Source organism: Pollicipes pollicipes, unplaced genomic scaffold (genome assembly GCF_011947565.3).
Source record: "Pollicipes pollicipes isolate AB1234 unplaced genomic scaffold, Ppol_2.1 Scaffold_4295;HRSCAF=5057_pilon_pilon_pilon, whole genome shotgun sequence".
In the NCBI taxonomy this organism is placed as follows: domain Eukaryota; kingdom Metazoa; phylum Arthropoda; class Thecostraca; order Pollicipedomorpha; family Pollicipedidae; genus Pollicipes; species Pollicipes pollicipes.
The window spans coordinates 16,998,091-17,141,015 of NW_023596461.1; the positions used below are offsets into that span (position 1 = coordinate 16,998,091).

The 142,925-nt window shown below is 55.3% G+C and overlaps 4 protein-coding genes across 6 annotated transcripts in view; 1 reads left to right on the plus strand and 3 right to left on the minus strand.

Annotated features, from left to right (window-relative positions):
* Window positions 1-21,694: 21,694 nt before the first annotated feature.
* LOC119097224 (collagen alpha-1(IV) chain) lies at window positions 21,695-43,556 on the minus strand. Its single transcript, XM_037220278.1, has 23 exons — window positions 43,476-43,556; window positions 37,891-38,003; window positions 37,767-37,856; window positions 36,933-37,050; window positions 36,182-36,286; window positions 35,589-35,651; window positions 35,140-35,294; window positions 34,167-34,864; window positions 33,583-33,744; window positions 32,861-33,022; window positions 31,983-32,164; window positions 31,560-31,687; window positions 31,117-31,226; window positions 30,350-30,540; window positions 29,560-29,766; window positions 28,836-29,124; window positions 28,147-28,511; window positions 27,308-27,506; window positions 25,898-26,504; window positions 24,891-25,501; window positions 24,104-24,281; window positions 23,162-23,276; window positions 21,695-22,878 (listed from the first exon to the last, which is right to left on the minus strand). Exons 1-23 carry the CDS (start codon window positions 43,554-43,556, stop codon window positions 22,567-22,569), a joined length of 5,241 nt encoding a protein of 1,746 aa, XP_037076173.1. The 3' UTR covers window positions 21,695-22,566.
* Window positions 43,557-43,973: 417 nt separating this feature from the next.
* On the plus strand, window positions 43,974-100,456 carry LOC119096339 (collagen alpha-2(IV) chain). Of its 3 annotated transcripts, none has more exons than XM_037219185.1 (22): window positions 43,974-44,137; window positions 50,337-50,382; window positions 73,762-73,938; window positions 74,524-74,658; window positions 75,319-75,426; window positions 76,034-76,106; window positions 81,013-81,164; window positions 84,216-84,407; window positions 87,342-87,458; window positions 87,959-88,190; window positions 90,779-91,008; window positions 91,655-92,038; window positions 92,284-92,650; window positions 92,972-93,532; window positions 93,808-94,424; window positions 95,172-95,343; window positions 95,698-96,306; window positions 96,666-97,051; window positions 97,866-98,067; window positions 98,525-98,696; window positions 99,076-99,190; window positions 99,555-100,456. In XM_037219185.1, exons 1-22 carry the CDS (start codon window positions 44,103-44,105, stop codon window positions 99,810-99,812), a joined length of 5,340 nt encoding a protein of 1,779 aa, XP_037075080.1. In that variant the 5' UTR covers window positions 43,974-44,102; the 3' UTR covers window positions 99,813-100,456. The 3 variants fall into 3 exon arrangements, with proteins under 3 accessions (XP_037075080.1, XP_037075082.1, XP_037075081.1); XM_037219187.1 differs by having other exon boundaries at window positions 73,768-73,938; XM_037219186.1 differs by lacking the exon at window positions 84,216-84,407 and adding an exon at window positions 83,626-83,811 and having other exon boundaries at window positions 43,977-44,137.
* Window positions 100,457-100,491: 35 nt separating this feature from the next.
* On the minus strand, window positions 100,492-102,928 carry LOC119097225 (sorting nexin-14; the record flags this gene model as incomplete). Its single annotated transcript, XM_037220279.1, has 2 exons — window positions 100,492-101,170; window positions 101,600-102,928. Coding segments are annotated over 2 exons (1,500 nt in total), but the record flags the coding sequence as incomplete, so codon positions are not given.
* A 6,753-nt stretch (window positions 102,929-109,681) lies between these two features.
* Window positions 109,682-142,925, minus strand: part of LOC119097226 (WD repeat-containing protein WRAP73) — a 41,355-nt gene continuing 8,111 nt past the window's right edge. The window contains exons 3-7 of the mRNA XM_037220280.1: window positions 111,919-112,056; window positions 111,420-111,465; window positions 110,758-110,881; window positions 110,296-110,384; window positions 109,682-109,716 (exon numbers count right to left, since the gene is read on the minus strand). Coding sequence (XP_037076175.1) covers window positions 109,682-109,716; window positions 110,296-110,384; window positions 110,758-110,881; window positions 111,420-111,465; window positions 111,919-112,056 — 432 coding nt within the window. The remainder of the gene's footprint in view (window positions 109,717-110,295; window positions 110,385-110,757; window positions 110,882-111,419; window positions 111,466-111,918; window positions 112,057-142,925) is intronic.

Here is a 142,925-nt window from a genome sequence, read left to right on the forward strand (position 1 = left end):
CTGTAAGAGTTTTAACTGTAACTGTAACTGTAACTGACACGTTAACTGTAACTGACACGTTAACTGTAACTGACACGTTTTCTCCCGTCAGAACTAAAAGATCACGAGCTAGCCTAATGGGACTTAGGGTCGATGGTATGGCCACGTCTTGGCATGGTCACATGGCCTACCCTGTTGATAATATGTTCGGCTATCCGATTTTCGAAAGCGTTTTGTCTCATACGCCGAAGTCTCGTAGAAGTGGCCAAAGTGAACCATGTGATGATAGCCGAATTGCTTGCGAAAACAGTTATGACCAGAGGTGGATTGGAGATCTCAACCACAGTTTGTGTCGGAGAGACAAAACATACCGCTTGTACTGCAATGCTCTGATCGATATTTGCAAAAAAGCAGTCGTAATAAGTCGTTGCATCATATTTACAAGCAGGCATTCCGCGTTCAGTGTTTACATTTACCCGTTTGTAAGAGTCTGCATCCACCACCGAGTAACAAATATGGAGCATCCTTCTTTGGGTGTCCCACAGTGGGTTACCATATTGAGACGCAAAGCGACGCGGGACATTTGAAAGCCGTCCTCATAAATCAGAGGGCTCATATGTATGTACCGAGGTTTTCCCCCTCCTGAGCACGCTGATGAAGTTTTTCCAGCGTTTCGAAATTCAGAGGCTAGAGCTTCAACCACGAGCTTTCCCTTAAGACCTAGTCTATCGGTGTCTCCTCAGGATATGAAACGGGGCTTGTCGTATGAAAATTGGGTTGCCCCGGTTTTGGGAAGGACAATAGAAAATGCAATAATTTGACCGCAATGGACATCTTATGTATGAGGACAGCGCGTGCGGTGTGCAGGGGACTTTTTGCTTGGGCCTCGCGTGAGTGTCGCTGCTGATTTGCTCTGAATATTCACTATTACGACGCTCGCTGCTGAATATTCACTATTACGAAGTAAGTGTGGGATGTGTTGAGGATGGGCGTGGCTTAGCTCAGATACATGCTACTTATCTGCTGCTGCGAGTGTTCTTGGTATACCCCATAGCTTTTGGAACTTGCTGGATATGCTCCTCTTCTCTTGGCACGAAAGCCTCAAAGTTTTAAAGCCTACAGGCTATAGATGCATCCGCAAAAGCGGCATATCACAAGCTCGCGCTCCATTACCGACAAAAGCAGTGCGTCAGTGTCAGTCTAGGCCCGCCCGTCGGCAACACAAACGCCGTGCGTACATAAGCGGTGGGCGGCGCCGTGCGTGCACCAGACTCAGCATCCGCCGCCATGAAGATCGCTCTCGCCTTCGCCGCGCTTCTGGCACTCACTGCTGGCCATGACCGCAGCGCCAAGCCGACGCCGCCCAACTTCAAGTGCGAGTGCGCCATCGGCACGCACGATGACAACTCGGTCCTCTTCCGCTTCCACAATACCTGGGACAAGGACTGCGACGAGGAGGCCGACAAGCTCTGCATGGAAGAGTGCCACACGCAACGCGACGTGCTGGAGGCGGCCGGTGGCTGGGAGATGGTGGTGCCGCATCGCTTCGGCGGGGACGGCAACCAGACGGTGGGAGAGGTCGCCTGCGCTAGTCTGGGCCGTGACGAGGACATGGGCATCCACACATCGCTCTACCACGACGTGTGCGGTCACGACCTGCGCGAGAGCGGGGAGGGCTTCCATGAGCCACTCTGCTGCAAGGACGGCATGCAGATGACCTGCGACCACCATTAGGCGCCGGCGCCCACCTGTTCCGCCAGCCTGCTGGGCGGTGACGGCTCTCGCGGAACGAGTCTGTGCGGTTCATTGCTAGATTGGTGCGTTTTATGTTTTGTGAGCTAACCATGTGAATAAAGATTTGAAATGCTAAGTTTGCTTCTGGTTTATGCAAAGTTCATGTTGTTGGCACTGATTGGAGTGTAAAGCCGAGTTAATTTCCCTGGCACCTGGCTTCTGAGCGACTATGGACGCTTCAGCTACAGCGATTTAGGACGCCTATGCCTGAAACAGTGAGAAAGCCTTTTTAAGCCATTTGTGCAATCGAATACAAAGTGCGTTGAGTGAGCCGGTGTATACTCTTTGCGGGCATAGCCTACTTTGACCTCCGGAAGCCAACAAAGCGGCCTTGTCTGGCCTGTGAACGCTACTCAAAGCTGTATAATATCACCTGATCGGCGGCGCGGCGCCCATGTCAGCATTTCAGCATCCCTATTTAACCTGCGTAGAGGGTTGCATAAATTCTTTGTCCACTTCCTGAACACTAAATGTGAGACCGAGAAGGTCACCCATAGCAAATGGGATCACTGGGGAACTACCAAAAAGTGCACGATGACGGCATTTTGACTACTATGTGAAAAAATGCAACCGAGATTACCATGGCAACCTGTGTAGATATCCATATCCATCGATTTTACCCAAGTTTGGCCATGTATTCATGGACCTGACACACACCGGTGAGTGATGACCTAGTTTGGTCGTTCCGGCGCCGCCTGCCCCACATGTCGGCGATGAATGGGTGAATCAAACATTCATATAATCATTTGAGCACCCCCTGTCATCGTGTTCACGATGAACTCACCAGGGTCATGACCCAAGTCAGGTCAACAGCAAGCTGACACCACTTAAGTAGCATTCACAACACCTACCACATAGCTCGACGTAGCACAAAACGCTGGGTCTAAGAATGATATATTTTTATACTTGGCTGGGTCGGGTCTCATCACAGACAGGTACGACGCATTTGCTACTTTTCACATTTTCCGAGAATAGCGTTTCACGAAGTGTGGGAGGATAGATTCCTCGAAAGAAAAAAGCTCATCGGCTTACTAACATTTCAGCTCCAATTATCGTCAAAGTCGTCTGGCGTTGACTGACGACATGACAAAGCACCGGATCTCTCGAGAAGCATTTGTCGTTGTTTCATTTCATTCATTCATTCATTCATTCATCCATTCATCAGAAGCATTTGTTGCCGAAGCCCCACTCCGGAAGAGCGCTGCAGTTATGCTGACGTAGCGAAACGTTCGGTGCTGGATTCGCCTTCCAAATGCGTGTTCGTGTATGGCTCGTCAAAGCGGGCCCATTGACTTGATTACCGGGCGGCCGGTCAGAACCAAAACAGTTTCCCCCGTCAGAACTGAAACAGTTTAATATGTTAGAACTAGAAGGGGTTTTCAGTCGGAACTGACAGGGGCCGATCCAGGATTTCGTCAGGGGGGGGGGGGGAATATACAACATTGTGGGGCCCCTGGAGCTTAGGGCCCGCTCCAAAATATCTTTGCGTTTTGGACGAAAAACAACAACATTTTGAGACCAGTCGTATGCAACACACACACACACACACACACACACACACACACACACACACACACACACACACACACACACACACACACACACACACACACACACACACACACACACACACACACACACACACACACACACACACACACACACACACACACACACACACACACACACACACACACACACACACACACACACACACACACACACACACACACACACACACACACACACACACACACACACACACACACACACACACACACACACACACACACACACACACACATATATATATATATATATATATATATATATATATATATATATAGGAGTACAACATACCTTAACATTCAAAATACGCTAAGAACGTGGTGCACTAGTATAATAAGTGTCCAACACTCAATATATGTATGTATATATATATATATATATATATATATATATATATATATATATATATATATATATATACATACATATATTGAGTGTTGGACACTTATTATATGTTAGAACATGTATTGATATAGATTTGTATGTACATGTAGGTATATATGGCTACACATAGATATGTAGATAGACATGTATGCAATATATGTATTTACCTATTCATCTATTTAATAAATACAGAAACCATCTTGCTGTGCACAGCCCTATAACGGATAGGCGTGCTACGCATGCATACACGTATAACTCACTCATTTTCTACATATCATTTTAAATACTGTGATTTTGAGGCTAAGTGTTTCGGAACAACAGGCAAAATAAACTTGAGTTAGCTGCTAACAACAATCAAAACCAAGCACGGAGTTGATTCCTAGCTTACGTATTTACGGCTGGCTGACTGGGCGATGTAATCAGCTGTTGGCTGATCACTAAGTGCTGAATTTTTCGTTTGTTATGAAGGAGTACAACATACCTTAACATTCAAAATACGCTAAGAACGTGGTGCACTAGTATAATAAGTGTCAAACACTCAATAGCTAATGGAAATGACACATATGACGTCGGCGGCATGTAAAATTACGCTCGGCAATTGCGCGTAAAGAATCATGGGCACATATTCGACTGCTGCTCTAACGCGAAGACACCAAGGCCAATAGGGACGGAACCTGAGCGATCATAGGTGCCGCAGGAGGCCAACAAACTGGCTCTCGTCAACAACTGTAGGGTTCTTAGAGCAAGCAAAAAGAATCCAAGACGAACGTGGTGGGCCCCTAGACGACCGGTGGTGTCTCGGCAGGCTGACATATAAAGCCCCGGTCCGAGCACAGGACCCCCCCCCCCCCCCGAGCAAAGGGGAATTATCCAAGACCATGAATGTGCGATCAAGAGTGTGTGGGCAGGTTAACAACACGAGCCTCGATATGAGTGAAGCAAATGGGACCAAAGGGAGAAGGCCCTCGATCAAAGTGGAGGGCCCGCGAGCATCGAGTGTCCCCGTGCCCTACCTTATAAGAGCCCTAGCAGCAGCACAAGGCTCTCCAAACAAGTAGAAAGAACCTGAGTCTCATATGAAGGGCCCCGGAGCAACTGAGTGTGCCGTGGCATATGGGGCCCCGGAAAAGCGTCTAGAGCTTTCCGGGCGATGGGAAGAATCCGTGGATGCATGGGCGTAGGAACAGGGGGGGGGGGGGGAGATGGCCAGGATGACCATGCCCCCCCCCCCCCCCCACTTTTCAAGGTGAGGGCCAACAATGTTAACTGCCTCCCCCTTCAGATTAAGGCTGTATTTAGCTTACTTTTGCACTGCATTAAACATGCATGCCGATTTACCTCGTCCACCAGCCATCTCTCTTAAGATGCGTCATCTGTTTCATTTGCTGATTGGCCATCACTCAATGTTACAGTCGCAGGACCGAAACCGCACGGGCTGGAGACTGCAACGCCGGGCGTCGAGGCTGTTATTGCTATGATTTGTGAGCACGCATGTTCAACACCATATTAGGATATTTTCTTATCAGAAATCAGCTCTAACATGATCTTTGGCATTTAAGACGAACATGTATTAGCCATGTTAATGCAAATTAGGAACCCCATGTCATCTACAATCTACAGTCAGGGAAAACTCAATGTCTCGGAGGAACACAGAAAAACACTGAACTGGAGTCTATGTGGCAACTATCGGACTACCTGCGGTGATCAGGGATGTTGTTGCGTCAATAAGGGTTCCTGTGATGGTCCGGGGCGAACTGCGCGGGTCAGGGGGCCTGCCGTATCAGGTATGGGAACAATGTGATATGACATATCCTTCTCATGGCCTCCGGATCGACCAGGAAATCCCGCCCCGTGCCACCAGAATGATAGCCAGGAGACACTTCGCGATGGGATGGAATGGCCCTTCAGCCCTTGACCGGAAACGGTAATGTACCCCTAGTGTTCTTCTCAAGAGGTCCCTTGTCCGGAAGGAAATAAGAAGTCTCATAATTGTTGAGTAGAGTGAGGCGCTCATTATTGTCGAATAGCGCGGGTCGAAATATATTTAAAAAACGAGCAAGGTCATGCCATGTTCGCCTGAGAACATTCGTTTTTTTCAGAATGTATTATTGAAACAAATGACCCCAGAAGGCTTGAACATGCCCGCCCGCAGCCTCGAGAGCAAGGACAAGGATGGTCTGGGTCGTAGCTTCCGTAAAACCCAACAGTTTCGGCCGCTGCAAGTGCCACCAGACGGCGGGCGCCGTGTTAATCTGTCTTCTGGATAGATAAATAGCTGCAAAAATACGAAAAATAGAGATTCTACCTTCAGTCTTCCAGTTCAGCCACTAGATTCCAGCCCAACTTGTGCTTAAGGGGCCAATCCGTTCTTTTTATCAGTCTAAAAATTGCACACGTGGAATAGGCGCTCAGACTGCATTCCGTATGCAAGATTTGATGTCATGAAGCGTCCAAGAATACTTTTTTTAGAAGCGTCATCATTTTTGTCCACCCGTTGGCCACAACTTAATATTAGCTGCCAGGCCGACACCACGCGGTCTATGGAGACTGCAACGCCTGGGATGAGGCTTGTGTTCTAAAATTTTCGAGTGCGCATGCTCAAAACTAAGTCACATAACTTGTATTACTAGTTGATTAAAGTGGTCAAAGTTAATCATTTCAGAAGCGTCATCATTTTCGTCCACCGGTGGGCCAGGGCTAAATATTGGCTACTGGGCTAACGCTCCGCGGATAATGGAGACTGCAATGTCGGGTGTCGAGATTTGCGTTGCTAAGATTTGCGAGCGCGCATGTTAAAAAACACGTTACATAAATTGTATTAATAATCTATTCTGACTGAATGGTAAACATTTTCAGACAAACATGGCTTGGCCATGTTAATACGCATTGTTGACCGCTCGATCTGCAATCAAATTTTCATCTTCAAATTTGGATCAAACATATCGATCTGCAATCTGCATTCGCGATGTCCTCAATGTCTATACAACCTAGATGGAAAAACTGACAAAGCTTCTGAATTCTATCTGTTTAGAAAGAGTCAACTAACCATTGTAAATTTAGAGCGCCTACAGTTTCTTCCATGCGGTCGTTCAACGCATGATTTCTGCAGTTTATTGAACTCAAAATGCAAACAGGATTGAGCTCACGGTAGCTCCTGGTTTCTGTTCTGCTTACAAGGTAAAAATATCAGTAAAACGAAGAAAACCATGTCATTTGCGAACAAGCAAGCTATATCCGGGGATTTTTGGGGGGATCACCATAAAACGGGCTCTTGTCAACCTTGTGTTCCTCCTTGGCAAGACCCTGGCTTCGCCCCTGTCTACACACAAAAGCAGATCAAGTCGTGTACGTTGCACGATGGGTAATAAAGTGTCCGTTAGGCCAATTCATGCCTCAGGCAGACAGCTTCCCGGAGGCTATTTTTCTGCGACGGTGTGGTGTAAGGGAAGATAATTCGGAAAAAGATACTGTTGCCGGTATCCAACACGTGTTTCATACACCATGCAGTAGTAACGCTCGTCCAAAAATATGCAACAAAGCAGCCATACGATCAGTTCGCAGCCAGTCATGCAGGAGCATCCGGGCCAGGGCAACGGCTACCAACAGCGGACAGGAGCAGGGTCCAGATAATGAACATAAGACAGATGGGTCTTTTGTGGTTTGATTCTTAACACATGCTCGGGTGGGGGTCCAATTGACCACCGAAGGTTTTCCCAGAATGGCTTCCGAACCAAATTTCCCAGCTAAATTTTGCACAGCTGTTCACAGTTGAATAGCATAAGATGTACCTTGTAAGGTCACTGACTTATGGCAGGTCAAAGTCAGGCCATGGTTTCAGCAAAGTCAATTTCTAGGGAATCGTTCAATCTGATGCCACAACGGAGTGTCTGACGAAGCTATAAATCTTTGAGATGCTTTATTAGGCAACACAAGTATCGAATGAGCAAACTAAGTTGACCTAAGGTCAGGTATGAAGGTCAGACTAAGGTCAAAACCAGCCTGTTTTATTGCTCTAGAGCTTGTTGTATAGGGTATTTTCTGGTGCTCATTTTGAGTTCATTGATTACACGAACCTCATCATACATCTTCAATTGACTTATTTGAGGTCGTAATAGGTCATTTACCTAAGATGACCCAGGTCGACATTTTTTAAAGAACATACCGGCAGGCGAAATATTTGTCTCTTATATAAATGCAAAACTCAGAGCAGTCTTTTATTATTTTGGTCACCATGACCTTCGAAAGGTCAAGCAAGGCCACTGGCCTTAAGTGATCTTGTGACCTTTTGCTTAGAAACAGTTATCAAGGCTCTGGGGCACTTAAGAGACCAACCTTAATTTCGACCTTGTTTGACCTTATTTGACCCGAATGTCATGACCTAGTGATCTCAAACTTTGTCCTAAGTGAGTTCACGTACAGGTCAACACACCCTGCAAATTTGGTATTTCCAGCTTTCTTAGTTTCCGAGATCTTATGGGGGGGTCAAAATGACCCCCACCCGAGCGAAGGGTGTCTAGCCGGGCATCCGGGCGCATGTTAAAAGAGAATCTCCAATTTTGTCGCTTTTGTCACATTGTTGCTAGCAGTTTTAAGCTCCCGACTTTGTTTCCGCCTAATATGCTGCGACAAGTCTTATCTCTTGCAAAGCAGCCAGCGAAATGAAGGCTCATAAAAATTTGTCGCACCGTGAACCATCGATCCACTTTCAAAATTCTCACCATCATATATCCAGGCCGTATTTTGGCATCTACACTGTGGAGGCAGATGCTTCCTTAATGACCCAAGATACCTACCCGCTCGTGGAATTTCGCCTCCCCGGGAAAAAATAATGTTGAAATGGACAAATAATCTGGGGAAGTTGGATAGCCTTATTTGCCAAATGACAGATGAGTCGAATAGGCAAGATTGTGCACCAAGGATAAACAGCTCTAGATGCATATCTAGCATAGCCGCCATGACATTTGAATCAAGAGCGATAACAGCCTCCATCCCTATCCCCCCGCGTATCGGGCTCGGTTTCCAAAACAAGTTCTGAAGTGCACCCTGAGCTTGGCCCCCCACTTTTTGAAACGTTCCTACGCCTATGCGTGGATGAAAATGCAATCGATCAACAGTGCTCAGGCATGGAGGCAAACAGCATCCCAACAGCACTTTGAGCCCTACGAGAAAATGCAAAGAGATTAAGGGCAACGTGGAAAGCTCCTTAGCGATCAGATTGACCCGGCAAGTGGAGATATAGGGCCAGGCAACCAACAGCGTGATGCCTCTAGACAACATAATGAGCCCCGAAGTTCCCCCCAAGCGACACTTCTCAATCACCAGAGACCTAACAATCATCTGCTGACCTGTATACTCAACAGGTTAATCATATCATCCGGAAAGAATTAGCCGAAAGGGCTAGGCTAGACCAGACTCGTCTCGTTCCGTCTTGACGAGGGGTTTGTGCTTAGAAGCATTTTGTATTGCAAACAATGTGATATTACTGATGGTTTTGCTTCCAAGCATTCTTGCCACCGTCATGTCTCGCTACTGCAGTAAATGTGCGGTGCTGTGCGAAGAATGACCCGCATCAATTCAAGAACAAGCGACCCGCAAAAATGCCGAATTTACAACTAATCGCCAAGCTCAGATGTATTTGAAACGTGTAGTTTTAAATACATCTGAGCTTCGATGTCCATGTCATCCTAGTCTTATAGTTCGTTTCAATGTCTATGCCATTCTAATCTTACACAATTTGTCGCACGATTGTTCGGTAAATGCAAACTGTCAACGTCTACTTAGCACAGCATTCATCCAGAGCTAGGTCGTCTCCTGATTTTAGAGAAATGCACTGAAATGTACCAAAAATGAAGTCAAGTGCACCACGAATAAAGTTTTGCATAGGCGAAAATCGAGCGTAACTGTACTTGAATTATAATGCAGCTGAGCTGTGTATGCACCACATAGTGAAAAGTTTTCCATCTGAAATGTACCGACCGTTATTCATGATTTGCCATTCCGTTGTTGCGCAAAGCCATGCTCGGGTGATGTCTCGGGCTGATGCTATAGATTGGTTTTACACTTACCAGAACCTGACCAATATCTAGTTACATCCTGGAGACGGTCAGGAGGACACCGAGCGGTCGTGCCGTGGCATGGCCACTTCAGGAGGATTCTTGGGTGGCGTGTGCTGACGACGTGTTGCTGCGTTTTTTTTTTATAGACATACCTCCGTTAGATTGACCCCGTATCATATGGTACGGGACAAGAAGGCGTATTATCTTATTTAGGTCGCGCGCCCTAGGGCACTAGAGCGTACGCTCTTGCGAGGGACCAGTCTGTTTTTGGAGAAAGTTTCAAATTTGGTCCCAAACGTGCTGGAATTAAACAAAATAGTGCACACGTCAGTTATTTTTCAGCGCTCTGTGAGGAGGGACAGAGTACAACCCGGTACCCCGCCTTGGCTTCATCCCTGTCACTCTCGGAGCCCGGCCATCACTTCCACCACAATGGTGTCTTGAAAAGGACTACTTGACACTTCGAGGAATACAAATGTGAAAGACAAATCAAGCTGTAGAACTAACAATAGAAAAGCTTTTTTCTGGATGAGGAACATTGTTCACATAGACGCTGGTATGATTCTCAATGCCGACAAGTCAGGCACCTCTGCTGAACGCCAACTAGTGCCGGAGCAGGACAGATGATCATCTAGATAAGCGATGGTGACGTGCGAAGCCTCAACATGATATTCTGTCGGCCGTTATCGAGGCGATAGGACAACATGCCGTTGAGGTACATTTCCATCACTTACCTATACACGGATGGGATAGGATAAGTCTAACGCGACTGTTTCCGCGTCTCACATAAAACAGAGCCTTCCTAACATCCTCGCTGGAGTGGGTGGGTGATGGGAAATGACAATGCAACCGGTCAAATCCCTTTGACCAGAAATTCTCTTCTCCCCCACTAAGCTGCTCTAGCTCCGTATCCGTCCTGGCTGCGTCTAGCCATTTGGGGATACGTCGTAGCCAATGCGCTTCACCTTTCTTGTCGCTTTTCAACTAAACGCAAAAGTAGCGGGACCAAAATCGAGAGAGTGGTGGAAATATGGGGGGAATTTAGGTGGTACCTAGATTTCAGTCTAGATTCGGGAATGCCATATCGTTGTGGTATTCCCCCACTCAAGTCTCTGTTGGATACCCTATTTAAAAAGCGCAGATCATCGGAGCTTATATAATAACCTCAGTCAATACTAAAACAAATTCAGGAGCAAGTCAGCTTGGTGCCATTGCTGCTTTTGCAGATGATGCTTGCGCTATGGTGTTGCCTAGCGAAGCACTCGAACTGTTCTACGACACATTTACTCGCGAACTTTTCAGAAGTACCGAAAAAAAATAATTGCTGTCAGCCGATTGTCATTGAGACCAAAGCTCCGGTGGGCTTGTTGAAGATGGACCTCGGCCTTGCCAAATCCAACTTCATCTCATCTCCCTTTCGTTCGTTTTTTTAGCGATTTATTCAGCGACGAGCTCCGATTTTTCTGCACAAAGGCATTAAGCTCAATAATGGCAAAAGAACATTAAAAATTACACTTATTTTGCAACAGCATGTGACCTTCAATATCAAAAGCAAAGTCGAAGAACGGGACATCCATTTTGCAAAAAAATTATCGGCCGATTTTAAACCTGTAAGCATAAATTAAGCACAAGCACAAAAACTAGCGTCCGTCAAAGAGTTCTGACCTCTAAATATCACCCATCAATGCCAAACGTGGGATCAAACGACGGGGAACTCCATATCACTAAAAAAGTTACCGGTTGATTTCAAATTTGCCACCACCAGAACATTGACCACAGAAAGAAAAGCGCCCATTTAAACATCATTACCTTTTAAGTTCATTCTTCAAGGTCAGCTTATGGTTCAAAGGATGGGGAACTCTATATCATCACAAAATTATCGGCCGATCTTAAACTTGCAAACATCAGAAGATTCACCACAGAAAGAACAAGCGCTCGTCAAAAAAAATTGACGTTTCAAGATCACCCTTCAAAATAAAACACGGTCTCAAAGTACGGAAACTCCATATTTTAACAAACCGACCGATTTGAAACCTACCAGGCCAGGAATATTCAACACAGAAAGAACAAGCGTCCGTCAAAAGTTCCTGGGCTCCCATGGTCATCCTTCAAGGTCAGCTATGGGTTCAAAGGACGGGAGCTCAATGTCACCAAAAAATTACCCGCCGGTTTTAAAATTACAGGCTTCAAAATATTCACAAGCACAAAGGACAGCGTCGATCAAAAAGTTCTGACATCTCAAGATCATTATTCAGGGTCAAACGTGCGCTCGAATGACGGGGAACTCCATATCACCAAAAAATACCGTCTGAATTAAGACTTACCAGTACCAGAATATTCACCACAGAAAGAACTAGCGTCTGTCAAAAAGCCCTGACCTCTCAAGGTCATCCATCAGGGTCAATTTCAGGATCAAAGGACGGGAACTTTGTTGTCACAAAAATAGCGATTGACTTTAAACTTGCAAACATCAAAATATTTACACGCGCAAGTGTTTGTAATATGGAATTCTCTGTCTCTTAATCTCGCGTTTGACCCTGGACGGTGACCTTTAGCAGTTAGACTTTATGACCGACGCTAGTTCTTTCTGTGATTAATATTGTGGTGCAGGCTAGTTTAAAATCGGCCGGCAATTTTTGGGTGATATGAAGCTCCCGTCCTTTGAGCCTGAATTTGACGTTGATGGATGACCTTAAGAGCTCAGAACTTTTTGACAGATGCTAATTCTGTCCGTGGTAAATATTCTGAAGCTGGCATGTTTAAAATCAGCCAGTAATTTTTTGGTGATATCGAGTTTCCCGTCATTTGAGCTCGCGTTTGACCTTGAAGGCCTACTTTCGGAGGTCAGGACGTCTTGACGCGCGCTAGTTCTCTTCGTGGTGAATAATATGATGTTCGCAACTCTAATATCGGCCGTTTATTTCTGGGTGACCTAGATCTCCCGTCCTTTGAGCCTGAATTTGACCTTGAAAGTTAATATTGGGGGGTCGGGGAATTTTACGGACGCCAGTTCTTTCTGTGCTTAATACTCTGGTGCTAGTTGATCTTTTGGCGAATGGAGTTCCCGTCCTTTGAGCCTGAGTTTGACCTTGAAAAAGGATCTTGACGGATCAGGACTTTTTGACGGACGCTTGTTCTTTCTGTGGCGAATATTCTGGTGCCGGTAAGTTTAAAATCCGCTGGTAGTTTTTGGATCATATGGAGCTCCCCGCCCTTGAGCCCACGCTTGACCTTGAAGGATGATCTGGAGAAAGCAGGTCTTTTTTCCAAACTCATGAAAACGGTAGTAAATGGTGTTAGCTGAGCAAATAAATTCAGCATGCATCCTTGAGTACGGCCAAAAATGGGTGCAATCCACTGACCATCATACCGAGGATCTCACCCAGGAGGTGCCAGGAGGCAGCTCCCACTTCATCTCTATGTGTGTCAGCACAAATTTTCTCAAAATACGCCATAGTTTACCCATAACCCATATCCCCAAATCATCGAACCTAAGAAGCCACACCCGCCACTTGTGTTAAGGTTGACGCTCCGAACTCAAACCGGCTATCCCACTGAGCATTGTTTATCGTTAGCACTCTGAACCCACCATCTCAGTATCGTGATGACGGTTCATTGAGCCAATTTTGCTTTGGGGCCTTGTCCAAATAGCACCTTGGGACGTTTATCGTACCGCACAACTCCGGGACTCTCGACCGCCCGGAAATCAGTCAAGTCAATGGGCGATTGGCCCGCTTTGGCGAGTGCCGCAAAAATTATACACCCGCTGACTCATAACGTACAGGGGTCCAATGTTTTGGGTTGCTCAAATGGCTTAAAAAGGCTCGGTGTACAATTTCTGTTTGGCTACAACTGTGCCATTTTTTGTCACTCTTCCAGACATAGGAGCCCTACATCGCTGGAGTTGAAGCGTCCATAGTCGCTCGGTATAGACAGGTGCTACGGAAATTAGATCGGCTTTACTCTCCAATCAGTGCCAACAACATGAACTTTGCATAAACCAGAAGCAAACTTTGCATTTTAAGCCTTTGTTTACAAGGTTAGCTCATAAAACATAAAGCGCACCAATCTAGCAATGAACCGGACAGAATCGTTCCGCGAGAGCCGTCACCGCCCAGCAGGCCGGCGGAGCAGGTGGGCACCAGCGCCTAATGGTGGTCGCAAGTCATCTGCGTGCCGTCCTTGCAGCAGAGTGGCTCATGGAGGCCCTCCCCGCTCTCGCGCAGGTCGTGACACACACGTCGTGGTAGAGCGATGTGTGGATGCCCATGTCCTCGTCACGGCCCAAACCAACGCAGGCGACCTTTCCCACCGTCTGGTTGCCGTCGCCGCCGAAGGGATGCGGCACCACCATCTCCCAGCCGCCGGCCGCCTCCAGCACGTCCAAGCGCGTGTGGCACTCCTCTATGCAGAGCCTGTCGGCCTCCTCGTCGCAGTCTTTGTCCCAAGCATTGTGGAAGCGGAAAAGGACCGAGTTGTCATCGTGCGTGCCGATGGCGCACTCGCACTTCAAGTTGGGCGGCGTCGGCTTGGCACTGCGGTCCTGGCCAGCAGTGAACGCCAGAAGCGCGGCGAAGGCGAGAGCAATCTTCATGGCGGCGGATGCCGAGTTTGGTGCACGCACGGCGCTGCCCGCCGCTTATGTACGCACGGTGTTTGTGTTGCCGACCGGCGGGCGTCGGAGCGAGCCAGGTGCGTCGCAGACGCTTCCGTGGGAGCCGGCACTTGGGGTCATGGGACTAATGCGTTGACTCCACATTCGTATGGCATGTGATGCTCAAAGTCCGCCATCTGGCTCGCATAAGCCCAGACTGTTACTCAAACATTGTTTTTCTCCATAATTGAGCGCGAGCTTATGATAGGACGTTTTTGCAGATGCATCTGCTGCCTTTGCCTTGTAAAACTTGAAGGCTTTCGTGTCGAGAAAAGAGGAGAAAGTTCAGCAGGTTCCAAAGGGCATGGGTGTACCAAGAACACTCGCAGCAGCAGACAAGTAGCATGTATCTGAACTGAGTCACACGCATCCTCAGTACATCCCGCACTAATTTTGTACTAGCGAATATTGGAGCCAATCACCAGCGGCACTCAAGAGATGCCCAAGCCAAAGATTGCCCCGCACGCCGCACGCGCTGTCCTCATACATTAGATGTCCATTGCGGTCATATCATTGCAGTTTCCTTTGCCCTTCCCAAAACCGGGACAATCCGATTTCCATACGACAAGCCCCGCTTCATATCCTGAGGAGACATCGATAGACTAGGTCTTAAGGAAAAGCTCGTGGTCAAAGCTCTAGCCTCTTAATTTCGAAACGCTGGGAAAACATCATCGGCATGCTCAGGAGAGGGAAAACTTTGGTACGTACATCTGAGCCCTCTGAACTATGAGGACAGCTTTCAAATCTCCCGCGTCTCTTTGATTCTCAACATGGTAACCCACTGTGGGACACCCAAAGATGGATGCTCCATGCTTGTTACTCGGTGGTGGACGCAAACTCTTGCAAACGGATCAATGCAAACACCGAACGCTGAATGCCTGTTTGTAAATATGGTGCAAGGACTAATCACAACTGGCTTATTTGCAACTATCGATCAGAGCATTGCAATGCAAGCGGTATGTTTTGCCTCTTCACCACAAACTGTGATTGAGATCTCTAATCCACCTCTGGTCATGCCTGTTTTCGCACGCGATTCGGCTACCACCACATGTTTCTCTGTTGTCACTTCTACAAGACCTCGGCCATATGAGACTAAACGCTTTCGAAGATGGGCTGGCCGAACTTATTATCAGCAAGGTAGGCCATGTGACCATGCCAAGACGTGGCATTACTGCCGCTCCTTAAGTCTCACTAGGCCAGCTCGTGCCCTTTCAGTTCTGACGGAGTAAACTCTTTCAGTTCTCCGGGAACTCTTTCGGTTTTGACGGGGCAAACTCTTTCTTTCAGTTCTGACGGGATAAACTCTTTGTTCTGACGGGGTAACTCTTTCCGTTCTGACAGGGTAAACTCTTTCAGTTCTAACGAGGGAAAACGCCTTCAATGTTCATGCACCGTCGAACACCGCACCCCACCCCAGAGGTGGATCCAGAGGGCGCCACGGGGTCATGGTCCTTTCGTGGACCCCGAAGGGATCCATTGACTCCAAGGTGGCCCATAGCCGGTCCAACAGGTGCAGTGTTTTAACACAAAATGCGAAAAACTTAGACATGTCTGGATTTCCAGGCGACCAAGAACAGTTGCAAGCGAAAGTGGAGGGCATGCGAGAAGTAAAAAAATTATTCAATGATTGAAAGGGTAATGGGGAATTCTAAGCATAATTGCACTATCTAAGGGCCTTATGCTGTTTCTGGGGACCTATATGACCGCTTGGAGGGCCATTTCGATTGTTAAGAAGCTTTCCACGTTACCCTTGATTCCTGTCTATTTGCTTGGAGGACCCTGCACTGTTGCTGGGCACTTCCTGCCAGCGTGCCGGGACACTCTTGTTAATCAAGGGTCCTTCCACGGATTTTTTCCATTCGCCAGAAAAACTCTGTGGGCATTAGCCGGGGCCCTATATCTTAACCTGCCGGGATACTCTCGGCTGCTCAGGGGCCCTTTACGTGGGTCTCGGTTAACCCACCGACCTCCCCCCCCCTCCCCTGATATGCCCAGGGGCCCCCTTCATTGGTCTAGGGCGCTTCCAATTCTCTGTCACTTCCTTAAGGCCCTACGCTCTTGTCGGAGGCCCATCTGATAACCTGCTTGGGAACACTCGGTCGTTCGGGTACCCTCCGCACTGGGTCTTGGGTACTTCTTATCTGAAATATCGCATAGATCGGCATTTACGCGATAGGTGCCGGTCTCGAGTATCTCGGCTGACGCAATGTGGCACCCTCTATCTTTCAGTGCACTTCTGGCTGAACGTGCACACGTCCTGGGATGAGCGCGACAAATGTGCTCTTCGCATATCGCTGAAAATCTAGCGATCGGTGTGAGTGTGCTTTCAAGGTCTTGCGGCAAAATCAGGCTTATCTGAATACCATGTAGGATTAAAAGCACATATTTTTATAGGCAGGATTTATAAGACTCTTTTTCACCTCGCGAGAAAGTGAGTGGTAGGAAGTACATGCGCCACATATGCCGCAAAACATTCGGCGTCTGCTTGGCAAGGGTTTTAGAATGGCGTGAACTTTCTTCCCAGATGTCGGACGGTTCATGTGGTATGTGCTGTGCGTGGGGCATGCTGTATCATTGATATTGTGTACCGACAATATTGTCATTGTCTGGTTTACTGCCAATTATTGACTAGCATGATTGTCATGACTTACTATCATCCAGGCAATAAGCCGGCATTTACAATGCCTATGAATATCCATAACTCCTACCTGCGTAACGAGAACATAAGTGGATGTAGTTGCACGGTAAAAACTGATTAGAAAAGGCAGAAATGTGTGGCCTCGCAATTGGGATGAAATGCAAAGTAGCAAAGACAAGCGCCTTTTTTAATATCGGGACACTCTCAGCTTGCTTGTGATTCAGCCTGCTCCATGAAAAGCAAATTCAACTTCCCCACCATGTGATACAATTTACCGCACGCTAGGGTAGGTTGCATCATTGAAAAACGGTTTCGTTCAGAGGCTCACTTACAAAAAAGAAGTGCTGTCCACAATTTCACCGCTTCATATGCGCATGAAGCTTATAGCTGTCTGCAGACATCTTAGGCCCATCCTAGTAATTATGGTAACAGTGCGCTCGAAGACTTAAAAGCTGGAAGTTTATGGTGTTCGAGTCGATAGGTTCATCGCGAGTTTTCACCAAGCTCGTGAACCGTGCTCTGGAAAGGAGGACTGGACTTGCTACGTACTGTGTCGGAAAGATTTGCATACTGGCCCTGCTGACCTTTTGTTTATCATACGCTGGAGAAAATCAGCTGTGTTACGATGAGAGATGCTGTTGGCCTATAAATGGATGCTGGCACCGTTCGGAGCGCGTTCAAAACCAAGATGATGTTATCGTCAAAAACTCGATTATGCTTTGACCTCTAGAAAGGAGAAACCGAAGCTTGGGGATTCCCCCGCGCCGATGCGGGAAGCCTACAACATTTTGGGAAAGGAAGGAACACGTTATTGCGGAAGGGGCAGTACCCAGCTTGCAATACATCCTCGAAACTTAGGCCTACCCGGAGCTGTGTGAGGGTCACTAGCCCGGCTCTTTTACCCCCTTCCACACACTTCGCGTGCGCACGAGAGGCTCTGAGGCAAGGGACGATACGTGGTGCGACACACGTGGTGCGATAGCGACATACAGACACACGTGGTGCGATAGCGGCGGCCGGCCTTGGCGGCGGCCAACCAGCGAACAGCCACGTCGCGCAGCACGCTGACGTCATCGCCTGGTATAAAACAGCGAACGCCCGCGCCATCGTCGGATTACTCCCGCCGCTTGCGCATTGCTCATTGACGGAAGTGCCCGGCCCCTCTAAGCCGGGCTTCGGCCCCCGCCGCTCCACACAAGATCCCGCCGCCGTCCCCCGTGGACGCCAGGGATGGAGCGGGTCAAAGGGGGCCCCGCCGGGATCAGAGGTCACGTCCGACGTTCGATTGAGGTCGGCGGGTCAGACTGGTCCCGGTGGGCAATCATAGCGACGACGGCGGCCGCCGGGGGAGGGCTGGCAGACTGAGTCTGGTGCGGAGCGGGCTTGGTGAGTATGCTGCGGTGGCTGGACGTGCTACCGTTAGTACCTGAAAGTAATGATATCGATTTCAGTCCGTCGGCCTTTCCTTTCCCATGGTCTTCATGTTTGTCACGGAGCGTCATCGCCTTGCTGTTTCGCATCGTCTTGCTAACAGCTATCTGGACAATTTCAAGGGTCGAAAGTCTGGTCGCAATCGCAGTTTCTTGCGGGCAGTTTTAAAGAAGTTTGGAGTGGCTATTTTGACAAATCCAATCCAAATGATCGATCTCAAAGATGTGTTTACCTAAAGCACCACCAAAGTCGGCATTCTTTTGAGATTTATGGGACCCTCTATTCTCGCGTTCAGACAAAAAGCGACAAAAAAGACTTGCGAATTAGCTGCAAGATATGACGCGGCTAGTACAGCTGCGAGTGGGAGAAGCGACAGACACGTTTGTCAAAGTGTGTGTGTGTGTGTGTGTGTGTGTGTGTATGTGTTCGCGCGGGTGTGTGTTGGGGGGGGGGGGGAGAATTCTGTCCAGTGCTGGGCAATATCCCTCCTAAGCCAATGTGAAGAGGTTCAGTTTCTCGGTTCCAGGTTCAGTGAGCTCGTGTTCAGTGGTCACACTGCGCTCCAGTGGCTACTGGCGCTCCCTGGCGGCTCCCTCCCTTCCTCTCCAAGTGCATGAACGTGCGACGACGTGCATGAACACGAACATGGATATGTGTGTGTGTGTGAATGACTGCGTACGCTATGCATCATCAAAATGAAAATTTCATTGCTGGGTTTCAAGAATTCAAAGATGTAACTTACGCAGCCTACAGAAGCGGCTTTAAAGTGTGTGTTACATAAATTCCCAGCTTTTCTGGTCCGCAAAGCTCAACGCTCTCAACCCGCAGGCCAGAAAAGCCTGGGCGCAAAGGCTTGTCAAATTTGCTGGATCAAGATGTCGAAATGCCTTGAATTTACAGTCCACACTTATTTATTTTATTGAAGGCGCATCCATGTGGTGGCTCTTCTTTGTCTACTCGTCAAGAAAAGAAAACACGCACAGTACACAGAGGTGCATATATACGCACAGGTAAAGGCAGTTTCAGTCAATGAGTCAGCGATTTCAAAGAGTCAAGAATGCTCGGCGCGGGGGGGCGCGAGCGGCCGCCGGGACCAGCCGGGACCACGCGGCGGCGGCGCCGCGCGGAAAATGGCGCTGGGTGGCGGTCGGTTTGGACGCCCGGCTGCTGTAGCGCGCCGACGCCGCCCGAAACAAGTCGAATTTGACGTTGGGAAGACTCGGCGCGCGGAACGAATAGAGCATGCGTGCACTAGGGGATTCGGGGATGTGCAGAGCCCTGTGCACATTCGGGTAGTACCGGTGGTGCGCAAGATCCGCGAAGCTACGCCAGTCGAGTGCTTTCAGAACGGGTGAAATGTGATCACTAAGGCGGGCACCACTCACTAGCCTGGCTGCGAAGTGCATCACCCTTTGCGCCCTGTCTAGGTGACGCTTGGCCGCCCCACCCCAGATGGACAGGCAGTAGTGGATGTGGGGGCAGACGTGAACTTGGACAAGGAGCTTCAGAGCCTCAGGAGTGAGCTGGTGGCCAAGGAGCTTCAGAGCCTCAGGAGTGAACTTGGACAAGGAGCTTCAGAGCCTCAGGAGTGAGCTGGTGGACAAGGAGCTTCAGAGCCTCAGGAGTGGGCTGGTGGACAAGGAGCTTCAGAGCCTCAGGAGTGAGCTGGTGGACAAGGAGCTTCAGAGCCTCAGGAGTGGGCTGGTGGCCAAGGAGCTTCAGAGCCTCAGGAGTGAATTTGGACAAGGAGCTTCAGAGCCTCAGGAGTGGGCTGGTGGCCAAGGAGCTTCAGAGCCTCAGGAGTGAGCTGGTGGCCAAGGAGCTTCAGAGCCTCAGGAGTGAGCTGGTGGACAAGGAGCTTCAGAACCTCAGGAGTGGGCTGGTGGCCAGTTCTAAACAGGGATACGAAGAATGCATTACAGCCCCGAACGAGTGAGACGATGTGGGGTTCCCAGGTGAGATGGCGGTTGAGAATTTATCCCCAACGGTTTTATGGGTGACTCTGGGTTCACTGTACCTGCTAAGCATAGCTTGTTGCGTGTAACCTGAACCCACCAACCAAGTCGTGCCGTCCATTTCAACGGATGATTTCGCCTCCGCTCTTGCGCCAGACAGGACTGCGAGGGGTTTAACGTGCCGCATAATGCCGCGACACGGCCGCCATGGGCCAGGGGTGGCCGTGTCACAGTTGGTGAGCATGATACCGCCCTTGGGGCATTTCAGCATGTCCTGGTTGCCACGTGCAACCCATCCGTGGTCTCGTGTCGTTCTGTGTTGCCCTCCGCCCCCGTGCTTTGAGAGCCACCGAATAGCCTGAGATGTTGGCTGCGCGCGTCTGTCCTGAACATGGCTGGGTTTCGTGGGTCGGCGTGGTTTCATCGGATTTTCGTCAATATCGCTCGACCGTTTCAAGATCCGTGGTCGTCTGCGATACCAGATATTCTTGAGGCCGTTGGCGTCGCAGCTATAGCCTGACGTATTCCAGACACCAGTCTACAGTAACAAAAAGCTGCATTACGCGCAGTGTTCTCGCGACCTCGGTGGTACATCGGTGGTTTTCGGTGGTACCTCATCTTGGCCAGCTGCCAGCTGCTCGGTGGGCGGAGTCGGGAACGACTTTCCGATCACTTACATTCTACGTTCTGGAGTTTTGAAGCCTCTGAAATCGCCGGCTATCGCACCCACACTGCCCGGTGCCGCCGACCATAGCACGGCATTTGCGGCGGCCACCGGAGGCCGACTTCGACGCTGCTGCCGGCACTCTGTGGCGTGCGTGTATGTGCTGTGCGGTGCCATCGCCAGCGCTACTCTGTGGGCTGGCTGTGCGTAGCTATGGGAACGATGGTGCAGCCGCGAAAGGTATGAGATTTAGGCCTGAGCGGCCACCATGGAAGGCAACGCTGGAATGAATTGTTGTGGAACACCTTCGTGAACGGGCATCTTTCAACAACGTAATGTTAGCATCGGGTACGTCCCAGTGAAAGGTAAACTGGCCGCTGCTTCACAATCGTGGCGCATTTACCACTTGAGATGGTGATAGCAACTAGATAGGCAATGTTATCAGACGAATACGATTCCCAAATTATCCATATGTCCCAGTTAAACTGGCATTCCTCGATATATGGTCGTACACGGTGTAGCACCCACCGCGGTCATTCTGCTTAAGACTCTTTGTATTAAAAATGCAGCTTAAAAGACGATCGTCCACTTTATTTTGGTTGGTCAAGCTTCAACAGGCATTTTATTGTCAGATTTGACCTAGCCCAGCCCTCGTGAGCACCGCCATATATGCAGCTATCCGAATGAAATAAGATCGGAAACCTGGAATTAGTACTCTAAGCGACTAGAACATACACCAGACAATCATCGCTGACAGCCACGTTGAGATAATCTTCGCGGTGGCTTCTGCGTACGTAGCGATTATTCTTGGCAGTGAAATTGTCTACCATGGCAGTGATAGGCGCCCCAGTGTGGCTACAACGTGGGTTCTGGCCTTGCCCTGACGCGAAGCTCAAATCCCTGGTAGCTGTATCCTGCGAAACTCTCTGCATCCTAAAATACAACGCTATGACGCTCATAATGTAGAAACACAAAAGCTGGACAGTGCCGTGAATATGGGCATATGGATTTGCTCCAATGCGGCACTGTTTACACGGAGCGTTATTGTCACTCGTTATTGTCCGTGTTAGTTTTCAGCGAACAGTAATCTGAAAATCCCATACAAAACCTACACACAACATAAACAACGCAACGCGAATCCAAAAGAAGATCTGACTGTGTACATTCGTTTAAAAGTTGTTGTTCCGACTCAGATTTTCCCCGTTTCGTCGCACGCGGGACACATTTGTAGCCAAACTGGGGCTCTGAAGCGACCCGGCTGGCGCGCGCTTCCCAGCCCCTCTCCTGCACTTGCGCGCACCGGCCGGCGAGTTTATGATTATCACAGCGACGGACTTCTTGCGGTCGCACCACTGCCCCTTTACTAGGCGTCGTCACCGACGGGGCCTGGCGAGGGGCCGCTAGAGGTCACTGCCTTCGTCGCTAGATGTCTCCGCCGTCGCTCAGAACTGGAAGAACCTGTTGCGAGAGAAGCTCTGGCCGGGGGAGGGCAGGTCGCGCGGTCGCTGCCGGCGGCAGACGGAGCAGCGCGAGATGCGTTGGCGCAGGCTGCCCGCCTTCAGCGTCTGCTGCACCGGCCGACGGAACTGCGTCGAGCTCTCGATGGTGGCCAGCCAGTAGGAGAAGGCGGTGGTGAAGTAGTTGCAGCGGCCGTGGCCGTGGCACTCGATGAACGGCGACGGCCGGAAGTCCTCGAGACAGGAGCCGGGCGACACCAGAGACTGGCCGCCGCCCTCGGCGCCGGCGTCCGTGTGCTGAGACAAAGTGGCCGTCGTCATGGCAACGTTCGAAACTCTACCGAATGTTGCAAGCCGCTTCACTTTCGCGACGGGCATGCAGGCTTGGAACACAAGTCGAGTTTAATCGCCGCCCTCATCATCACCGCTTTGAACTTCTCAAGACATAGCAATAACTTATTTCTTCACAAACAACGTTGAAAATATTACAGCTTTCTCGTAAGATGACCATTCGTGTGAGAAACGCCACAGGAAGAAAGGTGAGCACCATGACAAGCACTGACGAGCACGCGGCGGTTACCATGAGGAACGAATAGCCGATCCAGATGCTCTCCCAGTTCGTGGGACACTCCGGCACGTCCATGCTCTGACTGTGGATGGCGATCACCAGCGTCTCGGCCTCACAGACGGAGCATCTGCAGCGGGGAGGGGGGGGGGGGGGGGCAGACGCGTCAGCCGGCACCGCCAACTTGGCCGCTCACAGCGAGTTGCGGCGGCGTTTGCAAGCAGCGAATTTTAAGTTTTGCCATCAATAAGGCGAGAGGCCTATACGTTTTCTTACTGCGATTTAAAATGGAGACACAATGCATAGTTTGAATGTAAGGATATGGCTTCTACAAAACGCGGCGTCTGGGCCGGGGCACTCTGGTTCAGAATGTTTTCTGTCTAAATAGGTTTGCTCATCACCCATGCCCTCGTAACGATAGACAACGTAGTTACGCAGGTGTCGGTAGACAACATAGTTACATATGTGTCGAGCATTGACAAGCTTCCACCACCAACCTGAAGGTGGACGTTCTGTGCCCATCGTGCTGGGATAGATGAGGCAGGGCACGGTTGGGGTGCGACTGGCATACTGGTGCTACACACGACGTACAGATATGGGTCACTGTCAGCTGAACCGATCGATGCACTCGTCTGCCGATCTGGAATCCGTGGCTCAGCTCCCAAGCAAAGTCCGGCAAACAAGTCCGTCGGGCCTGGGAATGTGGTCACCTTCTGCCCGAGACTTGCGCCCGCGATGGACTTCGTTGGTCAGTGGCGTTGTGCGTTACTGCAGGTGGACCCCGAGACGTAAGCGGTGGGTGACGTCAGTTCACTGGCAGCAGAGGCCGCCGCAGGAGTCAACCAGCACAGGCCAGAGTCGCGACTATGGCTGCGCCATTGCCGTGGAGTGCCAGCGTCTGCCGAGGAGTGTCGGCGTAGTTTTCTGCTCAGCGAGGAGAGCTGGGCTTCTGCTCACCTGGAGATGTATCTCTCGATGTCTCGTCCGACGATGGGCGTCATCATCATGGGCATCGGCTCTGGCGTGCTCAGCCAGTAGCTGTAGTCGTTGCGCTGGGCGTACTCGCATTGGTTGTTGACGTTACAAAACAAGTACGGCATGGTGGAGAACTTGCGCATGCAGGATCCGGGAGTGCCTGCGTGATGGGGAAGATGAAGTTAGCAGAGCTCGTCCGCCACATGAACCAATACGCTTGAAAGAGTGATCAGCCCAATTTTGTTTAATAACAGTGATAGCATTTCATTCGTTGGAAATGTAGTGCTGTTTAGGCCTGGTTTGGTAAGCTCACGTGACAGTCACGATCAGCCCCGCAGCAACGGCGTCAGGATGCTATGGTACCAGGTGGCCGCACAGGGACATACCCATCGGCTGTTCCTGGCCACAGTCAAGCCATGAATATTGTGTCAAGTTTCCACGAGCAGCATACTTTTGTAGTCGTCGTGGTATATAACTTCCGTTTGGCTACCGCTGGATCCACTCTGCGCCAATACCTCACCCGCCTCCCCAGACCTCTGACAGGAGTGACGACTACTGAGAGGCGAGTTTTCGCAGAACTGTGACGATTGGCAACTTAACCACTTGTCGATTTTCCTATACCCTTATGTAGGAGCTGCACTTGCAAATATTTTAAAGCTGGAAGGCAGCGCATAAATAATATCGTAGAGCACCGACAACTGGGCGCCGTTCAGGCGACCCCTGCCGTCCTTAGCGCCGTGTCCTGTCGCCCGTGCTCCAGCGCACTCACCGAGGTCGGCGCCGTGGGCCTTGGTGTTGCCGGTGACATGCAGCAGCGAGTAGCCGTCCCAGAGCCGGGTGGTGCCGGGCGGACACTGCGGCAGCGACGACGTCTGGCTGTGCCGGGTGAAGAAGAAGCCGCGGGGCTTGGGCAGCGGTCCGGGCGGCGCGTCATCGCCGGGCAGGCCGGGCGGACCGATGTCGCCGGCCGGCCCGACCCGGCCGTCCACGCCCGGCGAGCCGTCCATGCCCCTGGCACCGGCGTCGCCGGGCCGGCCGTCGCGTCCGCGTCGGCCCTGGTCGCCGGCGCGGCCGGGGAACCCGTCGCGACCGGGCTTGCCCATGCGGCCGGCGGCGCCCGGCGCGCCCGGGAAGCCGAGCAGGCCCGCCTCGCCCGCCTCGCCCTTGAAGCCGAAGGCGCCGAAGTCGCCGGTGGAGCCCTTCTGGCCGGGCGAGCCGGCGAAGCCCGGGAAGCCGGGCCGGCCGGGGAAGCCGGCCAGGCCCTTGGCGCCGGGCAGGCCGCTGGTGCCCGGCAGGCCCGGCTCGCCAAGCTCGCCTTTCAGGCCGGCAATGCCGTCAATGCCCGGCAGACCGGGCAGACCGCGGTCGCCTGCCAGTCCGCTGGAAGTGAGTTAAGTGTCAGCCGGAAGCTAGAGGCAGGGGAGCCGGAACCGACTCAGCAGTGAAGGCCTAGCGGTGCGTTGCCGGGGGAGTCGTTTCAAACGAGCAGTAACTTCAGGCGTTGCAATGCGAATGATTATCGGCCATCTAAGTGCATCGCCTCATCCCATTGTCTGAAACAACGTGAGGGCAGTGTCTGTGCAGCAAGTCAAGTGCTTTATTAAGGAATCGCCCCGACTAGTGACTTATCATTTGAAAACAGCCATATTGCGTGTCACAAATGTAAACATGCAACGTTACGGGAAGACCACAGCACTGATGAGGCAAGTAGTAATAAACAATGCATAAAACTAAAAACGCGCCGGTAGCGGTAAGGCCGCGCGGCAGACCACTTACTCGAGTCCCGGGAATCCGTCGTATCCGGCGTCGCCGTCCATGCCTCGGTCGCCGTCAGCGCCCGGTCGGCCGGAGGCGCCGGGGCGGCCGGGCAGTCCCACGCGGCCGTCGCGGCCGGGCAGGCCGTCGATGCCGCGCTCGCCGGGGGCGCCGAGCGGCCCGGCCGGACCGTCCTCCCCGTCTGGGCCACCGGCGCCTCGGTCGCCGTAGTCGCCCGGGGAGCCCTTCTGGCCCGGGAAGCCCGGCAGGCCGTCCACGCCGCGGAAGCCGATGCCGCCCTCTTCGCCCTGTTCGCCGCCAATGACGCGTCCGTCGCGGCCGGCCGGGCCCGCCTCGCCGGTGGCGCCGGCCGCACCCGGTCTGCCGGGCTCGCCGCGTTCGCCGCCGACGCCCGCGTCGCCGGCCAGGCCGCGGCGACCCTTCAGGCCGGGGAAGCCGGCCAGGCCGGGCCGGCCCGCGCTGCCCTTCAGGCCCGCGAAGCCCGAGTCTCCGGGGGTGCCATCCAGGCCGGGCAGGCCGGGGCTGCCGTTCACACCGAACTGACCCTTCAAGCCGGGGAAGCCGGGCAGGCCCTGCTGGCCCTGCCGTCCTGGGGCGCCAGACAGGCCTGGTGCAACGGAGGGGGGGGGGGAGGGGCGTTACCGGATATTGGGACCAGCACATGTATCACCAGGCACAGCTGGAGGCAAAACGAGACTCATCGCTGACAGGAGTACCACAAAGTGAACGACTCGATTATCTACAGAGGGACATCTTTGTGCATATTTAATGTTAACACTTTCACTTCTTTGATCACATTCCAGAAAACAACTCATGGTGGAGGGCTCCGAGCGAGCATAGGTCACGCAGCTCAGGAGTAAGCGCGCAAGTCAAGCATAGTTCCCAGAGTGCGAGAAGTGCGTGCGTATCATGCCGCATAGAATGCGCGCATTTCCTACAGCTTGAGGACTGCATGCTATGCTGCGTTCGGTTCCAACCCACCTCACTTGCGTGAGCTTGGATCCGTCTAGGGCATTGAAAACTGATCACGCGATTTGAAAAACTGTCAGCGGCATTATTCCAAGAGACCGTTGATAACTTTCCCCGCAGACATGTAGTGGAAGTTCCGTGGTGAAAATTGAAATTTTGAAAAATTGAAATTGAAATGCTCTGTTAGGAACGGCTTCCACACCTCTCCGCTCTTTGCTAGAGTAAAAGTGACACGGACTGCAGCGCCCTTTACTCGCATCGGTGCCTTGTAAGCAACCATTCAGTCCCGTGTCGACCAGTGTAACCATTCAGTCCCGTGTCGACCAGTGTAACCACAGTCCCGTGTCGAACAGTGTAACCATTCAGTCCCGTGTCGAACAGTGTAACCATTCAGTCCCGTGTCGACCAGTGCCACGTCTCACTCCTCGCTCGCAGTGCTACCTCTCAGGCCGCCCCGACCAGGCTCGCCGCGGAGGCCGGGTCGGCCGTCGATTCCGGCGGACCCGTCAGCACCGGCGTCCCCGCGCGCTCCCTTCAGGCCGAAGCGGCCGGGCTGGCCGGGCCGGCCAGACTGGCCGGGGAAGCCGTCCTCTCCTGCTGCGCCGGCGGGGCCAGGTCTGCCGACATCGCCCGGCGCGCCCTGGAGCCAGCCGATGGCTCCGTCAGCGGGCCACACTAGCGCACAGCTGAACGACAACGACAACGACAACGACAACGCAACGCACAGCTGAACGACAACGACAACGACAACGATAACGCAACGCACAGCTGAACGACAACGACAACGACAACGACAACGCAACGCACAGCTGAACGACAACGACAACGACAACGACAACGCACAGCTGAACGACAGCGACAACGACGACAACCCACAGCTGAACGACAACGACAACGACAACGCACAGCTGAACGACAACGACAACGACAACAACGCACAGCTGAACGATAACGACAACGACAACGCACAGCTGAACGACAACGACAACGACAACGCAACGCACAGCTGAACGCAACGACGACAACGACGCACGCTTTGCAAGCCGAAGGCGTGCTGGGACGAACAACTGGAAACAGTTTTCAGGCCAGCACGCTGTGGCGACGCTGGCCCAGCAATATCGAGCCACACATCTGCTATCTTCTGACCTGCAAAGAGCAAGCCATCACATACCCAGCCGGTCTTTCCTCTGCCTCGCCAAGTAACACATCTCTAAATTCACTGTTGTCGTCAGTGGCGACCGGGACAGCCAGCTGTGGCGGAGCGCTGCGGCGTCACTGACCTTCTGGCCGTCGAAGCCGAAGCGGCCGGGCCGTCCCTGCTCGCCCGCAAGGCCGGGCTCACCGGGGAGGCCGTCCTCGCTGTCGCCGGGAGCGCCCTGGGCGCCCGGCCGGCCGACAGCGCCGGTGTTGCCCGGCCGGCCGGGCAGGCCGTCCAGGCCGTCCAGGCCGGGCGGGCCCGGCTCGCCACGGGCCGAGTCGTCGCCGGGCAGGCCGTCCGCTCCCGGCGGTCCGAAGTCGCCCCGCTGTCCGGCCAGGCCCTGCTCGCCGTCCAGGCCAGGCGCGCCCGGCAAGCCCTCCTCGCCGAGCGGCCCCGGCGCGCCCGAGAAGCCCGGACGGCCCGGGAAGCCCTTGGGGCCCGCGGGGCCTACGAGGTACACGGTGGCGAGTTAGGTCTCACTGCGGTGCTATTCACTCGCTCATTACGCACGCCGTATCAAAACGCCAACTGACACGAAGTAGCTGTGATGCCAACCGGCAGAAGCTGTGATGTTGCGTACAGCCCTAGGTTGATGATCTTCATTCCTGGTACGCTGACTGCATCAGTCCAACAAGGTACGACATGGGCTCTACGCCTACCACTGGACGATGCCCTGAACATTGGACATTCATGTAGCGCTGTTGGCGCCTCATAAAGAACATGCAGCGCAGGCTTGAGCGCGGCAAGCGTGGTGCTTCTGTGCCCACTCACCTGCCCGCGGCCCATCGTTGCCTCGCATGCCCTTGGCGCCATCGCGGCCAGGCAGGCCGCGCGTGCCCTGGCGGCCGGGTAGGCCCGTCCGGCCGGGGAAGCCGTCCATGCCGGGCAGGCCCGGCCGACCGTCCTCGCCGTCCGGGCCGGGCAGTCCCACGCCGCCGGGCAGGCCGTCGTTGCCCTTCTGCCCGGGGAAGCCGAACAGGCCGGGCAGGCCGGGCATACCGCGCGGCCCCGGCAGACCCGGGAAGCCGGGCACCACCTCGCCCTGCCGTCCGCGCGCGCCCTGGTGGCGACCGAGAGAGGCGCTCAGACCCCCGCTCAACACCAGGCGTCGCTGATTCGGCGAACGACGCAAGCGCATTGGCTGCGTGGTCGTTGACTGCGCGTGGTGTACTTTTTGTTCCTGTTTTGCATTCTTGCTGACTTTGGCTTATTAGATCTCTCACTCCTCCACGGGCTGAGGCATATGCTTTGTTCAGCCAGCTGCTATAATTACGCGTCACTGGCCTTTTATAATGTTAGGCAAACATCAACTGTTTTCCCATATGAAAGCTTGTAAGTTCTTTTGCATTCCGTCAAACCATCACATCTCCGGTTTCTAACACCCATTGTGAACTACAACGCTCTTCCGTCGCGATTCTGAGTGGACATCTCGCCCTGTCCCCCCCCCCCCCTCGGCCCCACCTCACAGCGCAGCGTCACCCGCCCCTCTGCTCACCTGCCGTCCTGGTCGACCCTGGAAGCCGGGCGAGCCCTTCTCGCCGGGGAAGCCGACGGCGCCGCGCCGACCGAGCGGCCCGGGCGGCCCGGTGGCGCCGAGTTCGCCGGCCTCGCCCGGTCCGCCCGGTATGCCGTCGAAGCCCGGCACGCCCGGCAGGATCCGCTGGCCGTCGTTACCGCGCTCGCCCTTGCGGCCCGGCGCTCCCTGCCACACGCGCGCCGCGTCAGTCGGGTGCATGTGACGTGCTGGCGAACGGACGGCGAAGCGGCGGCGGCAGGCAGCCGGACAGGCGATAGGCCTCGACCGGCGGCGGCAGGCAGCCGGTCAAGTGAGAGGCCTCGACCGGCGGCGGCAGGCGGCCGGTCAGGCGAGAGGCCTCGACCGGCGGCGGCGGCAGGCAGCCGGACAGGCGATAGGCCTCGACCGGCGGCCGGTCAGGCGAGAGGCCTCTATTGGCGGCGGTGGCGGGCAACCGGTTAGGCGAAAGGCCTCTATTGGTGGCACAGGGGACTGCGGTCAGGATGCGGAGCCAGACCGCTGAGCCGTTCCGATGAAAATTGGGCCTATTTCAACATGTCAAAAAAGCTTTGTGGTACTCTCAAGGAAGTAGCCGCAATAACACCCGGCAACATCAGACGCCGATGACGCGCGATGCGCCGTCGGGGTCAGTGCCGAGTCGGCTCATCTCAGGCGGTCTCACACCGAGCATTTCATTCTCAGAATGAGCACCCGTGCCAAGCTGCTCTCAGATGCGCCGAGACGGGAGGCCGGCGCCGGCGGCACTCACCGGGAAGCCGTCTTGTCCTCGTAGCCCCGGCTCGCCGGCGCGGCCGTCCAGGCCGCGGTCGCCCGGGATGCCCGGGTAGCCCTTCAGACCGAGCGCGCCGCGCTCGGAGCGGCCGGCGGGGCCGCGCGGGCCACGGCGGCCCGGCACGCCCGGGTCGCCGCCAAAGCCTTTGGCGCCGGCCGGGCTGATGCCTGCGGGCAGGGCCGGCGCTGGGTGACGGGGAGCCGCCGCGGCGCTGGAGAGGGGCACAGGGCTGCTGCATGCTGCGGTCGATCCGCCGGCGCCTGTCACGTGAGGGTCGACCCCCCCCCCCCCCTCCCCCGCTAAGCTGTTGAATGTAGTTCAGTGAAAGCTGTGGGGTGCGTGGCACCAGCTGAACTTGCTATTAAACTTGTCACATCTGCACGGAAACTCAGCCCAGGTTTTGTGGCCGCCAGATCATGAATGAGCGTTCGATCACGTGATGCATTTTTCATCTTGGCGCACTATCGCCTTCGCATTCTCTCGTACATATATTATAAGAATTACATCCACATTCCGCAAAAAATCCTGGGTATCTTTCGACCGTCGTGTGGCTGTAGGGTCATCAACGTGCCCTGAACACAGGTATAGTTTACCTTGCGTAAACCCACAGGTTGTGAAATCTTTCCAGCCCTTTTCACCAGTGCCATCCCTTACGTTTCGCGTAATTGTAAGGAATATATACACATTTCTATTTTGGACAGTGCACGCAAATTAGTGCGTAGCCCAGACGTCGCCAGAGCTACCTGGAAAGCCAGGCTCTCCTCTAAGCCCTCTCGGTCCTCGTCTTTCTTCTCCCAGGGAGTCTCCGGGTTCTCCAGCTTCTCCCTCTTCTCCGTCCGATCCACGTACGCCGCTGCAAGGCGACCGGGCGTGAAGAGCGGCAGCCTGCGCCGTCACCACGCTCCACCGCGGCAGAGGTGAGATTTGGCGACAAGAGCTGCATGCTTTGACGGTCGCTGTGCTTTTAAGGCAATGTCGTCATGAGCGCCCTCATCGCTGGTGCAGTCACCATCGCTATCATCAGCGCGTGCGTGTGCAATTTATGCGCCTCTGTCCGGCGTAGCTGCCCATCGGCAGACAGGCGCACTAAGCGACGATGCAGTCAGCAAGAAAGGAACTAAGGATGAACGATTACGCCAGTGACCTTTCGTGACCTTTGCGACCTGCACCACAGCCGATTACTCACTCGAAGCCACGCAGGCCCTTGTCGCCAGTGAGGAAGATCTTCTGGTTGGGATTGGCGTCCTCACCGTCTCTGCCGGGTCTGCCATCCAGACCGTCCCGTCCTGGTATTCCCTGGTCGCCGAAGTCACCCTGCCGATACAGGAAAGGATAGCCGCAACGCTCCTCGCAACAAAGAGCCTGATGAATTTTACGCTCGTGTATCTCAATAGCTTTTGGGTGGATAGGGTGCACGGAAACGCGCTGTTTCCAGCTATATCCGACGATCACATGAGCTGTTGTGACATGTCACCTCACCGTGACGTGGATGGCGTTGAGCTGACGACGGTCGGGTCGGAGGCACTGCTCACATGCTCAGACCGCTCACTATATCAGAATGCCGACTTGCCACACTGTCCCTCTACCTTCACCTGCTCCCGCTACTCACCAGTTCGCCCTTGAAGCCTGGTGTGCCGGACAGCCCGGGCAGGCCGTCAGGGCCCTGAGGGCCGACATCGCCGGGCAGGCCGTCCGACCCCATCCCACCCAGCTCGCCGGTCGGGCCCTGCTTGGCGTCCTCGAAGATGAGCACGCCAGCGGCGCCCTTCTGACCGTCCCGGCCGGCCAGACCTGCCACGGTCGGGTCAGGTCAGGTCAGGTCGTAAGGAAACGGCGACGGTGGCTGGTCATCCGGCCCCACGCCCGGTCGGGGCGCGCGGTGCGGAACGGGGACGGGCGTGAGCCGCGGCCAGCATGGCTACGGTGCACTGGACTGGAATAGCCTGAGTGTGGTGAACCAAGAAGCTGAACAACAGTTTGCTAGACAGCAAAGCTGAATGAACGTCTTTTAATCATGACTTTTTACGCTGGTTGAGATTGTCATGCACCGTTTTTGGGCTTCTGACATAGTTGCGCATGCGTTCACCACGAATGGTGGCCGTGGAAGGCAACGGTCCTTCCGTTATCACTTGGCCGGACTGCGCTCACTTGGAGCTCGAGGGCGGGACCTGCGCTCGCATGGAGCTCGAGGGCGGGACCTGCGCTCGCATGGAATTCGAGAGTGGGACCTGCGCTTGCGTGAAGCTCGAGGGCAAGACCTGCGCTCGCGTGGAGCTCGAGGGCAAGACCTGCGCTCGCGTGGAGCTCGAAGGTGGGACCTGCGTTCATGCGGAGCTCGAGGGCGGGACCTGCGCTCGCATGGAGCTCGAGGGTGGGACCTGCGTTCACGCGGAGCTCGAGGGTGGGACCTGAGTTCACGCGGAGCTCGAGGGTGGGGCCTGCGTTCACGCGGAGCTAGAGGGCCGGACCGTGGCGCGAAGCCCTCACCTGCCGAGCCGGGCAAACCGTCGAGACCGGGGAAGCCGGTTCTGCCGGGCAGGCCGCGACGTCCTGGGCCGCCGTCCTGGCCGCGAGGTCCCTGTAGACCCGGTGCCCCCTGCAGGCCGGGGCGCCCGTCGTCGCCCGCCTTGCCCTTCTCACACGGCGTCACTGAAACGAGACGGCACGGGACGTTGAGAGCGGCACCGCACCCCCGCCGCTTCCGCCTCACAGGCCGAGGCCCCTGGTGCACGAATGAGCCCGGTGGTGGGAGAGGGATTATCGTTAGTTGGTGCTGTGCTACACGGAGTGGTGCTGCTGATTTTTATTCAGATTTCAACTAGCAGAGTTTCAAAGAAATCCCCGGTTTCCAGGGCAACAGCAGCATCTAACAACAGCAGTTTGATGAACAACGCAAATGAAACAGCATTACCTGCTAAAAACGAACAAATTTTAAGACTGAATATTCTAGGCGGATAAAAGCGCTTGCATATCAGAAGAACCATGCGAAAAGAGGAGTAAAATTTACCAGCAACGGCATCTACGTATGAAATTGTTTGTACATTTGCATAACACATTCAAGGAGGCAGTTTTACCGAGCGAAACGCATGCACGTCAACTCTTTAGCAAAGAGGAGCAAAATAACAGACACGTGGATCCACCCCACCAAAGTATCCACACTCATGACTGACGTCTGACGGCATCCCCTGATATCCTGTGACGTCACTCACGGCTCTGGGGCAGGCAGTCGTCGCCACGGCGCCCTGGAACGCCGGTCGGACCTCTCGGTCCGTCCCTGCCGGCCTCGCCGGCCGGTCCGGGCGGGCCGGGCAGGCCCGGTGCACCCTCCGGACCCTCCTTCCTCACTCCGATGCCCGGTATGCCTTTGGGACCTGGGGGCACGCGTGTGCTGTACAAGCGTCGCGTAGAAGTAGGAGCATGCTGTTATCATGCAGACGTGATAGTGGGATGCGGTAGCTGTGGCGCATTCGGCCGCACTTGTGTTGTCATAAAGCATGGGCATCCCAAAAATAAACCATCTCAGTTCTAAACCCGCATGTGTGCTGACATTGCCGTAAAAGGTTGCGGCTGTGGCGTTTATTTTGATCTCCCATGCACCTGCCACCATCCCTTCCGGGCAAGAACATGAACACGAGGCGACCCTGAGACGCATCAGCTCACAGCTTCAACACGGGGTGAGCGCCCTGAACATGAGGCGCTATCCTGAGACCTATCCGCCGACAGCTTCAACACGGGGTGAGCGTACGGCGCGCGGCGGGCTCGGTCCACCGCTGGCGGTGGCCGGCGTGCTCACCTGCGAAGCCGGGGTCGCCTCGGTCGCCAGGCAGGCCGTCGAGCGCCGGTCGGCCGGGGATGCCGTCTCGGCCTGGCTCGCCGATAGCCACGGCGCCCTGCTGGCCCTTCGGGCCGGGGAAGCCGGCCTGGCCGGCGGCGCCGGGAAGCCCGGGCGGCCCGGCCGGACCCGGCTGGCCATCCTCGCCCGGGTTACCAGGCGTGACGAGGCCCGGCGCGCCGCTGTCGCCCGGCCTGCCGCGCGGCCCCGGCGGCCCCACGAAGCCAAGCGGGCCGACCTGGCCGGTGCGGCCCGGCTGGCCCGGCTCGCCAGGCCGGCCAGGGAAGCCGAGGTCGCCCTGTACGCCCTGTGAGCCCTTCATCTCCTCAGCGATGGCCGGGTCGTAGAAGCCCTTAGGCCCAACGTCGCCCTGCGTGCCGGGCGTGCCCGGCCGGCCCGGCTCGCCGAGGCTGCCCCGGCGGCCGAACCCGCCGTCGAGGCCGCTAAAGCCTGGCGCGCCCTTGGAACCCTTGTCGCCGTACTGGCCCGACTGGCCGGGGCGGCCCTGCTTGCCGCGCCGGCCTTCATGGCCCCGCTGGCCCCGCATGCCCTTCTGGCCGCTGGGGCCCCGCACGCCGGCCCTGCCGTCCTCCCCGGGCGGGCCACGCGGGCCCTTGCTTCCTCGAGGGCCCCTGGCCCCATCCGGTCCTATGCGGCCCCTGCGGCAAACGACGCATGCCATGATTGTTTATGATGCGCCAGTGAACCAGCGCACGTGCCACCAATCGGCATCATGGCGGGACAAAACAGCTTAGGTTACAGGTGTTCGTGTCATTCTTCATTTTTGTGCTGAGCACCCTTCAACTGATAATTTACAGAATCACAACATCACAGCATCGCAAGCATTATGATGCCGCCAGCAAGACTTGGGAAACTGAGGTGTTAAGAAAACCCGAGGTACGCGGTTTTGTAGATGCCCATGGGCTTTACTTACGGTATAGTTGATATTCCTGGGGGCTGGTTTGCGAAAGTGAAAGGCTGACCTGGCGGTCCTCTTTCTCCGCCTTGGCCCTTTTCACCTTTAGGACCCACTTTAGCGGCGCCCTTCACGCCCTTGAAGCCAGAAAGCCCGTCGGGACCAGGCGGGCCCTACAGCGGAACACGAGCAGGTCATGGCAGGGTATTGATGGGCCATTCCATGGTTGCAAAACATATGTTCTTAGATCAATACGGTGAAGCAAGGGGTCTAAAATTACGATTCCATATGGATTTGTTGGCACGATGCTGGAATTCTGGATATAATAGCAGAAATGGCAAGCATTTTATTTCACTCGTTGATAGCACTGAAGTCTTTTTTACCTCTTCCACGAAGGCATGCCTAGCATGTAAATGGGCCATGATGGCTAATACCCCAGTCCAGACAAGAATAGCAAATAAACTTACCCTGAGTCCCGGATCTCCCTGAAATCCTGTGTAGCCTTTTGGTCCCGGTAGTCCAGGCAAACCCTGTAACAAGCCCCACACGATACATAAAATAACTGGAAAGGGCGGGCCTTATGGGGTATTCCTACACAGCATGGCTACGGGCATGCGAAAATATATTTTGTGGCTAAATATTGAGCTCAACGTATTTGTTAAAAGACCGGCGCGGAGCAAATCGGAAACGCCCTTTTCTTTGCATATTATGTTTATGGCACCCTGACCACCAAACGCATAGTGTCACGATAAAACTCGTCCTCCGTGAGAAATGAGAACTGGTAGCAAACTGCTGGGGCCTTCACGGTGTGCAGGAGTCTCGCCCATACGCCCGCGATGCCCGCGTCACCAGCGGAGCACAACACCGGTGTGCTCGTTACAGCAGGAGTGAGGGTCGGTGCTGTGGTGCTCTTCGTATGCTACGATGATGATGCAATAATTACGACGTGATTGTGATGACTGGAGGACTTCTCGGAGCCCTATGCGTCTAGCACAACGGGTCCAAGCGGCCGAGAAGCGTAGCCGGCTCTGACAGTGTAGTTTGTAAGCTGGCGACTCACGCCTCCGCCCGGTCGACCCGCGGTGCCCTGCTCGCCCTTGATGCCGACCGAGTTGGCGCCAGCCGTCTCCCGGGTCTCCCTGGGGGCCCCGAAGGCCGTCCTGTCCTGCGGAGACGGCGGCTCAGGGTCAGACTCTGAGGGGTCAGGAGTCAGACTCGTCAGGCGGCGGCGGGATAGCCGCAGGGAGCGGGCGGCGGATCGGGGTCAGACTCTGAGGGGTCAGGAGTCGGACTGGTCAGGCGGTGGCGGGACAGCCGCAGGGGGCGGGCGGCGGATCGGGGTCAGACTCTCAGGGGTCAGGAGTCAGACTGGTCAGGCGGTGGCGGGACAGCCACAGGGAGCGGGCGGCGGATCGGGGTCAGACTCTGAGGGGTCAGGAGTCGGACTGGTCAGGCGGTGGTGGGACAGCCGCAGAGGGCGGGCGGCGGATCGGGGTCAGACTCTGAGGGGTCAGGAGTCGGACTGATCAGGCGGGTGGCGGGACAGCCGCAGGGGCGGGCGGCGGATCGGCGGCGGCTCACATCCAGCGGTGCCACGAACTCCGCCTCACAACGCTACTGAGGTGAGCGCACGTACGCGCGCACTCCGTGGCCTCACCGACCAAACCCCACGATGCTTCAGTTGTCTTCAGCTGAGAACGCCGACCGCCTCAATGTTGGGGAGGAGATTACGCCGCGAGCACTCCTGGACACGACGCCAGAGCGCCTGCCTGCGTTGGAGAGGAGGGCGGGCAGGGACGCCGGTGGCTTACCTGGCTGCCCCCGAGGGCCGGTGAGGCCGGGCAGACCCGACAGACCCGGCTGGCCGTCCGTGCCGTTGCAGCCAGGGAAGCCGAGCGCGCCCCGAGAACCTTCGTTCCCCGGCAGACCCTGCTCACCCGGGGAACAGCATGGTCAGGACGCACGGCTGATGTTTCACGCGCTGCATTACATATTCCAGGAACAGTTAAAGGTTCAAAAAACGGGCTTAACGGATCGATATGAAGCTATATGTTGTTTTTCTTAGGGCATGCAGTGCTGGTAACGTTGATGAGCAATCACAACTAGCGCAATGTAGTTACAACCTGGGAATGCAGCTTCTCTTCATGTGACGGTAACCCAACCTCCGACGTGATGTCATGCCATGAAGTATGTTAGGTACAATAAACATATTGCTGAGTGACATCACATCGGTGCCACCCAGCCCCCTTCCTACACTTCCATTCAGGTTATGACTGTCTTGTGACCCCTCGTGGTGCGTCGTTAGAGGCTGCGTCTCATGTTAGCCTTCCACCGTCCACGCGATCAATGAGCAGGCCCGCCCGGCAGGTCATGTTACCAAATCCATACGCCCCATCCACTCACCAGATCCACCCGCCACCCGCCAGATCCATACGTACGGTCCACTCACAAGATCCACGCACTGCTCACCAGATCCATCCATGTGATCCACTCACCATATCCGCCTGACACTTACTCGATCCACTCGCTCGGTCCACTCCCCAGATCCATCCTCCCGATCCACTTGCCAGAGTCATCATCTCGATCCACTCGTCAGATCCACTCACACGATCCATTCCCCAAATTCGTCTGCCTGGTCCACTCACAGCGATTCCCGGCGCTCCTCGGAAGCCGGCGGCGCCCTGGCGGCCGCGGTAGCCCTTGGCTCCCTGGCCACCTTCCTCGCCACGCGAGCCCTTCATGCCGGACGGGCCACCCGGACCCTCGGGCCCCGTGTCGCCGGGGTAGCCCTGCGAGCCTTGCAGGCCCGGGATGCCCGGGTTGCCCACATAGCCCTTGTCTCCTTCGCAAATGCAGTTCTGTACCACGCAGCCCTTGCATGCCTGAAATGAAGATGGGGGTGAGCGACTGGTGCGGACGTCAGGAACAAGTTATAGTTAAGGCGTCCAAGGAGGCCACTGACTAGACAGGCATGAGAGCCACGGACGGAGTATTTGGGGACGTTACGGTTCACGGTTACGGTTGTGATTTGAGCCTTCTGGAACTACGTGGAACCAATATGTAAGCATGGATCAGAGTTTCCACCAACGACGGTCAGAGACTGAAGACAAAGACATAATTACTGGATAAGGTAGTCGGTGGGAATGTCTCCGTTTCCCCCGAGTGGTGTTTTTATTACCGCTCACAGCTGCAACTTATTCAGGTAGAAAAAAATGCTGTTGGCGGAGCAAATCCTAAACCGTTTCCAGCGCATTGCTGACCCTAGTCTAGCACACCACTACGCAGAGCCTAAAGCATTATATCTGCTCACTCAGAGCAGTTTCAGAGAGCCTTCAGATGCCTTTTCTCATCCAAATGACCTTGTCTACGTCCATTACTAAGCTTTCAAAGCAATCGTCCCATTCATGGTATGTCTGTGGTGGCTTAGGAACGCGTGTTGGAGCATTTAAACCTCGGCCGCGCGCGTCGGAGGTGTTCAAATATGACGTGATAGGTTTTAACATACGTATTAAGATACGCAAATGTATCTATACACACACACGGCATACATACACACACACACACACACACACACACACACACACACACACACACACACAACACACACACACACCACACACACACACACACACACACACACAACACACACACCACACACACACACACACACAACACACACACACCAACACACACACACACACACACACACACACACACACCACACAACACACACACACACACACACACACACACACACACACACACACATATATATATATATATATATATATATATATATATATATATATATATATATATAAATTGCATTAGTTCGGTAAAATATCGGTTTCACCTCCCTTTTTCTGGCATTGCAATGTGAACTTTTCAACCGCGCCCCAAGCCAGCGATTGCGCCCTGATATTACCGGGCCAAAAGACTGTCTGCTCGGGTCCATACGACACCAGCAGTGCAATTCAAAGCATCGCACAGGTATGGTGCTTGATGAGGTGTGATGCATCAAGATTTTCAGCGCTTGGCCATGGGCAGTGTGACAAGGTGTTTGGTCCCACGTGATGTGTTGTGCCATTCCCCCACCCACACGCGGATCATCGACGCAGTCGGTCCGGGCCGCTCCCAGCGCACGTCTCCCGCCGCTCGGCCAGCTCCTCCGTCTGGCGTCCAGGCCGTGTCACAACAGCCGGCCGCGGGGGTCACGGCGTCTGGAGGTGGCTTCCATGCAATAAACAGTGCCGCGAAGGACAGCACATGACGTAATGGTGCGCGGGCGGCAGGGGATGCCGCCGGTGGGACCGGGTCACCGTCGGCGGCCCGCTTGAACCCCGCCCGAGGCATAAACAGGTCGGCCGCGGCCGCCACCTGTTTGCTTACAGAGCGGTCGGCGGCTGCAGTGGAGTCGCATACCGAGCCGGCCGCGGCCGGCGACACGGTGCAGCTGTTGCTTGAATAAACAGCGTCCGCTGCTGCCCCCCGGCCGCCGGGCGTGGGCGGTGGCCGGCTGGAGGGGGGGGGGGGGGGGAGGGTGGGAGGGCGGGAGCGAGCGGGAGTGGACGTCCGACAGGTCACGGCCCATTGTGTCCGGAGAGAGGGCGGAACGGAATAACGACGGAATTTCCGGCCCCGCGGCGGCGGCGGCGGTACCGGATGCAAGCCTCCAGACGGCGGGCGGGTGTTGCTGCAAACACACACTCGCCTTGACTATGCTGAGGAGCGGCGTATTCGCGTCTCCGCATAGCTGTGGACAGGATCCCTGGAGGGCTCTACTTTTGTATCTGACTTTGGACACGGCTGCGGTGGTCCTGGTGAGGAGTGTAGGCTGCGAATGGTCCATTTTGTGATGGCAAAGGGCTTAAGGCTTGTGTGTGCACATGCGTGATTATCATTACTCAAGAAGCAAACTCATTATCCTTATGGTTTTGCACCCAAGAACTTTCTAACGGAGCTGTCCACTCATCTATTCACTGTCCGGTCTAATCGCCCGTGCAATGCAAAGCTGAGACTTCTACATTTTGGTACAGTGAGCAAGTCAAGAGGGAAGTGAATAATCGTGGAACTTTACAGCACGGGGGAACTGTGGGCGTTTAGAACAAGTGACTCCAACTTATATGAATCAGAAAATAGCAGAAACAGAACGTTTTAAAACAACAGCTTAAAGGGAATGTTCCGCAGTTGAGGATATTGAAGCATCATATATGGTAAAATAAGCTCACTGATAACTTTTCGCATAGTTTTAAGTAGACAAGACTGTTCAGCTAGCGCCATTGCTCTGTTGAGTAATATGCTGCTCAATACATAATTTGTATTATCATCGTACCATGCACAACATATCATTATATCTGGACATTATATCTGGACAGTCGTTATATCTGGAAATTGTGCACATGAACACAGCATACGAAGGACTCGACAACGATATTTTTCTTAGCCTTGACTACCGCATCGGCACTGAAATGGTAGGATCTGAATGACTTAACTATGGCCTCATAGATTCCTGGGTGAATTTGAACAAATATTCTGTTTTTTTCAAAATATTCTGTTTTTAAAATAACAGTTTTCACAAAATATTCTGCACATTCTCTTGAGCGTGTAGCTCAGAAACTAAAGGGGTTTAGGTCTTAAGAGGGAAGGACTGTTCACAGCACCAGAAGGTCTTCAAGATGGCTATTTCACTTAAAACCTCATATCAATGTGCAGTACTTCCCTTAAAACAGATATTAAGTCAGTCTCACTGGGGTAAGGTGAAGCATGACCCGGTTCTCCCGGCTGGGAAAAATGGAGCATAAATGACACGTGCCCATCGTATACATTGATGTAACGGGAAACACATCGAATATGAAGCAATGTAATTTTCCGCACTATGCACATCATTATGCAATAAAAAGAAAACATGAAATGATGATAAAACGACACGTCTGCAATCAGTGTGGCGAAGAATAAAAATGCATTGATAGTCATAGATGTTGCTGCGTTCCAAAGTTGAGCCAACAACTGTTTGCGTCGTAAATATCATGAAACCACCACGCCGTATGGTCAAAGCTGAAAAGGGACGCTTAAGCAAAGCAGCACATTTTTCTGGTGCTGCTCTACAATTTGACCAAAAAATATGACGTAAAAATCGTTTGGGTGCCGCACTTGGACGCGATCAAAGCCTTCATAGCCTATCCGACTTGCTAAAGAAAGCTGAATTTCTAGTTGAGTCTCCTGATCCTGGCTCACTTCAACTCCACGCAGTGCGACGAAAACCCAGCCAATGAGATTTCTCGGTAATCACCGATCTTCGGGCCGGGTGGCTCAGTGTGCCGTACTACACGCGAGCATTGCGGTACAGGATACTCTCCAGAAGATGCGATGTCCCAGCCTCTAGCGTTCATTACGTGCACTCTACTTTTATTACTCGTCACTAGACTGCGCTAGTGATACGCATGCGTGCTCTTGGAGTTAAGCTAGGTATCGCCGTTCCTGGCTTCGCTTGCATCCTATTTGTTGCATGATTGATGGTACAGAGAGTAAAAGAAAACGGCTATTTCGTTAAATTTTGTTTCGGTTAGGTACAATGCTGGGGTGGGAGTCTGACCGAAACGAAAATCATATTTAAAACAAGTGTGATCTAGTCCTTCCCTCCGGTTATTTGCGGGTGTCAGTTTCATCGGGTGCATACAAAATTCATATTTGGATCCCTCTCAATCAATATCCAACACCTTTGCGCAGTGTGGGTCCAAAGTTCTCTAGGTAACGGTGCCACAAGAGCACTTGCGTATTCCTGTCCAGAAATACGGATAGGTCCTACATAGAATTGGTGTCGCTATGCATAGAGGTGTTGTGTCTAACATGCATGGCTGCCAATTTTAGCTTAAGTCCAGAAAAAAACTGGTTTGTTATGTCCGAAATGTCCAATTCGCTCAGGATCGTCACCCACTCCAGCAAAGCCCCATATCTGATGGTGTGTAGTGGAGTAGTGATTTTACTTCATCTCCTGGACGCTAATTGTGCTTCTTGCGCTAATCACGTGTTACGCTGGGCTGCTAACACCCCATGTGTTTATAGCGGGAATACAATGAGTGCAAAGTGCCGATTTCGTTCCTAATAAAGGTTGATAGTACCTTCCATATGAAGCTAACTTAGGAGCGTTTTCAAAGTTCGTTCCTTTCAGTTCGTTGGCTCAAGAATGACGTTGACGGTTCTGTGCAGGTCATGGATCCAATATCGCGACTAGTTTGACCATTCTCGATTGGAAAGTCATGCTGCTACAGAGTGTCACTCGTTCGGCGTCTTCCATGCACCAGCATCAGCTGGCTCCATTTCCAGAGAAGAAATATGGCCAAGTGGCAGGTGGTCAAACGTGGAATAAGCGGACTAATCAATGTCTAACGCAATGTCTACACGACTTTACTCAAATGTAGCAACTGCTCGATCTGAATACAGCACAACACCATTAGTCATTGGTTTTATTGTCTGATGTGTTCGCAACGAAGATGTTCCGTCATTTTCTTGTTGGAAGTGCCTGTTTCATCAACAGCGACTTTGCGTGTCATCCGGTTTACCGTGAGGCCAGCTGACCCGCGCGCTTGGTGAGCAGGGTGGGAGTGTCCGGATTTTCTCCAACGTGTCCGTGATTTATTCTGCATGCAAGTATTTCGCCGCCCGTTTTCTGCCGCGTGTGCTGTGCCACAGACAAGCCCTGACTGCTCGCGCGATGCTGTGGCATCAGTGCTCAGGCTACTTGAGAGGCGTCACCGCAGCGTTGATCTGTCTCCACCAGGCGGATCTGAGACCATGGCGGAATCTGGGACCATGGCGGATCTGGGACCATGGCGGATCTGGGACCTGCGCGGGCCCACAGCCACCTCGCCTGTTCGGCGCAGGCTCAGAGAAGCCTAACTGCACTCTGGCGGCCTCCTTGCAAAACACAGGGGCTGCGCGCGCATGGTTGCGTGCCCCTGGCGGCGAGCTCCAGAACCTCTTGGCGCGGAGGAGGTTGGCGGCGCACTCGCCGCCCTTCTGCTGCCGAGCGGTCCGCACCGGACCGGGAGGCCACCCCACTCACCTGCCTCACGTTTGGGCTGCGTGAAAAAAATGCCAGCGTACACATGACTTCGAAATAAACGGCTGATAAACAGTGCGTCAACTTGGTAAATAAACACTGGGCCAGAAAATCAAAAAAATTATTTTTATCAGCAGAGGTATCCGACTTGGTTGCTTTGATACCTGACAAATCGCATTCAGTACACACGAAACCTATCCCCCAACCCCTTACGAAAGCCGTCCACACCTACTCCACCCAGAGCTGCCTGCAGGGCCGGGCCTTCCGCCGAGCGCGCACCGGCTTGGGGACTCACCGCAGCGTCGGCCGTCCGAGGGACCCGGAGCAGCAGCAAGAGGGCGGCCAGCGCGAGCGGCAGCCAGCGCGCGGCGGCCATCCTGTCGCGTGTCACAGACGGACGGGGCGGCGGCGCATGGGGCGGCGCGGTCACCGAGCCGGGGCCAGCACGCTCCCCCCGTGACTGGGGCGCTCACTGATCTGGGCGCGCGCCACGGCACCCGGCCGGCGCGCGGAGGACCACGCCGCCGCTGCTCGGGGCGTGGCCTAAGTCAAGCTGGCGCTCTGGCGCGTCTCGCGACCCAGCTCGGTTTCAAGTGTGTACGTTTTGTCGCACGGTGTAACCCTACGTGTTCTTTGACAGGTCTCGACCTCGCCGCTAGCGACCTGGAGCGCCGCGAACCGGCACTATATTCTCGTGGGCGGGTCTCGCCGTGCTCGTGGCCGTCGCTGGCGGCCGGCCGGCGCGGCCCGGCAGAGTGGGGCGGCGCGCGCCGACACTGGGAGCTGGTCCGCTCGCTGCCGCAGTCGGCGCCGCGCGCACGGCAAACGCCCGCGCGCGTCCCCCAGCGCCACCGGCAGCCCGCTCCTCTCATGCTGGCCGGCTAGGCATGCGCTGAAGTGAGCGTCGACAGCCGAAGTGATCATGGAGCGCGTCAGAGCGCCCCTGCTGCTGCTCGGGTGAGTGGATCGTCCGGCCGCCAGCTGGCCCTCAGTCGGATCCGAGCCACGTGCCGTTCGCGAACAGGTGCTATGGTTCCCACTGGTGCAAAGCTGCACGCAACGCCTGGCGCGTGGCCAGGAGCAGCGCCGGACGGGCCTCGCGATGCTCCTTTCGGCTTGAGCGTGACGCCAGATGTGCAGACGGATTGGGTGCAGTCATAATTAAGTGCGTGCAGATTCTTTTGGTGATTACTTCCTGGATACCTTCCCGTGCATTAATTTTGTCCTGTGACGCACAAGCTATGGTCGGCTTAGCAGGCAACAGCACGGTGTTAGTTTTAGTCTTGAGCTCGCAGATGCATCAGCTTAACGGCACATGAACGCACATTTTGAACCCCGTTCTGCTAGCATACCACGGTGTATGCTGCGTTCTGACAGCCGGCAAAACGGAAGGGCTCGTTTCAGTTTCTCAAACCACTTAAATAAGACAAGAGTGATTGCATGTATGGTCTGAGGTTTAATCAAGTGAACATCACACTGGGTGAAAATTCGTATCAAGATTTAATCAATCAATTCGCTAGTCCGTGTGTTTTCAATCCATGCGTCTCACTTGCCCATCTTTATTGCGCTGCATGCATTTTTTCAGCACCAGGTACATTTAACGTTAAGTACTGAATTTCCTAGCCTAAAAAGCGCTCTCCCTTTCTTTGCAGCGTGCAGGATAAATATAGCAAGCGTGTTTATGTTTTCTATACATACAAGCAAATCAAACTGGTCGCCTACTCATCTCCAATTCACATGAAATTAATAAAATCCAGATCGGCTAGCAATCGCACCAGAGAATCTTGTTCAGGCCTTTTGTGAGTCATCCAAGGAGAGACTGGGGCTACGCAGTGCGTTTCCCTCGCTTAGCGGGCTCAGCAAAGCAGACCCTTAATATGATATCCATGCTGGCTAGAATGCGGCCAAATCTTGTAGCAAGCGCATTTCACCATATGCCGACCTATAGTCACAACTTAGGTGCCCTCTCCCCTTTGCATGGGGACACGAGAAGTCAGGATGGATCCACACCCCAGTGCGACACTCCGTCTCGTGTACAAAACAGCTCGGAGTTCGCAGGAAGCCATGAGGCTCCGGATGTGCATCTCGCGGAAGCTTAAGGGCGGCGGCAAGTCACGCGTTATTGCATCAATTCTCAGTGCATGGTGTCGGAATACGTCAGGTCTGTCACCTTGCTGTCGCGCTCAGCACAGAAGGACCTCTCATTAGTGACACGTGACGGCAACGCTGAAGTAAAACGCTAAATCAAGCACATACATCCGCAGCGCAGGTCGGCGGTCATAACCGGTGTAATATACGTCAGATTGACCTGCAATATTTTTACTGGGTTGTCAACGTAGAATGCGATGGCCACAGGCGTAGGGGCTGGGAGAAGCACGAGACCACGGCCTTCCCACTCCCGGCACAGTCAAACATTGGGCTTCCAGAGATGGTGGAAGGGCGGACCACAAAAAGGGACTTTGCTTTTCCGTTTTTGGAAACGTTTTCACCCCGGCAGTCAGTGACGTGGCCAGAATTTCGTCTATAAGGGGGCCAAATTATGGAATTTGGACCTAGGATCCCATTTTGGTGCATTGCGGGTTGGTTTGTTTCAGAAGCCCTCCGGACGTTTTGCAATGCCAGGCAGTACTGAGGCCTTCGCCCGGTGGGGGGGGGGGGGGAGGAGGGACAGGTCTCGAAAATCCTCTCCCCTGTGTACGCTACTGCGGTAGTGGACTCTTCTTTGTTAGAAAGATACCATCGCAGTTATCTTTGAAATTTCAAACATGAATTTCAAACAACAGGTAAAGGCGTACAAGTTTTATACAGGACATCTAGAAAACAAAGTACCTAAATAGCACAAGCTCTTCTCAGTTCAATCAGGTAAGAATTATGTCCTGTTGGTTACCAATACTCCCGTAAGAAAACAATAAATGCGTAGCAAAAATGCTTTACCCTGGAACTTTGAACGCTGCTTCTTACATAGCTAGACGGGAAACATTTAGATACATGGTAACTCAGGTGCAGGTACCTTTTCGGTGAACATCTGAGTCATGATGGTATCACCCCTGATGATCTGCACTGCAGTCAAACGACTGTGCTGATATGTATGCACCTGTTTGTGAGCTTCTATTGCAAATCATTTATATATATATATATATATATATATATATATATATATATATATATATATATATACAGCATGCACACCTTAGCTGAACCGGTTGCTGACATGATCAAGATACTTTGCCATGAGCGATGAAAGCTGTCCAGAGCTAATTGGCTTCAGAAGCACTTTGAATTTATATCTTTTCGTGCGCCGCCATAAGCGCAACGCTAAATAATCCCAAATATTGGGAAGGCTCAAGCCCCCCCCCCCCCTGAAAAGCACATAATTTGACACGGTGCTCCCACAAGTTGCTAGGGAGATAACCACTGCCCATTCTTTGAACTATCCCTGTTGGGCTTAGAGATGATTGTTGTTCTTTTCTGTGCAGTTGCTCGATATAACAGAAAATGTTAATGACGCACCAGTCTCACCGATGATTAAAAAGAAGCTCACTGGGACGATATCATAGGTCAAAAGTTAGAACCGGGCTACATATTTCACATACAATAAAATGTAACGGCTTGTGTGGAATTGGCTGAATTAGAAACAAAAAGCTATTTGAAAACAGGGTTTGAAACTTTCGGGACGCCCGAGGTGCATGCGCGCTGACACAACGCAGGAATGAATGACCCACGCATAATTCGACAGTTTTTTTAGTTTGCTTTCCATCGGACTGCTTAACCCAAATTCACAACACCATCTGCTAGCCAAATGATGTTTTAGTGTCGCATGCTCAGAGGCAGAGTTGACTCCCGAGCAATAGATAAGCCCGTGCGTGCTCGTATGATCCGTTGGAAGCGGCCGGGGCGGACAATCATCGAAGCTGAATCGTACCATCCGTAGCCTGAAAGGTCAGTGATTTCAAATGTCGAGTTTTTTTCGAAAAATCTATCCAGCGTGTTTTCCTTAACACGTGCTGCGGCGGCGGGCCAATTTGACCCCATCTCCCGAAAACTGCTATGAAATCATTTCCGAGCGCTTCTGCGTGCCGCACCAAACTTTGCGGATCGTTCGGTATGAAAAGTAGACATACCTTGTAATGTGCTGATCTATAGCAGGCGAAAGTCAAGCCACGGTTGTCAGCGAGAGCAATTTGTAGGGATCCGTCAAATCTGATTGGACAACAGAGTGTTAAACAAAGCCAAAGACCTATGACATAGTTTCATAGACCATCAAACAATTGAATTTAGGATAGAAGTAAATTACTTTGCCTAGGGTCAGATATAAGGGCCAGACAGAGGTCAAAACCAACCTGCTTTTTTACTGAAAAGCTCGCTTTATGGGGGTAGTTGGTGGTAACAGGGACCACAACAGACATCTTCCATGAACTTCCCACAGGTCAGAGTAGGTCACTGATATGAACTGACCCAAGGAAACCCTTGGTCTTAGGAACGTACCATCCAGCGTTATCTTTTGCATTTGTCCGTCCGTCCCGGTGGCTCAGTCCGTCTTGGTTAGAGGGCCTGCCGTCCGATCCACCCACACGTGGCAGGGTGGGTTCGAGTCGCTTTAGGGCGCTCGCTATTTGCCCTTGGCATGTATGGTCTGCGGCCGGTGGCAGCGGTCGCGCTAAAGGTCAGTTGACGTCAGAGGGCAGGACGGACCGTGCCGAGCATTGCGGCACGTTAAGCTTCCGCCACTAAATTCTGCCGTTGCCTGGAATTGCGCGATCGGATGGTGGGGGCCAGGGCTCACACAACAAGCTCTGCTTAGCGTCAGCGCTGATCCCAGAAATCCATCCATTCAAAGGGTTCTGGTCAAATTTATTTTAAAAAATTTGCTCATTTTTCCTGAATTAAGACGGTGCCGTAAGTTTTTGATCATCATGACCTTATAAAGATCAAACAAGCAAATGAGCATCGATGACCTTTTGCTTAGAACCGGTATCTAAGTTCCAGATGATTGCATGAGGAGGTCTGTGGCACTTCCGACGCCATTCTTGAATTCGACCGTGTTTGACCTGATTTAAGCCAACATGATTTGGTTTAGAAAAAAATATTCGTACCTGCTGTGATAGTGCCAATAACCTTCAAGTAACCATCTGTCAGATCTAATCACACTTCTTAAGGTTCTAATCCAGTGGCTATCACCGATATATTCAGTCCTGAAATCTTGTAGATAAAAAATTTATCGTTCTTTTGTGGGCAAAAAAAGACATATTTTCTCTTCTCTCGAACATTTGCTGAATGTTTAACAATAAGGTACTGAAACTTGTCAAGTCACTAAGCCTTATCACGAGCTCTAAGCTGGAAGATGATCGCGTCCCTAAATAGCGTGTGAAGCGCGACCAGTTTTCCTTCTTTTTGTCTTAGTTTGCTGAGTAGCTAACCTCTAACCATGGCTTCTCAGATATGGTGGCGGGTCAAAGCTGCGGTAGCCCCTGATCTCTCACTACAGAGTGAGCCGTCACATTTCCAGCTTTATGTGACGGGAGAGCGCGTGAATAGCCCATTCGGTGCTTGGTAAAGGGTACGTTTAGACTCTGACAGAAAGGAGGAGATATAACAGTAGAAAAGACATCTCTGACAGTTTGACGATTGAGCATGTACACCTAAGGATGACAACTGATTGGATACTACTTGCTATGTTCTTTCAAACTGACATGCAACATTTTTAGCTTTGTGTTGCATCAATGTTCGCTATTGGGGAGTTGCTCGGGACCAATGAGGTTGTTAAACCCATGAGAACGCGGTGACTTTGACACCAAGTCGTTGGAGCCAAATGCGTTGGCGATATCATTTCAACGGAACCTGACGGAAGGCGATCAGGGCCTCAAGAGGCTAAGCCTTTATTGCGCTCAACGTGATGAGCAGCGTTATGTTTACATAACAGATGATGTCGCTGAGCATCACAGCTATCAGAATACCAAACATGATGATATTAGTCGCCGCCGATTCAATCAAAACTCGTCATCAAATTATGCAATGCAACATTTGAGGATAAAGCGGCATATCTTGAATGAAATGCAAACTTTGGATCATCCGGAGTTCTGCCTTCGCATGGTGGCAGCCATGTTCGGTGACCAGTCTGTCTGCTTCCAACTGGCCAAGCTCGGTGCTCGTATCCGGAAGGCCAGTCAGGGGGAAGGGGGTCCGAGAGTCCCACGCCGGGACATCGAGATGGCAAAGTGTCCATTTTTTCGTGCTGTCGCCTCCTCGCCTTGTTGACCGGGGTATGCCCACGGCGGTAAGCCGCGAGGTGACCTGTCTAGGCCGCGAGCCCGGCTGGCAGTGGCCGTCTGAGGTCACCCGCGAGAGGCGACGCAGGGGTGACAGACATCATGCGGTCGCGATGCGCCCGTCTGTGCTACCACCGCTCGGATGCGCCGAAGCAGCGTGACCACACGCCTTGACCAGACAGTGACGCCGCGTGACCACACGCCCTGACCAGACAGTGACGCCGCGTGACCACACGCCCTGACCAGACATTGACGCCGCGTGACCACACACTCAGACCAGACAGCAACCCCGCGTGACCACGCGCTCAGACCAGACAGTGATGCCGCATGCCCACACACTTGGACCAGACAGTGACGCAACGTGAGTGTGATGCGATGACGCGGTAGCCCTGCGCCAGCGTAACTCGGCCCTGGCCAACTGCAAATCGGCCTCCCTTGACGAACTAAATAATCGGGCGCTATTTCTGCGATGTGCGGTCACGTATATTGTTCGCCACCCCATGCCAGTCAGGTGTAACGCTGTAATCAATTCGTCGTGAATGCATGGAACTGACCGAAGTTAGGTTGGTCTTGGTTCAATTTATTTTAAGGCTGCTCTCAGCGACACATAGTAATATTGTGTCAGCAACGTTGCATTGGAGCAACATGTTTCTTCCTGGATTTTGATAAGGTCATCTTATTTATTTTACTTTTATTGGGCTTAATCAAGTCCAAAAGGTCCTTCTCTTAGCCACCATATCTATCAGTAATCGTCTCCGTTTTGCATGCACTGATGCAATTACTAAAACGTCCTGTTATGTGCCCGCCTAGACCGTTGTCACACACTTGTAGCCTCCTGATTGTCCGTGTGTGTACGCTTGACACGTGGCTAATCCTTGTCCGTTTTGCAGGCTGCTAGTTGGAGTTTTATCCTGCGTAGTTGTACTGGCCGAGCCGGTAAGTACTGGATATATCGCACACATGATAATAAGGTAGTAGTGCATTGGCTGCAAAACTATGATTTCGTGAGGCATTCCACTCGGCAGCTCATAAAAGCATAAGATGAGCTGCGCTACTGGATTGTGATGACTTAATACACAATGCAACGTAGTGCAGATTGTAATTACGATGGTAAAATGACAAAGTGGTAATTGGTGTCTACCCGTGCTGGTCAAATATACTTGACGTCGAACGTCATGCAATCATTTGTGTCATGACTGGGAGGCACCGTTAAAACAGTAATGCCATTTATCCATGGGATAGCAATCAGTATCTCAACCAGAGCCTTGCAGTCAGTCGTTACACAAACAAATCTCAGAATCGTAATTTTGTTGTCACTAGCAGAAGCCAGAGGAACGGCGTTCCAGCGTTGAACTGGGCCTGTTTGCAATAACATTTCTTACGGAGCTCGCACTGGCGATTGCCAACACATGATCGGCAGAGCAGTGTTGTTAGCCGAATGGCCTACTGCCGGTGCCGCGTTTGGCAGGTCGTCAGCGGGGCTGAAGAACCCTCTCCGCTTTTTGTCGAAGCATTGGTCTAGCCGTGAGGGCGGTAAAAAGCACCGGCTGATTACGTGGTGTGAACGCGATGACACTTTCTGTCGAGCGGATGCTGGGGGTGCGCAGCTTCTTGCAGCTGGGTGGCTGCGCTTTTTTAAACGGCTGAGGAAGTTTCATCATAAAACGAAAGTTGTGGACGTCTTGCTGGAATAATTTTCCAGCCAGCGTGATTAGCTTGCCTACTTTTGGTTTGCCGTTACCCGAAAGCAGGTCACATGATATAGACGGTAGGTGATATATCCATGATATTGCTTTAACATGAACTTGCCGCAACGTTGGACATGATCGCTCCGACAGGTGCAGTGTGCACATTACACAGTACATCCATTTACGCTTCTATTTCGAATAAAACGTATGAAGAACGGAATGCATTTCTTTTCGTTTTATTGCAAATGCTTTTATGCAACGATGTAAGACGGAAGACCCTATCTTGTTGAGTTTAAACTGCAAACACTGTCTTGCATGGGGACTGTTTGGCTTCAAGTTTGGATGTTTGCACTAGATAATGTTTCCGCTGACAGAGGACAGTTTATTATTGTTCAGTTTGCTTGGTTACCGGACACCGCGAAAAAGTAAACAATAGAAACCGTCTTTACAAAAGGTTAACACCCACTCTAGCATTTTTAAAGTTATTATTTGCATCGCGCTTGATCCAAACTGGAATAATTTGCCTTTGAATAAATGATAACATTGGCAGGTACTTGCCGCGCACACGTACCAGGCACCGACGTGTTGGCAATACTCAGCCATCTATGCAGTGTTTGCTTCCATGTTGTTTCCGTTCGTGAAGCAACCGGCAAATACATTTGTCCCCGGAATCGTAATACATTTGATGGCCTTTCGAGCCCGTGCGCGTCGGATAGTGCATAATCCCTGCAAAGTTGTCTTTTGAAAGCTGTGGTGAGGGCACTGGAACTGGCTGAGACGTGACTAAAAAGCCGTCTAGATGCGTTTTTTCATAACACACTATATGCCGTGCATAATGCGAGAGTTGCAGTTTCTAAAACATGTCCGACATTCTCGCAAGAACTAGATGCGTTTGGATGTTTCGCCGCGATACTCGTTTCTGGAAATATCTTCGTTGAAGACGAACTGACCTTGAATTGACGTTGACAATGTTTGACAAATAGTCCCCGTGGTCCGCCATAGTGCAAGATTGCAGTGCTACAAAACTTGGCTTTTTCCTGGGAGCGGCGTCTTGCTGCTGTAAATTGTGCGCGGACAAGGTCCAGGCGATATCTCAGTAAAACAACGTATTCGGGCAATGCGCTCTGTTTGTTTTTCGTCTGTGGTAGAGGAATTGGTCTTGGGCATGTATGACGCGTCTTCTTTCTTAACTTCTCTGTTATCGCCAAGATGACAACCGATGTGCGGCCTGTTACGCATGATGCTGTTTGCCGGGCTGCGTGAGCCAGTGCGGCACAGTTTTCCATTACTCAGAAATTTGCAGCCCATTTTCAGTGGCCGCTTTTGAACAGGTGACGAAAAGACTATTCGTGCTGCGTACATTGCGCATCCGCGTTGACGTAGTGTTACGATTTCCTATCCCACTGACATTATTGTTACAATGTGTGCACTTACAGCATTATACGCAGTTTCGGCGCTATGTCATGGGTACAACCGAGGTGCTCTCGACACCACAAGCGTCTGAGCTTCAGTGGGGTCAGCCGAGTCGGGCCCGGCAGGCAATGGCCCATGTTGTCCGTTTGCGGACCCGGTCCGTCGAGGCGGTCAGGCTGTCGCCGGACCAGGGACCGACGACGGGTGCTCTGTTTGTCGACGGACCAGGGACCGAAGGCGAATGCTCTGCTTGTCGCCGGACCGGGGATCGACGACGGGTGCGCTGTCTGTTGCCGGGCCAGGGACCGACGGCGGGTGCTCTGTTCGTCGCCGGACCAGGGACCGAAGGCGGGTGCTCTGCTTGTCGCCGGACCGGGGATCGACGACGGGTGCACTGTCTGTCGCCGGGCCAGGGACCGACGACGGGTGCTCTGTTCGTCGCCGGACCAGTGACCGACGACGGGTGCGCTGTCTGTCGCCGGACCAGGGACCGACGGCGGGTGCTCTGTTCGTCGCCGGACCAGTGACCAGGGACCGACGGCGGGTGCTCTGCTTGTCGCCGGACGGTGTACCGACGGCGGGTGCGCTGTCTGTTGGACCGGGGCGGGCTGTCCGGCCAGGGTCCGGTCCAGAGCCAACGGGGGCGGGGTGGGGGCGGGGGCGGAGGCGGGGGCGGATCAGACGGCCCCCGCAGCGCCAGATGGCCCTCATGCCACGTCCGCTGGCCTCGACTGCAGTGGCCGTCCATGCATTCCGCGGACGGACAAGAGGGTCATGCGCGGAGTGGGCGAGGGCGCCGCGACACGTGCCAATGGGCGGCTCAGCCGGCTGCATCGTAAATAACGAAACCGTCGTGGCATCCGAGGAGGGCGGTGCCCGGCGCTGCGGCCTGCGGCGCCGGGTCGTGGGGTCCACCCGGCCGGCCGGACGGGGACGCCTCCATGGCCCCGTCACCGCGTCTGCCGTCGCCAGGTCAGCGCCCGCGGCCGTGTGGGACGGCTTCCTGGAGGCGGCACGTCACCGGACGCCGCGCGGCGAAGTCACCGTCGGCGCGCCAGACGCGTCCAGCCGCGCCGCCGCCAGCTGGCGGCCGCCGCCGCCGCCTGCACGTTGCACAGCTGCGGACGGCGGCGTGCAGCGCTGCAGGCGGGCGCCCTCTGGCGACGGCTGCCAGCAGCTGACAGCTCGGCGCGGGCCGTTTCGCGGAGCCGGGGTCGGTTCGCGGGATTGCGGCGTAGTTCTGGCGGCTTGGAGATCGGGGGCGGTGGCTATGGCGACTGCAGTGCGGTTGGTGAGATCACAGTCCGGCGCTTTGGCGCCGCGGGAGCTGAGCTTGTTCAAAAGACCGGCGGACCAGATGGGACTACACTGGAGTCCAGGTCACGCATTGCTCATGAACCCACTTCAAATGACTCGAAAGATCGTGGGTTGGCGCTCATGAGGCGGGCCGGGCGGCCAGTGCTGGAAGGGGGCGTCACTGATCTGATCAGCAGATCCGCGCCTTATGGGCGGACAGGGGCTGATCTCCTGTCGTCCCACGCACCTCCCCGCACGCCACGTTTCAGTCCAGGGGCCATGCGCATGTCACTGACGTTTCGGTCGTGCCAGAGCGGCTGTCAGCCAGCAGCTAACAGATCGTTGTCCGTCGTGGCGAAAGCCGACTTGCTGACCGTCCCACGCAGCGGCGATGGCACTGGCTCCAGGTGCTGCCCGGTTCTGTGCGGCACCACGCAGGAATAACAGCGGCACCAACACGCGCAGGCCCGGGCGTGCGAGTGCCTGTGCCAACCGGGGCTGCGCCAATAAAAAACTAGCGCTGCTTAAAGCTGCACCAACAAGAGGCCGCGACGTAGGGGGTTCGCAAGGGGAGCGGTCTAGACCATTCAGATTGAAGGTAGTTCCCTTCAGATATAGCCTTCGGTGCGGGATTGGCCCCGAAGGCACGACATGACTCTGGGACTCAGGAGCAGTCCTCTGACCCCCGGACCCCGTACATTGGGATGGGTCCGTCGTATGTATGCGTGCTACGGTCGACATCCTAACAGCAAACGTGAGGTGAGAGCTTCCCCACAAGGGGGCGAGCATGAACTTGAACAGAAATGTCACCGTGGTGAAGAACCAGAAATGTAGAGCAGATTATCTTGCGTCATTGAAAACCTTGTGATGTCTTGCAAAGTCCGTACACAGCTATGAGGCAAGTGATTCGACCATGGTTAGTTGGAAGACACCTTGAATGAAACAATATTTGCGAGTGTGGCTTGAACCTTTTTTAACCGTTATGCCGATATTACATGACCATTGGCACATCCAAAAGCATATTCGCGACATCGCGCTTGACAATAGCAGTCTCATCACTTCCTCCGCATCACCTGCGAGCACTCCCGCTGACTGGACCGTGCTTCCTGTTCGATCCACGCGCGTCCGCTACCAGTCCACATTCGTGGCTGACAGTTGTAAACCTGTCGTTGTAAAAGAAGTGTAAATAAGCCACCAATCCAGCCTATATTGGTCCGGTCGAGGACCCACCTCCCCACTCAGTGGCCGGGGAGCTGGCGGCCAGATCCAAAGCCATGGTACAGGCGCTTGGAAAGCGGCGCACTATTTACTCAGGGCTTATCTGCGCGCGATAGCCGCCTCATTCAGCGCCTGTGCGGGCGATAGCGGCGCATGCCGATCCACCGAGACGATAGCGACGCGGATCGCGGCGCTCGGCGCCACTCCAGCGCCGTCCGAGGTCAGGACAGAGGACAGCTCGTGAGTGACGTCCCGCCCGAAATCCCGTGACCGAGTCCTCTCCCTCTCTCGAGGTCAGGACAGAGGGCATCTCGTGAGTGACGTCCCGTCCGAAATCCTGTGACCGAGTCCTCCCCCTCCCTCGAGGTCAGGACGGAGGGTGAGCTGTGAACGACACCCATTCCGACACTCCGTGACGGACCAGTGGGGGGGGGGCGGTCTGTTTCGGATATGAGAATCTTCTCTCCAGGGTGGTGCATGCAAGATTTTGAAATTGGGGTGGGGACTTGACTTGAAAATGTTTACCAAACTCAAACTCAGTGCATCACATGCGTACCCAGCTCCCTTTGTGTCGTAGATAACATTGACTGATTTTTATCTTTTTATTGTTGCGTGTCTACCCGGAACTTTTGCACCGCCCATATTTAGTCATTTACACATTAATGCATGCAATAAATCTGGACAGAGGGGCACGCGCCCCTGGAGATTACCGTGTGGGTGCATCCCTGCCCACCACATCCACTCCCCAGTGTTCGGAGCGGTCAGGCAGCAACGCGCCGCTCGTTTTGTCACCCGACGAACGCCGTTTGCATTCCGTCGATTAGTGTGGAGACGCAACCCGAGCGCAGCACCAATCTGTCAGCCCGCGCCCCGCTGCTGACGGCTCCGTTGTGGGGGCGGTGCTGCCCCCCCCCCCCCTCCCTACACACACTCCTCTCTCCTCGTCGCCATCGTCGCTATCTCTCACTAACAGCAGTCGTCTCGGTCTGCGGTCGAGGAAGTGGCGTCCGCCGGTGGAGCGGGCGTCCGCCGTTGCCCCGCGCCGCTCCGTCGCCGCCAGCTCACGCGTTATTTTGGGCGCGCGCACGGCCGCGGGCGCGCGTGGCCACCGCCCCGCCCCTCCCCCGGGGGTGGTTGAAGCAAGTCGTCGGAATTTGGGTCATTCCTGCGTACATCGGTCGTTTGTGCAGCGCGCTTCCGGGGCACGGGTGGGCTCGGTGGCCGCGGCGGAGGCGGCGGCCGCTCGCCGCCCATCCGGGCCGGGCGTCCGGCCCGCGCCGGGCATGAGACCTCACCGAACGCGGCCATGACGTCATGCACCCGCCGCTGCCAGTGCATACATCTGTGTTTACGTGCCATGAAGCCTGACCGCGGCGCCGACGCAGCCGTCGGCGGCCTGCAGCGCTGTCTCGGGGGCGTGGGCGGGGCAGGGCAGCGCCGGCATTCTCCGCAACATGCGGCGGCCCGGCGGGCGGGCAGCGCTCGAGGCCGACAGGGCGCGCGTCGCCGGTGACCGCCCACTGCAAGGGTGACGCGCCCCCACCGCGCGACACGAGGACTGCATGCCGTCAGAGGAGTTCGGGAGGTCGCCGAGCGGCGTGGCTGACCGGTGGCTGACTGCCTGGCAGTCATTCGTCAGTCACTGTGATATGAGGACGCGGCGCCTATCGGCCAGTCGGCCGGGACGTCTTTGCTTCGTGTACAAGTCAGGGCATCTCGCTCTGGTTTGAACATACGTGGGGGTATGTCTCAGGCTGCATTGCACCTTGAGAAAAATGATGTTTTACTGTCCCACCTGGCGCAAGCGGCTCCTCTATCCGGACTAGAATGGTCTACGGACTCTCGTTCCTCCCACCAGGTATGGGGGAAGTCCTCTAATGTGTCCGGCCCAGTGCAATTGACAGCGCCTCCGTTCCGGACTCGTGCAGTACGACAGTACAGACTCCTTCATACCCGACCTGGTGCAGGCAATAGTGTGATTAATATAGCTCCATCCGTCGGGCTCAGTGCAGGCAGTAGTGTGATTAATATAGTCGGATCCGTTGGGCTCAGTGCAGGCACGCTGCCTGCATGCTCCTATCTCTCCCACTCGATGCAGGCAGGTCACATGCGTCGGCTCGGGGCGAGCAGCAGGCTCGTGTGTATCCGGCTCGGTATCCTGTGTAAGCAACAGACTCACACTATCTCTCCGTCACGGCACGGGTAATGCATGAGCTAATGCAGGCAACATCTCTATCTATCTGTCCCGCTGAACATGACAATACTCGGAGGTGATAACACTTCGGACATGTCCCGACGCCGGTTGCTGTTCGCCAAGAAGGTTAAACATGGTAAGCACTCGCTCAGAAGGATGCCGCGCGCCCGTCGATGGTTTCGAGGGAACACGTGCTTCGTGCACTTTCTACTCCCTCCCTCCCCAATGTGCATCAGGCTACAGACTCTTGACCTGATAATTAAAAAAATATCAACTCCAGACTCTTATCTTTACTGCTGTCTGACAGACACGTCAGTTATTTGATTTGTGGGGCGCTGAAGACGGCGATCGGGTGACGACCCGCGAAGTGTAGCATTCCAACCGCATGTGTCGTTACCAAGGGCAGGCACGGGTACATCTCCAAACCAGCAGGGCCAATCACCTTATTATATCACGTGGTATAAGAAAAGTCTGCGAGGTCGTCGCTGGTTTATGGCGCATCGCAGTATTCCATTTCTTGCGATTTGTTGTCTTTGTCTATGTGCCCATCTGTATATTTATCTGCGAATTCGTGTCCATCTTCAAACTCCCTCTTCGGTTTTGCACTGATTACGTTGGACGAAATCCTCCGTTCCCTGGTAACCCTGCTGAAACGTGGTGTTAGCCATTTCGAGAAGATTTGCATCTACGCGCGAGCGTAGCGTCACACAGTCATAGAGTTTTTTCCTCTTGCGCTTTTCTCGTGCCCCATTGGAACCGTCTCCGTGCTCAGCGCAATACACAGATGGCCCCTTGGACCTCGAACACTTTTTTCTTGATCTGTTGAATTTATCGAATTGCATCGTTTCATCAATGGGAGTTCATCGACATGTGACATTTCCTCGCATCACTGCCATCTGTTTTCTTCCAGTTTTGGGTCCATCTAAGACGCCGAGCGCCGAGCTGACTCTGGTTTCGAACGGGCCTCGCAAATCAGTCATTTCCTCCCCAACCGTTTACGCCACGCCAGTCAGACTTCGGTCCATTCAGCGTACTATAAACGACACCCGGAACCGGGGCAAAAACCCGCCCCCTGTTTATCGTCATAATTGCGCTTTTTACGCACGCGGGAAATATGAGCTATTTTGACAGCTTCTGTCAGCCGCACGCGCCGCCTTTTTTGCCCCGGGCGCGCAGCATTCGACAACCATTAGTGGCGGACCGCGGCGACCGTGCGTGCGCAGGGCGCGGTACGGCAGGGGGGGGGGGGGGGGAGAGATCACGGCGCTCGCTGGAGGAGCTCTGTCCGGCTGCAGCGGCATAAGAACGGTGAAGTCGAGTGTTGACGCGTGGAGAGTGCGTAACCACACGCGTCTGCCGCTGTTCACGTTGCTATATGTTTAAGTGTTCCGACTTCTGATACGCGCTCGATGCACAGATATAGCAGATACCTGTCCTTTGATGTCCTTTGATCTGCATTCTGAAACTCCGGACGCGCATGCGCGCGTCAGGCTGCGTCAGGCTGTCACTTCACAAAGGAGACGGGCGATTCACAGAGGCGAGGTTCCGGGGTCCAGCTGGGGCGCCCTGCCGCCGTGTGAGCTTCGCATCGAGAGATGACGCCTCGCGTCGTCCCGCGTGACGGCGCGCCGGAGCCGTCACGCTGCTGTGACCGAGTCCGCCTAACGGAGCGGGGTCTGCGAGGCTGCAGCTGTGACCTCGAGTGTCTGGCTGCAGCCGGGTCGGTGGCTGACGAGCTCCCCCCCCCCCCCCCCCCCCCCCCCTGAGGGAGCGCACCCTTCTTTGTGCCCGTTTGGCCGTCCCATGCTCGTCGGCGCGGGCGGAATCGTTTCCTGTTGGGCTTGGCCCTGTGTGCAGGTGGTCAACATGGACGCTGCGGGGCTGGGCTTGACTTGCCGACGCGCTAGCGTTTTCTTTACTCTGTTGCAAGGGCGCAAGGCTAATAGCTATTTTCTTAATAGATAAGCGCTATGCAAACGGGTTACTGCGACTTCGTCGAGAAGGTGGACCTGTTGTTTTGCGGAAGTCGCTAACCTCCATCAACGCAACGAGGATACACTTGTTAACTGATGCACGTCTGCACCACATTCCCCGGCTTGCACTTGATCTGTACACAAGATGGCTCGGCGATTCCTGGTACAGAAGGCGTGGCCGACGGCATGGCTATCAGCCGAAACATGTGGCGTCAGCCGTCTGCGCCGCCGGCTCGTCGCGGTGGCCGCCGGGGCCGCTGACCTCAGCGGTCCCGGCTGCTGACATTGGAGCAGATCAGGCGCGAGCGCGCCGACAAAAGGCGGCCACTCAGTGGCGCCTGCAGGAATTCGGGCTGGAGTGGATCGAGGGTCTCACTGAGACTGACGTCATTGCTACCCGACCGCCGCCCCACGACGAGGGTCAAACGCAGCGCGGCTCTGCGGGGGCCCGACAGTTGCCTTCCACGCCTGGATGGCCTCTGCTTGGGCTTGCCTGAAGCGCATCGATGATGGGCGAAAGCTGGCGAAGCTCTTTCATTGGGACGTTGAAAATTAAACAGCGCAATTTCAGCGACACTGGATGATGTCGCATTTCTGTTGCCATAGCCTGGTGTCGTGACTGAAAGCGCATGCTGACGAGAGGACACCCGGTGTTTACCTGCTTAGGAATGACCACTGGTGCACAGTCACCATGTACATATCTTCCAATGGTCTCATCTATTTGAATATTGTATCCCGTTCTGCCCATCCGGGCAGGCAATGTCGTGATAAAAAAGTCCGCCACATCCGAAGTCCAAATGACTGTTGACAAGATTTGTTGTTGACAAGTACTTCATGCCTACCGCAACAGGTAAAGGGTTGAATCGCTTCACGTCATTGATTGTCTTTAAATGCCTTACTTGGCGCGCTTCTAGAAGCCCCGCCACTGCGAGCGCGCGAGGAGCAGCTGGCGGCCGATCCGCTGGCGTAATCAGCCGGGGCGCACTGGTCACAGACGCCGGCCGTCACTGGCGTCGCTGACTCATGTGTTATCGAAGCCTTCGCAGGCGTACGGTTCACAGGAACACTGCACCGCTGCGAGCCATGAAAGGCAGAGCCACAGCCGCCAGCCGTCCGATAGGAGCTGAGCCTTTCGTGCTACACGCCGCTCTTTTGCGCTGTCGAGTCAGGCAGCTGAGCACGCGTCAACGTCCACTGGCTGTCTGTCCTCTGCTATTCATGTATCCATACATCGCAGATATGTCCATACATTGTTATCCATATATCCATCCATCGCAGATGCGTGTCTCCACGTCCCAGATAACCAAAGGCGGGAGCCAAACCAGAACAAATGGCGGAGTCACTCTGTAAGGCGTTGTGGGAAAACTTCCATGAAGTTCCCGCACCAGGCTGGCGGTGCCGATCGGCGGTTGAGTTGAGCTGGACCTGATCATGATCGACGACACTGACAAGCGGGCGTCTTGCTTCGTCGTTCACTGTACTCGGCCAGTGGGCAACCAGGAATCATTCTCCCACCAAGCTCACAGCAGCACCCTCCCAACAGGCTGCTGGGTCTTCCTCATAGCGCTGCGAAGGAGGGGTCGTCCTCCTAGCGAGCTGCACGGTCATTCTTTCACTGGATTACCAAGGTTGACCTCACAGAGAGCTGGGGGGGGGGGGGAGGTCGTCCTTCCACTGGTCATCAGAGACTGTCCCCTCACAGAGAGCCGCGGAAGTCGTCCTTCCACCGTCCATCGGAGGTTGTCATCCCACCGGCCATGAGAGGTCGTCCTCCCACTGGTGATGAGAGGTCGTCCTTCCGCCGGTGATGTGAGGTCGTTCTCTCACCAGTCATCAAAGGCCGTCCTCCCACCGATCATCGGAGGTCATTCTCCCACCGGTCATCGGAGGTCGTCCTCCCGCCAGTCATCAGAGGTCGTTCTCCCGGTGGTCACCAGAGATCGTCTTCCCACCGGTCATCAGAGGTCTTCCTCCCACCGGTCATCAGAGGTCGTCCTCACACCGGCCATCAGAGATCGTCTTCCCACGGGTCATCAGAGGTCGTCCTCCCACCGGTCATCAGGGATCGTCTTCCCACTGGTCATCAGAGGTCGTCCTCCCACCGGTCATCGGATGTCGTCCTCCCACCGGTCATCGGAGGTCTTCCTCCTGGAGAGTCAGGGGGTCGTCCTTCCACTGGTCATCAGAGGTTACCTTCACAGAGAGCCGCAGAGGTCGTCCTCCGCCGCTGCCGCTCGTTCGCTACCGCCCGCGAGGGCTCGGTTCCAGGCCGGCGGCGTTTATTTTTGTTCGGCTTGCTGGCCGGCTTCAGAGCTTGGCAGACGCTATTTCACTGCTGATCGGCTCCTGGCCGGTCCGCGGACAGCTGGGGAGGGGTCGCCGTCTGGCGGCTCTCAGGCAGGGCTGGACGGATGCGGCCAGCCCGCCGCCGCTGCCACTAACCTCTGCTGCATGCCTGCCGTCGTCCAGGCGAGGCGAGGCTCAGCCACCTGGTCCGAGATGAAGCCGCTGCAGATGCCAGCGGGCTGTGAAGCTTCAGCGGTGATGGAGGAAGGGCTGTCGACGGAAACCCGAGGAAAGGGTTGGGGGAGGGCACCTGACCAGGTTTGGGGCACGAGTCAGGGCTCGGACCTAGGAAAAGAAAATGTTGGTTTTGCCTTGCAAATTGACACGTGTTGTGGTGAAAATATTGCTTTGTAAATACGGTTTGGCAAGTGTCAGTGATGGCATGGTCATCCCAGCCTCGTCCCATCGTCTCAATGTCGTCCCGTCGTCCCAGGCGTCCCGTCGTCTCGATCTCGTCCCGTCGTCCCAGGCGTCCCGTTGTCCCAGTCTCGTCCCATCGTCCCAGTCGTCCCGTCGTCCCAGGCGTCCCGTCGTCCCAATCTCGTCCCGTCGTCCCACTCGTCCCGTCGTCCCAGTCTCGCTACGCTACCGTGTGAGTGACACGCGATATCAGCTGCGGGGGCGAGCTGGTACCAGCGCCGCTCCGCCGACAGCGTGGGTGCCGCCGATCGTTCTGCAGCCGCCGGTCCGGCCGCTGCTCAGAGGCTGGCGCGGCCCGTATATCCAGCTGTCAGTCTGCAGTCGGGTACCACGTCACTGCTTGGCGGTACGGGCTCGCCGCTGACGTAAGCCGCCCGCGCTCCGAGCTTCGGCGGTCTTCGACGGCATGCTGGCACCCGGCACGCAGTGAAGAAGGAGCGACGACGGAATCGCTCAAGGGTTGATTGGGTTGGCGGTTGAAATGCGTGCAGTTGGAATATATGTCGGAAACGAACAACAGCTCCTTGGGAGAAATCGCGACGCACCTTGAAGTCAGACTGGACTTAAATTGTTCTCCTTTGCTTGGAGACGGAATGGGAATCAAATTTCATTCGCTGGAAGTCAAACCGAAATTGATCTGCGGGGAGTGAGATCACGCCTGTTTTCAGAACACAGCGAGCGTCCTGTGCTTGGGCGGCGTTTTGCCGCTCGGCGTCGGTTCTGTTGGAGAGTTTTAGACATCCGTGACGCTTGATAGCTGAAACAGGTTCGGGCAGGGCGCACCGACACTGCGTCTTGTGATACTGCCGGAGCTGGCTGTCGAGTTGCCATCGAACGGACGTACGCCACCGCCTGTTATCGTCTGCGCTTGAGCAGACCAAGGTCAGAGGCAGCGCTGCTCACCGCCACCAGAGGCAGTGAACACTAGCGGGCTTCAGCTCAGAATACAGCATAGCACAGGTCCATGGTCTGGGTCACAAATAGTCGGTGCAGTCGGTTGAAGCGGTTGATTATGTAGTGATAGCACATCCTATCTCTTTCATCCTCTCTCTCTCTCTCTCTCCTCCTCTCTTTCTCTCTCTCTCTCTCTCTCTCATCTCTCTCTCTCTCTCTCCTCTCTTCCTCTCTTCTCTCTCTCCCTCTCTCTCTCTCTCTCTCTCCTCTCTCTCTCTCTCTCTCTCTCTCTCTCTCTCTTCTCTCTCTCTCTCTCTTCCTCTCTCTTCTCTCTCTCTCTCTCTCTCTCTCTCTTCTCTCTCTCTATCTCTCCTCCTCTTCTCTATCTCTCTCCTCTCTCTCTCTCTCTCTCTCTCTCCTCTCTCTCTCTCTCTCTCTCTCCTCTCTCCTCTCCCTCTCTCTCCTCTCTCTCTCTCTCTCCTCTCTATCTCTCTCTCTCTCTTCTCTCTCTCTCTCTCTCTCTCTCTCTCTTCTCTCTCTCTCTCTCTCCTCTCTCTCTCTCTCTCTCTCTACTCTCTCTCTCTCTCTCTCTCTCTCTCTCTCTCTCTCTCTCTCTCTCTCTCCTCTCTTCCTCTCTCTCTCTCTCTCTCTCTCTCTCTCTCTCTCTCTCTCTCTCTCTCTCTCTCTCGCTCTCTCTCTCTCTCTCTCTCTCTCTCTCTCTCTCTCTCTCTCTCTCTCTCTCCTCTCTCTCTCTCTCTCTCTCTCTCTCTCTCTCTCTCTCTCTCTCTCTCCTCTCTCTCTCTCTCCTCTCTCTCTCCTCCTCTCTCTCTCTCTCTCTCTCTCCGGTCTCTCTCCTCTCTTCTCTCTCCTCTCTTCTCCTCTCTCTCTCTCCTTCTCTCTCTCCTCTCTCTCTTCTCCTTCTCTCTCTCTCTTCTCTCTCTTCTCCTCTCTCTCTCTCTCTCTCTCTCTCTCTATCTCTCTCTCTCTCCTCTTCTCTCTCTCGTCTCTCTCTCTTCTCTCTCTCTCTCTCTCCTCTGCTCTCTCTCCTCTCTCTCTCTGTGCTCTATCTACTTGGACCGTCGTTGACTCCGAGGACGCTAGGATGCGATCCAGGATTGACCTCGTCTTCTCAAGGGGAAAACACGACCGCGTTAGCAGGGACTGCGTGTCCCACGCGGCGGCGAACGACGGTGCGATGGCAAATCCTCTGCCAGCGAAACGGCTGCAGAGCCCGCGCGGGCCTGCTGGGACCCGCTGCATCTCTGTTTGTTTGACAAACAGTCCCACTCTGCGCAGTGTCCGACCATGAGATAACCCTGGAGGTACGTCCGATGCGTCAGGGCCTCGGGGGCGTGTTTACTGTTTGCTTGCCAGCATGGTCACCATCTTGAATCCCCGATTACTCACTGGTCTTGTTGGTCTCTGTTCATCAACACAATCATAACAGAACCCCTTTTCTTCTCGCTGCCCAGTCGGCTCAGTGTGTTTTTAGACATGCGCGCTTTTTATTGCGCATGCAGGGGCAAACGATCAGTCCATGATCTCTTCCTTGCCGCAAGGCATTTGTTTGCTCGGCTATGGACGCAACGGCCGCTTCTACCCTTTTCGACTGAGAGATACGTTAAAAGGAACAAGAGAGAGACCAGAAAGCACAGCCGGCAGAAAGATCGCGAAGAAGTTGCGAGGGCAGGTGTTATGTCTGGCCGGAGACGGGGAGTGAGTCGCAAACTGCGCTATCGCTGTCTCGTCGCTTTATTTGATCTCCGATTGCGCGGCGCCATGGTGACCGAACTGCAGGCGCTGTTGCCGGGTGCGACGTGCCCGTTGTGTTTATTATTGCAAGGTAAAGGCGGCGTGTGGGTGGACGTACGTGCGATCGTGTGACTCTGAGAGGACGGCTCGAAGCTGAAGGCAGAGGCTTGGCGAGAGGATTTGGTTTGAGTGGACTGGCACCGTAGCATCTGCTCCTGATCTGTTCACCCGTTCACACCACAACGCAAGGTACAAGAGTAAAACGCATGCAAGGAAAGATCCTCTTCTCAGTAAGGGCTCACAAACTCGCCAGCCTCCTGCAAAGCTGTCTTTCGCTCGTCCCCAAAGAAATTTCGACAAATGAGCTCTCGCTGTCGCGGAAATTCACGGTGATTCGACTCGTTTCCGATATATGAAAATTTTCACCGGTCGTCTGACCTCTCATTTGTCGCGGCGGCGGCCGGCGGCGGCGGCGGCGGCGGCGGCGGCGGCGGCAGCAGCGGTGGCTGGCGGCGGCGGCAGCGGTGGACGCCGTCGCGACCGCTTGTCCGCGTGACTATCAGACGATAAAGCTCCGCCTGCAACGCACCGCCGCGCCCTTGGACCCTGATCAGCCATGGCTTGGTGACAGGAGTGCGGGGGCGTCTGGCGCCGGTTGCCAGCCGGGCCGGGGAAGGAGCGAGGTCCGCGGCACGCGCGCCGCACCCAACGCCACACGCAGCTGTGCATACCGCTGGAAGCCGCCCGGCCAGTGTGATCAGACTCCGTACGGTTGTCTTCTGAGCCGTGACGTCATGCTCCAGTCGTGACGCTGTAGCTTAGCTTCGCATTGGGTGATCTGACGCAGAAGAGTAGCACATGCGTATCCTGCGCAATGCTTTCTTGAGCATATATAACTATATGCTCGCCTATGATTGTTTCACACGTTGTTGTTATTGTTCCGATCCTGTGCTTTTCTCATCCGCATGCTCAAAATCAGTAACAAACATCTTGCCAGCTAGTTCCCTGCCTGAGCAGCCCAAACCAGTTGATAAGGGTGCTTCAAAATGCCTGAGGTCAGCGTTACTTCCTATGAATGTTGACTTCGTTATCGCTGAGATGGGCGATATGGCGCCAGGCGCGTTTGCTGGTGCGATGTGTCTCATGGGGCATGCCCCAACCGCCATCTGCTTGCTCAAAAACGGGGACGCTAATGATAAGATAATGATCTTGTTTGATAAGCACACAGTTCAGTGCATCCACTTCAGGACCAGTCGTAGCTCAGATGCGCCTTTGATAAAGCGATTAAACTTTATCTGTGCGCGTTGCTATCCGGTACGCTAAGTTGACATGCAGGCCGCCTGAAGCGCCGCCGAGTAAAGAAAGATCACAAGTATTCCGCGTGCTGTCTGATCTCTATCTTTTCTCTCTTTCGCTCATTGGTAGTTCTCTTTCGCTCATTGGTACGCAAGGGAGACGGCAGCCACCACTGATCGACTCCAGAAAGCCATGTCGGCGCACGCCCGCGCCGTTTGCTGCGACTTGTTTGCCGTGGCGCTTCAGGTCGTCCATGTGGAATTTCGAATATCAATGACTTCATCGCAGCTCGTAGCACGGCGCGGGACATTCCAAAGCGCTTCTTAAACAAACCGGGCGGCGGTGTCTAGCCTGAACCGCACGCGCCCGTGTTCCAGTTTTTTACGCACCAGCAAAAATATCGACCACTCACTCCGGTTTACGCTGCTGGCGCTGCAGCCGACCTGGCCCACTATCTCAGCATCTCCGACGTGTTTTTTTGCCGTCAGACAAAACTGGTGTGTGTCTGTAGTGGCTGCGGCCGTGGAGAGCTGTTAGTAGTGTTGCCAGGCCCAGCTCCGGGCGTGCAGCGAGAGGCGGGGTGACCGGATGACGGCAGGCGACGGCGAGCTGACGAGACCAGGGCTAGGTCAGGGGCAAGGCAGGTTAGGCGGAGGATCGCGCAGGACAACGGGCAGGACCAGAGCGGGTCAGATAGGGAGGGACCGGAAGGGTCGGGTGAGGAGCTGGATCGGGCAGGTCATCAGGGGAGGGACTGGGCAGGTCAAGTAAGGAGCGGACGTAGAGATCGGCTGCTGGGTCGGCTGCAGCGCCAGCAAAGATAGAGATCATGGTCAGGACAGCAAATGGGAGAAGTTGGATGACGAACGCGAAGCGAAAGTCAAAGGACGAATGATCTATGCGCATATTGGGGGTGTTACGACGCACTCAGCAATTGGGGCTATGTGTGGTCACCCGCCGCACACTCTAGCACGAAGGGTGGGCACCGTAGATCGGATAGCTGAGGAACGGCTACGGTCAAACGGGGAGGGGCTGGGCAGGTCACCTAAAAGCGCCTGACTTATCAGCGGACCTGGGCATGTCAGATGGGAGAGAACCGTCGGTGTCCAGTGAGGAAGGATTGACAAGGACAGGTCAGGATGGAGACCGGCGGGCCAGACTGCAAAGTACTTGCATGGTGTAAGTACAATGAGTAAGGACGGGGTCAGGTCAGATGAGGAAGGGCCAATAGTGGCATCGTCCAGTGGTCTACTCCCCCAGTGACCGCCTCCGGTGGTGTCCGGTTCTTAGACACAGTCCCACTTGTGTGTGCTCCCCCCGCGGCGGCCGATGCCTCGGCGGTTGGTCCTGGCCACCCGAGCCCGGCGTCCGGTCAGCTCGGTAACCTCGGCGACCCCCTCCCCTCCCTGCAGCTCAGCTGAAAACGAACCCGCCAGCCGAGCGGGCAGAACCGCCGGTGCACCCGGCAGCAGGCGCAGAGGAGGACGGGGCCGCCACTCCCGGCGGCAGAGCGGGGAGGACGGGGGCCGCTCTCGGCGACTGGGGCGGGGAGGACGGAGCTGGTCCGCTGGTCCGTCCGCTGGTCCGCAGTCCGCTGGTCCGAGCTCTGTCCGCTGGTCCGCACGCCTCTGTTGCGTCACAGCGCGGGCCGTGCGGCCGTGCTCGTCGTGGGCAGACGGCCGGCAGTCGGAGCCAGGGCGTGACCTGACGCGGTGCCCACTCCAGGTCATGCGGCGCCCGCCCAGGTCCGAGAGGGCGGCTGCACGCGACGCTCAGGGCCGCGTGCGGTGCAGGGGCGCGGCCCCTGATGCCAGCCGTCGCCGAACCTCCCGTCTCGGCAGTGATAAGACGCGATCACGGAGCCGCCCTGGGCGTTGGAAATCTACTTATTTAAACCAGTATTCTCGCTCCGGATGTTTACGTCCTTGGGGTATAGGCTTGTTCCGGTAATGATGGTGGTTTCTGGTCAGCTTGGTGTGAATTCGCTAGCGGAATGGAGTAATATATGCCCCCGAAGCCCTGACCATTTAAATTCTGCCACTCTGTAAGCCATGTGGCGATCAAGGCCAAGAAAAAATCATTGTCAAGACATTCATTTCTAGCGTTCGTGAACGCGATTTCCAGATCTAACGGCCGTCAATCGGCTATCAATCAATGTTGTGCAGGTGCGATGACGTAAGCAAGCCGCAACGCGTTCAGGCCGTATTTACTTAGGACAGAATTATGTTGTCTAGAGTGGTCTTTTCTACTAAGAAATATACCAATAGTGCTAAGTGAGCTTATTTCGTCATGCCTGATGCTTGTTTCAATATCTTCATATGTGAAATACTTCCTTTAAGAATCTCTGGGCCATGTTGAAATGCAAGCCGAATTGCAATCAATACCAGCTTCACAGCTGTGGTGTTGCAGCAAGAAAGTTTCGAATTTCCTCGCGCCGGTTTGTTTCAGATAAGAAGTAATCAGGTGGAGATGACGCTGCAAATGTGACTTCTGGCATTTGTCCATGTCATCACATGTGTCATCGCATAGCAATGAGTGCTAACTGAACGCTGCCGGTAAACATCTGCAGTCCATCGGTCCGGCGGACCGCGCAGCGCTGCGGCCGCGAGCCCCCCCCCCCCCCCCCCTCCCCCTACCCACTGGGCCCAGCATTCTCGGCATGGGACGCGAGAGCGCCGCGACGTGGGCGAGACTGCATGCAGAACACCTCGGCTTGAGCCACGTGACGGGCGTGGTCGCAGGCAGACCACCATGCTCATGGCAGAGCTTCATGCGCCCGGCCCCACCTGATCCGCTGACTCCGGAGGAGGGATCTCTGCACCACCCCCACCTCGCCGAGCAAGCGTGCAAGGAATGCAGCACGGACCCTTGAAATCCAGCGCTCAAGTGTCGGCCTGGCTGCAGGCAGTGGTCCCCCTCCCCTCCCGCCCCGCCCCCCCCCCCCCCCTTCTGCCGGACGGAGGCGGCGCGACGCGGTCGCGAGTCACCGAGTCGTGGCGCCCCCCGGGCCGCGGGATTTGCGGCGCCGCGGGGGCGTGCTGCCGCGGCGGCCGCGGCGGCACGCCGTCCGCCCCCGGACCAACTTTACGGCCTTTTTGCGGCATGAGGCAGAGCCGGCCACTATGCAGACGCACGCCGCGCCGCCGGCCCTCGCGGCGAGCTGCGGCGCGGGCGCGGCCAGGCGCAGCTGGCCAGCAGGCGCCCACACGCACACCGGAATGCGCCGTGGCATGAGCCTAGCGGCGTATTTGTATTAACTCGCCGCGCTGGACCGCGCCCAGACGGTCCGACCCCCCCCCCCCCCCCCCCCGCCTCCGGTTTCCGGCGCCGGTTTAAACAAGATGACACGTCTGGCGGGCGGTGTTAACGATCCGCTGACGGGCCGCCGGGCTAGGTGGCCGGGCGGGCGTGCTCCACCCCAGCGCGACCGGGGCTGATGGCTGGCACACTGCGGAAGCTGACGATCTGAGATGTGACCTGCCTGATGGCCGTGCTCTTGAAGCTTGATCGTCGTATGCCAATGCTCGTGTCCGATTACCCCATCACGAAGAAAAATAAACAAAACAAAAAATGCTGGCCCCATTTAGGTGCATGTCAAGTACCGTCAGGCATGGATTGCCATTGCTGAAGGCTAACGGGACATCCTTCAGGCGCAGCGCAGCGACCAATCTCGGGTGGCAACAGACGGCGGTCCCTTTGCCATATCAGGTGCTGGTGAATCCCGTTCAGGCGTTCATAAACTTCACTTAGGCGCGAGTAAACCTCGTTTAGACGCTGGTCACCGAAACCTTACTCAGCTGCGGACGATAGTAAATCGCTCGGGCGCTGACAAACAGTAATCCGGCGCGCACGCGCAGGCGCGCCCCGCTGAATGGAGGAGCCCGTGTGAGCGCCATTCAGGCGATGGCGCGCGCTGGTCGGGTGCAGTCGACTGTTTGTCCTCCGGATGTTAACGTCACCGCGGCGGACACGCTCCCCGTGTGTTTATGTAAGGCGAGCTGTCAGGCTCAAGGTGATGTTTTATGAGGACATCACAGATCAGCGACGGTCACCGACGGTCTGGCTGGAGGGCGCGCTGCGGCTAGCTCGGCCCAGCCCGTGCGGCGTGGTCCGGCCTTCCCTTCGAGCCTGACCCCCGCCATGTGGCACTCGGTCACGCCCTGAAGCTTGTCGGGCGTCAGTTGGGCGCCGCTGTGGGCAGTGGAACCGCAACCCCAGCAACAGACCTGGTGACCGCCGCATCAGCTGATCGTGTGTGGGTTAATCACCCGGCCGAACGCGCTGCTTTTTATCGCTGGACAAAAACGGCGCGAAAGTTGGCGGCCGGCGGCGCCCCCCGCGTGGCCGCGCCGTCAGCTGTTTTCGCCGAGCCTGCGCCGCCAGGGTCAGGAGCAGAAGGGGATGGGGGGGGTGCCTCGCACCAGGGTCAGCGAGAAGTAAATGCACTCCGCGATAGGGCTTTAGGTCCGTCGGACAAAAAAGGCGGCCTGTTCAGGGGCGAGCGAGAGGGCGTGGAGGTCGGAGCTCCATGGTGCAGCGTGCAGCCTCGGAGTTAGTAGGCACCAAACGCCTCCAACGCCTATGCATTCGACATCCGAGCTGGGCTCTCGTTCACGGAAGTCAATTTCGTTCGTATGAGGAATCACAAGTTCTGGTTAGTTCTAGTCGCCAGTCATGGTCTTTGGTGGCCCGAAGATCTGCTACGGTACGTGCGCTCATGGTTTGTACCGGACCCCAGCACAGGAAATGGTGTAAAAATATGTATTCCTTAGAGCGGAACGTACCAGCGAAACCGAATTTAATTTCAAACACGTTTGAAGTTGACGGAAAAAAACTGGCTGAGCGCAGATGTGCAGGACTCGAAAATATCATTGAGGCACGAGATAATCATGCACCCGCGGTTGCTACTACACTGCGCAATGAATCATTGTTTAACCTACTAACTTTGTCTCCAACTCGGAATCGTTTCATTAGCATTTATGGGTAACGCGTGAGCCGTCTGCACGTGCACCCACTTAATTGTGAAGACCACCATCTGCCACATAGGCTGCGCCGCTAAATATCGTCATCGGTGTCTTACGCCCGGCCTGGACTGGACACTGGTACGTCAGGGGACCGGACACTGACAGCTCAGCACGCCGGCTTGAACGGACGCGTGGCACGTCATGGTTGAGCGGATATACGCCTTCTGACGAAGTACAAGTACCGGCCTGGACCGGACACTAGCACTTCGGGGGGTAGAATACTGACACCTCTGACGGAGTGCCGGCCTGGACCGGACACTGACACGTCAGGGGGCCGGACACTGGCGGAGTGCCGGCCTGGACCGAACACTGACACGTCAGGGGGCCGGACACTGGCGGAGTGCCGGCCTGGACCGAACACTGACACGTCAGGGGGCCGGACACTGGCGGAGTGCCGGCCTGGACCGAACACTGACACGTCAGGGGGCCGGACACTGGCGGAGTGCCGGCCTGGACCGAACACTAGTACATGAGGAGGTCGGACACTGACACTTTGGAAGTCAAGGCTGAGAGCCGATCTGGACCGGACATTGGCGTGTCAGCGGGCCGGACGCTGACACCTCTAACGGGGTGCCGGCCTGGACTGGACGCTGGCACGTCAGGGGAACGGATACTGACAACTCCGGGCAGAGTGCCGGCCTGATCCGGACACTGGCACGCGAGGAGATCGGACACTGACGCCTGGGAATGGGGGGGGGGCTGACGCTGGCTGCATCTGATCACTCCATTAATGTGGTAACGTTGAGCGTATTTAAAAACGATATACTGTCAACAACGACGATTTGGTGTTACGATTGCAGTAGGGATCATCGTTAACTTCTCATGGATCTGCAATTATCTGAGAACAAGGCGTGCCCGTGTTGGCACGTCGCCGCTCCAGCTTCACGTTAGTGCCCAGCAGCCCGCAACATAACTCGAGCATCTGACAGAATGCGGCGGTGGGCACGCTGGGCACCCAACGCACAGCGAGCGCCGTCTCGACGTGGCTTGGGACCGCGCTCTCTACAGCATATCTGAGAAAGCGTAGTTTAGCGTTATCGGAGTCGACAAGGCCGCTGGCTGCGGCCGCCGCCAGCCGGCCCGAGCGTCGCCCGAGCTGGCCGTCGCCACCCGGACGCCCGGCGCTGGCGCCGGCGCCGCGCCCGGCCCAAAGTTCAGCAGGAACGGCCGGGCCCGGTCCGGGCGGCGACGAGATCAGGTCAGCGGGCGGCACGTTTGATCGGGAGAGGGAGGCCCGGCGGACCAAGTCGGCACCGCAGCAGAAATAGACGACCGCGAGCGTCAGCCCTGCTGATCCGCGTGCGCGGCGGCCCGCCGGCTGAGCGCTAGGGCGGCGCTATTTCGATATTCGGGGCAAAGAGAAGCACCTGTTGGCAACCGACCTGCAAAACGGCGTCGTGTCGATGTTGAGAAACTAGGTTTGGGTCGGTAAGAGTCTCCCCTGCCGCTGCCTCAACTTAATCTCGTCTTCACTCGCTTTGCGGATAATGTGAGCCGAGTCAAGGACGTCGGCTGGCGGGCATGTTCTGCTCTCTGCGACTCGAGTGTCTGAAGTCATGTTCACTTTGATGCATGTTGATGTGGCTGAAACACTGCATGCATATTGCGGCCAAGTCGGCACGGCGTGGTCGTGCCACAGCATTTTACGATACGAATAGACCCTGCGGCACACAGCATTGTTTTGCCACCAGACCTGCGCGAAACCCCTACAATGGACTAGAATTGGATTACGTCACTGCGGTACGTTTCATGTGATGAGACGCCAACTTGTCGCTTTGAAATTGCACCACGTGGGGTAATGGGACGGGCAAGGTGAATGCGTTTTCCGATTTGTTTTTCAAACTTTTGATGTAGTTACCTATAGGAAAAGTCAGTGGAACTACGAGGTTGACTGTTCGCAGATACGTTAAGAACAGAATAAGATGTTGATTCACATTACGGAACCGGTCACTGGTTTCGTCCTATCTACAGGCTTGGCGAGTGGGAAGGCAAGGCCGAAAGAGCTCGGAGCTCCAAGCTACTTATACGGCCTTTGGCTCAAAGTCATTGGCGTAACCCTTTCGACAACAAAGTGCGTGACGCGTGCCCTGTGTGATGCGCGTGTAGCGTGGTGTACGTGGTGTAAGCGTTTCGAGTTCATCCGTGTTGTCAAAAAGTGTGCATGACCTTGTACGGCACGGATGACGAAGATCTTACACCGATTGTCGTGTCTATTACCGACTCCAGGTTTAACCCTGTTTGAAGAGTGCACGTATCGCGCCCTCATCGCAACTGCCCAGCGCCGTGACCCGTGTCCCTGCTCCCCGTCAGCAGTCGGAGTCCGTCAGAGCCGCGCGGCCCCACGGACGGACATGCACCCTCTCCTGACCGGTGCTCTCTCTGTCCCCGCGGACGGACGCGCTCCCTCTCCTGACCGGTGCCCTCCCTGTCCCTGCGGACGGACATGCTCCCTTTGCTGACCGGTGCTCTCTGTCCCCGCGGACGGGCATGCACCCTCTCCCGACCGGTGCTCTCTCTGTCCCCGCAAACGGACATGGTCCCTCTCCTGACCGGTGCCCTCTCTGTCCCCGCGGACGGACGCGCTCCCTCTCCTGACCGGTGCTCTCTCTGTCCCCACGGACGGACGCGCTCCCTCTCCCGACCGGTGCTCTCTCTGTCCCCGCGAACGGACATGGTCCCTCTCGTGACCGGTGCCCTCTCTGTCCCCGCGGACGGACATGCACCCTCTGCTGACCGGCGCCCTCCCTGTCCCCGCGGACGGACGCGCTCCCTCAGCTGACCGGTGCCCTCTCTGTCCACAGCAGCAGCAGCAGCAACAGTATTCGCCGCAGCGCCGCGGCGACAACTACGGCTACGGCTTTTACCAGACAAGGGACGGCCAGACGGACATTGAGCCGCGGCCGCTAGGCGACCGTCGGTGCGGCGCCGGCGGCTGCGGTGCCGGCGGCTGCAAATGCGTCGGCGAGAAGGGCAGCAGGGTAAGCTGGGCGCGGGCTGGGGTGGCGCGTGGCCCCCGCTGCCGCGCCGCTGGGCGGCTGCCGGTGGCGGCGGCGCACACCTGCCGACGGATGCTAGGCCTCCCGCGCTTCCGGAGGAGGGCCAGCGGTTCACGGTCGTGAGCCAGAAGCTGAATGGAGCGGCTGAGATCACGGTGTGCTCGGGTGCGGCAGGTTCAATACTAGGAAACGGAGCACGAGCCCACGGGCTGGAAAATAATTTTACGTAAGACGGGAAGCCATCGAAATGGACGCGCGTGGCGGGTGTAAGCCATGACAATAGACGCGCCGCTTCAGACGACATGTTATATATATATATATATATATATGGATGGATGGATGTGGGCGTGTATGTATGTACTTATGTATGCATGCAAGTACGCATACGTATGACGCTCGTGTTAAGGCCGACGAGTGGAACATACGTCGGCTGTTTTCCTTCCGTGCGTCAGTCACGGGTACTCGTCGCGTGGGAAATACAAGCCGATGAGCATTCGGCGCGAGACGTGTCTCTGCCAGCGACCATGTGTGGGGAACGGGCTGTGACACAGCTGCTCGTCACCTCAGGGAGCGCCGGGAGCCCAGGGGCCCTCTGGCGTCAAGGGCCAGCAGGGATTCCCCGGCATGGAGGGCCTGCCCGGCCCGAAGGGAGACAAAGGATCCGGCGGTCCGCAGGGACCCAGGGGTCTGCAGGGAGATCGGGTAAGTGTTCCGCCGAATAGCCGGCCACCCAGCTCTTCTCATAGCCTGGGCCGGTCGCCATATTGGGATATGAACCGTGAGAATAAGTCGTCATGTGTCGTTATCTTTTAATGTGCTTATTTGCTGACAAAATAGGAAGCTGATGAGGAAGAGGCTTTTTAATTGACAGTTGGATTATTAAATCCTTTGGTACATAACTCACTCCAACTTTCCACACCTATAATCTGCTCTGTTCTACTATGCTCCATATTCCTGAACTCTGTTTACCGGACACTTTGTTCTGCAATGGAACTTTGATGCCTGCTCCTATCGAAAGAGATTAGCATGCAACTTACAACCACTCACTAAGATTGCATTGCTCTGAACATTCATATGACCACTGCACTCATCGCCGTTCCATAGCAGGATTCGCGAAGACGTGCGTCACGCTTCCTCCTACAAAGCCAAGATTCTGTCCCGCTTTTATCCACGACCATCTTAACTTAAGCGTCTCCTTCATTCGTCCAAGTGCCTGACTTCCTCCCCCACCTCTCCACGCAAGGACAGCCGAGACCAACCAACCAACAACAACAACAACAACAACAACAACAACAACAACAGTGCCTTCCTTAGACCCAGCGCGCCCTTGCGGCATAACACCGCCGCCTGGACCGTTCGCAGGGCAAGATGGGCATGCCTGGCTTCCCCGGCATCAACGGCATCCCAGGCCTGCCAGGCGGTCCCGGTCCGCGAGGCTTCCCTGGACTGGACGGCTGCAACGGCACCGACGTGAGTTCCCCACGTGGCGCCGAACGCGGCGCGAGTCGGCACGTGTCCAGGCCGCCGCTTGGCCTCGGATCACCGCTTCGCTTGGCGGCGTCGGTGCTGCGAAGCGGCTGCTTCGCGTCTAGCCGCTTCCAGAGGACCTCACGCCGATGTTCTCACACTGCGAGGCGCGCCGCTTCTCACTAGGAGCTCTAGCGTGTCCGCCTCGGGCGGGACACTCGGCCAGTGAGGAGGTCCCTGTCGCCTTCCGTCTGGTCAGGTGGAGAGCTCATGGGTGACTTCATGACTTGTCGACCACAAAGCGGTGCGTGATGGGAAACCCCGTTTGCGAAGTTTTTCATGTTGGTTTTAAAGGTAAGGTGTTACCTGCAGGATGACTGTCGTTGCCGAGTTATTCGCCCAGGCCTTTTTAGCTATTTCGGTACACTGGTCCGATGCCTGCCAGCCCAGTATTATCACATCACAGTCCTGTGTGATAGATGCTGGCGGCGCGGTGGGCTAATGTTGCATGCAAAGCCAGCTCAAAGCCAGGGAATGTCGTAATTTGGCACCAAAAGCGGCGAACGTCAAAGTTTGAGTCTGAGTCTAAGTCTGAGTTCCCACTCGGCAGGGACCGCCCGGCTTCCCCGGCACCCCAGGCCCGGCCGGACCTCCGGGCTTCCCTGGCGTACCAGGAACTAAAGGTAAGAGAGCGGACGGGACACCTCTGCTGTCTTCACACCGGTCACCTGACTGACGGGACACCTCTGCTGTCCTCACACCGGTCACATGACTGACGGGACACCTCTGCTGTCCTCACACAGGTCACCTGACTGACGGGACACCTCTGCTGTCCTCACACCGGTCACCTGACTGACGGGACACCTCTGCTGTCCTCACTCTGGTCACCTGACTGACGGGACACCTCTGCAGTCCTCACACTGGTCACCTGACTGACGGAACGCCTCTGCTCTCCTCACTCTGGTCACCTGACTGGGGGGGGGGGACGCCTCTGCTCTCCTCACACTGATCACTCGACTGACGGGACGCCTCTGCTCTCCTCACACTGGTCACCTGACTGGGGGATGCCTCTGCTCTCCTCACGCTGGTCACCTGACTGGGGGGGGGGGGGGGCATCGGCTGTCGTCACACTGGTCACCTGACTGGGGAGATGCCTCTGCTCTCCTCACACTGGTCACCTGACTGGGGGGGGGGGATATCTGCTGTCGTCACACTGGTCATCTGACTGGGGGGACACCTCTGCTGTCCTCGCACTGGTCACCTGATTGACGGGACACCTCTGCTCTCCTCACACTGGTCACCCGACTGACGGGACACCTCTGCTCTCCTCACACTGGTCACCCGATTGACGGGACACCTCTGCTGTACTCACACTGGTCACCTGACTGACGGGACACCTCTGCTGTTCTCACACTGGTCACCTGATTGACGGGACACCTCTGCTGTACTCACACTGGTCACCCGATTGACGGGACACCTCTGCTCTCCTCACACTGGTCACCTGATTGACGGGACACCTCTGCTGTTCTCACACTGGTCACCTGACTGACGGGACACCTCTGCTGTTCTCACACTGGTCACCTGACTGACGGGACACCTCTGCTGTTCTCACACCGGTCACCTGACTGACGGGACACCTCTGCTGTTCTCACACTGGTCACCTGACTGACGGGACACCTCTGCTGTTCTCACACTGGTCACCTGACTGACGGGACACCTCTGCTGTTCTCACACTGGTCACCTGACTGACGCCGCTTTCAAAGATGCGAGAAATCCGTTCCCAGACGTCTGACCGCTCCGTAGCCAGTAGAAATAACAGGCCCCAGAGGATGTTCAGCAACGCAGGAGTGGATTCGGGCGCTGGCGGACCGGACACTGGCTTGACGGGAGTAGCTCAGAACTTCTATTCTCACCTCCAAAAATCAACATAATCTGTCTTATCACGCCATGTCGGCTCGCGCAGAATAATTTGTGCATACCACTTGGCGCTTCATTTCTTCACCTGTTCCCGTTCAGTTTTCTTACACGAATCCTACCGGCTTCGCACGCTTGCACGCATTGTGTCTCTCCATCTTGTGGTAAACACCCGCCCAGAGCGCCCGACTTTGTGCGCTTTGACAGGGAGCCGTGACCCCGACTGCCTTCCGGGCCAGTGGTGGCCGGCTCATTTGCCTGTCCTCGTGCGCGCACGTGTCATTGGCCCGCCTGCAGCCCGCTCCCGGCGTACGTGTCTGTCAGGGCTGGCGCCGTCGAGGTCGACCCCGCCGCGACCCAGAAGGGGGCGCTCCTGTTGCGGGACAGACGTGCTGCGTCAACAGGGAGCTCCTGTCCGGGGTGGGGAATGGACGTGATCGGGGAATAGAAGAGGCGAGCCCAGAATAAGAAGGCACGTGCCAGGAACAAGAAGGGGTGTACCGAGAGCCGAGGTTAGACATGATCGGAGCGGGGCATTGGCATGCTTTGGGCGGAGACCTGCTCACAGCGGAGAACCGATGACATAAGGGAAGATGGCTGATGTGGTCAGAGAAGTGAACCCATGTCCTCAGAGCAGAGGAAGGGCGAGATCAGAGCCAAGAGCTGGCGCGCTCGGGACGGAAATCCGAGGCTCTCAGAGCTCAGAGCAGAGTGGACGAGGGGCTGGCGGGGCATCCTCAGAGGGCGGTGGGGCATCCTCAGAGGGCGGCGAATCACCCTCAGAGGGCGGAGGGAGCATCATCAGAGGGCGGCGGGACATCCTCAGAAGGCGGCGGGACATCCTTAAAGGGCGGCGGGGCATCCTCGGAGGGCGGCGAGGCATCCTCAGAGGGCGACGGTGCATCCCCAGAAGGCGGCGGGACATCCTCAGAAGGCGACGGGGCACCCTTCAGAGGGCGGTGGGGCATCCTTAAAAGGCGGCGGGCATCCTCAGAAGGCGGCGGGACATCCTTAAAGGGCGGCGGTGCATCCTCAGAGGGCGGCGGAGCATCCTCAGGAGGCGGCGGGGGGCATCCTTAAAAGGCGGCGGGCATCCTTAAAAGGCGGCGGGCATCCTCAGAAGGCGGCGGGACATCCTTAAAGGCGGCGGTGCATCCTCAGAGGGCGGCGGGGCATCCTCAGGAGGCGGCGGGGCATCCTTAAAAGGCGGTGGAGCACCCTCAGAGGGCTCCGGGTCATCCCCAGAGGGCGAAGGAGCATCACCAGAGGGCGGCGGAACATCCTCAGAGGGCGGCGGGGCATAGAGGGCGGCGGAGCATCACCAGAGGGCGGCGGAGCATCCTCAGAGGGCGCCGGGTCATCCCCAGAGGGCGAAGGAGCATCATCAGAGGGCGGCGGGGCATCCTCAGAGGGCGGCGGAGCATCCTCAGAGGGCGGTGGAGCATCATCAGAGGGCGGCGGGGCATCCTCAGAGGGCGGCGGGCCGCCGGCGTCGCTGACCGGCCATGCGCCGGGGGCGGCCGGGCCTGGCCGCGCGTCAGGGGCGGTCCAGCCTCCGGCGCCGCGCCGCGTGGCTCCATCCGACGTGTGTATGACAGCTCCACTGACGCGGTAAGTGGGGCGGCCTGCATATACAGCGCGCCGGACCGTGTATGCGGCCGGCTGCTGATACCATACGCAGCTGACCTTACGGCCGACCGAAGCATGACGCTATGCGGCGCATGGCCTACCAAATGGCCGGGGATAAAGCATGTGGAGCGCCAGACATGGCCAAAGACTTCCACAAAAGAAGAGCCAACGTGCGAATAGGCGTGCAGCAAGCTTGATGAAAGCAACAGCAAGTTTTTTTAAAGGGGTCCGGCACGTGCTCGACGAAAGAGAGCAGGCATGATGAAGCACAGGATGTCCGGCAGCCTGGCATCACGCCCTGAGCATGGTCACACACAGTCCGCGGTAAATCTGCTGCCATTCACTGCGCCGGAAGGCGACAGACGACTGGACGGCCACACCGAGGCTGCGGACGGCGGTGGCCGGCCGCCGAGTCGAACGCCGGTCGGCCCTGTCCGGACGACATGCGCATTCGGCGCGGAATGCCGCGCCATTACCGCCGGCTCCCGGCTAGGCCGGGCATAAACATTTACGTGAGCCGCGCTGCAGTGCATAAACAGAGCGCTGCCGGGGGCGGGCGGCGGCGCGCCGGCGGCCGAGCCGCTCTGCCGGCGGCGGCGGCCGGCCGCTCTCAACACGAGGGTGGCCCGGCGCGCGTGCGGCTCCTGACGAGTCACGTGCTCGGTCGGCGCCTGCGTCGTGTGTGGAGCGCAGAGCGGGCCTCTCGCCGCTGTCGTGGAGGTCTTTTGCGGGAAATGGGGGCGCGTCTAGCCCCGCAACCAGGCACGACGCGTTCGTGTTGGCAAATTGCCTGTCGGGGATGGCATCTCTCGACACGGTTTCTGCCAGGAGATGGCGTCCTTTTGCCCCTGAGCCCTTTGGAAGGCTTGTCCCAGTTTCTGCGGTAGATGTATCACTTGCGGCTTCCGGCGTCGACCAAAGGACGGGGGGGGGGAGGGGGGCAGCCGGCTCCCAGACGCCACATATTATCAACAAACAGTTCCCGCGCCGACACGTCAGCACCCGCCGTATGTCTGCCGGTGGAGCGGCACGTCAGGCTGGTCGTTTTGCCTTATTTAAACTTTATCGTTATGAATCTGACCCTCTTATCCTCTTATCTTGTTTTATCCTAAATCCTCGTGACGCCCCGCTTATCCAGGTCAGGCTGTATGAGCCAGACAAGAGAGGGCCAAGAGGCCCCTTGCTAAGGTGAACGGCGACCGGACGCCCAGCGCACACCCCGAGGGGTTTTTGCGTGGGTTAAAGCTCGGTGGTTGCTCTCCAAGGCGCATATTGTCCTGCTCCACCGTTATCTATTGTCCTTTATCCCATAGCCCTGAAATGCCCATTTCTGGTTGGAAAGGCTCTTATCCAAGCAACCAAACAACCAAAATCGTTGCTATGGTGCGATATGTCTTTGCCTGTCGTAGCTCTAAATCCCTAGACTTCGGAGCTGGGGCCCTTCTGGCAGATTTGGACATAGTCGCATTGACTCTGATGTTGCAAGGGTGCTGTTGGGGAGAGCTCACACGAGCTCACGCAGATATCGAGTGATGAGTCTGGCCACGACTGCACCGCTTGTAGCTTCCTTGCTAGTGGTTGAAGGTCCGTACCTTTAGAATATGCCAGACTTCATAGGTGCACAGATAAACGTTTTCCTTTCATGATGTTCCTGCCTGCTTAGGCGGATAATTTTGGGGGGGAACCTAAATTCAATGCTGGGAATAATCACTTTAAGAACCTCACTTCCCCAGATGCGGTTTTCTACCGTCCCCGTGCCCCCCCCCCCTCCCCCATCCACACGTGCCCTGTCTTCCACCCTGCTCTAAAGCTGGATGTGGCGCTCGGGCTGAACCGACCGGCGCGCGCTTGCTCCCTGACCCTATACCCGCGACGCCTGGCAGCGGGTTTGCGCCCATGAGGAACACGTCCAGCTGCTGGGGCCAGTCGAGCTCCGTGAACGCTTCCGGCGGACGCTGCATGCCGCGCCGCGAGACCCAACTGACCTCTCGGACCGCCGCCGTCATCACCTCGCCTCTGACCTTCGGCGGTTCTGTGCGCCCCCAGGCAACAAGGGCGAGGCGGCACGCCTGCCGGGACCGGACGTGAGAGGTCAGAAGGGCGAGCCGGGCCGTGACGGCAGCCGCGGCGTGCCCGGCCAGCCCGGCGACATCGGCTTCCCCGGCGAGAAGGGCGACCGGGGACCTCGCGGCCCAGCTGTAAGTTCAGCGCTCTGCCACTTCACGCGGTGTGAAGAAGCCGTCGTAACGAGCAACCGGAAGCAAAACGGCATACCTGGCCTGTGCATTTGCGTAACGTCTTGAAAAGGCCAATATTAGAAAACGATAAACTGAAAAGTAAGCACACCGGTCTCGTATTGGTATTTGTCTTGTCAAATCGGCATGCCGGCTCTTCTTCGCCAAACGTAGGTCGCCATCAGAGGTCGCGGACTTCGCACCGTCTACGGCGACGTGCCCGTGTCACGAACGGAATACACTAGTGATGGCGACGGAATATGTGGCTTTCTACAGCAGCTTGCAGCGGACGATTTTCGAGGAATTCGTACCCGAATGGCATCGTACTGAATGACGCACGTTCGGCTTGCAGGGCGTGGCCAATTGTTCGGCTCGACATGAAGCTGTCTGATCCGCTGTGTTTGTGTTCTGCTGCCCGACCTGTGTGTGACCGAATCTTCAGGTTTGAAATGATGTTGTCTGTGCGCGTGGTCTACAGCCTCACCACAAACCCATCGAATAGAATGCACTCTGTCAGTTGTGCTCCGCCTTGCCCCGATGCGCTCCTCCGTTCACGTCATGTGTCGGTGTGAACAGGAGTCTGTCATTTGACCGCCCGACAGTTGGTTAGCTGACTGTCCGACAGTCACCGATCGGCTATCCGGCCGCGGCCGGTGATCGGCTATCCGGCCGCGGTCGGCGGCCGCCGCGCCACCCGGCAGCGCCGTTCGATCTGCCGTGGCCGGCGATGACTCATGATTGGCTGCCCTGCCAGCCGATGGGTCATCCGTGTATTTGTGTTGGGCCGCTGGCACCTGCTCCGTGCAAACACGGCCCCTGTGCTCCACTGCAGCCGATGTCACGCCCCCACCCCCGCCCCTTGCCCATCCCCAAGGGCAGGGGGAGGATACCCACTACCGGAGCATCCGGGTCTCCATCGGATCCTCCGCCGATAAGGAGAGGACCGGGGGTCCTCATCTGTGTCACTCCTGGGACGGCATCTGCCACGGCCGCTTACCCAGTGGTATCCCTGCTGTCCGCTAACCGCATAAACCGCACCGTTTGGGAAATCTGCACCCTAGGCGTGCCAGTGACGCAGACTATTTAGTAAACTGGTCTTCGTACATTAAAATTAGATCAAATGCATGGGAACGTCGGTTTGTTTTGATCCTTTCCACCAGCACACCTCGGCTGGAAAACCTAAAATGATGTTCAGTCGGCCCAAACCCACCCCTAAATCAGGTTCGAAACGAGGTTAAATGTGAACCGCCGCACAGAAATGCCAGGTAAAATCTAGAATTTTACAGATTTCGTGGTTAGAACTGGTACGGCCTGCCCAGCATTAAAAACAAAGTTCATTAGCGCAGGATAAAACCCAGAATTCCGATGACTCGCTATTACAAACCGTGGCGCGACGCATGGTTGCAAAGATCCCAAACGCTCGCTCTGCGACACGCCGTCAGCTAAATCACCACGCATTGCCGCATTTATCGAAGGAGAGTTATGGCTGCGTTGCATGCTGCACATCATTTTCACCGGCCAACACTTCAGTCGCCCTGGACGGCAGTCAGCAGGCAGGCAGTCAGCCACGGAACATATGCCAGTGTGCATGTGACACGTCCTGCGTTCTTAAGCGGCATGTGTGGCATGAACTCTCCCCAGGTAATAGCAGCCTTCCGCTTACTGTGCATGACGCTCCACATGGCTGCAAACCCACACACTGCGCTCTAACACCTCAATCTGGCTCGAACTCCGGTCCCGAAGTCTGCGCTCTAACGCCCCGCCCCGGCCCGCAACCAGGGACTGCCGGGCAGTTCCGGCCTGCCCGGTCTCAAGGGCGAGATGGGGGTCGGCTTCATCGGCCAGCGGGGCGAGAGGGGCGAGCCAGGCCTCCCCGGCCTGCCCGGCGACTGCGAAAAGTACCAGGACGGTAACTGCACGACCTACGTAGGGCCACGTGGCTTTCCCGGCCCGCGGGGACCTCAGGTCAGGCTCCAGCGAGCCGCTGGCCGACTTGTTCAGCGAGCCGCTGCTCGTCCAGTCCAGAGGGCCGCTGCTCGTCCTGTCCGGCGCATCACCGCTCGTGCAGTCTCGGGAGCGACCTCGGCTCGTCCAGGTTGTGGGCAGCTGCCCGCCCACAGTCCGTCTACGGTCTCGTCGCTCGTCCTGGCACTCTGTCGCACGCTCTCCATCGGATGTGTGTGTGCCCGTTGCATCGTCTCTCTGCCTCTGTCTGTCTCTGTCTGTCTCCGTCTGGATCTGGCTCTGCCTCTGTCTCCGCCTGATGTACGCCCCGGCATGCTCTGTCACCCCTGCTCTTGTCCTGACTCCGCGGCCGCCGGTCCGCCTCGCCCGCGCCCTGCCCCGGCCCGCCGATCGCCCGCAGGTGAGCTCGGCCGGAGGGCGCGCTCGGCCGGAGGCTAACCGGCTGTGCCCTGCGTCGTAGGGCTCGCCTGGCTTCCCTGGCCCGCCCGGCGCCCGGGGAAACGAGGGCGTGTGCAGTGGGGGACCGGTCGGCCGGAAGGGTGAGCCTGGCCAGCCGGGCTGCGGCCCGTGCGGTCCCAAGGAGTGCACAGAGCCCGGCTGCAAGGAGGTTATCAGAAGAAATGAAACGATATACCTTCCGGTGAAGGTGAGGGAGGGCACAAACGGAGCTGTCTGGCGTACCGGCTCGGCACGGCGAATTAACGGGTGCAGAAGCGGAGTCGGATGGCTAACCAGCGGCGGGCGCATCCGGCGGCTAACCAAACGGGGTCGGACACTGGCGGCTAACCAAGCAGGGAGCAGCTGCAGCCGGCGGCTAATGGACCGAGATCTGCAGGCGGCGGCTAACCAGCAGGGTGCTGCGGCCGGCGGCTAACGGTCGGGGCGCCGCGGTCGACGCTGCTGGGGTTGCTGGTTGTGGTGGAATGGCGGCTAACCAGCAGGGTGCTGCGGCCGGCGGCTAACGGTCGGGGCGCCGCGGTCGGCGCTGCTGGGGTTGCTGGTTGCGGTGGAATGGCGGCTAACCGGGGCGCGGCTGTTGTGTGTGCTCAGGGTGTGTCGGGTCGACCCGGCGTGTCCGGCCAGAAGGGCGAGATGGGCCTCGGCCTGGTGGGGCCGCCCGGCGAGAAGGGGGAGTCGGGGCCGCCGGGGCCGCCCGGCTTCCGGCCCGGTCCCGAGCAGGTCGGGCCCAACTGCAGCACGATCGAGGTGCTGCCCGGCCCCCGGGGCGAGCGGGGCAGCAAGGTGAGGCCCGTGCGGTGCGCATCCCGGCATGGGTCTGCATGGGCCTCGTACACCACGCCGCCGCCTTCGGCCAGCGCCATGTCCTTGTGCCGGCGCAGCCGACAGCGCCGCTAGGCGGCTGCAGGATGAACTATCGCCAGTATCGCTAGTAGTGGTTGCCAGACTTGTGCTTGATTCCAGCGGATTGATTCCGTCTTCACCTTGATTGGATTAGGATTCGGCATAATTGAATGCCCGACTGAATGGGATTCCGAATCGTTCCACGTGCTTTGCAACACATTCGGAATCAAATTGATTCCTCTTTGAGCTTTCTTCATTCACATAATGGTTCAATCACATTCTCTTAGATGTTGACATGGTTCACTTGAAAGCTTTACTGGTAGTATATGTAGTCTGCATTATTGAAATATTCCTACTTATATATATATATATATATATATATATATATATATATATATATATATATATATATATATATATGGATGCCAGTCAAGCGGAATCAAGCACATATCAGCCAATGGCCAGTTTTCCTCCTCCGTGGCTTGCCGCCTCTATCCATTTCGTGTCGGCCTGAACTTGAACATCGTGTATTGCATAACGATAACCATTAAGTAGCTAATAGTTCGTTAGAAGCAATACTGTTAAGTCCGCAATTGCTATCATAATTGTAGCATGTACCTGAGCAAGTGGCATGCGTTGTCAGGCTGCGCATTGTGGATTGTGAAAACCATGTAGATAGTAGCCTCCCTAGTATTTTCTAGCACCTTTATGCTGTATCGTCTTTAGCTTAAACTGTTTCCTCGTGGCTTCACTTTTTATATTGATCAAGACAAAGCGTTGAAAGGATCGTTGAACCAGTCATGCTCGTGAAGCGTGCTTAAGTCAACTAGTATATGTTGCAGTCATAAGCAAATGCCTGGGAAGTGCGATTGTTTCAGGAGATGTGATGTTTCAAAGGCTCACAATTTTGTGTTCCACATGGTAGTGTGATCAGAGGGTGCAGGGTTCGAACCCCGGATTTCCGGGGGCGGGGGGGAGCACTGTGGGTTCTCTCCAGGTCGGCACAGCTTAAGAAGGGGGACAGGACTTTACGTTTTTAAAGAGTTGTACTTTCAGCAGGTAACGAAAGGGTCAAGTCTCCTGAGAGGATCTAGGGCCCCGTAGTTTTAGGGTCCGAGACCGAGACCGAAAGAGATCTGGAACGGTCGACAGCCCTGCGTCGGTTTAGTGGCGAGGTTGGCGGAGGCTCTCTATGTATCGTCAGGGGCCCTAAGGACTGCTTTGATCTTGTATAACTGGCTAAGGCCACCTCAGCAGAAAGCATGGGTCATTGGAGGCTCGTGAATGCCAGGGCCCTTCGACAGAGGGTCCTTTGTTATTTGTTAAGGCTAAGGTTCCCTTGTGACTGCTAGTGTCCGTCTGACCAGCACTGACTCCTTTGAAACTGAAAGCCATGTTAAGCTTTCTGTGACGGGCTATTCACCAGTCATAACGGGCCAGTGTTGTTGGAACGTAGAGCACCAGTATCTTCCAAGACTACTAAGAGCTTCCTTATGAACACCAGGCATCCCTATGACGGGCCTGACCGGTCAAGGGCCCCCTCAAGGGCTGCTGGGATTCTTGGTGACTCCCACAGAGCCTCTTGAGGTTGCTAGGGATTTTTTGTGACAGGTTAGGGACCTCAAGATGGGGAGGGTAGGGCCTGCAGGATCTAACCGAAGATCTGTCGGTCCCAACTGCCTCCTGGAGGTCAAACTCATGATTTGAAGCCTGTGAAACACGATTATTGCTGCCCCGGAGATGGAGAGACTGGAGGATAGGCGCACGCCGGGGCTAGAGTGTGGCCTTCTGCCCCTTCTCCCATCCGGTGACTCTGCTGTTCAGACCCTATGTCGGTCTGAACACTCCTGCCCGCCCACCCCGTACGCTCATTGTCTGCGCTTCCGATACCCTTTCAGCTTTCATAACTCGTTTTTAGAGCAGGGGATCAGGACTGGGTAAAGAGGTCCGCTCATCGGTTGGAATCCTCTGTGCTTGCTCCCGCTAAAGCCGCAAGAGAGCAAGTCAATCGCTGTACACGCGGCTTAAAATGAGCATTCGATCGGCACAATTCCTCAGACCTTCAACTCTTCAGCACTAAGGCCCAATTTTTAGCATTTTTTTTTTTTAATTTTTACTTGTTAGTTCTATTCATATGCGTTTATTCAACGACCAGTTCCCAAACTGGTTCTCAGCCAAAAGCACCGGCATGGCACCCAGGCATTGACCAGGCAGCCTTCAGTAACCCCAGATAACGCACCAGACATCGTCGCGCGGTGCTGACATTCTTTAGAAGGTAACCGATCCGACACCGGATATCCGTAGCACGTGGAAACGCCCACTCCGTGGAATGGTTCAGCTGCCGCTACGCGCCGCTGGTTTGATAATTATCAAATATATATAGAGCTGTCTATATCTATTCAGTGTTTTACATGTCGCTGCTGCCTGCTTGCTCCCTGCTTTCATGGTGTATTGAGCTTGAATTAATTGTCATTTATTCCGTGTCATACACAGGTCTTCCGAGGGACAGGTGAGTGCACTCCACTCTCGCATCATGTGCTTCATTTACTGGCTTCAGATGTCACTGATCGACAGGCTGATGTCACTGAAGACGCTGGCTTCAATACCTCAATTCTTGTATTCCACGGCGAATATGATAAAGGCCGTAAGCCTGAGAGTAACGCAAGCATAGAAGCGTGGAACAAATCATTATAAACGGCATTGCAACGTGCGGTTTAGTTTGCTGACTTCTACATGATTCCTTGTTCCGTCATTTTTTTTTAATTTTCGCATTGGTGTTCACATATCGACACGTGAGCCGCGAGGACAGCTCTTGTCCGGACCTCACGATCCGGTTTTATGTCCCGGCCGGTTCTGACCCTCTGCTGTCCACAGGGAGACAAGGGCATGGCAGGGCCACCCGGACCGGCGGGCAACAACGGACTGCCTGGCCTGCCCGGTGACACGGGCATGAAGGGCGAGAAAGGACTGAGCGGACTGCCCGGACCTCGGGTACGCACCACCTCCAGTGTGTGGCGCCGATCTGAGTGCTCTTATCAGGAGAGCTTGGTCGCAATCCGTGTTACGCATCAGCAGCAGCTTTACGCGGGAGTCGGAGGCTTCAAATTGCAGATTCCTGAGCAGTCTGTTTGGCCTTCCCAAAGCGGCAGAGCAGATGCGCGCGCGTGCGCGTGCATGTGTGTGTGTGTGTGTGTGTGTGTGTGTGTGTGTGTGTGTGTGTGTGTGTGTGTGTGTGTGTGTGTGTGTGTGTGTGTGTGTGTGTGTGTGTGTGCGTGTGCGTGTGTGCGTGTGTGTGTGTGTGCGTGCGTGTGTGTGTGTGTGTGTGTGCGTGCGTGCGTGCGTGCGTGCGTGCGTGCGTGCGTGAGTGCGCGCGTGCGTACGTGCGTGGTGCGCGATCTGCGCGCGTCCCCGTCCCCGTGCGCTCGTCTGATCCCCGGGCGTTGTTCGGGCCCGGCGCCGGACGCGTCACAGCCTGTCTGCCCTGCCTGCAGGGTCGCGACGGCCAGTTCGGCCCGCCAGGGCCGCAGGGCTTCAAGGGTGACCAGGGCGTGCCCGGCCTCGACGGCCAGGACGGCTTCCCCGGCCAGAAGGGAGGTCCGGGCCCGGCCGGCCAGGACGGCGTGAGGGGCCTGCCGGGCCCGCGCGGCGCACCCGGCGGCGGTCCCGGTGGTCCGCCCGGAGACAAGGGCGTGCCCGGCTTCCCAGGCAGTCCCGGACCCAGAGGTGAGACCCGCCGGCTCCCGGCTGGCAGGTGAGACACGGTCGGTGCCCGCACCCAGCGGCAAGGCGCCATGGGCGCGCACTCAGGACGCTGGCAAACCTCTGGAACTGGACACCAGACACGACTTTGGACGACGTCAGAGGCTGGTGACCTATGAACCTGGTGAGACATCCGACCTTTTTCCAAAAGTATCCCTCCATAATGCATTGGGAGAGATGACAGAATGATTCGGCCCATTCGGCGTGATGGCTTACTTTGCCACGCAAAGTTCTCGCAGTACGTTTGGGGATGCGACGAAACCGTCAAAAACTAAGTAGATGCTAATTGGCATTCGGCTGTCAAAGGGTCGAAGCTGAGATGATGTCTCCTCGGCGGCTGCAAGTTTTTTACAGAAAAGCTTTAGTAAACGAATTAGGCTCATTATTTGCGAGTACTGCTAGTGTAAAATTCAGTTGACTTTCCCAGGGTGTATCCCAAACCCGGTTTGCCGTGATTTATTGGGCTAGAGCCACTGCGATACGATTAGATGTGAGACTTTCGCTACTCTCTTACTTCTTCGTGCCAAATGGTGGCAACGGGCAGATGGTGGTGACAGGGCAGATGGTGGTGACAGACAGATGGTGGCGATTGGGCAGACGGTGAGCGGGGACAGACCGCTGGAGGTCAATTCGTTCATCGTGTTGCTCGCCACATTTGCTCTAAAACTGAAAAACGAGATGCGACACAATAGGCGTTTTTCACGTTGATGTTCATTCCACTGGCACCTAAGTTGGTCCCGCCACATTCTATAGACAGCTGATTCTGACACATACGGATTTTTTTCTGAAACAGGCTAACTTATGGTTTTTCGTCAGACACATAAAAAGATTGGCAAACTTTACTTTGGAGGCGTCCTTTTTCCGTTATCACATGCAGTCCTTCCTTTTGCCGTTATGCATTTGGTCCCATGGCACCATATCAAGAAATACCACAAACGTGAAATCACGATTTGGGACATGTTGATATAACAAAAACCTCCGGCGTGAAAAGCTACAGCTTTTCTGATATCCATGCCCGTTAGCCACAGGTCCTTTTCTCGCTCATCCGGAACATTTCAGATTAGGTACCAGATAAGATCCCTAGTCAAATCCTTGGGTGAAAAGGGCTCATAAGGACATTCCATGTTCGCAAAAGCGCACCATTAAAGACGATAGGGCAGCACGTATCTTACCTGAGGTCCCACCTGGTCCCGTGCCAGAATTCCGACCTGGCTCCTGTTTTGCTAATTCCGCCCCAGATAGCCACGCACAACGCTCGGTGTCGGCGGGCGTGTCCGTGTGCTGCCGCTGCCTCCCCGTCGCCACCAGACGGCCGCCGACGCTGGTGTCGCCGGTGGCCTCCATTCTCTGGTCAAACGGGGACATCCTGCTCATGGCCGCGTGGTACCATTTTGGTATGCCGTGAGAAGTTAAGGAACAGCATTACGCGGCAATAGCCCCGGTAACGAAGAATCAGGCACCACCTGGTAGTTTTGGGTAGTCAATCTAGGCGAGACTTTGCCAAGCTAGATAGTTTTTTACCGGCAGGAGCGGTACAGGAGGGGGGAGGGTGAGAGTGTGTTATTGCCCCCTTAAATTGCATGAAGGTCCCTGTAGCCCAAACCAAAGTTTTTGGAGCTCACGTAAATTGCCAAAATTGAGCTCAAGGAGGCACCCTAACTGAGCTAGAGCATGCTAAATTGCGCTCAGAAGCCTATTTTATCATCAAAAGGTAAGTATTTGCGATCATGGCACCGCCTTTATAAATTATGTATCACCCGCTGTATATTAAAATGCCCAAAATAGTGTTGATGAGATCTTTCCCTGGCCCGGAAGGCCCCGTTATGAGCTAGGAGACCCCTTCTCTGGATGAGGAGGCACCCTTTACATATCACGGGGCCCTTTTCTGGAACAGGAGGCCCCTTTCGTGGAGCAGATGACCACAGCTCCGGATCAGGATGCTCTCTTTGGGGATAACGAGACCCTTGGTTGCGTTTGGAGGCCTCACTTGTGAATAGGATCAATCCTGTTCTGGATCAGGAGGCCCTCTGTGCAAACAGAGGCCATTTTCTAGAACAGGAAGCCTTTTGAGAAGGGGAGGCTCTTCTGGATCGAAAAGGCCCCTACATTGGCACAAGACTACTACTCTACATTTTCCTTTTGCCGATATTCATGTACATAGATATTGATGCACGTAACAATTTGGATGAGAGAGCATGTGTCATGGTGCCCCCAGCCCCTTGAATGTGACACTACCCGAGAGGCCCCCTGTGATTTGACCACGTTTCGTCCAGAAGGCTCGCTGGAAATCTTGCCCCTCCCCCAACTCAAAATCCGTAGTGCTACCTCTACTTCCCGCAGCAGTTCAGCAGCATCACTACGCATGATTTACCACTTGTCAGGGCACGGTAAAGGGGTGGCGAAGCAGGGCAACTCGCGTTGTTATAGCGAGGTAGTTTTCAGCGGGGACTGAGCTGGGATGACGCCAGTCCGGCGACAACCAACAACAGCTGTGCGTGCCGCCCGTCCACCGCCAACCTTGACCCGACGCGCGTGCGTGTGCTCGTCCGCAGGCGAGGACGGTCGTCCGGGCATTCCTGGAGCGAGAGGACCGGAGGGGCCAGCCGGCGGCATCGGTCTGCCCGGCCTGCCTGGTCCCGAGGGACTGCCCGGCGTCAAGGGCGACACGGGGCCGGCTGGACTGGACGGTCTGCCCGGTCCGATCGGCCCGCCCGGCCTGCCCGGCCAACGGGGCCCGGCCGGCCGGCCCGGCGCGCCCGGCGAGAAGGGCGTCTCCATCGAGGTACGCCGCAGCGGCCCGCCCGCCTCTCTCGCGGGGGCGCGGGCGCTGCCATCCGCGTGCAGGCGCAGCCGCTGCGTGCCGGCGGGGGTGACGGTGCTCTTGCTCGGGATGTCAACATATCTTGCAGCGTCATATCCTGTGCGAGTACGTAGAGCGCCAGTGCAAATGTCAGGAATGGAGCCAGGAGGTGAAAAGATGTGTACGTTCAGGGCTTTTGCGGCGAACCGAAATGCATTATCGTCAATGTTTGAGCAAATCGGCACATTTATATACAGAGGCGGCTCAGAATTATACATTCCGCATCCATAACGAACTCGATACTTGGTGATTATATATATATATATATATATATATATATATATATATATATATATATATATATATATATATATAACGAATATTTGAACATAGTGCATTCGAATCTCGAGAAAGGTATCTGTGTGCTGGCGTAGCGGACGGGTGCGCACAAAGGGTGGGCACCCACATGTGCCTGCTCACATGTAAGTACGAGCCTGATGTGAGATAGTTGATAGCGATGTTCGCGCGTGTCTGGTGTGCAGCGTGGAGCGTCGCTGTGCGCATGCGCCGGGCGCCGGTGACTGGCAGCCGACGGCGGCGGTGCCTTGAGCTGAGCCTTCGCCACCAGGGGGCGCCCGGTCTGGACGGCGCGCCCGGCCGCGACGGCCAGCCGGGTCAGAAGGGCGAGCGCGGCTACACGGGACCGCCGGGCGCGCCCGGCGACACCATTGACGGCATCCCAGGCCGGACCGGTCTGCCCGGCCGGCCGGGGGAGAAGGGTCGCGACGGCCAGTCGGGCCGGCCTGGCATCCCCGGCTTGCCCGGCTTCAAGGGCGAGGCCGGCCGCCAGTGCGACCAGTGCCTGCAGTGTCCGGTCGGCGAGAAGGGTGAGCCGGGCCTGGACGGCCTGCCCGGGCCGGCTGGCCTGCGTGGACCGGAGGGCCCGCCGGGCCTGGCCGGAGCGCCCGGCGAGGATGGATTGCCAGGACCCATGGGACTCCCCGGCAAGGAGGTGAGGAGAGGGTCGCGCCACAGCCCGGCCGTCTAACATGTACCGGTATTGAGCTACTTTTGGGGTACCGTTTGTGCTTTTGGAAGAAGACATTGCTTGGGTTGAGTGCTGGCTTAACTGCGCGTTCGAATGTGCACACGGTGGAGAAGTGAGGGAAAAGCACAGATCGTTTACGATGCAGCTATGTGACGGTGACCTTCGGGGTGCGACCAGTACCGCTAACACCCCTCCCTCTACTCGCCCAGGGTGAATCAGGCGTCCCCGGCCTGGCAGGCCTGAAGGGAGCTAAGGGCGAAGACGCCTTCGTGCCGCCGGATTTGATTCGTGGCCCCAAGGGCGCCAAGGGTGACAGGGGCCTGCCCGGCCTGCCGGGCCAGGAGGGCCGGCCGGGCCAGTCGGGCCGCCCCGGCCAACCGGGCCCGTCCGGCTTGCCCGGCGTCAAGGGTGACAAGGGCAGCCGCGGCTTCCCGGGCGACCGCGGTCGTGACGGCATACCGGGCGCGGACGGTCTGCCCGGCCTGAGCATCAAGGGCGAGCCGGGCCAGCCCGGCGACAGCGGCCAGCCTGGACTGCCCGGCAGGCAGGGACTGCCCGGCCGCAAGGGCGAGCCAGGTACGGTCTCCTCCAGCCGAGCCTTCCTGCCGCCTGGCTTGTGACTCGAATAGCTTTGTGCGCTCATTCTGGTTAGTGATTTGTGCTCTCATACCCTGTACTGCACTGTTGCTTACGACGTCCCGATTATTTGGTATGCGTACTGTCGACAAGAGTCCTACATTGGGGTCAGAAAACGCTAACCAGTGTTTTTATGTGGCTCTTGTTTCCTTCGCCACTGATGGATGAAGGTGTAGTGTCATTACTGTGCATTGCTATCCTCGCGCAGAATGGCCTGAGGCGCAGGGACGGTTCAGTGATTGACCGCCGCCCGCATTTCAGGCCGATTTGACACGGCAGCGCCGCAAACGATCGGACCGAAGGGCCGCAAGGGCGAGCGAGGCTTCGACGGACCGCCCGGCCTTCCCGGCCTGAAGGGCGACAAGGGCGAGCGCGGTCTGACTGGCAGGGACGGTGAACCGGGTCCGGCCGGGCCGGCCGGGCCGCGCGGCCCACGCGGTCTGCCCGGGCCCCGCGGCGAGAAGGGCGTACTGGGGCCGGACGGCTCGTCCGGCCGGCCCGGCCAGGACGGCCTGCCCGGTCTGGCCGGCGAACCGGGCGAGCGCGGCTTCAAGGGCGAAGCCGGCCTGCCTATGCCCGGTCCACCCGGTCAGCCAGGACTGCCCGGCCGCAAGGGCGAGACGGGCCCCTCCGGTGGGTCCGGTCTGCCCGGCCAGCCGGGCGACGCTGGTCCGCCCGGCTTCCCCGGCCTGAAGGGCGACGCTGGCGTCCCCGGATTGTCTGGCCTGCCCGGACTGGACGGCGAGAAGGGCAACCCTGGATTCCCGGGCCCGGAGGGCACGCAGGGAGTGGCCGGACCACCCGGCAGCGACGGACCTAAAGGTGCGTCACTCTTCTGGCCATTCGATGTCGTGTGATTTTGATAGCCGTTGCTGGATTCGGCGTTCATCCGACGTAGGCCGTGGCGTGTTGTCTCCTGACCCTGATAGTCTTTTAATGCTCCACACCGCAGCGTCCGGACGCTGCACCGGCGGGCCGCTGTGCCGGGCACGTGTGCTGCTGCGCGCCCTTAGACTGCAGTCCCTGGTGTCAGATGTTAGCCTCCCGGTGGGTGCTACCCTGGCCTGCTGTGATGTCTGCGCCTTACTGTGCTGCAGGCGAGCCCGGGCTGAGGGGTGACGACGGCCGGCCGGGCCTGCCCGGCTTCCCCGGACCGAAGGGCCAGGCAGGTCAGCCTGGACTGCCCGGCATAAAGGGTCTGCCCGGCCGCGACGGCCTGGACGGCGCCTCCGGTCTGCCAGGACAGGATGGACTGCCCGGGCTGCCCGGAACGAAGGGCGAAGCCGGCTTCCCGGGTCCGGTCGGACCAGCCGGAGAGCCGGGCCAGCCGGGTCTGGACGGCCTGCCAGGCATCAAGGGTGACCCGGGCCGGTCCGGCCTGCCCGGCCAGCCCGGCCAGCGCGGCCTGCCCGGCAGCAAGGGCGAGATGGGTCTGCCCGGCTTCCCCGGGGCCAAGGGCGTGCCTGGACGCGTCTCCGAGAAGGGCGAGCGTGGCGTGCGCGGCCTGCCGGGCGCGCGCGGCCCGCCCGGCCTCGATGGTCTGCCCGGCGGCCCCGGACGCGACGGCGACAAGGGCAACGCGGGCTTTGGCACGCCAGGCCTGCCGGGCCTAAAGGGCGAGCGCGGACCGCAGGGTCTGCCTGGCCTGGACGGCAGACCCGGGCAGAAGGGAGACGCCGGGCTGCCCGGCTTCCCCGGACAGAAGGGAGATCGCGTAAGTCAAGCTGGAACTTGCAGCGTTTTGATTCCCTGCATGCGTGTCTTTCCCGATCTCCCGCATCGCGTCTAGCCGCGTTACAGCCCCTGACCGCAGTCTGTCACGTGATACGCTGGGTACCTTTTCAAGCGGCCGAATTCCGGAGAGGAGTCAGGTTTTGGGATCGGCCTTTTCGATTGAGCCCCCTCCCGAACTGATTTTAGAGTAACACCCCTGGCTGCTACCCACTCCATCGGCCACCGGAAGTCTTCAATGCCTCCACCCCGGTGGTTCCCATTCACAAAGGGCGCTTCGCAGCTGCGAGAGATGGGTGGTGCCTGTTTTCCTGCTGCGCGCAAGTGCACACTGCCGCGACTGCACCCTAGTGCGACTGTACTCCACGAGACTGTACCCCAGTGCCACTGTGCCCCAGCGCCACTGCACCTCAGCTTGACTGCACCTCAGCGCGACTGCACCTCAGCTCGACTGCACCCCAGCGCCACTGCACCCCAACTTGACTGCACCCCAGCGCGACTGCACCCCAGCGCCACTGCACCTCAGCTTGACTGCACCTCAGCTCGACTGCACCCCAGCGCCACTGCACCCCAACTTGACTGCACCCCAGCGCGACTGCACCCCAGCGCCACTGCACCCCAACTTGACTGCACCTCAGCTCGACTGCACCCCAGCGCCACTGCACCCCAACTTGACTGCACCCCAGCGCGACTGTTCCTCAGCGTGACGACACCGGTCTCGTGCCGACAGGGCTTGGACGGACAGCCAGGAACGCCCGGAGCGCCTGGCCTGGACGGCGCGCCGGGCTTGAAGGGGGAGGGAGGACCGGCCGGCCTGCCCGGTCGTCCCGGCCTGCCCGGCCTCAAGGGCGGCATCGGCTTCCCCGGACTGGATGGAGAGAAGGGCGAGCCCGGGCCAGAGGGTGAGAGACGACGCTGCGCTCGCGGTCGACAGCGAGCCCGTGCCAGGCGGCGCGGGTGTCGAGCGCACGGGCTGTCGAGGAGTAGATCCGTCACCGCCCGCATGCTGTACGTGAGCATGCCAGTCAAACAGTTCCGCCGCGCCTCTTAAGTTTGGCATCGTGGCCAGGCGTCGCCGCTCGGCTGAGTGCCGTGATTCGCCTTACCGATGTTTCACCGAGACCGGCTCACGATTGGCACTGCCGCGCTATCAGCGGCCGATGGCGCACGGGAGTAGAGTTTACGGGGGCGTCTGCGGCTGACGTGCGGACGGCCTTCCCAGGACCCAGTGGCTGACATGCTGACGGCCTTCCCAGGACCCAGTGGCCAGCCGGGTCTGCCCGGACTGGACGGCGCGAAGGGAGAGGCTGGCCTTCCCGGACAGCCGGGCGTGCCCGGTTTGAAGGGAGGCCGTGGTCTGGACGGCCTCAAGGGCCAGACGGGCGAGCCGGGCTTCCCCGGTCCTGCCGGACCGCTGGGGCCGGCGGGCGACAAGGGTGACCGCGGCTTCCCCGGTCCGCGCGGCCTGCCCGGCCTGGATGGTCTGCCGGGCCAGAAGGGCGAGGTGGGACCAGTGGGACCAGAGGGCCTGCCAGGCTTCGGCGTCAAGGGCGAAAAGGGCCTGCCCGGACAACCCGGCAACAACGGACGGCCCGGCCCCGAGGGCCCGTCGGGCCCCAAGGGCGACAAAGGCTTCGTGGGCCTGCCGGGCCTGCGCGGCCTGCCCGGCCAGCCTGGACCAGTGGGACCGCAGGGCGAGAAGGGTGACTCGGGCCTGCCCGGTCTGCCCGGCCAGGACGGCGAGGACGGCCGGCCCGGCCAGACCGGCTTCCCTGGCCCGTCCGGCTTGCCCGGCCTGAAGGGAGACCGCGGCCTGCCCGGCACGCCCGGCGCGTCAGGACTCAAGGGCGCCATCGGACCGCCAGGTGAGTGCTGGTGCAGCTGCCCCCTCCCCCCTCCCCCACCGCCGCCCGAGCGTCAGCGGCTCAGCACCGGGAAAGGACGGTCGTGTTTGTACTTCAGATGCCAGCACTGGTCAGTTCGCTGTCTGGTGTTACTAATGTGCTCATAGGATCTCCGTCTGGACATTGAAACAACTGGGACTTAGCCCAGGTATGAATCTAGTCCGCTAAGGTCGAAAATCCGGTGACTGGCGCCTGGTGCCGGTTTTCACTCACGCCCGGTTCATGACGCAGCTAAGCATCACCCGAAAACGCTCCACGCTGAGAAACGGGGCTTCCTGTCTTAATCCCGAGCCGCTGACCGGTGGCGCTGACGTCCGTAGGAACCAACGGCCAGGACGGCCGGCCCGGACAGCCTGGCGATAAGGGCGACTCGGGCCTGCCCGGTCTGCCCGGCCAGCCCGGCTCTCCCGGTCTGCGGGGCGACGACGGCCTGCCGGGTCCGGCCGGTCCCGTCGGCCCGCCGGGTCTCGACGGCCTGAAGGGCGAGCCGGCCCGCGACGGACTGCCCGGCCAGAAGGGAGAGATGGGCCTGCGTGGTCTGCCCGGCCGCGACGGCCCGCCCGGCCTGCCTGGCCAGGACGGCCCCGCCGGCCTGCCTGGTCAGAAGGGCGAGTTGGGCCGGCCCGGACTGGACGGCCTGCCCGGACTGCCCGGACCGCAGGGACAGAAGGGAAATCCAGGAATGGAGGGACTTAGAGGATTTGAGGTGAGGAACCCGACCCCAGTCATTGAGTTAGTAAGATATCATACTGGATTCGTACATCGTGTGTTTCCCAGCGGCACAATTAGGACTTTGACGCAGAGAAGGGCGGAAATCGAGGAGTGTGCATCATGCCGAACTTTAGTTTGCTATCGTAAAAAATATAGGCCTAAAGAGGGTTGTCGATCCGCCTCCCCCATCCTCCTTTGGCTGCGCTCATCGTGTTTCCAACCACGCAATTGCTTCAGCCTTTGTATCTCGCCTCGGTTTGCGAAGCGCCGCAACGCAACGGCAGCGTAAGGGCCGGTCGGTCGTTGACGCTCCGGCGGTGACCGTCCGCCCAGTGCCGCCCTACCGGCCCGTCCTCCGATGGCGACCGCCCGCCGACCCGCACTACAGCGGTGACCGTCCGCCCAGTGTCGCCCTACCGGCCCGCCCTCCGGTGGTGACCGCCCGCCGACCCGCACTACAGCGGTGACCGTCCGCCCAGTGCCGCCCTACCGACCCGCACTCCGGTGGTGACGCCCGCCGACCCGCACTACAGCGGTGACCGTCCGCCGACCCGCACTCCGGCGGTGACCGCCCGCCGACCCGCACTACGGCGGTGACCGTCCGCCCCGTGTCGCCCTACTGGCCCGCCCTCGGGTGGTGACCGCCCGCCGACCCGCACTGCAGCGGTGACCGTCCGCCCAGTGCCGCCCTACCGGCCCGCACTCCGGTAGTGACTGCCCGCCGACCCGCACTACAGCGGTGACCGTCCGTCCCGTGCCGTCCGCCGACCCGCGCAGCCGCGGCTGCTGACGCGCGCCTCCTGCCGCAGGGCAACCCAGGCCCGCAGGGCGTCAAGGGCGCCATGGGCCGCCCGTGTACGGCGGCGCCCGACTACCTGACCGGTATCCTGCTGGTGCGGCACAGCCAGACGGCAAGTGTGCCGCAGTGTGAGGCGGGTCACACTGAGCTCTGGCAGGGCTATTCGCTCCTCTACATCGAGGGCAACGAGAAGGCTCACCACCAGGACCTGGGTACGTACAAGTGACAGGGGAGGGGCTGCTGGGGTTGGGGGCGACGCCCCTGCTGGCGCCGCAGCAGCCTGTTCAAAGTGGAATCGGACCAAACGGATACCGTTGAATGGTGTTGGCTGCGGTTGTGATAAAAGGGTGGCCTGATTTAACGTGGATAAAGTCAGTTGTCCACGTTGATTTTCCATGTGAAACAGAACGGGGCGCGGACCTGCGCTCCAATGCCCGCCGCTCGTTGTCACTGGACAAAGCGTTAAGCGACGGACTATCACCGCGACAGCGACAGGTGCCAGGCGGACTTTTAGAGATGCCACAGTGTGCCACGGGTCTGTTGGGGATCTCGCACGCCTGTCACGCGCTCGGGGTCCTGGCCCACCCCCGTGCCGAGCTCCGCTGGCAGCCGAGATTCGGACGGCGCTGGTGCCGCCGGTCCGCTAACGCCGGCCCTCCAACCGCGCAGGCTTCGCCGGCTCCTGCGTGCGCCGCTTCAGCACCATGCCCTTCATGTTCTGCGACATGAACAACGTCTGCAACTACGCCAGCCGCAACGACAAGTCCTACTGGCTGTCGACCAACGCGCCCATCCCGATGATGCCTGTGGCGGACACCGCCATTCGTCAGTACATCTCCAGGTCAGATGGCGGGACATCCGGTCGCGCGGACGTAAGGCGGAAGGTCTCGATCGAGGTGGAGGGTCCACCAGGCGTCTTCGATCCAGAACTCGCCAAGCTCTGAGCGTGGGACTGTCACACGTGATGATAGTGTTGGCAAACTTAGTGTCAGAAGTCATGACGCTTTGGAATGCTTCGCGTTGATTACTACTCGTAGGACGAGGGAGTGTTTGTGCCGCGTGCTGCAGGCTGTCGGCGGCGCGATGCGTGCACGTGGCCGTTGTCCCATTTAAGCAGCGTAGCGAGTCGGCCCGCCGGCGGGCACCGCGCGCATCGTCTGCGACCGCGCCTCTGCCAGGCGCTGGGAGTGCCCCTGAGCGGCGCGGTGTCCCTGTTCCAGATGCGTGGTCTGCGAGGCGCCGGCGAACGTGATCGCCGTACACAGCCAGTCGCTCAACATTCCCGAGTGTCCGTTCGGCTGGAGCGGCCTCTGGATCGGATTCTCGTTCGCCATGGTAAGCTGCCCGGACGTTCGCCGTGCCCGTCCGCTGGACTCGGGGTCTCGGCCGGGGGCGGGGGATGATTTACATGGCTCTTTTATCAATAAGATCTGACGTTACACGCGGTGCTGCAGCGCATCCTCTGGCGAAGCTAACACACCACGAGCTGACGTTATTCACCTGAAAGTAACGTCTGAGGCACGCGATAGCGACAATATGCGCGAAGTCGCCTAGCGCGTCACTGGACCTGAACGCGCACGCAAGCAGTCTCCGCTCGTGCCCCCGAAGACATGACACGCTAAGCGGCTGTGGCGTGTCGTGGTGTGTTGTGCGCGCCCGCGTTCGCCCGCCTGCTAAACGGTCCCTGGGCCGCCCGCAGCACACGGCGGCCGGCGCCGAGGGTGGCGGCCAGTCGCTCTCCTCGCCCGGCTCCTGTCTGGAGGACTTCCGCGCCACACCCTTCATCGAGTGCAACGGCGCGCGCGGAACGTGCCACTACTTCGCCAACAAATTCTCCTTCTGGCTGGCCACCATCAACGACCCGGACCAGTTCAACCGGCCGCGCAGCGAAACCCTGAAGTCGGGCAACTTGCGCTCGCGTGTGTCGCGCTGCCAGGTCTGCATCAAGATCACGTAGATCTTTTTGTGATATTTTCTAGTGAATGTGGTCTTGATGTGGGCTTGTACAAAGCAGTGCTTGTCCGGGCCGCGCCGGTGCGCGCGCCGCCGCTGGAACGCTGAACCATGGTGCTACTTGTCAAGTCTCGCGGGTCGCGGCGCCACGGCGCTCGTCGGGGAGCCATCACTGCCAGTCTGACGTGGAATGTCGCGCGCGCGGCCCGGCGGCGCGCCGGCCCGGCCGCAGCACGGCCGAGGGCGCTACCGGGCCGGGCCGCCGCCGCCGCGAGACGCCACCGTCGCCGGGCGTCGAGCGATCCGCCCAACCTCGAGCGACGCACAGACGCGCTTGGTTCGGGCCGCGCCGTCTCCGGCATTCGACGTAGACACGAGCTTATGTATCTGTTCAACACTGCCAGTTCTGAAATCACGTAAATTTTGAACGCTTAGAGGACCCCGGGGTCCTTATAGAAGTACTGCCAAGTGCCAGCGAGATTCGGAATGTACCGCGACTTAGACTAATCCTGAGAGGGCGCAGGGAGACGACTGTCGCGTAACTGTTGCGTATTAGGCGAGAGTGGCGACTGATGGTTGGACCTGCGCGTCAACCAGATCTGTCGAGAGCTTTTATCATTCAGATCAATAAAAGAGGCCCAAATTCCAGACCTGTCTGCTAAAGGAGCGGGTCGGAAAATTCGTTCCAATAAAATCAGGGTATATTCCCTCGACGCGGATACCACGGCGAAACATAGGAGATAGGACCACGTGTGTCCGTCGTCAGATACACGTGGAATACACGCTAGGTATAAACTGGGCGAATAAAGCATCTCGATACCACAGTGGAACAGGTGTGCACAGTCCCGTCGTAAAACGGAAACCATGACGGACAATCGGCGAATATAACTGAGATATAACAGCCAGGAAACATCAACTGCTTGCTATTACGATTCAAATAAACAAAACAAATAGCTGTGATATGTGCGATTGGGATCACTGTCTTAATGGAACGCCGTCGTTGGTCAACACGCTCTGAGGCCAGAGCCTGCCGGCCGACCTTCCCACGGCTACCTCCACCGGGCGGACTTCCTCTCAGCTACCCCCCGCAGGGCGGACCTCCTCTCAGCTACCCCCCGCAGGGCGAACCTCCCGCCACGGCCGCCACCACTGGGCGGACCTGCCACGGCCACCTCCGCCGCGCGGACCACCTCACGGCGGCGCCTCAGGCTCCTCGGCCAGTTCTGGGAATAGCTCGAGCACGATCCGGTCCAACAACACGTACGCCAGCTGCTTGTTGAGCTGCGGCAGCTGCAGGCAGGAGAAGAGCGCTCGCGTACCGTCCTCAAAATGGGCGCCGAGCGCCAGCGCCAGCGGCGTCGGCACGGCCGCGCGCAGCGCCACCAGCGTCCGCTCGGCGCGCGCCGCCTTCTCGGCGTCGGTGCGCGGCGCGGCGCGCGCCGTGAGTAGGGCCTCTTGCGCCAGCGCCGCCAGGCGCGCCCAGCGTACCGGCGGTGCCAGCGCCTCAGCCAGCGCGGCGGCTAGCAGCCGGTCGGCCAACGCGTCGGCAGAGCTGCGCAACAGCGGCCGCGCGCCCAGCAGCAGCGCCAGCAGCCAGCGCGGCGCCTCGAACAATCGGCATGCGAGGAAGGCGAGCGTGTCGTACAGGCCACTCAGTCGGCACTCGGCGGCCGGCCGCGGCACTGTGTGGGGCCGGCGCGCGCCGTCCTCGCGCGCTCTGCCGCCGCCGCGCCGCGCCGCCAGCACCGGCTCCGGCTCGGCCCAGTCGGCGCGCGCGCGCGGCCGCGCCACCGCCGGCGGCTCGGTCGACGCCACGAACGCCGCCAGGAAGGCGTCCAGGTTCTGGCCGCGCTCCTTGCGGAACTTGCGCGGCACCGTGCGGATCATGCGGCCGATGTTGATGTCCTGCTGGAAGTCGTCGACGAACATCTGGTCGGAGGAGAGGAAGGCGCACACGAGCTGGGAGCTGTTGAGGCCGGGCACCTGCACCAGCCGGCGGAGGAACGAGACGAACATCTCCTTGCGGCAGTCGAGGAAGTCCTGCGTATAGAAGCTGGCCGACACCAGGTTCTGTTTGAGCGGCAGCCGCACGTCGCCCAGGTCGCCGTGAAACTCCATCAACTTCTTCTCCAACACGTAGAACTCGTTGAGCTTGCGCGCCATCTGCCACTGGTGGGCGTCGCGCTCGCCGCCCGGCTCCGGCCGGCTCACCTCCAGCACAAACACGATCGTTTGCTTGCCGCTGAAGTCGGGCGCCATCGACACGCGCGGGATGGCGATCGTCCACGCGGACAGATCGCAGGCGGTGGCGGCGCTCGGCTCCGCGCCCAGCTCGTCCTCGTCCTCATCCGGCACGAACTCCTCGCCCAGCTCGAACTGCTCGTCCGGGCGGCCGTCGACAGCGCTCGGTCGCAGCGCGTCGCGCAGCCGGCGGCCCCACCGCGCCACAGCCGTCACCGACCGGAACACGCGGCTGCGCCCGGCCGCGCCTGCGCCGGCCGACTGCCGCCGGCACACGTGGCGCAGGTAGTGGCCGCTGCTCAGGAAGTCTATCATGCACTCCTGTTCCAGCCGGTTGTACGCCTGTTCGTATGCCTCGAAGAGCGCCTTCATGCGACGCAGGCGCGTGACATCCTCGACGCGGCCGCACAGCACTTCGTGCACCTGCGCGCAGACGGCGGCGTCGGCGCCCACGAAGTCGGGCGACTCCGGCCGCAAGAAGGAGTTGTAGATGTGCGACGCCTCCGTGTACAGGTTTCGCAGCTGCTCGTCGCTGAGCTCCGGGTTCAGCATGCGCTGGTTGAACTCCTCGACGGCCAGGCAGAACTGCACCAGGTGCAGATCGCCACGCTCCTTCAGACACTGCATCAGCGCGTACAGCAGATCGGCCGACTTGAGCACGCCCGAGAGGTCGACGGCCAGCGCCGAACTGGGCCGCGGCCGGCCGGCCAGCGTCCAAGCGCGCAGCAGCTCCACCGGCGGCGAGCTGTCGGCCGGGCACGGCTCCAGCGGCTCCGGCGAGAACAGCAGCAGCAACAGCTGGTTGACCGTGTCCGGGTCAGCCACCAGGTCCAGCAGAGGCAGCAGCAGGGTGCGTGCCAGCAGCTCGCGCAGCAGCGCGCCAGCGGCGGCGCCGCGGCACGACCGGCCGGCCAGCAGCAGCGGCGCCAGCCGGCCGGCCAGGCAGCGCAAGTAGCGGCCCTCCGAGAGCACAGCCGCGTGCGCGTCGCGGCCGTAGTAATCCCAGGCGGCCTCGTCGGACAGCGAGCCGGACCGGTGCAGCCGGCGCGCCAACACACAGCAGTCGACGTGGCAGACGCCCGGCCGGAATCAGCCGCTGCAGAATGAGCTCCGACAGGTCGAGGCGTCGCGCGCGCCGGGCCAGCTCGACGCACGCGCAGCGCACCAGCTCGCGCACCTCGTGCAGGAAGGCTGGGTCGCCGCTGACCTCGCGCGTCCACGGCGCCAGATACTCGCCGAGCACGCTGTCCAGCAGCCGCTCCAGCGCCGCGTCGACCGTCTGCGGCACTAGCAGCATGTTGGTCGGCCGCTGGGCGGTGCTGGCGGCGGACCGCGGCGCCAGCAGGCTGGAAATGGGCCTGCCACGTCGCTCCAGGGCATTGGCCAGTAGCACGCCCAGCAGCGCTGATGCGGCCAGCGCGGCAAGCAGGAACAACAGCATGATGGCTGGCAGCAGACCCTTGCCAGCTGTCTACTCACCACCTGTAAATACAGATGGAAAAGTGCATTGCTTCGATTCATGACTGGAGAAATCCTTTATAACAACAGTACAATTGTGTTATACAGCCCTCTCTTGAATGAATAAACATTTCAACTAACTTCAAAAGTGCCTAAAGAGTTTTGAAACCGGTGTTCTGAAAATGGTGGAGAAAAAACAACAGGAAAAAAGGGCTAACAGGCATATAACTGAAACACATTACACCATATTATCACAAAGTACCTATATCCTAAATGTATATGCCAGTATAACAAGGAAACACAACACAATGCAGCAAGCACAACAGGTGCAAGGCATTCAAGCTTAATGGCATCCAAAGCCTGCCTGAATCAATTTGAAAAGTCACAACTCAAACGTCTATATAAACATCTTATTTGACCTTGCGTTTTCTAATGTTGGGCCTGCAAACAAGATGTTTGCCTTTATGCGCAGAGTAGACATGTTTACAACCCCAGCATTTAGGCAGATAGTACAAGGAGGGACGAAAATGAACAGATGACTGACCAAAATTATATATATATATATATATATATATATATATATATATTGAAACAGATGCATATATTAAAATATGCACAGATGACTGAATATATAAAAAGATGGACAGATGACTGATTGTGTAGCTTAGCAGTTCGACCAGGCCCGGCCAAACCAGTAACACCTTTAATGGGGTTGTCTTTGCAACAACCGATCTCTGCACTAGTACAATTACTTGTGGCACAATCGCTTGAGGAATATTTCACATGGCCGCAATATCACCAGTATTTCATATTTCTCTTCCATCAACATGTTAAACCATATAGCATTCAATTAACAAAAAAGTTGGTCACTGTGGGTAGGAATTACATGCAGATCATGGCCAACAGGCGTCCCATCGACAGAAGACTTAACAGGTTCTGGCAGGGGACTGGATAATCATATGGGCGAAGGTGTGGGCCAATGCGTGCAGCTCGTGCAATCGTGGATCAGGCATGGGTCCGCCGGTCGCTGTCAATTTTAGGGATCCACGTCAGGTCTGGGAAACCAAAGCAGGTAGAGATATCAAACCAGGGGTGCAAAGAGGGTGAGCTGACCATCTAAGAATCCTTCAGCGATCATGACACTGTCCTACCTACCCATACACACCCCAGTAAAGACACTGTATTACCCATACACCCCCCAGTTGCGACACTGTTCTACCCATACGTGCCCCAGTAGCGACGCCATTCTACCTGTAAATGCCCTAGCAATACACAGGGACGTCAACATGACTCGTCCCAAAACCAGCCTCAAATACAACATGCTGTAACAGGTCAGGATAGATCAAACCATACAGCGTCATAGGTATGTGGCGCAGCTCAACACAACTAACAGATTTTAAAGATTTAGTCTGAACTCTTTCCATTTTCAGCTGTTATGGTGGCACAGATATCAAAATTTTTCACCCTCTCACACCTCAGGTTTGGGATTCACTACCTGTTGCTCCAGCTCTCACTCAGGATTGGCCAATAAGCAGCAAGCTGGATAGGATTCAACCTTGTATCTAGGCTCTTCAGACTTGGCAAATCAGCTGGGTAGGTCACATGTCAGGGTTCTTGGTGTGGCAACAAATTAGCAGCAAACAAATTGTGCATCTGGAAGCTGCTAGGAAGTCAGAAGTCCGGCAGCATGATGTTATATTTAACAATTCACACCAACCTGGATGAGATTTAAAACACTACCACCATTGAGTGTGAAACTTAATGTCAATAGTACATAATAAAGCAGAAGTTAAATATGTTATAATGTTTTGCAAGGTCTGTCCTATCCTCTGATGTAATGTGACCTCCAATGTCCACTGACATTGGCTGCTAGTCTTGTCAGGGTAAATAGAAAGCACTGGGTCACTACAAACTGGGCTGTCATGACTATCCACATGTATCCAAAATATTAAAATGTCTCCATTCTTTCACCAATCAGCAAAAACAATCATTGTTTCAAGCTTATGCATGCCATCCGTATAAATGTTATACCTCGACAGGTCTATGACCAGCCAATTTTTTGCTATCTTCACCTTGTGGATGGCCATCAAATAATGACACACTTTGACCAGCTGACTTAAAACAATAGAACCTTCCACTGCATTGATAGCTCCTATCCATATGGGTTCCCATATACAAGAGCCTCCATTTTCTCAGTCTCAGGTATCATCTGCACTGTGATAATCATGCGTGTTAGCATCTCATTCATCATACATCACAAAGTCTTTTGCTAGAGTGGTACTGACAACAGATTTCCAAGCAACTTACCATAATATATTCAATCCCATTTCTTCACTGCTGGGATTTAATAGTAAAAAATAATCACCCCTCCCTGCCTTGTAAAAAGTGGAAAGACTACTTCACAACAAAAATAATCACCCCTTCCTGCCTTGTAAAAAGTGGAATGATTACTTCACAACATAGTCACAGCATAACTATTTGTGGAAACCAATTTTGCTTGCTTCCATCTGTTACCATACATGACCTTTGACTTTTGCCAAACAAGAGTACACAAACATCCAGCTTTTGCCATTCAAAGCATTTAAAACATAAAACATCAAGCACATACTGATGTAGATGGAAAAACACATACAGCCTCTTTTCAATCATATCAGGCCTTGTTTTCAATCTTATCAGGCTGCCAATATACATCATTGAAGAGTATGTGGGTACCCAACTCTGAGCAGTTGTAACATGCCAAATTTGAAGTATTTCTGGAGATCTAAACACAAGATTCAATGGTCTAGTTTGAATGGATCACATTCAGAGCAGTCTGGCGCACACAGGCTTAAACTCAGCCCTTCCACCATCAACCAGCTGCCACCATTTAATATCAAACATTGCCTACCTATGCATGGGGGCCAGCAACAGACATCGGCCGTTAAATGACAGCCTTCTTGATGGATCCTGAGAAGACCCACCATGGAGCTCCCCGAGATCGCGTCATCACATGGATCGTAACTCCAAGAACAGGACTGGTCGGGCGGAAGCCCTCGAATGAGCAACAGCGTCCTTCACTTGTTACGCGTATTACCTTACGCAATGAGTGCTAGAGAAAAATTGGGTGCGCCATTGAATGTCCAAGCCACGCCAGATGCGTATTCTTTTTTGTTGGCACCTATTGTCACCCCAACAGCTGGTCCCCGATCACGCGCGGGCGACCTCTAGTGAGTCAGGTATGTGGGCGGCGGCTATGGCGGAGATTGGTGCGGGACCGGCCGAATACATGTGTACAAATTGTATCCTCCTCTTAACTTCTTAGTGGACTGCTGCTACTCAATCAAGGGACCTTACTCTCCGGCATTCTGCCCCGTCGGCAAAATAAGCCTGTCCAAAGGCGTAGTTCCACATGACTTGAGGGGGGCGGAGTTCAGAGTAGTGGAGAGCGGTCCAACCTACCCCAAGCTATGCCAATAAACTGGTTTCGCTTTGAATTTGTCCCACTTTTGCTGCTAACTTACGGGGGGGGGGGTAGAAGTTGGGGGAGGAGGCCTGGATACGCAGTCGAACAGGAACTACACCCCTCTTACTGACAGCATAAGAAAATCAAGCAAGACCAGCCCACTGTGGTTCACACAAATATCGTTCGTAGATCACTTGTCTACGGCGTTGGGAGGGGGGCTAGGCGACTGCTTCCGACAGCCAGACTCCTCTGCAATAGCCCTGCCCGTAACTAGTGATTTACTAATCGGAAAAACCCATTCATGCTTAAATGGGCGATAATTGACCCGATTGGTCTCAGTGAGGGCCTGTGTGATTCTGACGTATGCCCTGAATCTGCTTGTCGCTAGCTTCCTATCGCCTACATGTGTTTCGTTGCTGTTGGCCTTTACGGCAGTGTAGGACGATGCAGTACAAATAAGATTCACGTCCTTACCTCAGCAAAAGGCGGCATAAGAGTTTGTCATGCGCCAACGCACTAAACTTGGCACGCTTGGGCCACGATGTATTATTTCACCTCAAAACGTTCAACCAGACTCATATAAAACGAAAGCCATCAACGATTTCATTAGCCTTAGTGCCAACGTCCCGCTCAAACCCGGGTGGGGAGACATATTAATGTGATGCAGCAGACATCAGATGATAATGGTGAGAGCTCACCCTGCCGATGAACGTTTCCGAAGTGGCTCCAGCAGAGTATTGCACAGCTCATGTAATTGTTTTTTTTTGGGGGGGGGGCGCATGAAAACAATCGAACATGCACGTATATTTTCGGAAAGACGCACACCAATCAAACCCGATTGCAGACATCAAATGAGAGAAACCAACCAAGTTTTCATCAGACCACGGCATTTAAAACGGCAGCTTTTACGCGAGTACGCGATGAGTCTGCCCACCACAAAGCTGAATATGTGCACGTCTGAGCAACTTACTTACAGACAAGCACATCAGGGACTCAGCGGCTGTGGGCCCCATTCGCGCAGCCGAATCCACATTATCACAGCCGAAATTTATCACCCCAGACACCAGCCTCCCTGGGGCGGACAGTTCGCCGCCAGGCGGCCGCCGGGCCCAGCGGCGCCGCTGGCACTGAGCACGGCCGAGACACCGGAGGGCACGACTGGGGCGCGGCGCCGCCGGTCACCGCGGCAGCACCCGGGACGCCGGCTCTCCGCCGGGGACGACGCCAGCCCAATCACGAGATGGACCGAGCCGAGAGTGCCTCTTGGGCTCGCCCACTCAGGGGCAGTCAGGGCCGGCCGGCTGCGGCTCGGTCGCGTCCGTGCGGCAGTACACCAGAGTGTCCTTCCCCAGCAGCAGCAGGGTGGACTCGTCCGGCCACATCAGCTGCAACGAAGGACAGGCCTTGACGGCAACGGTCGCCCACCAGCTCCCCTCATGGGGTTAGAAATCGTCATGTTGGAAACAGAGGTGTGCGTTGAAAAAAAGAACTATCCCAACAATCCATCGCGCCGGCCATACGGATTCAACGATATCATTTCGCACTTCAGACCACAACCAAATCAGATCGCCTGAAACAACGCACCGCTTGTCCCCGACCAGTGACTGCTGGCTAGAGTGGCAGCCCAGCAGTGCGGACGGCGCGACCCACCCACCTGCGTGACGAGAACATCGGCCGGCAGGCGGCAGGTGCTGGCCTGGTCCGGGCTCCACAGGTAGAGGTAGCGCGAGCCGGCGCACACCGCCAGGCGCGAGCCGCTCGGCTCCCACACCAGGTCTGGCCAGGGCACACGGCTGGCTCATCACATACACACGGGCATCATACACACGGGCGTCCATGTCACAGGCAGATTATGGGACCAGTGGCACGGCTCCCACATCAGGTCTGGCCAGGGCACACGGCTGGCTCATCACATACACACGGGCACCATACACACGGGCGTCCATGTCACAGGCAGATTATGGGACCAGTGGCACGGCTCCCACATCAGGTCTGGCCAGGGCACACGGCTGGCTCATCACATGCACACGGGCATCATACACACGGGCGTCCATGTCACAGGCAGATTATGGGACCAGTGGCACGGCTCCCACATCAGGTCTGGCCAGGGCACACGGCTGGCTCATCACATGCACACGGGCATCATACACACGGGCGTCCATGTCACAGGCAGATTATGGGACCAGTGGCACGGCTCCCACACCAGGTCTGGCCAGGGTACACGGCCGGCTCATCACATGCACACGGGCATCATACACACGGGCGTCCATGTCACAGGCAGATTATGGGACCAGTGGCACGACACCCGCGTTAGGTCTGGCCACAGCACAGCACAATCACATGGTACACAGTATAAGCCACGCGCGCGCCATGCAGAGCCCGGCGCACGCCCGCAGGCCCTCAATTCCATCTGGGCGGCATTCCGTGTCAACTGTCACACGCGTCAGTACACCGACTACACCGGCAGACATTTCATTCGTCATCGGTAGAAGGCAGAAGTTTTTCCCATAGCTGCCACACAAGCCTAATGCCGGTCGGAGCCTGGCGAGCGGTCGGGAGTGCCGCGGACTCGTCGGCGGGGACGGGTTCACCTCTGACACAGGAGCCGGGACGGGCTCACCTCTGACACAGGAGCCGGGACGGGCTCACCTCTGACACCGGAGCCGGGGCGGGTTCACCTCTGACACCGGAGCCGGAACGGGCTCACCTCTGACACCGGAGCCGGGGCGGGCTCACCTCTGACACAGGAGCCGGGACGGGCTCACCTCTGACACAGGAGCCGGGACAGGCTCACCTCCGGCACAGGAGCGGGGACGGGTTCACCTCCGACGCCGGAGCCGGGACGGGCTCACCCCTGACACTGGAGCGGGGACGAGCTCACCTCCGACACCGGAGCAGAGACGAGCTCACCCCTGACACCGGAGCAGGGACGGGCTCACCTCCGGCACCAGAGCGGGGACGGGCTCACCTCCAACACCGGAGCCGGGACGGGCTTACCTGTGACACCGGAGCAGGGACAGTTTACCTCCGATACCGGAGCCGGGACAGGCTCATCCCCGACACTGGAGCCGGGACGGGCTCACCTCTGACACCGGAGCAGAAACGGGCTCACCTTCGACACCGGGGGAGAGACGGGCACACCCCTGACGCCGGAGCAGGGACGGGCACACCCCTGACACCGGAGCAGGGACGGGCTCACCTCTGACACCGGAGCGGGGACGGGCTCACCTCCGACACCGGAGCCGGGACGGGTTCACCTCCGACACAGGAGCCGGGACGGGCTCACCTCCGACACCGGAGCGGGGACGGGCTCACCAGCCTGACACCCGAGCCGGGACGGGCTCACCTCTGACGGCGCTGCGATGCATCAGCAGCGTGTGCAGCGAGAGGCTGGCCATGCTCCAGATCCAGACACACTCGGGGCTGGCGTCGTACCTGCCGACAGCGGCCGGGGCGGTGCCGTCGGACGCTGAACAAGCTCGGTGCGAATTTCGTGTGGGGTTATGAGGGGAGAGGCGTCCTCTTTTCCTCTAAAAGAACCAACGACCACTAACTATACGGATATGCTGCTAGCTGTAGCCATCTGCTCGTGAGCTGTGTAATGCATCACCAGACATCCCGCAAGGCCTTCGCACAGACTGCAGACTGCCCTCGATGTCCGACGTCACAGGTTCGCCTCCGGAGCACCATTCCCTGTATTCCGTCCCTCTCCCAACCGCTCAGCCCTCAGAACTGTCCATCCGGAGCAGCACACTGCGCAGTCTTCACCTCACCCCGGCCGGCCAGCGCGCGGCGGCCGGAGACCCACCGCGTGGCCAGGTACAGGTTGTCCGGAGAGAAGAGGAGTCGGCTGACACCCTGACGCGACTTCGAGCCGTCCGCCGCCGACCTGGGGTGGCGCAGCGTCACCGGGCGCGACTCCACCAGCTCGTCTGAGGGTCCATGCCGGGTCATGTTAAGGCGACAGGGTCGCCGCTCATCAGCTCCGGCCCTTGCGCTGCGGGTCGCAGCACTACAGCCGCGGGACATTCGCTGAAAAAGCGGGGTGAAAGATCGCCGGCTTACATGATGACAACAATGCAAGCGAAGGGAACGAACACAGCCGTTAAATGCGACTCCACAGGCGTTGAGCAGGTCTGAGTAGCTTCGGAGACCAAGGAGCAGTATACAACACCAGCACTGCGGCCGAGGAGGCCAACGTGGCCTCCTCGGCCGCCTACGTTGGCCAACGCTGGCAGGGCCACCTAGCGGGCTGATGACGCACCGCCTCCCACGACTCAGGGCCACTTTCCAAACGCATGGTCAGCTTCACAGAACAGGCCGACACCTCTCCCGGCGGAGCACAACCTACGCTGGACGATGCCTCCCCCCGCACGTCAGACCCACGTGGAGCGGATCCCCTCCCCACGGCCGCGGCGCGGCCCGGCCAGTGGCGCCACCTACAGGTGACGTCGGTGACGCCGTCGGCGCCGGCGGCCAGCGCCAGGTCCAGACGGAAGCCGGTCAGCCGCACCTCCTGCTCGCGGTACACGTGCGGCCCGCCGGCGCCGCGCACCACCGCGCCGTGCAGCAGCGAGGTCAGGCGACGCCAGGTCACGTGACTGACCAGGTGCACCTGACGGCGACGGCGGCCGCATCAGACGAGCGGCTGGTGGGCACGCGGCGCGGCAGCACGGCGGGTACGACGGGAGCATGGACACTAAGGTGCTACACCACGTGACGTGAGGACGATGGTAGCCTGCACCGGTACAGAAACAAGCGCACGTGTAGTTCCAGATCAGTTGAGTTTTCGCCCATTACACGGGGTACGCTAGAACTTATTTCTCAACCCTCACTCAGAATGCGCTCATACGCTCGTGTGGGATGTAATACGCCAAGGAAGAGCAAGCGTCGTGTTCTGCGCCTTCTGCACCATGTAACGAAGGTGGTGAATTCCTAAACGACGCGAGGGCCGCAAAACGGAACTTACCTTCTCATCGAAGCCGGCGACGGCCAACAGCTGGCTACTGGGGCACCACTGCACGGCGCTGACACCTAGCGAGCTGTCGGGAAGTTCTAGTTCGCCCAGCTGCCGTCCGGTGAGATCGTAAACGGCCAGACGGAATCGCTGCCAGCCGTCCCAGACGCAGAAAAGCTCAGAGTCTGGACTCCATGCCAGTCCAGCCAGGTCCTGGCCCACCGCGTCCACGTGCTGCGAAGTGAAGATCAAGAACCTCCTGAATCTACACAGCTCACGCACAGTGGCAGGTCAAAGTTTACGTTAAACGACGCACTCTGGAAATGACTTAGGGCTGCGTCAGCCAAATATCGCGTTGAGAACCACGAGTGATGACAGGTCTTGAATGCTCCCGCCCGACCATCCCTATTATCGTCTCATTCTGATTCTCCCCAACACCCCGCCAATCCGGGGCAAGTTACGCACACCAGCCATGAATGGGCCACCTGGCGGGGGCACGTCCGAGCGCCCAGCACATAACCCGCATGGGAGTCCCTCTGCGGACTTGTGCTCGGCAGATGGGCCCTCAGGTACGTGTAGCTCTGCCCCACCGTTATACACTATCCTTCATTCCATGGCCCCGAAACGGTCATGACTAGCCGATTTGGCCTGAACAACCAGTCCTAAACGCGGTCACACCTTAAGTCGAAGGGCACGTGCGAGGAAACCCTCGAGCCTCGGCGCCAGCTCACAGCTCGCGAGTCGTGCATTGTTGGTGCGTTGCGACAGCGGGGAGTCAGAACCCCACCGACACGCCACGTAACGCCGGCCAGCCACGCGGCCGGCGGACCCGCCGTGGCACGGCCGCCACGCCCATCGCGGGTCACTGTGCGACCGGAGCGAGAGCGCTGCCCGCGGTAGGCGCGGACGCCCGGCGACGGGCGGGCGCGGCCAGGGGACGGACTGGACAGCCACAGGGACAGGAGAGCAGCCTGAGCAGACACAGGGGAACAGACTGGACAAATACACGGGCAGGGGAGCAGAATGAAGAGCTACAGAGACAGGGGAGCAGACTGAACAGCCATAGGGGCAGGGGAGCAGACGGAACAGCCACAGGGACAGGGGAGCAGACTGGACAGCCACAGGGGCAGGGGAGCAGACAGCGGAGCAGACTGGACAGATACAGGGGCCGGGGAGCAGACAGGGGAACAAACTGAATAGCCACAGGGGCAGGGGAGCAGACAGCGGAGCAGACTGGACATATACAGGGGCCGGGGAGCAGACAGCGGAGCAGACTGGACAGATACAGGAGCCGGGGAGCAGACAGGGGAACAGACTGAACAGCCACAGGGGCGGGGGAGCAGACAGGGGAACAGACTGAACAGACGCAGGACAGGGGACCAGACAGGGAAACAGACTGAACAGACGCAGGGCAGGGGAGCAGACAGGGCACCACGCGGAAGGCCGCTCCTGACGGGCCAGCAGACTAAGACGGAAGCGTCGCATGATCACCGGCACAGGCCGGGCCGCCTGCCGCATTGTCGGACACGAGTTGCGCCGGCGTGCGGCTGCTATCAGTCCTCGTCTTGCTGCACAGAGCAAATGCCATATGAATACGTTAAAACGGTGATGATCTTACAGCCGGCCTGTTTCGTTGTTCCAATTCAATGGTTACGTGAGAATGTGAAGGAGCCCGCTCGAGTCACGTAGGGATGTGAAATGGTCGTCACAATGTCGAGGATTGAAGCAAACCTTCACCAGCCAACGGTGGCGAGATAGCCGCCAGGCCACTCCGGAAGTACAAAGTCCGACCAGTCCATGTATTTTGCCAGTACCTTCTGGTAGTTTGAGGGTTGACTCCTGTCTGAATTGCAACTCCAGACTCAAAATATCGGAAAAATTAGGAGCTCAAGGCGTGTCTTTCTTTTATCAAAGGTCTAAATGCCACTGTATCGGTATCATCTGCCATATCACGAAAGACATCAAAAACGGTAGCTGCTAGATGTCGTGATCCTGCTCTGTCGTAACACTCGAGGATTCGGATCCACACGGCGCCCGACTCTTTCAAGCAAGAGCATTGCCACGGGGTAGGCGAAAAGGCCAATCTCCGATGGGCCGCCTGGGAGCCCAGGGCCGCCTGGGAGCCCCTGGGCCACCTGGGAGCCGACCCCTTGAGAGCCCCAGGACCGCTTGGGAGCTTCCTAGACCGCCCGAAAGGCGCCGCAAGGAACGCGCCAGATGTCTGAAGGGCGCATACATACATGTGACACAGACACTCAAATTTGGATACGAGTTCACGTACATGCTAATCCACCCTGTCAATTTGGTGCCTCTAACTATCTTAATTTTCCAGATCCCAGGCGAGGGGGGGGGTCAAACTGACTCACCACTCGAGCAAAGGGTGTTCAACCGGCCACCCGGGGGCGTCTTAACTCTTGCCTTGAAAGGAGGGGGGGGGGGGGGGAGGGGGCGGGACCGAGAAGAGTCGATGCGACCCCCAACTAAGCTTTTCGAGAACATCTCTACAGCGTGTGGTGCAATCTCTCGCAAATTTTCAGTAGCCTGTGGGGCATCCACTGCGTGTCTTTGGAAACCGAACATGTGTCCTTAGCTTCTGGCTTCGGAGCGGTGGCCTTTTTTGGGGAGTACACTGTACGGTAAGCGCGGACGGCGGGTGGGAACCAGGGGTGCCGCGGAACGGACGAGGGATGCCGCACCGTTACATTAGCGGAGCCACACATCACAAAGGTACAGCTTAAACAGATGAAACTGGGCACAATTGAACTCGGAAGCGAAAAACCACGCCTGGCTAGGCTTCGCGTTACTTCAGGGCATGGTCTGGTATATATAGGCGCATGGAAATCTAAAATGGTTCGATTTACGGGAAAATTTTACCTTTAATCTGGCATACTGGGATCAATTATTAGACAATCAACACAAAACGCATTACAAACACGAGAGATCGTTGAGACCAATCCACTAGTGGTTTCCACTGAGCTGTACCCCGCTTACTTTGGAAACAGCGGGGGGCCACACCGACCCTCTCGCTCCGATCAGTCCGCGTCATGAAAAACGGCGAATCAGGGCGAGGTTTACACTAAAACGGCGAATCAGGGCGAGGTTTACACTTTGTGCTAAGCAAAAATGAAACGCCTGCATTACAAGCACCCCCGGTGCCGGTTCTCCGCATCAGCGGGCCCGTGACAGTCGCCAACAATCATGACAAACCAGTCGGCCGCGAGGCAAACGGCATGCAAATCACCCACGACTGATTGCTTAATGGTCGCGCATGCAGCACGTGCGTTCGTGTCCGGTGCCACTGGCGGTGCAGCCCCTCCTGCCGACCAGGCCAGTGTCACCACACGCTCTGTGACGTCACCCGTCCCGGCCGCTGTATAAAGGCGGCCCCGCCACACTGGCAGGCCAGGTCACAGCCAACACTCGGTCACACACAGTAGCCCGGCCCAGCCACACCATGAAGGCGTTCTCACTGCTCGTCTTGCTCTGCGCTCTGTTCGCCGCCTCTCTGGCTAGCCCCGGCGGCTACGGTTACGGCGGCGGCTACGGAGGCTATGGCGGCGGCTACGGCGGGGGCCACGGAGGCGGCTACGGAGGCGGCTACGGCGGTCACGGCGGCGGCTACGGAGGCCACGGAGGCGGCTACGGCGGTCATGGAGGCGGCTACGGTGGTCACGGAGGAGGCTACGGCGGACACGGCGGCTACGGGTACCACGGCTAGGTACCTCGACAGAAGTGTACTGCATCCTGTAGCAGAGAAGCAGACTGCACCGTGGTAGCGTCTGGAGCTGGCTAGAGAGTTTCCGGCCTGGTGCTACTGTCATCTGTACAACCCTCCCTATACCTCGCCTTTATCCTTGTCTGACATCAGGTATTCTTCTCTCCTGCATCGGCGCCGGCCTATGGTACCGGAGCAGTTCGCTGTTGTACCATTTGCTGTTGCGCGTTTTCATGCCCGTACTTATGTGGTATTCCCATACGGAATGATTACAACAATAAACGACATGGGTTTTACGGCATGTTTGGTACAATGTTTTGGTAAGGATGAAGCAGTTCTTTTCGACAATTTTCCCGCCAATGATGTTACAGCTTACAAAACGTCTCGGCCGCTTGCCCCTCCAGTCGGTATCACATGTGAGTTGGTCGTGAGATAAGCCTGAGGACGACTGGTGAATACTACTGCCTGTATCACAACTCCGTAAGCTTCTGGCAGCTTAAGACTCCATTCCAAGACCTTGCGATTCGTACCATTGCGCTCGAACACTACAACATCCAAGAGGTCTTGCTCCCTCCATTCTCTAAGAAAGATAGCAAGAATGATTAGAGCTCCGTAGACGGAGCCTTCCCACGCACAGTTCAGTGGTAGACCGTTAGTCTAACAATCCCAACTTAGTAGGTTTGAAACTAAAATACGCCGAAAACTTTCAAAGTTGTGATTATCCACGGCAATGCATAACATACCCTTAAGAGATCTTGTTAAGGACCACCCAGGGGTGAGCTTTCCTGTTCACTTGGGGGGGGGGGAGGGGATTTCAATTGAGAAGAATGTGGGCCAAATCCGTGGAGAGGTCTACGTGTTGGCGTATTCTACGGGCAGGTTTCGTCATTGTTCACTGCTTACCCCGCACCCCACCTGACCCCCACCCAGCTCCTTTTGCGAAGCTACGCCCCTGGGACCGACTGCCAGTATTTCAATTGCTGGGCTGTGGGTGGGGGCTCGAAGCTGAAGCCCCGCTGGGAACACACGTGCATGGCAGCACGCCTAACATACCGACGCGCTTCTCAGGAGCAGCAAACCGCCGACAGGGCCAGTGGAGTAGCCGGCTGAGGTACCGTATGGACAGAACCACTGGTGACTAAAAGAATCATAGATCGGGCTATGCTCATCGTCCGGCGTGTTGGCATGTACACAACGTTTTGTCCAGTTCATCTCCGGCGGTCGTCAGGTGCTACTGAGTCGTGAGAAGGGCTGGACGGTGTTCGGCCTTCAGCCACGCGCGAGTCACAGCACGAGCTTCCTCACGGGGCTGCCGGAATGCCAAACGGCGTCTGCTGATGCTTGGTCTGGTTCGAATCCCAGCAACGTCAAATAAAAATTCGGATTGTGAGCGTGCATGGCCGACAGCTCAACGCCATCCAGTCGCTCTCAGGAAATAATAAGACCCGACGACGGTCGAGGAATTAACTGGCCGAAACATGATGTACATACTAAACATCAGGCGAACACGAAAGCCTGCTAGATTAGTCCATCTGTAATAATAATATCTCCTCTCGATCATTCCGTTCAAATATAACTAATAACCAGTATGGTTGCCCAAAGATTGTGTAATGTGCAATACCACGGATCAAAAAACAAACATGTCGTGGTCCGAAAGGGCGGAGCGGGCGGATCCACGCTTCACGCAGAAAAGAGCGTAACCGAACACCCACAGCAACCCATTCAAAGTTCAGTTCACTGTTCAGTTCGTTGCACTTACGCATTTTTTCCACAAGTGGCTCACTGTTTGATTCGGCACCATTACAAAAGTAGTATGAAAACAATATCGCAAGACAACAGCACGATCACATTCGAACGTCACCAAACGTCCTGTCATTCACACTACTTCCTCACAAAAATCATTCACCGAAATCTGAATCGTCAGCACATGTCACACAACAGCCTGCAAACAATAATTACATAACTGGACTGTCTAAATCATCTAGCCTGGTCCGAAACTCATTGCAGGTGCGGGAGGCAGTAATGGTCGGCGGCAGGCGGCTCCAGGACGAGGCGGCGCAATGTGGAAAAGCCGTGTGTCATCGACAGGCAGAGCTGGCAGATCAGGGGCGCCCGCCGCTGCCGCCAGGGTGGCACGCTTGCGTACAACGGCACGTGGGGTGAACGGGGCCCGGATCGCCACTGGAGCACGCGAGTCATTACGGGCCCTGAATACGGCGAGGCCATCACGGTGGATGATAGGGTCACCGACACCGCGTCCGTCCAATGATTGCAAATTCGCCGCCATTGAATCTCACCACTGAATCATGGCCCCAAAGATGATCTCCCTCCGCAGTGCCACACTGCAGCCCTGCCCCAAACAGAGAGGCAGTGCAGAATGTGATGGAAAATATGGGACTGGATGAGAAGATATCGGACACCAGGGATGGTGACATTGCTCATTATTTTTTCCTCTGCCATTGTTCGTTCTCTCTTCAGCATGTGTCTACTGATATTGTATCGCTGTAACGACAGGTCAAGTTCAGACTCTGGTAGCCTCGTGTTGTTCGGCTTTTCCGAACGCCCAACAGAAAAGCTTATAAACACAACTGCTAGCAAGATACAAAACATTTTTTTTCAATGAGCGCGCATGTCGCTCAAAACCACCTGACGCTGCGATCAGCTGTTACATGAATATGGCCCAGGAAAGCAACATTCGGTCAGAGCCGGGTCGGGCGGTTGAAGGCAAGCATTTCGAAGTTGAGGGATTTCACATTGTTCAACTAAGTCTCGACCAGCCCGCCACCTTGCTCATAATCGTGTGTTAATGAATGGCATTATAGCAACCGATGCATAGTTACAAAATACAAATGGGGACAAAAGACAACGGGAGAACAGAGCGGCGATACGGCGTGGAGCCGAACTCCGCGCTCTGTGAAGGAAAGGTGCTGAACTCGTTACTCAGCAGTATGGGGTACGAGTCCCATAGCGCGCGCGTCGTTTCGCCCCACTGAAATGGAAAGGACAGCTGGCAGCTGGCCAAACAGAGTCAACCCAGGACCTCGCGGCTGTGCCATGGCTCTGCCGGGTGCGACAACTTGAATGTTGGCTTCAGGGTAAAATCAGCGATCTGTGCTCAGCTTCTGAACCCACAACCTCAACATAACCATAAAATCACAACATCATATATATATATATATATATATATATATATAATATATATATATAGACGTGAACATATGCACATGATATCTGGACATATTCTCTATATATATATATATATATATATTTCTAATATATCTATATATATTGTAACTGCAATCATTTATTGAAACATGTCCAACCTTATTTTGATGCAATGAAGGACCAGTTGCAGAGCCGTTAGTTTGAAAAAGCGCCTAACCAGTGACCAAAATCTCTATCTCCTATCGACCTTGACAAAGGAAGTTTGAAATTCTCCTTTGTTTCAGTTTGAAGTCTTTGGTCTAAAACTCCTGAACAATTCATGTTCATCCCCACTGTCATGTCGGAGGGCAATTTTTTTGGGGGGTTGACACAACTGACAATCATCATTAACTTAAGCAAACCATCTACCTGAAATAATGCCCTCGCCCCCTTCCAAGCCCGTCATTACGCCTCCGCGATTACGGTTGGAGACGCTCAAGAACAGTGAGTTGTGAGCTACAAGTCATCACCGTAAGATGAGTGGTGCAAAAGTGTGTGGCGTCCATATCACGTTTGACACCTTTGTAAGTCAACTCCAACATGCTAGTATCAGTCATTTAGTCCACATACATGTCACTCAGTCTAGATCACAGCCCTGCAGGCTCCAGCTCTGCAACTTCCCAGTGTTCGTGTCGCCTGTCGCTGGCGGCGCAGCCCCTCCTGCCGACCGGGCCGTGTCACCACACGACCTGTGACGTCACCCGTCCCCGGCCGCTGTATAAAGGCGGCCCCGCCACACTGCAGGCCAGCTCACAGCCATCACTCGGTCACACACAGCAGCCCGGCCCAGCCACACCATGAAGGCGTTCTCACTGCTCGTCATGCTCTGCGCTCTGTTCGCCGCCTCTCTGGCCAGCCCCGGCGGCTACGGCCACGGCGGCGGCTACGGAGGCCATGGCGGCGGCTACGGCGGAGGCCACAAGGGCGGCTACGGAGGTGGCTATGGCGGTCATGGAGGCGGCTACGGCGGAGGGAAGAAGTATGGAGGCTACGGCGGAGGCCATGGTGGACACGGAGGGTACGGGTACCACGGCTAGGAACCGCCGCAGCCGTGTACCACAGTGTGCGGCAGAGTACCAGACTAAGCCGTGGTGGTGTTCAGGAGCTGATCACAGGCCTCCCCAAGCCTGCAAGTGCTTTAACCCATACAACTCACTCCCAAGTTGCCTGCATCACTGTCTAGAGCAAATTCTGCTCACCCGTGTCGCAGATACTCATCGCGATCAGCGTGGTGCGTTGTTGAGGATAACTGTGTCTGTAATTATGTGACACCCCACACGTACCGCTCATGGTAATAAACCAACGGCGCCAAACTGTGACACCGTGTCATTGGTGAAGAGAGAATCAGAAGGGATCAGACCGCTTTACAAAGCTTTACATCGACAAACCACTTCTTTTAAACATCGCTGAAGGCGTAGCCAGACACACTTGAAACGGCTAACGACTTCTAAGCAGGTGATTGCACCAAGATCAGTTTTTAACTTGTCGTTCTATCGTTCACGACGGTTGGCTGCAATCTCTAGCTGCATTAGACTTGTGCCCGTTCAGGTGGCAAAGTCGGTGGAACGACGGACCTCCAACCCCGAGGCATCGCGCAACAAGAAAAATTATTCCGTTACTTGGCTCATGCAGATACTGCTCTCCCCCTTCGCCCAGAAAGCATCCGTCAAACTGCAATTGGGTTTGGTTTAGATTGGAGGCATTTAGGCTAGTCGTGACCATTTCAGGGCTACGGGAGGAGTGGACAGTGGTGGTGCAACACCGCATGCGTCTGGGAATCCTCCGACACCTAGGCTTATCCCGCAAGGGGACCCCCCTGCGGGGTGTGAGCACTCGGAGGGGGCCCCACAGGGGGCTCTTCAGCCCACACATGGCTGACGCATGCAGCTTCAGTTTGCAGCGGATGAATGAAGCGTTGTGGGGGTGCAGGATGAAGCGTGAATGAGGAAAGGAGCTGGTGAACTGGGATTGCTCGGCTGGCCTAGTTGATTGAAGGAAATCTGGGCCTTACGCACAACGCAGATAATTTGGTTTAATTTGATTTCAAAGCGACTCCTGTCGCACATTAACACACCTTAGAAAAAACGGAGTATCCGCGCCGGGGAAACATGCGTTACGTGGCTTCGCTTTGAAAGAAAACACTGACTGCGAGGCATGACGTTTTGTGCCGACGTGACTGAATTGTATTACAGTCAATAACAAAAGATACTGCGATGTTCAATAGCTATTCAGATTTAACAACACCCAAACCCTTCAAAAGGTAGGCAATAATGGTGGTCACCTTCACCGAAGCTTTGAGATGCGCTTGAATAAAAAGAAATTACGCATTTTATTCACACGCAAATTCCAGGATCTGAGCTCATGCGAAGAGCTCTTTTCGTATCTTATTCTTCCTGAGTTCTTCACATCTAGCTCACGGATCGCTGTGTAACTGGTCGCAAACGAATCCGTGTTCTTATATAACAATTGACGATTTCAAAAATTCGCCTGCCCCAACGTTGGTCCGGCAACCCCGTCGTGACGTCACTGCGTGACGTCAAAATTGGTAGGCTGATAACATTTTGCCTATCCATCTCAAAACTCATACAGGTAAGAACATACGCAACTGCCCAAGATATTATAGATCAAAGGTCAAGGCCAATCAGCGCGGACTCTCTTGATTGGAGTTCAAAATGTGTGCTCGTAGACATGGCCCAAGCTTTTGAGAACCTCAAGTTCGGGCCTATAATATCTTGGAAAGTGGTGTAAGCCCAGCTCAGCTTTAGCCTAGTTAGCCTCATCGAACCTCCTACCAGGGGAAGCTTAATTAGTTTGAGAGCGCATGGAAGGAAAAGCATGCATACGCTATAGCCATGAATCTGCCTAAATAGCCAGCTCCCGCCTCACCATCAAAGCTTCCCCAGGGAACCGGCGTCGCCACAAGGACTACTTCCTTTTGGGTCGTTTACGTCGGGCTTGCGCGCAGGGATTGAATGTGGGTCGCAGGATGGAGCAGTTCAAACTTCAAATCGCGTTTTGGACCCTTTTGCAATAAAATGCTTCCAACGAACCCTGGCTCCCAAAATCTTGGGCAAGCGCTTGATGTCGGCAGGCACGAAACCATGCCGTTCTGCACGTCCTGTCTCATTTCACTGACAACTGACAACGGAGTGGTGGGCGCCGTCCTTTCGTTTCACGGTGCACTGCGGCACGAGATTGCACAGGTTACCTCAAGCGATGTGAATCGGCTTCAGATAATTTTTATTCGCCTTCAACTTTATTCCGCGAACTCATACAGTGCTTGAAACTTGTGGATGCATGTAACCATGACGATAACAACCATGGATTTTATACAAGTATCAAATTTAGCGTTTCTGAAATGTTTGGCATACAACAAAAATATCTACTAACTTGCTCTGGTTTACCTTTATTCTGTATCAAACCAGCAACAGTCAGTCAATACTTTACAGCATGAGCTACGTTCTTGGATTTTATGACCTTAATTTTTCAAGGAGGCCATATTATTGAGGAAAGCTGCAATAGCCCAGCGTTTAAGCCGATAAGACACTGTATCCAGTAGAAAATGTGGTCCCTATGAGGACGCTAATGGTTGCCAGGTTCACGTGGTTTATAGACTGGGTAACCATACAGGAACCAATAACTTCAGAAAAGGTATCGTGGGAAAGGGAAGAAAAGGGATGGGATTTCTATTAGACTCATAGCCGATACGACTTTAACTATATGCATGTTGCAAAGATTCTCACACAACTGAGCAAAAATGCTCTGTGAATTCTGACGCATGATTTTAGGTAAATTCTCTCAAAGTAAAAAAACGAAGTAGGATCTCATTTTTCACTTCCACGTGCCACTCAAACGTCTGTCATGCCAGCAAAAAAGAGAAAGTTAATTTCCTGCTATCACATTAAAGATAAACAACGATCCGGTCCGATGCTTTTGCGGCATACACGAGTCATGTCGTAATGCATGATGCCATACGCCCTTGGTAACCGGTAGCACCTGCTGTCATCATCGCAATGAAAAGTACATATTCCATCATCATCAAAAACGCGGGAGTCGCCACTCGTGCAGCGTGCGCGCATCAATCCACGACTAAGTTGACAAAACACTATCCATAGCCTCATTGCTCGTAGAATAAACAGATATTCGCTACTGATGTTTGTTACGATAAAGGTAAGTAGCCGATATATCACATCGATCTTTCCATTCTCCCGTTTATCCTACCAACAATAAGGCTATTTGATTATCCCATATATCTGCATAATGTTCCTGGCAAATGTACTTAACAACTGACACAACTTTACTGCTTTAAAACGGACTAACAGGAAGTCCAGTCAGGCTCGGTAACTTCAGATAGTCATGTCATCAATGGAAGCGAAGTGATTGCGAGTTTCTGCAATCGTGACTAAAGTGTTCCCAAGAACGCAACTATTTTCGGTGAATATTTGCCCCCAACAAACAGAGCTACACGCCTGAGCAGTTTTCACCATCCAATCTTCATCGGTTTAAGCCAGAGCCGTTCGGCTAAAGGTTGGTTTCGAAGAAGGTGACGTCAGCCGCCTTCCAGCCGATTATAGGCAAACTGCTGGGCCAGAAGTGACATCAGCCGCCTTCAGGACGATTATGGGCGAACTGCTGGGCCAGAAGTGACATCAGCCGCCTTCCGGACGATTATGGGCGAATTGCTGGGCCAGAAGTGACATTAGCCGCCTTCTAACCGATTGTGGGCGAACTGCTGGGCCAGAAGTGACATCAGCCGCCCTCCGTACGATTATGGGCGAACTGCTGGGCCAGAAGTGACATCAGCCACCTTCCGGACGATTATGGGCGAACTGCTGGGCCAGAAGTGACATCAGCCGCCTTCCAGCCGATTATGGGTGAACTGCTGGGCCAGACAGCTTCGACATCCCATGGCTAGTTGTAGACGGACATTCACCTACGTCGTGAAGACGCTTCACGCCTTCATCTGCTCTGGTTGCTGAGATATGGCATAAATCCTTAAAACACTCCAAAACGGGGGATTCATGGTTTTCGCACGAGCATGCGTGACTGTTTTCATACATCGATTCATATTGTTGTCTATGTGATCACCTATCTTCTCCTCCGCCAAAACTTGATGGGCCCGTATCGCGGCGACACCGGAAAATGAAAGTCTGGACCAGGCTTCAAACCATGCTCTTCGGCTTTTCCGCAATGAAAAAATCTGGCCCCATTTTCATGCTCTTGCGACGCTTGGTCGAACAGCCTGCATGCAAATGCTAACAATTCGTAGAGCACAACGCCTTCGAAAAATCGGTCTGTGTTGCTGAAAATCGCACGGACCTGCAATCAGTGGTTGCAAAATACTGCCTTCTAGAAAGCATGACGGCCTGGCCGGGCCGCACAAGCTCATGATTTTCACATCGTTCGAGCAAGGCTAACTTGGCTGGCGGTCCCACTCGTAAAAAGAACATATAGAAACCAGCGCACTATACTCGTGATTTTGTTCAACCTATGCGATAAAACCAGGTCATCCCTATGTTTTTTTTCTGGACTCAATTCCGTCCTCCCCTTGTCATAATGTCTCCCAGGGTGATCACTTTAACGAACTGGACTTTTTACCCGAAATACCGGAGCTGCTCATTTTGCAGTCACTACAAAGACAAGATATAAACCACTGTTTGCTGTCCCTATTGATCGCAATGCGGGTTTAGAAAATTGAGGGTACGTATAGAAAGCACGGTCAGAAAACGTACGCAAAGTCTGAAGACTCCATATCGTTTAAATTGGCGACTGACCAGGGGAATTCAATATGACTTGGTACAGCACGACAGCATCACGTTATACCTCTTATTACCTGAAATCGCGATCCGTGGCGCTTGGTAGGGGCCACAGGATGCACACAACAAACTGTTCACCATGCAGTCATTGTACGTCGCCAACGTGAGCTTTGAAAACAAACGTGGCTGCCATGACATGAACGCCAACAAATCCTACGGATTTAAGAACAGTGGTGCACGGCACGGCGCTAGATAGCCTTGAGCACGCCACACAGCTTACTGCAATATGCAAAGGCGACTCAAGGCATTCCTCTAGAACAATTAATCGAAAATGGATGCATTATCAACGTTGGCAATTCGGTAGTATAAAATTTTCAAGGTCTGTGAAACCTAACTTTATCATACAGAAAACGCAACAGAGAAGCTTGCTATTAATAACACCAAGCTGCAACCGTTACGCATAAATTCAATGGTGTTTGAGGCATTACTATCATTTTGCTTTCAATGAGTCCATAGGTCACCTTCATTAGGTTATGCAATTTATCAGTCATTTAACTGATTATTATAACCCCCAACTTGTGTCACACCGTACGGTCTCCCCACCTCTGTATTCCCCCAGCGTTCGTGTCCCGTGTCGCCGGCGGTGCAGGCCCTCCGGCCGACCAGCCCGTGTCACCACACGACCTGTGACGTCACCCGTCCCCAGCCGCTGTATAAAGGCGGCCCCGCCACACGGCAGGCCAGGTCACAGCCATCACTCGGTCACACACAGTAGCCCGGCCCAGTCACACCATGAAGGCGTTCTCACTGCTCGTCATGCTCTGCGCTCTGTTCGCCGCCTCTCTGGCCAGCCCCGGCGGCTACGGCCACGGCGGCGGCTACGGAGGCCATGGCGGCGGCTACGGTGGAGGCCACAAAGGCGGATACGGAGGCGGATATGGCGGTCATGGAGGCGGCTACGGTGGAGGAAAGAAGTACGGAGGCTACGGCGGAGGCCATGGTGGACACGGAGGGTACGGGTACCACGGCTAGGTACCGCCGCGGCCGTGTACCGCAGCCTGTGGCAGAGTACCAGCCCGTGGTGGTATTCGGGGACTGGTCGAAGGCGTCCCCATACTTAAAGTGCTCTAATCTGTACATCTCCTTCTGAGCCCGTTCTGATCACTGTCTAGTACAACTGCTGGTCGCATGCGTAACAGATATGGCAATCAGTACCAGGGTAGTTTGTTGTTCTGCATTATCCGTGTTTACGCGGTATTTCCCATGGATTGTTTACAACAATAAACAATTCGAGAAATTAGAACAGCTGTGAAAAAACGCCGGCGATTCAAAACCTTCTGGACGAAAATATTGGTACCAAACGAGGGTGCCGCTTGAACAGGGTAACAGCGAATCAACTGGCTTTGTTTTGCAAAGCTGGGGCCACTCCTAATAAGCCCGGTGGAAAGTGTTAATAACCATCAACAAAACAAGAAACAACTTGAAAAACTTATTGGTGACTTTCAAGTATCTTTTTAAATGAAATGATGTGATTGGCTACAATATTCGACACCTGTTGTCAATATTTGTGCATCGGATTGCATAAATGGCGGTGGCGGTAACTGGACCGGCCATACGCCGGATACGTCACCACTCAGTTGGAAGCCATGTGCGCTCGCGTGCCACACAGTTCCTGATGTTTGACTTGCCAAAGACGGTCGACTGCGAGCCGGACAAGACGGAGTCAGACTGGCGACGGGTGGCGGTGCCGGTCAGCTGGAGTAATTTGACTGGTATATTGGGTTAAGGGTGTTCTGAGCGGACCATGCTTAGCGGCAGCCTGGGCTAATTCGATCTCTAACCGACTCATAAATTCGATCAGGTTTTAAACACGCGCAGAATTGGCGTGTTCAGTAAATATGAGTCTCGTCTCTTCGTGTTGAAGGGGGTTTTCAATCAAACAACGCGAAGTTTGGTGTTGAAGTGACTGACCTTTCAACAATCGACAGTACCAGATACGGCAGCGTTCAAAGCCCATTCGAATTTTACGCTGTTTTAATCTTCCGAAAGATAAACACTGATCTTGTTTGTCGTCTCCGCAAGAGTCTCTAGATGCGCTTGGCTGCATAATAAAAAACTATGGCTTCGTCTCCTTGGGCGGCTGGTAACGTCAGCTGTATTCCTGCGCGACTCCCGACTCCCAGGACCTGGATGCGTGCCACGGGCTTTCTGGTACCCCAACCACCCCGAGATCCTCAAGCCAAGTGGACGGACTGTGTCGTAAGTTAGCTCAGACGAATTTCCGCGGTCTTAATTAACAGCCTATGTGGAATATCCCAATGTGGACACAACTTGACAAGGTTTCTGAAAATAGCAGGCCGCAGACGCATGAACGTTCTTGTGTGGCGTACAGCATAGAACATTTTCAATCTTCTTACTTTTACGGGGCTATCTCGATTTCTAGTTGTCTACATTCCCATGCGAATCGGTCAGTGTATGTGAAAAAATTGATAGGGGAAGGGTCATGGACCCCTGTGCCTGCCCGCTTAATGCGCTCTTGTTTGTCTACCAACGTACGGCTCCGCCGGACAACAACTTAAGGAAAAGCGGCATAAGCAAATGAAAACGACAGGCAAACAACAGTTGGTACACGTAAGAAAACACTTAACCCCATCGCAATTTCTTAAATGCTGTGCATATTCTAACACAAGTCGCAAGGAAATGCTCTATGCGATCTGACAAATGCACTCAAGTAACTTAACAAGCATAAAAAGCATTTGCCACTTTTCGTGTTCACATAACTGGGAATTGTTATTTTTGATGACCAAACATCAGTCTAAAAGCGCTGTCACCGCATTAAGGTCAATACAAGTAAAACCAGGCGTGAAGGCAAAATACCAATACCTGTAATATTGCTGACGCCAGAGCAATCGCAGAGCGAGAACTAAGAGCGATCGCAGAGTGAGGCTAAGAGCGATCGCATTTGGTTTCCTGAATCAACACCATTTGTCCTCATCTTATCAGCATGTCAGCAGATTGTTTCCTGAATCAGCACCACTCGTCTTCATCCTACCAGCATGTCAGCAGATTGTTTCTTGAATCAACACCACTCGTCCTCATCCTATCAGCATGTCAGCAGATTGTTTCTTAAATCAACACCACTCGTCCTCATCCTATCAGCATGTCAGCAGATTGTTTCTTGAATCAACACCACTCGTCCTCATCGTATCAGCATGTCAGCAGGTACTGCCTGAACGTGGCATCTTAAAGAGGCAGACATTTCACCCTGAAGTTCACGGGCCATTTATTGTATATGCCCTACCGGCGCACGCCAGTTCTTACTGACCGTACACAAGGGCAGCTTTCCATGAGCGTTGGAAGAGCTCCAAAAGCAGGTGCAGTCGTCAAAAATTGGGGGACGCGTGCATAACACGTGCTCGAGGACGGCCACACGCAGGATTTCGCCATGGAGGGGACAAAGTTTTAAGCGTTTCACTGAAAACCAGGCTTATCGCGATGCAGACGCGTGAAATTTGTTCCATTTCCGTTATTCCCATTTTCTTATGTTATATAGTTCCTATTCTGGTAACGTGAGCTTCAGTCGCGCATTGAGAGCCAAAGAGAGCCAAATGTCCGCTTAAATAATCTTAAATACTTATGCATACAAGAAGGCTGCAACCCATAACAAAGCGTCAGCCGTTTTCAGGTATGAAAACAAAAAGTTCCGCACCAGACATTCGAATATGCGACCGAAATTACTTGGAATGCCCTGCTCTAGAAATCATGCAAGGCGTGGCCAGACAAAAGATGGAAGAAGGCCCATCCTGTACGCAGTGGCGATAGCTGTCGAAGTGTATCACACTTTCAGTGAAGGCATGGCGTCGGCCGTCAGAAAGCTTTTCGCTTGAGGCTATTAAGGCGCACAGGTCAGGTCTGACAATCGTAAAAACACACGCTTGAATGGACCATTATCATGCTTCACAACGCCCTTCTCTGGAACCGCCACTTATTGCGTTGCAGCTTTGAAAAAAGTAACGCACGGTTAGAAAAGGTGATCAGGTAGTCGGGACATTTCAAGACTTTTCTCAAACGAGTCAGAGCTAAAGCCCAGAAACCTCGAGTCGCGGTGTTTCAGCCCCCCAGCAAGGAAACGGTGCTTTAGGTAGTCAAGAAAGCCGCATTAAGAATACAACAGTGAAATACATTTTACCCAAAGCTATGATGATCGTGTCATGGCCACTGAATAACAGAAGGCAGCATCGGCAACTGACCAGCAGAATTCCAGATGACACGGTGCAGAACGACAATGTGACGGGGTGCCTAACTCAATTTGGATCAAAATTCACGTTAACTGGTGGGGCTCCTGGATGCACGAACCAAATTTTGTTTGCATGCTGCGATCCCATTTTTTTCTTTTCCATTCTCGTTAGCTCCCGATACAAACCATGAAAAAAAACTGTGAATGCGATGGCAATGTGGACGACATACCAAACACAAAGGCTGCAGCATATCATCCATCAACCAGCCTGATGCCTTTTTAGAAAAAAACGCAGAGGAAAACAAAAAAGTTAGCAACCCCGCAAGTTGCAACTATTCGATGCGGTGTTCAAATGTGTGTAGGATTCCTCGGTCAGCTTGCATTCGAGAGCTTTTTTTAAATTCACATTGGATCGTGGCACTCCCCAGCCCGTGCCGCACCGCACGGCCTCCCCACCTCTGCGCTTCCCCCAGCGTTCGTGTCCCGGGCCACTGGCGGTGCAGCCCCTCCGACCGTGTTACCACACGACCTGTGACGTCGCCCGTTCCCGGCCGCTGTATAAAAGCGGCCCCGCCACACGGCAGGCCAGGTCACAGTCAACACTCGGTCACACACAGCAGCCCGGCCCAATCACACCATGAAGGCGTTCTCACTGCTCGTCATGCTCTGCGCTCTGTTCGCCGCCTCTCTGGCCAGCCCCGGCGGCTACGGCCACGGCGGCGGCTACGGAGGCCATGGCGGCGGCTACGGCGGAGGCCACAAGGGCGGCTACGGAGGCGGCTATGGCGGTCACGGAGGCGGCTACGGCGGAGGGAAGAAGTACGGAGGCTACGGCGGAGGCCATGGTGGACACGGAGGGTACGGGTACCACGGCTAGGTACCGCCGCGGCCGTGTACTGCAGTCTGTGACATAGTATCAGACTAAGCCGCGGTGTGTTCAAGAGCTGGTCGGAGGCTTTCCCAGGCCTGCAAATGCTCTGAAATCCACGAACACTTCTCTGCTCGTCTCTGCTCTTCTGTGTATCAATGTATGAACTCAACTGGCATGTTTCACCGATGTCCAATGGTATCAGCACGCTAGCCGCTGCGTGCATGGCTGTCCACATTTATGCATACTTTGATTGTTCACAATAAAAAAAACGCGAAAACTGATGACATCGATGTGAAAAGAGCAGACATAGAAGCGGAAGTCGTACTTTTTAACTCTCAAGACATGACATGTGCATCGGCTACATCAGGTGTGGTCTTCCTTCAAAACCACAGCGTGAGCAGAGGATAGCAGTCCCAAGTTAATTAAAGGGGATATACCACCTTTTTGTACTTTCCATTTAATGTAACATCAGACGCGCCCGATATGATCGGTAATACAATTTTCTCGAAATCTGGTTGAATAGCTCAGAATTTCTGGTTGAAGCAGCCCATGCGGGAGAAATCTCATTGGGCTCCGTGTCCATCATTACAAAAGTTATGCACTTAATTTGCCTTGTTTTTCCGACTTCTGTGTTCGGTAATATTGGGAACACACTGATTCGTAAAAACATTGATGTAATAAATGCTACGAAAACAGGAAACACCCATTCTAGAGAAAAAGATATTCAAACATTAGGCTCTTATACAGCGAACTGAACGAAGTATTTTGCTATGATGTGATGACTGTGATGTTTCCCTGCAGTGTTTAGCGCAATGGCTCTTTTCAAATCGCACTTTCGCTTTGGGAAACCGAGCATCACACGGTCTATAGTGACGTACTGGTTCAAGCTTCAACCAATGCGCCTCTCTGTAAGCGGCTCTTGCCGCCCGCTGTGCCAATCGCAAACGCTGGTTTGTGCTGACGTCATTCATACAAGCAGATGTGCCACTTTTAATCCCGTTGCGCGGGAATTACTCACTGCGCGGGTAAAATATTCCAAAAAAGTACCTTTAATCCACAACAGCTGACAACGGCGCCCAGCAGATTCTGCCGTCGTCATGACGACGGCCGTTATCATGACGACGATGGTCGCAAGAACTGTAGTTGTCGCGGACTCGGGACACACTCCGAGGCTACCAAGAAAGGAAGAAGTGTAATGCTGTTACAAAGCGTTGACAACGTAATTTGAACCCCAAAATAATGAATATCTATCTCATTCTAACATATCGATGGTGCCGCAGTAGCACTGCCCAGTGCTATTAGACTAAAGGGACCCAAGATTACACCAGATTTTTTTTAAAAAATGCTCACAGGTGGAACACTCTATTTAACATCGGAAACACAAAATGTGCAAATAGCAACACAACAAGAGAATATAAATATCATTTTAACACGGGCACATGCCCACTAGATCCCCGTCATACCCAGGTGTTTCCAGAATAACCTCCCAAAAGCATGTCGTGGCCGCGCCAAATTTTGAATAGCTGTAGGCAACTGACTAGCCGATCTTTTGACAAAACAAAATAAGATACACCTGTAAGATAATTGGTCTATGATATGTTAAATTCAGCCCATGGTTTTCAGCAAAGGCATTCCCGAAGGCATCGTTCCATCTGATGCGACAACTGAGTGTTAGACGAAGTCACACATCTTTGAGCTGGTTTCTTAGACAATTGGACCATTGAATATAGGATCACGAAAAATTACATGGAACTCGGATTAGGTACGTAGGTCACGCGGAAGTCAAACTAAGCAGCTTTTTGAAAAAGTTGCGAAAGGTAATATTTGACGTTCATAACAAAGTCCTTGATCTCAGGGACGCCAACAGATATATTATTGAGACTGTGTCAAAGTCAGAGGAAATCAATGTCCCTAAATGACCCAGATCGATTTGGAGAGGGGGGGGGGGGGAGGGCCATGCCACCAGGCATAGTCCTTGACGCTTATTTCAATGCAACAACCTAAACTATCTCGCAGGTTTTTGGTCACCGTAACTTTCTAAAGGTTTTAATAAGGTCGCTGGAGTGAACTGAATGCCGGTGACCTTTTTCTTAGAAAAGGTATACAAGTTGAAGACGCCAGCATGGGGAGGTCCGAGGGCACTTCGGACACCAATCTGGAGTTTGACGTTGTTTAACTGAAATTGAGCCGGCCGTGACCTACGGATATCATAATCTGAAATTAGTTTAATTACAGACCTACCAACCCTGTGAATTTAGTGTGTATAGCCCCCTTCCTCTTTGAGATTTCGGGGTGGTCAAATTGACCCCATCCCCCCACGACCGAGCGCGTCGCATTCAACCGGACATTCGGACGCGTGTAAAAATCAGGATCTTTCTAAATATTTTTCGAAACCGGCCACGAATACAGGCTACCGTCCAAATAAATGAAGACCTGAGCCGTGTCACTACTCAATAAAACAGGTACACTTCAGTTCACCCTGAGCAACGTCCATCAAAAACACTTGCACATGTTAGCATGCTTAACCGCAGCCATCAAAAACAAGCATAGTCAAAACTTCAAAGATCTGACAGCAATGGTCGGGAACGTCGAGGGACAAGGACCAGACAAATTTAATGTGATGCTATTTATGTGATCACGGAATGTTGGAAGGCTACGTTGGCAACCCTCCGCCAGCCAAACTCTTCTTAAACACGGACTTTCCAATCCAGCCATGTGGGTCATTTTAAAATGCGTGTAACAATGCAACAAAACGCGTGAGTTATTGTAAGATACAGTCGTAAATATTGTTCTTTAGAAAACGGCTTACTTGGAGCATAAATTCTTGTAGCACTGCCAATTACACCCCACGAAGCTACAGGTATTCAAATGTAGCCTTGGATTACCGACGAACCGCGAAAAGGGATCGTTGTTAGTGGCGTAAGATATTCTAACGATCGCACTAGGAAGTGTAAGGCCTTGCGGCTTTTGAACTCATCCAGCTGATAATTACGTCTTCAGGCTAGTGCCAGCCGTACGGCCTCCCCACCTCTATAATGCCCCCGGCGTCCATGTCCCGTGACAATGGCGGTGCAGCCCCTCCTGCCTACTCGGCCGTGTCACCACACGACCTGTGACGTCACCCGTCCCCGGCCGCTGTATAAAGGCGGCGCCCGCCACACGGACAGGCCAGGTCACAGCCATCACTCAGTCACACACAGCAGCCCGACCCAGCTACATCATGAAGGCGTTCTCACTGCTCGTCATGCTCTGCGCTCTGTTCGCCGCCTCTCTGGCCAGCCCCGGCGGCTACGGCCACGGCGGCGGCTACGGAGGCCATGGCGGCGGCTACGGCGGAGGCCACAAAGGCGGCTACGGAGGCGGCTATGGCGGTCATGGAGGTGGCTACGGCGGAGGGAAGAAGTACGGAGGCTACGGCGGAGGCCATGGTGGACACGGAGGGTACGGGTACCACGGCTAGGTGCCGCAGAAGCCATGAGCCGCGGTTTGTGCTCGTCCCTGTGCTTGTCTGAATCCTAGTGCGCTGTCTACTCGCATATGCCAGCAGTGTCAAATGGTATTAACACGCTAGCTGTTGAGCGTATTGAGGTCCGTAATTATGTTACATGTTCTTGATTGTTCACGATAATAAACATCGAAAATTAGAACAACAGTATGATAAGAGGACACAAACCCAAAAGCCTTCCGCATGGGAAGGAAACATTGGTACCAAACTGATACCGTTTCCGCAGCTGAGAAGGAAGTTGGGAAGTCAAACCTCTTTCACTAAGCTGCGATCTACATACCCTTCCAATCAACTTTATCAGACGCGCTATGTTACAATCCCTAACGTCAAAAAAGTTGTTAAATGCAGGTATCTAAATGCTTAACTTTGTAGTACAATGATTCAATGTTAAAGTTGAAGCCGTAATTGGCGGCGCTACGATTTTAAAAATTCCTGTCATAAAATGCTCAACTTTTAATTTATTCAATTAATGGCGTCATTGGTATTGCACTACGCCTATCACCAGTTCAGTGGCTCAACTGATGGAGTGCCCGATATCTCCCCACTACGCTGGCACGCGAGTTCGCGTCACAGGCAATGCCCGACATCTGGCTCCTCAAAGACGGTCATCTGGCATCTGGGAAAGATGGGGATAGGCTGGTATTAGGTAGGCATTACATGACGCGAAAAAAGGTGTTTGGGTCCCCTAGGTCTCATAACTAGCGCGGAGCTTACCACTACAAGCACGGAAATATTTTACAGCAAAACAGTTTTTCCAGGGGACAAGTAAAAGTTTCTTTCTTTACTTCCAAAGTTCAAAATCAGCTTATTTACACAAGTGAACAAGTGATTCAAGATAGCTGAAATTTCCCTCAAGGCGAGAAACATTGCAAAAGCAATGAAAATGAGCCAGCTTACCTGTGATTTTAGTAATCTCACATGTGATATCACTCAGTTGCCACGATTGCCTTTTGTTAACTTGACTTAAATTGAATATCATCGATACGTGTCATCAAAATCACCCAGCATATCACTTGAAAGAAGGTCGACGTTTTCACTTATACGTGTGTGCTATCTAAGCTACACTTCTAGCTACTGAAATGCATAGATTCCAGCACCCATCAGCATAAGCGCCTCCCAACATCTTTCTTCGGACCCTCCATTGACTACATCATGGGCTTGAAATTTTAAGGCTTTGCTTGAACCGGATGGCTAGGAACGAGGTGCGCGTCAGGCGAGCATTCACTCAACAATGAGAACATTCTCAACTTGAGCAGCGCTGCCAAGCCCAAAAACATCACATTTTCTAAACAGCTTGTCCAGACTTCGGACTTCAAATTGGTTGCAAAAGCATGCAGATTTCGGCAACAAGTGCAATTCTTTAGAAGTTGAGGTCTTTCAAGACACTGCATATACATCTGCTATATCACGTGCGATATAGCGGATGTCACAGTATTCAGTACAGTAGCGTGAGGAAAAAATATAGCGCCCCAATTTGACCAAATTCAGAAACACAAAATGTTCGAAGAACAAAGCAAATTAAAAAAATAGCACGGAATAACACAGTTAACAATAACACAGTTTCATGCATGTTATGCCTGAATATCGCTGACCTAGCGTCACCATGATATGAGATAATCACGCATTGAACAAAGAGAAGACGGCTGATCACGCAAGCAAAAGCGCCGGCCTATGCCAACAGACAGCCGCAAACCCTCGTGCACAAGCCACAGATCCGCCCGTGTTGGAGGCGAGTGAAAATACTAATACGTGTTGACACTTATATAGATGTATCGGATACTGGCCGTTCATAAAGGACGTGAAACCACCTCAGCGTCGACGTCGAATGCACCGCCTACAAAACACCAGCGATCTCAACAGTCTAATGCACAGGTGCACAGGGAATCGGCAGGGAAGCGGTCGGCTTCGAATGCACCGCCTACAAAACACCAGCGATCTCAACAGTCTAATGCACAGGTGCACAGGGAATCGGCAGGGAAGCGGTCGGCTTCGAATGCACCGCCTACAAAACACCAGCGATCTCAACAGTCTAATGCACAGGTGCGCAAGGAATCGGCCGGGAAGCGGTCGGCGCCGGTTTTTTTTTCTCCAAAATCGGACACGAATACAGGCTGTCGCCCAATTCAAGAGAGATCCGACTCATGCAACTACGCAATAAAACAGGCACACTTCAGTTCACCATGTGCAACGTCCATCAAAAACACTTGGACATGTTGCCGCGCTTGGCCGCGGCCATCAAAAACATGTGTAGTCAAAAACTTCAAATATCTGACAGCAACGGTCGGGAACGTCGACGAGGAAGAGACAAATTTCAAGTGATGCGATTTGTGTGAATCGAGGAATGGTGGAACGCTTCCTCAACAACCTTCTGCTTGCCAAACTCTTATTGCACGCAGTTTCTTATTCAACTCTCTGAACCATTTCAAAATGCGTGTGCGAGGGCATGATAAGACGGATGAGTTTTTGCAAGACACAGTCGTAAATCTAGACATTCTCCTGCTAAATGCTTTGCCTAAAACCTGTTTTCAAGAAAAAATGGCAAACTTGGGTTTTGAACGCAAAAGAAGTGGGAGAAAAGATTCGTTGTAGCAAACGTAATCATTCTAACGAGAACACCTAGTGTAAGGCTGTGTGTGTTTTATAAAAGAGAAAATGCAATCGACACGCCAATAAGTAAGATCCAGCGAGCTCACCGACCACTCAGCCATTCACCTCATAATAGCGTTCCCCGTCCGTGACACCACCGCACGGTCTCCCCACCTCCGCAACTCCCCCAGCGTTCGCGTCCTGTATCGCCGGCGGTGCAGCCCCTCCTGGCGACCGGCCCGTGTCACCACACGACCTGTGACGTCACCCGTCCCCGGTCACTGTATAAAGGCGGCCCCGCCACACTGCAGGCCAGCTCACAGCCATCACTCGGTCACGCACAGCAGCCCGGCCCAGCTACATCATGAAGGCGTTCTCACTGCTCGTCATGCTCTGCGCTCTGTTCGCCGCCTCTCTGGCCAGCCCCGGCGGCTACGGCCACGGCGGCGGATACGGAGGCCATGGCGGCGGCTATGGCGGAGGCCACAAGGGCGGCTACGGAGGCGGCTATGGCGGTCACGGAGGCGGCTACGGCGGAGGGAAGAAGTACGGAGGCTACGGCGGAGGCCATGGTGGACACGGAGGGTACGGGTACCACGGCTAGGTACCGCCGCAGTCGTGTACGACAGTCTGTGACAGAGTACCGGACTAGGCCGTGTTGGTGTTCAGGAGCTGGCCAGAGGCCTCACCAGACTTGCTAATGCTTTAATCTAAACAACTCATCTTCGACTTGTCTGTATCACCATCTAGAGCAAACTCCGATCGCCCGTGTAGCAGATGGCTTTCGGTATTCCGGTAATTCGTTGTTCGGCATACTCGAATCCATATTTATTTGGTGCCCTCGCATGTATATAGTGTGTGTCATACATTGTCAATGGCAATAAAAAAACACGAAAATTAAGCGCAGCTCTGTATTATGTGGCTTTGGCTCTGTTATCATGCAAGACACTCTTCTGGCGGCCCATCCGGTCTGAGACTTCTAAGCCATCAAGTTAACAGCTCGTAAAATGTTTACAAACAAATTACCATGGCCACGTTTAACACGCAACGACTATTACCAACTACCAGTTGAGAAAAGCGGTAACAAATAAAAAAAAGTTAGGCAACTGAATGCAAAATGCAAGATATCAGCATACTTCATCTTGACAAAAAGGTCATCTTTAAAGATATTAAACCACAACAAACTAAACCGGCAGCGGAGAACGCTTGTGAAGCGTGGAACGAGCCAGGCGATAACAGATGTCAAGGCTGCCAAATGCTTTGCAGATTGTGACAAAACCTAGACTAGTGGAGCCAGACGCCTTAGAGAACCAACGCCAACGGCTTTCATCAACGCACTGGAAAGTCTGTCCACTGCTGCGGCATTCGAGCAACAATCCACAGTAAATCTGATAGCAAAATGAGTGACGGCGATTCTGGTCAGACACGGAAACTTCGATTGAGGACATCGACGAATCCGAAATGATCGGCGGTTTTGTCAATGGTAATCAAAGTTCTTAAAAATGCGATTGTTTTGGGTGAATATCACAGTAAACAGGGCTATGCGTCTGCACGATTTGCAGGGCTAGTATTTCTCGGTTTAGACCTCAGCGTCCTGTCCTCGAGATCGGCTGGGTGACAATGGACGCCTCTCGGTCGATTTCGGACGACCTTTTGGAAAGGTCATTTTTCAGAAGCACCGGCGACTTGCAGCCGGTACGTTGGCCTACCACATCCACTTGGCCGCTCGTCTTCATCATATTCCTCTAGTTGCCGAGATCTGACAAACCCTCAAAAACGACAAAAACGGCTTGGGTCCATGGTTAGCGCACGGCAACACGTGACTGTTTTCTCGCATCGATTCACACTTTGATGTATACCATCATCCATGTTCTCCTCCGATAAAATATATAAGCATTTTGTTGCTACGACACCAGGTTGACGAGATCTGGGCCTGGTAGGGACCAGTGTTGTTCAGCTTTCTTTACAATCTGAGAATGATCTCAAGTCCATGTTCACCAGGTGGCGTGAGCCGAATCGCGGTGGTATTGCAATGTGCTCGAAAAACTGGCTGGCCACAGGCTTTACATGCAAATGCACACTAATGCACACAACACAACGCATCAAGAGCAAGACTCACTCAGGACTCCCTCGCGAGTCACTCAAGTTCGAGCAAGACTCAAGCGGGCTGCGACCTGGCTGGTGGTAAAACAAACATGACAGCAAGGAAACTATGCCCGTGATTTGATCTATTCAGCGGGATGAGGTCAAGACATTGTCATCGTCCTTTGTTTCCTGAATTCAACACCACCGTTTCCACAGCGCCAATTTGGCACCAGGCACCACCCGCACACGTCATTTTAAGAAAATTAGACATTCATCCCTTCAGTACCCGTCATCAATTTTGCATCTGCTACCGACACACAACAATTTTTAAAGCTCCCCGCTAAACTCCTGTTTGGATCCTTAACTACTTTAACTACGGACTTGACATACTTCCGATACGCGTGAAAAGGACGTTCAGAAATCGTCGCGAAGATCTAAGACTCTGCCTCAGAAATGCCAGCCAGAAATCCTGAATGGTGACATTTCAGCCTCCCAGCACGGAAATGGCGCCAGAATTAATCAGAACAGCCGTACTAAGAATAACCAATGCAATACGTTTTCCCAGCGATAACGATAATGTCATACCTGGTTAACAGAATGACGCAGCATCGGCAAGTGACCGGAGAAACTTCAGCTAGCACAGCGCAGGACCATAACGCGATACCCGCTGAACTAGGCTCGCGATTCGTGGCGGTCAGTAGCGGCTTCCAGGAGCACACACCAAACTTTGCTTAGCTTCTCTAAGTTGCGAGGGTTAAAGAGTTGTAATGCTTGCAAATGTAAACTGTGCCAAACAGCATGAGAACGATGACAGAATGAGCGCCAAATTAACCCAAACTATTGTGGACAGACGATTGAAATAGACAACTTTTTGCAACATCCAGTCGTGCACCCAGACATTTCACTAGAAAGCAACTCACTTGAAACATGTTTGCAATCAGTGCTTGCAATATAACATCGCAGATCTCTCGATGGACACAAACCTCAGCTTTAAATTCCTGAGAACGTGCAAGCAAATAGAGGAGTCAGCAACGTCCATCAACTGTAACCGTTGGATACGAAACTCAAGGGTGAGTGGTGTCTTCAATCACTTCATTCTTCATCACTTTTCATTTACTTAGTTCACAAATCAGCTCGAGCAACACATCCGACCATTCAGCCCTCCAGCTGATCATAACATTCCCCGGCTCGCCCCCCCCCCTCCCCTCCCCCGTGCGACCTCCCCACCTCTATACCCCTCACCCCCTTCCCCCAGCGCTCGTGTCTCGTGTCGCCAGCGGCGCAGCACCTCCGGCCGACCAGGCCGTGTCATCACACGACCTGTGACGTCACCCGTCCCCGGTCGCTGTATGAAGGCGACCCCGCCACACTGCAGGCCAGCTCACAGCCATCACTCGGTCACGCACAGCAGCCCGGTCCAGCTACATCATGAAGGCGTTCTCACTGCTCGCCATGCTCTGCGCTTTGTTCGCCGCCTCTCTGGCCAGCCCCGGCGGCTACGGCCACGGCGGCGGCTACGGAGGCCATGGCGGCGGCTACGGCGGAGGCCACAAGGGCGGCTACGGAGGAGGCTATGGAGGTCATGGAGGCGGTTACGGCGGAGGGAAGAAGTACGGAGGCTACGGCGGAGGCCATGGTGGACACGGAGGGTACGGGTACCACGGCTAGGTACCACCGCAGCCGTGTACGATAGTCTGTGACAGAGTACCGGACTAGGCCGTGTTGGTGTTCAGAAGCTGGCCGGAGGCCTCACCAGGCTTGCTGATGCTTTAATCTAAACAACTCATCTTCGACTGTCTGTATCACCATCTAGAGCAAACTCCGATAGCCCATGTAACAGATGGTCTTCGGTATTACGGTAGTTCGTTGTTCTGCATGCTCGAATCCATATTTATTTGGTACCTTCGTATGTACATAGTGTGTGTCATACATTGTCAATGGCAATAAAAAAACACGAAAATTAAGCGCAGCTCTGTATTATGTGGCTTTGGGCTCTGTTATCATGCAACACACTCTTCTGGGGCCCCATCCGCTCTGAGGCTTCTAAGCCACCAAGTTGACAGCCCGTAAAATGTTTACAAATTACCATGGCCATGTATAACACAAACCGACTTTCACCAACTATCAGTTGAGAAAGCGGGAACAATTAAAAAAGTTAGGCGACCGAATGCAAAATGCAAGATATCAGCGTACTTCATCTTAACAAAAAGGTGATATTCAAATATATTAAACCACATCAAACTAAACCGACAGTGGAGAACGCTTGTCAAGCGTGGAACGAGCCAGGCGATAACAGATGTCAAGGCTGCCAAATGCTTTGCAGATTGTGACAAAACCTAGACTAGTGGAGCCAGATACCTTACAGAACCAACGCCAACGGCTTTCATCAACGCGCTGGAAAGTCTGTCCACTGCTGCGGCATTCGAGCAACAATCCACAGTTAATCTAATAGCAAAATGAGTGACGGCGATTCTGGTCAGACACGGTAATTTCGATTGAGGACATCGACGAATCCGAAATGATCGGCGGTTTTGTCAATGATAATCAAAGTTCTTAAAAATGCGATTGTTTCGGGTGAATGATCACAGTAAACAGGGCTATGCGTCTGCACGATTTGCAGGGCCGGTATTTCTCGGTTTAGACCTCAGCGTCCTGTCCTCGAGATCGGCTGGGTGACAATGGACGCCTCTCGGTCGATTTCGGACGACCTTATGGAAAGGTCATTTTTCAGAAGCACCGGGGACTTGCAGCCGGTACATTCGCTTACTACATCCACTTGGCCGCTCGTCTTCATCTTATGCCTCTAGCTGCCGAGATCTGACAAACCCTCAAAAACGACAAAAACGGCTTGGGTCCATGGTTAGCACACGGCAACACGTGACTGTTTTCTCGCATCGATTCACACTTTGATCTATACCATCCTCCATGTTCTCCTCCGACAAAATATATAAACCTTATAAGTTATATATAATATATGTATGTATAATATCATATCATATATAATACATAATATAATATACTATATATCATATATAATGTTTTGGCTTATATATATATATATATAATTTATAAACATATATAAGTCAAAATAAGTTGATACGACACCAGGTTGACGAGATCTGGGCATGGTAAAGACCAGTGTTGTTCAGCTTCCTTTACAATCTGAGAATGATCTCAAGTCCATGTTCACCAGGTGGCGTGAGCCGAATCGCGGTGGTATTGCAATGTGCTCGAAAAACTGGCTGGCCACAGGCTTTACATGCAAATGCACACTAATGCACACAACACACGCATCAAGAGCAAGACTCACTCAGGACTCCCTCGCGAGTCACTCGAGTTCGAGCAAGACTCAAGAGGGCTGCGACCTGGCTGGTGATAAAACAAACATGACAAGCAAGGAAACTAGTGCCCGTGATTTGATCTGTTCAATGCGATTAGGTCAAGACATTATCACCGTCTTTTGTTTCCTGAATTCGATACCACCGTTTCCATAGCACCAATTTGGCACCACTGCACCATACGCACACGCCATTTTAAGGAAATTAGACATTCATCCCTTCAATACCCGTCATTAATTTTACATCTGCTACCGACACACAACGATTTTTAGAGCTCGTCGCTAAACTCCAGTTTGGATCCTTTATTACTCTAACTACTGACTTGACATACTTCGGATATGCGTGAAAAGGACGTGCAGAAATCGTCTCCGAAGTTCTAAGACTCTGCCTTAGAAATTCCAGCCAGAAATCCTGAACGGTGGCATTTCAGCCTCCCAGCACGGAAATGGCGCCAGAATTAATCAGAACAGCCGTACTAAGAATAACCAATGCAATACGTTTTCCCAGCAATGATGATAGTGTCATACCTGCTTACCAGAATGACGCAGCATCGGCAAGTGACCGGAGAAACTTCAGCTAGCACAGCGCAGGACCATAGCGCGATACCCGCTGAACTAGGCTCGCGATTCGTGGCGGTCAGTAGCGGCTTCCAGGAGCACACACCAAACTTTGCTTAGCTTCTCTACGTTGCGAGGGTTAAAGAGTTGTAATACTTGCAAATGTAAACTGTGCAAAATAGCATGAGTACGATGACAGAATGAGCGCCAAATTAGCCCAAACTATTGTGACAGACGATTGAAATAGACCACTTTTGCAACATCCAGTCATATATCCAGACATTTCACTAGAAAGCAACTCACTTGGAACATGTTTGCAATCAATGCTTGCAATATAACATCGCAGATCTCTCGATGGACACAAACCTCAGCTTTAAATTCCTGAGAACGTATAAGCAAATGGAGGAGTCAGCAACGTCCATCAACAGTAACCGTTGGATACGAAACTCAAGGGTGAGTGGTGTCTTCAGTCACTTTGCATTCACTTAGTTCATAAATCAGCTCGGGCAACACATCCCACCATTCAGCCCTCCAGCTGATCATAACATCCCCCGGCTCGCCCCCCCCCCCATGCGACCTCCCCACCTCTGTACCCCTTCCCTTCCCTTCCCCTAGCATTCGTGTCCCGCGTCGCCAGTGGTGCGGCCCCTCCGGCCGACCGGGCCGTGTCACCGCACGACCTGTGACGTCACCCGTCCCGGCCGCTGTATAAAGGCGGCCCCGCCACATGGCAGGCCAGGTCACAACCAACACTCGGTTACACACAGAAGCCCGGCCCAGCCACACCATGAAGGCGTTCTCACTGCTTGTCCTGTTCTGCGCTCTGTTCGCCGCCTCTCTGGCCAGCCCCGGCGGCTACGGCCACGGCGGCGGCTACGGAGGCCATGGCGGCGGCTATGGCGGAGGCCACAAGGGCGGCTACGGAGGCGGATATGGCGGTCATGGAGGCGGCTACGGCGGAGGGAAGAAGTACGGAGGCTATGGTGGAGGCCATGGTGGACACGGAGGGTACGGGTACCACGGCTAGGTACCGCCGCAGTCGTGTACCACAGCCTGTGGCAGAGTACGAGACTAAGCCGTGGTGGTGTTCAGGAGCTGATCAGAGGCCTCCCCAAGCCTGCAAGTGCTTTAATCCGTACAACTATACCGTTGCCACCGTGCACTT

Bases quoted from the DNA above. Each gene is read 5' to 3' on its own strand.
- LOC119096339 (XM_037219185.1), top strand. From the start codon at position 44,103: ATGGAGCGCGTCAGAGCGCCCCTGCTGCTGCTCGG. The intron at 44,138-50,336 runs GTGAGTGGATCG...TCCGTTTTGCAG, and splicing joins GCGCCCCTGCTGCTGCTCGG to GCTGCTAGTTGGAGTTTTAT. The intron at 91,009-91,654 runs GTACGCCGCAGC...CTTCGCCACCAG, and splicing joins AGAAGGGCGTCTCCATCGAG to GGGGCGCCCGGTCTGGACGG.
- LOC119097224 (XM_037220278.1), bottom strand. From the start codon at position 43,556: ATGGCCGCCGCGCGCTGGCTGCCGCTCGCGCTGGCCGCCCTCTTGCTG. The intron at 35,295-35,588 runs GTAAGTTTATTT...GTTCCGCTGTAG, and splicing joins AGGGAGATCCGGGACTCAGG to GGCCCGCCTGGTCCCGACGG. The intron at 29,125-29,559 runs GTGAGCAGAGGG...GGTCGCCACCAG, and splicing joins AGGGTCGACCAGGACGGCAG to GGCGCGCGCGGACGGCAGGG.